We start from the raw sequence: 143,732 nt of genomic DNA on the forward strand, positions 1-143,732 counted from the left end.
TTATCTTGCTGTTTAAAGAGCACAAATGGGCCAGCATCTTGCAAGTCCATTTATTGTTGCAAAAGGTGGATACAATTTGCAATAAAGATATTGCCTTCTGTAAAAAAAAAAATATATATATATATATATATATATATATATATATATATAAAACATAAAACTTTATTGGAAGAAACACAACATGTCATGTTTGAGTGCATAAAAATCTCATGACTGTCCAGTCGGTCTCTTGATTCATCTCCAGACTCATTAATAATGAATGGAGAATTGAACATCACATATGTGATGAAAAATATATAACCTGACGAAAACCTATAAGGTGTGCTGACCTTTACTCAGCTGCGGATGCTTGAAGCTCCAGAAAAGGTACTGCACCTGTTTCTTTGCATCTGCGAGCTTAAAGCACTACTAGCTTCACCTGCTCATGACTCGTGACATGAGTCATAAGATCACAGAAGAAAATGGTGATGATTTCAGTCAGATGTACCAATACAAACCAGAGCCTTGATTCAAAACGCATGTCAGATCAGTGTGTTAGGAATTTTTATAGTTAAAAGAAATAATCCTCTGACCAAGTTCTTAGTGTAGACAGGTGTTTAATTATTTCTAATCAATGGCATTACTGATGGAACTTTTTCCCTTTATTAAAAATGTATCAGTCATTTACCATGTACCTCAAGGCATCAGGAGGCGGTTAGACACGCTGCTTTTTAGCGATGGGATTAGAACTGAAGAGACCTTAATAACGGTGGGCAGCTGCGTATTATATGGGCCTCCCCAGTTATATGACTCACTGCTCTATAGAAATTTAGCACTTTGTCTCCCATTAAGCCTGAAGCACAATAATAAATAACGTAATGATGAGGACGTCTGTCAGGGTAGTGAGCATGTACTTCAGATAATATTACAAGAACTCTTACAAAATACTTTCCGTGGCATCAAAGGATCTCTTTTGACTATTAATTATGACTACATTGGCTTGTTAAAATATTAACTTAAACATTTATCCTCTGTTTTATTGCTGTTCAACCTTGAATTGATGTGGATGCCTCTCCATGAACCCCATGAACTTTCAGACTGGCTTCAATTGCTTGTTTCTTCTTGAAACTTTGTGGCAGCAAATGCAGTTTCTAATTGTTGTCTCATTGTGACTCTGTTCTAGTGCCATGTACATGGTAATGGTCATAAATGGAGTGTGTTCTGCTTAATGGGAGACTTAAAGATATTTTCCAGATGTTGTGAAAAACGAGGACATCACTTGCTGCTTCATTAATGATGAAGAGTATGATATTGTCAAACTGTGGAAACCAGCCTAACATGGTTTCCACAGAACACAGAACAGTGTATGAAGAATGCTTCGTCATACACTAAGATGTTCATTTCAGTTTGATACTTTTGGGATTTTTCTTGAGTGTGAAGTTGTTTGTTTGTTTATTTATTTATTTATTTATTTATTTATTTATTTATTTATTTATTTATTTATCACAACCTGGCTCGTTAGGTCATGATGACAAAAAGAGAGATGTTATTTCAGCATCTAATTTTATTTTCTTAAGAAGCTTAAATGAAGGCTAAAGAAACAAGCAAGAAATAAGATTTAAAGTAGATCCTAAGATATAGTTAACATAAATCATTTTTGTTTGGTGTAGATGTTTTTGAAAGAGTCGATGTGTAAGTGTCAAAACAGTGTGAAACAAAATCAAAGTAAACCAACACTTAGCCAGGCTAATACTGGACTGCCTACAGTGGGGCCTGCAAGGACAGCTGCTGGTATGATGTGCAGGCCGGTTTAAATAGACTGGGAACACTGGCCCCGGGTGTTCCCAGTCAGTAGCTGACTCCAAACCACCCGCACTTCACCCAAGAGACAAATACGTGAAATATTAAGGCAGGCAATGACAGGAGTTGTCACACTTGTTTGTTTACTTTTTAGGGTTTTTTGCTTGCTTATATTTTTTTCCCCATTTTAGGAAAAAAAAAAAAAAAAAAAAAAAAAAACTCTCCCGTTGCTGCCTGGTATCTGCTTTTCAACAGTCACTGGAATTTAAAGTATGTATGAAAAATGTATTTTATACCGAAGGCCTAGCCTGTTCCTGAGCTGAAAAACCGCCCTGTTTGATTTGTAAACAGTTTTTTTTAAGACATTAAATTCAAGTTTAACTGAACTAATGACAAAAAGTGGGAGCAATCCAACTTTTTAAAGTCACAATTTTTTTTTTTTTTTTTTTTTTTCAGAGTTAAGTGTCAAGTCAAATCTATGTTATTACATCCCAGGGAAGTACCTTAGCGTATTTATTTTCAGAACGATCTCTGGCAAGGCAACCAGCAGCTTCTGTGGAAGTTTTAGAAAGCAGTAAGCTTTGGAAAGTGGTGGAAATCTCCAGGAAAATACCCAGTATGTTTTGGTAAAGTTTTAGGAGCGTAACTAGGAAACCCTCTGCAACTTCTACAAAGTAACTATGAAGTTCCAAGAAAGAACTCATTAATATTAGGGACAACTTTAAGAAAGTAACCTGTTTGGTACAATAACATGTCCAGCAAAATAGCCAGTAAGTTTCAGAAACGTAACTGGCAAAGCAAAAGAAAGGACCCTGGAAATTATTCAAATATTCTCCTGTCATTATTAAGAAATTAACTTTTTTTTTTAAACCTAAATCTGTGCTTTGTAGATAAATTCTTGTCAGTTTCACTTTGATTCTTTTATGACAAAGCATAGCAAAGATAGCAGTATGTCAAACAAAGCAATACATCCAAAGAATAGTGTCAACCGATGAACCAGATTACTACCACGTGTTCAGAAAAAACCCTAAAATCATACAGACATCAAACTGCATCTTGCGATCTAAAATGCCAGCAGCGCCACCTGGTGAAATAATAAAATAAATCAATTTGAACGCTGCAACACGGTGAGGAAACTTGCCCTCAGTGATGAGGAGGTCTATTCGAAATAACGTTCTCTTATCTCTAAGGACTGATCTCTCAATCTGATACAAGATATTAAGTGGAAAAGCTCTGATGTAGGAAGAAAACAGTCATTACTGCAGTATCAGTAGATGGCAGTAGAGTCACAAAAAGAGGCATCCTGATTACTGCCTGATTAATGAGATCCTCATCTCCTTTCTGCAGCTAATAAATAACCTTTGGTCACACGACAGAAGATATAAAAACACAATTATCGTTTGTCAGTTTGGGTAACAATGTCCTATTAAAAGATGTTGTTTTTATTTCACTTCATTACCCTCCCAGGAGGGTTACCAAAACAATCATCGAAGGTATTCCAAATGCATGTGATGCTACTCATTAATCTAGTTATTTGCATTTAAAATGTGTTAATTTCATTGACTCATCCTCAGAAAAATCAGAGAAAATAGCAATGACATTCTCATTCAGTCACAGATTTAGAAAAGCCAAATAATTGCACTTTGCACCTTATTTTGATAAACCCAGTAGAATCCAGGGCTGCAGTGGCAATGTGAGAAATGTTTATGCTAAAGTCATGTGTATACGGAAGCATGACAACACTACGAAGTACCGAATTTTTAAATAAGCAAGTGTTGTTTCACAGCAGCAATAATAGTGTTAGCGTTTTAAGGTGAGGCTGACTGCATGGGATGCAGACACCTGACAAGTGATGGGTCATTAAAAACATTTACTGTATACCTGTGGAGCAAACACTACAGCACAGAGGTCAGGTGGAAGGAGGAATCTGCCCACTCACTTTTATAGCTCAATGTGTTTCTGTACAGATACATAGCTTAGGAGAGAATACTGTTGGTTTATGTACTAAGCAGTGCATTGCTTTTGTTTTAGACATTTAGCTGGAAGGTTTCTGCTCCTGGTCTTAATGTCCTGCTTATTTCGCAAAGAATATCATAAAAAAAAAAAAAAAAAAAAAAAAACGACAGAATTTAGACATGCAGAACATAACTAGACCGATAGAACATTAGATATGTACATCAAGTTTACAAAACAGGTGTGGAAAAACTCGTACCAGTTACTGGTTTCTCAGACGTGTGCTTCAAACAATGATGTTCATTGTAAAAATGGAGACAGAACATTCCTTCCTACTTTTTACACCCAGCATTCATTACGCTGACAGCTTTCTTCTATGCCACCATAAAAGCTGAGGAACTCATTTTATGACACCACATGAACAGGCACAATGTGTTATTGCATATAAAGCTCACAAGTCTGAAAAAAGAAAGATTGTCTTAAATTACAAAACAAAAGTCGAATCACACCAATCATGTGGAACAGCTCTTCGTTCCCTTTAAATGCATAAAATATCCTAGATAGTCTAAAAGGAATTAAATGTCGTAGGTGAACAATTCTGGAAAAGTCTTCTTATAGCTTCTAACACGTTTTCATCAAGAACTGCTGTACATTTAATTCCTTCCATCATACCAACTATCAACTCTGATCAGCTTCCCTGTCCTACTAAAGAAAAGCAAACCCATAGGATGATACTGCCGCCACCCTGTTTCACATCGACGGAGCTCAGAATTACACATTTTGTCTTTCTGCACAGAGCGCAACATGATCAGGACACCTCAGTTCCACATCTTTGCTTCCACATCTTTACTGCATCCCCCACAAAAAGATGTGATATTTCTTGTCGAACACACAAACTGCACATGTGTTGATCTTGTGCAGTACAAATCTCCACCGGTGTATTTGTCCGGTAAATCTACACGAGTAATGTCATAAAATTCTGCTTCAAACCAACTGGGAGGATCATTCCTTCATTCACTCATTCAAAGTTTAAGAATCACCATTAGTACTAACTGTAGCACAAGTAGACGGAATAATTAATAATCAATTGTAATTAGGCACTTCTCCTCTTAACCATCACAGGTGTTTTTTTTGTTTGTTTGTTTTTTTTGTCAGAATTCCACACTGAAATCTCCTTTAACAAATAGAAAAGTGTGAGTTTCTTTCATAAAAGCAATTTTTGATTTAGCAAACCTCAGTACTGTCCTACTTTATTGACTCACAGACTGTTTTGAAGGCATTGTCTTGCATTGATAAATTACATTTCTATTCACTACTTTACCTACAAATAAGTCTGAATATTAAAGTAAATGCAATGGATGTAAACTTAATGGGAATATACGTTTGCATAAAACTTCAAACGCTGTTTTGAATCCAATGTCATGTTAAAGTGGTATCTAGTCTGAGGAAATGAGAAAGATGTAGGAAAGCCTGTTAACTGAATTTTTTCACAAATATTTCAGAAAGATAGATGGATGGATGGATGGTTATCCCAGGTAATTCATTTTGTCACAAAGGCACATAAGGTAAATTAGAGCAAGCAAAGCAGACGACATAATTAACTCGTTTGAAAAAGTATGCACATTGTAAATTTACCAAAAATAATCAGAAACCATCAGAATAAATAAAGTTAGAAGATCAAAATGTGAAATTTAAGCATAGCTTCTATAGACGTGAAGCAGCAATCGCAACAAAAGACAGCAACGAGGGCAAAGGGTTGTAGCATAAATGACGACAGCCGAGTCTGCCACAGCAGGGGATCATTAAGGAGGCGGCATGGATTGTAAATGATGAAGGGCAGTTTGGTGAGTGACCTCCTGTCCATCACCATCTCAGACATCTCCAGGATCTGTCCAATGATTGTTGCCTGCTTTCTTAATGGGTTCATTAAACCCGCACATCTGTCGCAATATGCTGCTATCCCTGCAAGCCACAGCACAGTGTGACTGCAACCAGAGTGGTAAAAGATCCCCAGCGCATTATTACACACACTGAGGAATCTGAGTCTTCTCAGAAACTAGTCTGCTCATCCACTCTAGAAGCTGCAGGACTTAAAACAATCAATGTATCCTTTGCTGCAAGCCCATCAAAACGCAGCATAGACACACAGAGAACAAACAACTATGCACTCACACCTAAAGACAATTTGGAGAGACAAGTTAATCTAGAATGTGTAATTTCAAAATGCAGAAGCAATCTTCTAAGGGTAATTTAGAATGATCAATTACAACAATATTTACACTCATATTCAATAAAGTAGACTACTATTGCTATTATGTTTATTATTTACAGTCTGGTGCTTTCAAGCCTTTACTTCTGTTGATTATAATGATTTTTCACTGACGCAAACGCGACATTTAAGATTCGAATATCACACCAGACCACAAAAAAAAAACAAAAAAAAAACATTTTAATACACAAATTTGTTTTATGCCTACTTGTATAGTACATTCCTGACTACAACAAACAAAACTCATAAAAATGATTTTCAAATGTATTAGATATGACTGTGTGTGCTTTAATAGTGCAAAGAAACAGAAGAGACTGGTTCTGTTATTGATCACCACAGCTCACAAGGTGCTCCCCTGCTTTATACCAGCACAATCTATTACATTAATCAGCTCATTTATTTACTTTAAATCTAAGATCCATGTTATTCTCTCATTTTTATTATACTTATTATTATATTTATTTTATTTGTGCTAAATAAATTATTTAGCACAAACGTGAAGTTAGATTCATGAAAGTAAAATTGCAGGTACCCTGCAAGGTATCAAACATGTTAGGGCTATGTTTAGACTGCATTCTCAAACTAATGCATAGTCTCATCCATCAAAGAGAGTGCAATGAAAAATTAAGGGTACATGAAATATGCACAAAGCCAAACCTGTGACTGTTTAAAGAAACACGAAGCACCCTGCTCTGTCTGCAAATTAGCTCAGCTATTACTCAGTGGTAGTGTGTGTAAAACGAGAGAGCCCCTCTTAATGTTCTAATGAGTGTTTGGCTGAAATACAGAAACTGCACTTTGAGGCAGCCATTGAGCAATAGACTGCATACAAGTTACTGAAAGACGTTTCTTGGCTGAGATGAAGTAGAAATGTCTGGTCAAAAGTAGTCTAGTTAACACAATTAATTAAAAAAATTCTTAAGGTCCACAAAAAAAAAAAAAAAAAAATGTTGTGAATGGAAATGCCCTCTATCAAAGAGTGGGACCAGAATTGATTTCAATTGTCTTTGCAATTTTCGCTAATACTATGATGCTTACAAGTTCAGGATCAGTTGTTGTTGGGGGTTTTTTTTTTCATTAACTCCTTTCACAAAAGACTGAAGACAAAATTTTTACATCCCTTCCTGGTATCTCCTTTTTTGTATTTGTTTTGTTGGTTAAACGACCACTGCTGCAACGGAGGGTTGAAGTCAGTCCATTCATCTGTTATGCCCGACTTGCCAAGCAAGCACAGCCCTGTGTCAGCTGACTGGTGTGGGGCAAACAGGCTTCACGGGTCAAGGGAGTGACGTAATGATGGAGTATGTTTGTGTGACCAGCCAGCAGCAGGATTTAAGTGAAAGCAAGAGTCAGAAATAATTTTAGATCGGAAGATTAAGACAAATGTCATTTAAATGTTAAGTATTTGCTCTGTCAATAAAAGAAATTTTGTCTCCTAATACTGTTTTGACAAAATGATATATGGAGACGTCTATATATATTGCTAACGTCGATGATGCCTGACACCTCCTGTTCTCCCAAACCTTAGAAAATGCAGTTGTGATTAATGAATGGCAGGTGTAGTTCAGAGGTTGTTGACATTTCTCTGTAAAATGTAAGAGCACAGAGCCAATGAACAAAATTCAATTGGCTATCCTAGTTCTTTTGCATAAATCAATGTAATGTTGTACCACGGCACTTATTTGCATTGAGGTAAACAGCCACTGAAATTGTTTGGCTGCATCACTGCTGGTCCTTTGATTTGTCACAGAGGAAGATGTGGCGGCAGGAAGGACAGGTATTGACATCTCCCCTGGCGGAATGACTGAGTAACTCTGACATTTATTGGTGCCTCGAACAGAGACAGTAATGGGTTTAAATCTAGGCTCCATGGCTTTGATGATGGTCTGGTCAGGGCTTCCTTGGGGAGTCTGAGATCCTGCTGGAGAATCTGTTATAGACTTTGATCGGCCTGTCAAATAGAAATTGATCTCCCCATTGATGTGCCTCAGGGCCATTGTGTTGCTGTTTTGATCACTGAGAGCAACAGCCACTTGTCGGAGAAAAATAAAACCTTCCTAGAAACCTTTATTATTTAACATTTCGGACCGTTAATGAACCCTTTTTAAAGCCAATGCTAAGGATTCTCTACAAACCATCCGAAAGCCAGATGCCCCTGTTGGACAGGTCTGCAGCATTTCCCTCACAGCTTCTGGAAGAGTTATTTTTAAAGGTGAACTTTTCATCTTTCTGGCACTGATTCACACACTTAGTGTTTATTGACTCACCAAGCCACACTTCTTATGAGGACAGACAATTTCAGTACATCTACCAGTTTGTAATGATCCCAGATTATTCCTGTGTTGGAGTTTTATATTTCCCTGTGTTCTGACTGGAACCACTTATCTTCCACTCACCTGTGGTTGTACCAGAGCTTCAAGTAAGTTCTCTCACACATTTCTGGACTGGTCTTCAAATTCAAATTTAGTGGGATTAAAAAAAATACTTAATAATTCCAGAGTGAAATTAGATGCGTAACTTGTACGATCCAAGAGGTTTTTTTTTTTTTTTTTAAAGAGTCATAATGTGTTGTTAAACCTTAAAGATCTCCTGCAGTAGTCTGATGTTTTCCATTTCATAAGCCTCCTTCTTTGCACAGTGACTTTGTTTATCTCTTCCAAATTGGTCTTTCGGATGATGCAACCCAGACAGACGATTACAGATGAGAATGCAGTAACCGTCTGCCCTGACCTCTTAACAATACACTCAGAGAAAATCTGTAATATCTAACAACTGTTCAATAAAGGCCACTAGTGTCGAAAAAAATCTAAAAAAAAATAAAATATATATATATATATATCTGCAAGTGTTCAGATCATTTGTAGCGAAGCAGCAATGTTCAAGCTGTCACCTTGTACCTTTCCCAGGACATATTTAGAAATTTGGTCAGACAACCCCTCAGTCTGGAACAGTCATAGGAACCTCTGCACCATAATAATGAACATCATCATGCTTTAAGTTAGAGTTTAATGAGCAATAGGACAGTGAAAAAGACAAAAAATGTCATTCATAACCTTATGCATCTATAGTTACATATAAATGCATTTCATTTCTTTAGCCAGGTTAGAGTAAATAACTGAAAAAGCCTCAAATAAACCTTCAAATCTTATATATAGACTATATTAACAAGCTAAACTGTAACAATGGAATTTCGAGCAGTAGTTGAAATATCCTTTTGTTTTTTTACCTACAGTGTAAATGACAACACAGTGTCATTTACACTGTGTTTTCAGATTCAGTCAGTTTGTGTGAAACAGCACAAACTGACTGAAGTTGAATAAATGAAACTATAAATTACTGCCAATCTGACGTTACTTCTACCTCCTAAACACAAGCTCTGTCCATACCATTCAGTTTATGAAATATCACCGGGTATAACCAAAGTGAGTTTCTATTCATAATAACAGCTGGGTAATTCATCACTTATTTTACTCCATGACAACATAATACGCTCTGTCATTGCTGAAGCCAAGAATAATAACAGACCAATCAAATCTCCAAAAATAACTGCTTTGTTTTTCATTTATTTTATTTCTGCAGTGACATAATACTTTGATCTATGCCAGCAGCACAAGATTTTAAGAGTTATAAAACGAAACACAAGCAGACATAAAAACTAATTATATGGGAAAAATAAAGAAGTAGTAATTATGTTTAATGAATACAGGTTTTTCTTAGCATGTTAACCTAAAAAAAATAATATTCATTATTTTGCAAGCACTAAGAAATCCATATTATGGCTTTCACTTTTTTAATATGCATAACTCAATGACATATATTCTTATAACTGACTTCTCTATTTGTTAAAATCCTTTTCCCCAAAAGATAAACCTTTCAAAGAAATGAAGTGAGAAATTGTTGCCTTCCAAAACTTAGAGGATGCAAACCACTTGTTATTTACAACCACTGGAACATTGTGACCTAATTAATCAATTGGCAGATATGTGTAGAATTTAACCAACTATAACTTTGATAGAAAGCCTGTGTATTTCTTTGAAATATTTTATATCAGTGCTGGTAGCTTTAAATTTGGATCTTAGTGGCAACAATTTGACAGAATTAGGCTCAGGCCTGCTTGACATTTTAAAGTTAATGTAAGAATAGAGTCAAATATATACGAACAACAAGTGAGAAATAGGTTTCTGTGATTTTGGTTTGTAAAAGACTTTAAATTAAATTAATCTTTTACAGCCTTATCATAATTCCACACTGAAGAATTTTGCTGCAGGTATATCACCATTTACATGCTGTTTGTTGGTGGCTGAATAGATAACTTTTATTTTTGTTGTTTCCCATAGTTTTATTTTTGTAAACATAGTAAATCACCTTCGCGGAACAATTAATATAAATCAGTGTAAAAATCTTTAGATTTCGTTTTGCGACTACTTTTATGCAAAGTTTTGATGCATAATCAAAGGATGAGTGTGGAAACCTGTCTAGAAAGAGTTTGTTTAATATATGTGGGTCAAAAAGGGAAAATAATCATGATGTGGAGGCCTTATCTGACCTCAGCAACCACATCTGCAGCGCCATCTTGTGAAAGTCCCAGTGATTCACTTTGATCCGACATTAAGGCCACACAGGAAGCTTGTTCATCCCGAACGGGAAGTCTATTCAGAAGTACATTTTGTCATCTGCCACTTCTGATTGTGCTTTTCCTACAGACTAAGACAGGACAGTGAGACTACAAGGCTCTAAGGTATGAATAAAACACAAAACGGATATTTATGCGGCATCAATAGGTGGCAGTAGTATCACACCACAGCAGAACAAGCAATCAATAGATATATATATATATATTTTTGTACCAAATCTTCATATTTTGCTGTGAACAAATAATAACTAGCCTTTAGACACAGTAAAGAAAAGATAAAACTGCAATTATCATTCATCAGATCCTTCATGTTCGGGTAACAAGATCTTATTATAAGATATTTGTGCTTATTTCAATTCATTACCGTTCAGACGGGTTACCAAAACGACGACACACAATTCAATCAAGGTGTCATTGATGCATGTGATGTTATTTGCTAAACAGTGCATCATCAGAGAGGTGATCCTCATTCAGTTGCTTGTCATGGAAAAAAAAAAAAATGTATGGGCTCTCTTAAGTTACACTGTAAATCAGAGATAAGCCAGAACCACATTGAGACTCTCCTTCTGTCACAGATTTAGAGAGTAATTGCATTTTGCGTCCTATGTCATAAATTAGATCCACTCTGGGGCTGCTGGAAGAAGCCTGATCATGAGAAAACTGTAAGGGGGATGGGGTGGGGGGGGGTTAAGGCCATGATGAAGCCAAGAGGTTTATATATTTTCACAGCTAACCAGGGGAGAGAAACATGACACATTTTGCCTCTTGCTGACATTAATGGGGTGAGCAGCGTTTTCAGCCGAGCCTTACCGCAGCAGACACTTGTTATGTGAGAGGTCATTAGCAGCATCTACATGGATGTGCATGTTACAGGACAGAAGACGCGGCAGCATAGGGGTCAGGTTACAACCCGCTGCCTTATTATGTCACATTGAACGAACCTCCCATTCATTCTGAAAGCCCATCGTTGAATTGACATGTTGTTTATGTTGTAAATTATGTACAGCGGAGCAGCAGGAAAACTGCCACTCATGTCCCCCTCTATCTGTGTGCATGTAGCTAGAGAGTCTCTGCTCTCTATCATTACAGTCAGTCTGGACCGCATCCCAAAAATAAAGCAATCATGGTTGCTCTGTATGTTGTTTGTGGCTTTAAAAGACACCATGTGAGCCGTCAGGCTAATACTAGAGCTGGATGTCTGTAAAGAGCTTTGGTCTCCGCATCCTTCGCTCTCCCTGCCGGCCCGATGAGCAGATGGGTCAGTGATTGTGTAGTTGAGACTTGGTTGGCCCCTTCTGTTCTCTGTGAGGGTCCACTCATGGGATCAAAACCCAGGAGACTTGAATTAGAGTTGCTGGGTCACAAGGTTCGCAGTCCTACAAGCTGAACAGAGACATTACTTCAAATCCAGAATGTACAAACAAACCCCACCCTGGTACAGCACTATGCAGCAATTCTTTCCTCATATTTTGCTTCAAAGGACTGGGGCTTCCTGGTCTGAAATATTAGTTATATATGATTCTGAAAGTCTTTCACTGTTTTCCTTTCAGATTGATCGCTTGTGCCAAAGGAAATCTTTTTTTTTTAATCATAACTTATCTTTATTTGAATCTTAGCTTATCTTTTTATTTTCTCATTTTACAACCACAGTGATACTTTATTGGGATTTGATGTGAGAGGCCCACACAAAGGAAAGAAAAAATATGGCCAGTCAAGAGGATATGTCAAATGCTTTTTAATGTTTTGCCAATAGAAATCTAAAAGCATTTATTTATGTATGTATTTATTTATTTATTTATTTATTTTTTGGTATTTGTCTGTATTTGAATGTTTTTACAAACTTAGTACATGTACAGATACAATTTTCCATCCATTTCTTGTGCAAAATGTCAGTCAAACTCAGGGAGGCTAAATGCTATTGTTGATAATTTCCTTGATTATTTAAAGAATCCTTTTTTTTTTCTTTTTTTTTCGCAATGCTGTCCAGATGTTCCAGGGTAGTCAACATTTAGGCTGTTTAGTCTTTTAAACTGTCTGACTTCTGATGCTGCTACCCCAACAGATGGAGGCCAAAGATGTTGCACTCTCCGCAACAGACTCATAGAATATATGCAGCATCTTGTTGCAGACGTTTAAGGACCTAAGCTTAATCAAGAAGCAAAATCAGCTCTGTCCCTTCTTGTGGATGGCTTCAGTGTTGCATCTGCAGTTCAGTTTGTTGTCCAGGTGAATGCTGATGTATATGTGATTCGGCTTTCAAAAATTTTTTTTATTGGTCTAATGTAATATTCTAATTTTAAATATAATAATTAGTTGTCATGATAAACAAGAGAAATAAATGTGTTAAAACATCAATCTTTAACTAATTAATCTATAAAATATGTCTCACTTGGTGACGGAGTGACTGAAATAATCTCACTTGTTTTGTTCCCATTCAGGATGAAAACATTTCCACACCATGACACACAGCGATCCACCCTGGGAAATCACCAGTCAGGTGTTGCACAATAATACTACATTGACTGGATCATGCATGGCAACAGTGGGCTGAATGTGTTGGATTCTGCAATTTCCTCGAGGGCGTACATCAGGCAGCTTGATGTGTCCCTCATTAACAGGAAAATTAACAAAAGAGTTTCCACTCATCTTTAATAAACTGGAAGCAGACCTGATCTTTTATCACTCCAGACAAGCTGCTCGGGAGGGTTACATTATTGAAGTGATATTTTTCTTGCCACGTCATGTGGAAATTTAGTCAAATCATCTTCAGCTGCTATTGCAGTCCATTAACTCCATTGTGAAGATACATAATTGATGCAGCCTTTGGGTAGAGCTTAATCAAATGGAGAGTGCTCCACACTCCACCACCACCACCACCTGAAAAATGAGAGACACAATGCTCCACAATGTAGTTTGCATGGCGAGACTATAATTCACACTTTGAATTGATTTTTCGCCCTTTGACTTTACCGCATAGTGACCAGAGAAAGACTTGCAGTATTTACGTACTTGAGGGTGGAGTTGTGTGACATAGTTGCAGAATGGACCTGAATCGGAATCAATACTCAGAAAGAAAAGGCACATGAATCATTCTAGATACAAGCATTTCTGAGACATCTCCATCCTTAACAAATGTAACACTTTCCTTAAAAACTGGCTCTTCTGAAAAAGTACTGTTGAAACCAGATATTTACATAGTAGGTACAAAAGACTGGGATGCATAGCGGCGCAGTTGGTAGCCCTGTGCCGTGCAGCACGAGGGTCCAGCGTCCAAATTCAGTGTTTGTCCTACATGTCTCTGGTTCCCCCGTCACAAACTGGTTGTGTCTAATATTCACTAGCATTACTATGCCCTTAAATAATTTGGGAAAGACCAATGTCACAGCTTAATAAGCTTCTGATATCGTATTTGCGATAAGTGCAGACACACCTATGGATGTTTTTTTCAAGGCACCATACACCCTACATATACAGCTTGCTTTTGTCGTATTAAGGAAACATCAAAAGAAATCAATCAAGATCACAAGGGAAAAAAATTGGAATAACTTCCACATGCATAGTACTTCCAATTATATACATATATGCACAACATTTGGGGAAGGAAGGAGGTTGATAGTTGCAAAAATAAACCATTTTGTTGCAAATCACCCCCCATAAAAAAGGAAAAAGACTTTGTGAAAGGTGTCAATATCCACAAGTGTCAGTGAAGAAGGCATCCCTCCAAACGCAACGCAGAGAGCAAGATTTCAGCTTACAGATGCATTTTTTAGGACAAAAACATGTCCTCTGATGTGATAACAGATGAAACAAAATAAAGTGTTTTGCCATAATGACCGTCATTACAGGGGTGGCAGCATCATGTTGTTTGGCTGGAGGGACAAAATAGAATAGATAATCAGAAAACGATGTTATTTGAAGCAGCATGTCATGATATCAGCTACAACGATAAAGCTTGGGCATGAATGGTTCTTCCAAATGGACAACAACTCAAATCATACAGCTGAATTAGTTACAGAGTGGCTTAGGGAAAACAAAGTCAATGTTTTGGAGTGGCCATCAAACAGTTCTAATCGTAGTCAAAAAGAAAATAAGTGGGCTAAAATGGCAACCTTCAGTAAGAGGAGTTCTGTTAGGAAGAATGGCACATTTCTGTAAACTATTATGAGGAATTTATATCTAATACCTAGCTCCAAATGTATGTTGCTAAATGCAATTAACATTATTTCTAAAAATGCAACGTACACACGGACAATGTATGTCTTAGTTAAAACAGGAACAGTATATGATCCTTAAAGTCCAATGTAAAACAGAAAATACTATATGAATAGTTTAATTTCTAAAAATCACAATGTTTTCAAATTACCTTTGGTATCTTACATAAAAGAGTTACAGTACAACCACAAGCACATAATACAGCTGCTGGTTCTACCTACCAATTTAAAGCTTTTTTTCCTCTCTGAATCCTTTTGAAAATACATTTCTTTCCCTTCGCCCTTCTCTGACGTGCACATTTGTGACTGTAAGTCAGTCATTTATTCATCTCTGTGCACTTTGCTTTTCTTTTGCTTTAGGAATTTGCTTTGTTGGGAAATAACAGTGGAAGGGATGTGGGATGTGTGTGATTGCAATTGCTATGCCGCTTGAAATAAAAGACTCGGCTCTCAGGTTACATTTCAAAGCCAGACACCACTTAGACATCTCTCCCCGCTTGGGTTAAAGCCAATGGTGAGATGCCGCGGTTTAAATGCTCTTGGCTTTTGTTTGTGCTCTCAACCTGAGCTTTGATTCACCTGGAAAAAAAAAAAAAGAAAAAGAAATATGCTGCTTATTTCTCTTACAAGTAAAGGTTTTTGATCCTCTGTGCAGCCAAGGCAGAACAGATTCTCAACATATTTACAAGGTGTGCACCAGTTCCCGTGCATATTTTCTTCATGGAAGCATTTCGGTGACAGGGGAAGTCGGGGGGGGGGGAATGTAAAAAAGATTAGAGCACCTCCTCGGCTGAAAATATTTAAGAGGTGTCTTCATACCCCAGCAGTCGATTAAACCCACAAATTCAGACTTGCACATTTCGGATAATTATTGACTGGAAACTGGAATTTTGCACACGGCGGAGAAAACGGATGGCGAAAACGGGGTGGGAAAAAGAGTTGAAAATCCCTCAGCCAGTGATGTCTCAGATGAGTGAAGATAAAGGAGGTGACTGAGCTAATTGTGAACTGTCAGAATTCATCTCTCTAATGACTGTCAAATGAGCAAATTTTCAAACGTATTCTCTCCTCCCACCCAACTCCCTCGTCACAGGGGTGAACATGCCGAGATAGGAATAAATACCAGGAGACACTAATGTGATGAGAATGATGCCTGGTCTCTTCCGCTGATTAAAAATGCAGTAACACAGACACACACACTCACACACACACATGCAGACACAGGCAGAGAGGGATCAGCCTATAAACAGGCCAAGGTGCAGCTCTGAGTAGCAACAGATAAGAATTCAAACCCAGTGATCTCAGACTAATTTAGAACAGCGGATACGAGTATTGAAGACGTCAACATTTTCCTGGGCAAATATATTTCTGATGAACAAATTGTCATGAAATTAAATCCTAAATTAAGCTGTGTGTAATAAATTGGAGTTAAAATAAGAAGTATTGAACACATGCAGGAGAAACAACCAGAAAATAACTGAACTCTCAGTAGATAGAAAGCCTTCCTGCATCTTCAAATACACATAGAAAAAAAGGTTTCTCGTTTGTAAGGTACCTCATAAGAAGCAATCCATGATTGCTAAGAGCAAAGACATTTGCAATCTTATTGCAAAACACTCCAGATGGTCTTGTGAAGATTTCTTACAGAGTAGTCAAAAAGACAATCAAAAGTTGTTGAAGAGCCATGGGCCACACACACACGCTGCGCTTCAAAGAGCCTTTATGATTTGTCACAACACAGGAGTTCACTTTAGAAGGAAAAAAAAAATCAGGTTGTAGCGCATTTAAAGTTTGATGCTGAACATTGTGATAAATTAATAAAATGCCGAGAGTACATAGTCTGGTCAGATGCAGCCAAAAGTGATTTCTGCATATCACCTCAAAACCACCACACAACAGATAAGTTTGTGGATGGGAAGATAGTGATTTGGGTCTATATTTCAATATAGGGTACATGACATGAAATTAAAAAAAAAAAAATGGTTGACTGGAACTGAAAATCTCCAAAAGAATCTAAAGAAGAAACAAGGCTAGATTTTTATTAGACAGACAGTGATGCCAAACAAACAGTCAAGGAGCAGGAGGCAAATAAAGATGCTATGGTTGCCTAGGCAACCATCTGTCCTGAAGTGAGAATCTCTAGAAAGGACTGTAGAGTGCATACAATGTGCCACCAGAACATTTAGGTTCGAAGAATGGTAAAGGAATGGCCTGAAATCCCACCTGAGGAATAGAAGCAAGGAGACGTGTTGAAGTTGCCATGACCACAAAAAGCCTTTTCTAAGTACTGAATGCATTTCAAATGTGTTTGTCAAAATGCTCTGGTAAAACTAACTGGCCTGTTTTCTTGAGATCAGAAAAGGAGAAAAATGCTGCGAATTATAAAAGCCTCATGGCGAGCTTTAGAGTACAAGATACAGCAGAGAAGAAAAATAAGAGAACTGAAGAGTGCCTTTATGCGCCCCATGTTATACCAGGCTTCAGCTGGTCACTGACGGGAAGCAGATAAGGTTTCACTCAGGCTACACTTGGATAATTGGACATTTATGGAGAGATAGGAGAGCCTGAGGCCCAGGAGCCATGAAACAGGGCTAATCTAGACTCAGCATCAGTAAATTGTCTGTGAAAGAGCGCATCAGGAGCTCTGACAAGATAAAGAAGGCTTTCCTCAAAGGCGGAGCCGGACCAAAGTGACATGAAACTCAGACAGAAGAAAGTCTGAGCCTTTGGAGCAGGGACTTTTACATGTCACACGAGACACACGTTGAAATGCGCCTTCCTCAGAGCAGCAGTGTCACCTTGTCATCAAAATTAGGTCATGCAGTCCTGTAATTCTTTTGACAGTGAGGACAGTTGTGACAGCTGTGTAAGTAGACAGCGCTTAAGAGCAAGAACTTTTCCGCCGAGGCGGCTTACATTTTTAAAGAGTCAGTAAAACCTATTGTTCACATCAAACGCCAACATGTAATTAAACCACGACACTGCCCAGGATACTTTTTAAGCTACTGCAATGATATTAGCTTTCCTCTTAGTCAAAACAATAGTGAAAATGTATCTTGAATATATTTCAAATAATAACTGAGGTACTAAAATACATCTTTCTATATTTCCTAAAACACAGAAAGATGTCTAAGAAATGTAAAAGAAATTCGTTGTAGTCAAAATTCAAATTTCAGATGTCTTTACTAGCCTGGAAGGAGGGATTGCAAAAGAATCCAATCTCACAAGACAAAGTTATTCTAAACAATGTGTGGAAAAGTGCTACATGCCCACTATTAACAGAACTTAATGCTCCATATGTGGGTCTTGCAAACTTGCAAAAGAATAAAAATAAAACCTACCAGGAGATTTTAAATAGAGAAAACCCTGTGACTCCACTGGAAAACCAAAGTTGACTCATCTCTGGGGTCTCATCATCGGGTCAAGTTTACGCAGAAATATTTCAGCGGACACAACCAACCATTTTATTACTTCCACCTTTGCTCTCTGGCCTAAATCCAGAGGAAGATCTGCAGAGTGAGATGAAGGGATAGTATAAGAATGGACTCTGGATGATCTCAGGAGTGCAAAAAGGAATGGTTATAAACCCCTTGACTTATAACTTATAAGTATCACATGAAATGTGGGAGAAGAATATGGCCTCTTTGCTTAAAAATTGATCTTTAAAAGGGGGTTGGTGCAAAATGTGAGCAGCAAGTTCACTAATAAGAAGCACAAGTGATCTTTTTAAACTGATTACTTCAACTAGAGGTTTGATTTTTGTAATATTTCAAAGTGGAATGATCAAACTACAATAAAAGACAGGTCTATTTTAAATCCTTTACTCATCCTTACCAGGGTTGCAAAAAAAGTGTGGGAGGTGCTGTATTTGTTACTCATCGTTAATTTCATGTTAAAATAAATCCTGCTAAATTCTTAACACCCAAAATCTTTCCCATACATTTGCATTTAGATTGTTTATTCTCTAAAGCTGTTACTCAGTAAATAAATAATGAGTCTTCATAATGCCCTTACACTTAATGTTTTGAGAACAGTTTTTCTTTGATTTTTCAAATAAAATGGGGACACTGGAGTCATTTTTTTTTATTTATTGGTATTACTTATGAGGCACTAGCACAGCCATTAGGTGATAAATCGGTTTGCCGTGGCCACATAATCAGAGATAATAGTTGCGGAAGAAAGACTGACAGTTAAAAACATAAGTTCTCCTGCTTGCTCTCAGTTCTGTGATTAGCTTCTTTCCTTTGATGTATTTCCCATTTGATTCGCCCAGGAAACTGCTGCCTACAGAGCAGGTGCATACTGAGCAGGTGGACTATTACGTAGGAGCCTTGAGAGACTGGGGCTGACGGAGTCCATGCTTCATTTTATTTTAGGTTGGATGAAAACCGCTCTTGGATCAGCCTTTCTAATATCCCTCCGTTTTTGTTTCATACCCACATTCCAAGAGCCGTTGCTTGAGCTGTTTAGCAGTTCTGTTCTTTTTGCTGAGCTGCAAATCTAAACTCTGCTCAGCCCCCACTGATTACTTGCACACAGACTCTGACACAGGCAATTAATTTGCCAGGGGAGAGGCTAGTCTTAATTGGGTATAAGTGGGATTTTTCTTGGCTGTGTGCAACAAAAAATGACAGACTGTGTGCATGAGAAGTGAAGACCATCTGGTCCCTCAGGAGCTTCGAGAGATGCCAGACAAATGGAAAGAGAAACAACAGAAAACCCGTGTGGGTACGGATAATGTTCCTTCCCTCCTCCTCGCTTGTTCTCTCTCTTTGAGTCTCACAAACACACAATAAAGGAATCATTTGGTCATATTTCATGTGCCTGTGTAGCAGCCTCAAGGGGATGTACAGAAGCTGAATAAACTGAAGTGTTTCAATCGTGGCATATTTACACATGATCAATATTGAAAATACCAACATAATGCTAGAAGGCAAAAGCAGGTAAAAAAAAAAAAAAAGAAGCGTGGTTAATGTGTATAAAAGTGTATGACGGCCTGTTAATATACATGGAGAATACTTACTTCACACACTGCGACTTCCAAAAGTAGTCAGATGCTTTCATATTTTCCACAGTTGTTCGTGTTACAATCACAGTTATTTTAATGGGATTTTATGTGATAGAGCAACACAAAGTATAATCCATAACTGGGAAGTAGAAGGGAGAGGATATATGGTTTCCAAGATGTTCATCTAATTAGTAAATAATACGATCCACCTGTGTGTGGTTTAATCTCAGAATACATCCATCTGTTCTGTGAAGGCCTCAGAGAACATGAGGGAACAAAACGCATCATAAAGACCAGGGACACGTCGGGGATAAAACTGCAGAGAAGTTTAAACCAGCCTTGGGTAGAAAATAAAAGATATATCCTGGTATTTTATAAAATTTCACAGAGCTCATTTCAATCCATTTGTCAAAAATGGAAAATGTATGGCACAAACAAAAAACCCACATGACTGTCCTCCCCCCCCCCAGAACTGACATGCAAGCAAGCAGAGGTTTGTTTAGAAGCATGACCACATAGCTCATTATAACTGTGGAGGAGCAACATCCATCGATGCAGCTACTATTTCTGATGTTTACAGAAAGCCTTAAAAAGTCAATTTGCAGTTTGCCACAGGAAACGGAAAACATGTATTGAGAAAAGCATGTATTGATCAAATGAGACCGTAACTCTCTGGCCGACAAGCAAAATGTTATGAGTGGCAAAAAATACTGAAAACAGCATCCCCAAACATAGTGGTGGTAGCAACATGCTGAGGGGATGCAGGAGCATGGAAGCCAGCCAACTTTCATCAAAATAAGGATGTATTAGCAAAACATGGATGGAATTGCTGTATTTCAAAGAACAGACAATGTTAAAGTGATATAAAACAAACAAAAAAGACTTGCAGGTACAATTGCATCAGAGAGACTGCATTTTTTTTTCTGAGTTTTTTCTTGTAAAACATTGTGAAAACCATGAATCACTTTCCTTCCACTTCACAGATTTATATTTGTTGGTCTATCACACATAATCTCCCCAAAAAAACAAATACAGAGTTTGTGTCTGACATGGCAAAATCTGGAAAAGGACTGAGGGGTTTTCAAGTCACCGTGGATGATTGGCGGTGATACCTTAAAGAAGAGCATTTCATAAAGACAGATGAGGCTGCAAGAAGACAACATGGGTAAAAAAAAAAAGATTATGCTGGAGAACCTCTCCTCGTCAGGTTTTGTTTCTGCTCAGTGAGCTCACTAATATGTCCCACTGTGAGCTGAGACTGTCAAGCAGCACGTAGGATATCCATCAGCTTTCAGAAACAAACACCGCAGCTCTTGTTTGTACGTATCCACTCCCTAGTTTAAACCGTTTTGCAAGATGTCCAGCTAAAACACACAGCAGCGTACGTCCAGGGGGACTCTCCTGTGCACATGCATAAAAAAAAGATTATGATGTTGTCCAATATCATTGTATAAACAATAACAAAATGATTTTATTACATGTTGGTAATTTGACAGACATCACAACATACTTGCATGATTGCTCCGATGTGACTGTTTCCCACACTTTAATTAGGCAAAATAAACCCAGTACAAAACTATATAAAACAAACATGCTTCCAGTTACACCTTAAAGCCATATTCCATAATCTAACGAAATTCACATCTGGTAAAGATTAAGAAAACAAAACAAAACAAAACAAAAAAAAAAAAAACAAACAAACCGCAGAAGGATGCAGAAGCTCATCATCATTTTCTGAATTTATTTTTCTTATGATTTTTTTTTTTTGTTTGTTTGTTTAGTTTACATCAAATAGAACAGACATACATTGGCACATGCAAAGTGGACACTTTGTGGTGCTTTTTAGTTACCATCCAAATCCAACTGAACAAAGACTGGATATCTATTTCTGTGCTCTTCAAACATGAAAATACTCTCAAATATTTACAAAGAAAATATACTCACAATGCCCATCACTCGGTACAAATCATCTGGAACTGAGTTGAGTTGACGTTGACAAATCAAAATGCTATGTGTGGCAGAGATCGCTGTTCAAGGTAATTAAATCAACTCCAAGAGAAAAAAGAGGCACAGAAGAAAAATCACTTAAACAATACAAAACAGAAATCAGATAATGGACACCCCAAGAGAATATGGCTTTAATGACATTTCAAAAGAAAATTTCTTGAAGCAGATCAACGGTCCATTTTTATGTGTTTGTCCTCTTTCACAGTGACCCCCTTTTATTTAGCAGGCAATGCGTTCCCCGTCAGACAAAGAGAAGAGGGCCACATCACAAGTTTACAACCTGCGGTTTGGTTCCGACACAGTCACACAGGCCCAGCGCTCTGTTCGTATCTGTTAGGACTCATGCATCATGTCTGAATGAAGGTTGGATGCCATCCACAGTCCTGGAGTGCATAGGTACCGCAGGTGGTGCTGGGATGCCTGCGCTCTCTGTCTGTCTTTCTTTCTCGGATCCTACAGCTTTCTTTGCTTTTATTATTTTTTTTCTGATCACAAACAGAGGACAAAGTGTTTCTAAGCAGATCAGATCCTGAGGTTGTTGTAGCTCACATAAGTTTTCTTTGTGGCTTGACCTGCGAAAAGAAGATCATAAAAAAAATAGATTTATTTTGAGATGTTCTCGCACGAAGCAAAACGCAGAAAGGAATGGCGCTCGCAATAGTAAACAGACATCATTCACTTTGGCGAACTCTTTCTGCTGTGCAGTGAATTCCTATCACCAGCTGTGTGCAATCAGTTGCAATATTTTCTGGACTAGCATATCATTTCAGTGTGCACTCCCTGCATGGAAAGATTCAGCTTCTATTTTCAGATGTTAACTAGTGATAGAAATCACAAACAACACTAAAGTGGGCACCAAACAAATGCTAGGGCATGCAATGTGATCCCAGTCTCCATTACCATGGAAACGGATCAGAACATGGCTGAGCGCCCAGATGCCGTTTGTGTTTGTGTGTCCTGCCGCATAGCTTTCATAATGAGAACCAATTTGAGTTTCAGCCCTTGAGAGCGGAAGCATATTTTGTGTTATCGTTTCAGGCCATTCAAGCTCATTGTGACCTTTTTAAGAAATTAGTGCTCTCTAAAAGTTGATTCTAAGGTTATGGATTTTTCCAGTTTGAGCTCTTATATCCCCGTTGATGCTGTACAACAGTGACACACAAGCTGCAGGTTGTCGCACCCAACCAGCTCCAGTGAGGGACCTTTTCATCAGAAGGTGAAGGTGAGCTTATGGAGACCAATTACCATTCAAAATGTTGTGAGCGCCATGTTTAAAACTACTGGTTCTGTTTTTATCTTAAGTCAAAGAGTTTATCAACATTTAATTGCTGCACTTCTATGTTTTTTCTTTTGTTTTATCATGTCCTATCTTGCCACTCCAGGCATAACACATGGAGAAACTGCTCGTTTATATTTGCCATGCCAGTTTAGCATTACAAAAAAAGATATCTAAAGAAAGAACTTCAACTGCAGTATTGATTTTATTAAACCAAGACTGTAGCATCAGAGCAGGCAACCATATTGAGGAAATAGTAACCAGTGTTACTATGGTAAATGTTTATTTTACCATTCTCATTGGTGGATCTCAACAATTAATTATTAACATAATAAATCATTTAATACTTTAATAATACTGAACAGTGCAAAAGCAGATACAGCCGCCTTTTACACGTTGTGCTGTTTCTGCAATTAAAAGTATTTTACAAATAAACTATTACTTTGTACATCTTTATCAAAAGGCGCCGACTCTGAGGACAATGAACAAGCATAAACACATAAACAAAAATGTGTTGCCTGTTTTATTAATTGGTAACAACTACAGTTACACCTAAAAGTAGTGTTACACCTTTACATTTATGCAGAGAACATAAGATTCCTCGGGAGGAATAAACTCGCCTGTCTTCAAGCTGATTTAATATGGAAGACAAACTTCTAGAAGGTTGACAACAAAAGGTTTTTAACTGTCAAAGGAGGCGAAGCTGTACTCAAAGTGATCAAACGTAGCGCTTGAGCTTAGTCTTTCTTACAGTACACGTACATGTAGTAGTCTTCAGCTCCTTGTCAGAATAAAAGCAAAAGCCTGTAACCAGTTGCTGCAAGACACACTGACATTTAATTCCTGGAAATAGACATGAAAGATCAAGGTGGCTTTTAGTTTTTATGAAAGGCAAATGTCAACTCAAAAATATTTAAAATAAATAAATGATAAATCGGAATTATTCTTTCGTTGTTGCACCTTGGGGATGTTTGATTGTGTGCGTGTGTTGGGAAAGGGATGTGGGGGGCAGGAGCCCAGACTGAAGTTTGAGAAAACTGGTGTAGAATGAAAGTCTTGATGTCCATCAGACTGGATGGGGAGTGTTGGTGAACATCCATTTCAAATCTCTATATAGAATCTCAATTGGATTGAGGTTTGGACTTTGACTGGGACATTCAAATATATAAATATATTTTTAACTAAACCCTTCCAGAGCTCAGGCTGTGTGTTTTTGGCTGTTGTATTTGCTGGAAGGTGAACCTTCATCCAACTCTAAAGTCTTTAACAGCCTCCAAAATGTTTGTTTCCAGGACTGGCCTCTATATAGCTGCGTCCATTTTGACCTAACCCTACTTTAAACTTCTCAACAGCTTTCTTCCAAACCTGTCTGTTGTGTTTCTTGGTTTTCATGATGCTTTTTGTTCACCAATGTCCTCTAACACATTTCTGTGGCTTCCACAGAGCAGCTGTATTTATTTTGAGATGAAGTTACACACGAATTAACATGTCCTCAGTTTTATTCCAGGGTGTCAGAGTAATTGGGGTTTGAATACAAACGTACACCTCACATTCAGATCTGTGTGCAGTTATTTTTATAATTCACAATTGTGCCCTACTCTGTTGTTTTATCATATTTAATCTCAGTGAAAAAAAAACAAAAAAAAAAAAAACGGGACAGTTCAAGGGGTGCAAATACTTTTTTGCAAGGCACAATACGGTTCTGCTTGTTCAATGAAGTGTGTCTGTGGCGGGTCAGTCGGCATGTAAACCTTCATCACACACGTTCCTCTTAATTCTCATTCTACTGTGTTAATGTTGCTATGGCAACCAGTCCCCAGGAGCTACACAATTAAAGTCGCACCATTTCTTTACAGCTGGATTTTGTAGTCTCAGCCTGCAAGTATGATGAATAAAACATTAGTAAGTGTACAACAGGCTCTCGCTGGTTACCATTAAAACTCTTCAAGACGATTTTTGAAGGGGGAGACATTTTGGTCCGTGTTTACAGGTCCAGGACTGATTCATTTACCTTTACTATCCCATTATTTGTTGTTTTTTTTTTTTTTACATTTGAAAGCTTATTATGTTGTCTCACCATGCACCGTCTATTATGTATGATTTTGGCTTTTGTTACGCAGTTTTATTACAGCATTATTCCTTGCTGAATAAATTCAATATAAAAAGAATTAAGGCCTCCACACACACACGTGCACGCACACGCACACACACACACTCATGCATGCACATACACAAAGACACACATGCCCATTGGGAAAAATTGTGCTCGACACAGAATCAATTCAACAGAATTACAGAGCAAATGCTTCTATCTGAGAGCCGTAATCATGAAGATATTACACCTTATCAATACCAGTGTAAATCTGCAAAACTGCTAATGCTCCGAATTCTATAAATCACTCTGAGTCATCTCGTGCCGTCCTGATGGGGGCTGGAGGGGAGGTGGTTGGCACTCTGACGGTTACAGGAATTGACGGACAGTCTCCTGGGACGGTCGAGGCACAGTTCAGGTTTCAGGGCGGTCATGCACATAAATTCGCCATTAATAAATGTCACTTCCACTGTTGCTAAAAAAGAAGGGCGAAAAGAAGGAGAGATCGCGCAGGGTAGGGGGACGAGGCGAGGAAATATTCATGCAGCAGAGGCAGAAGGTTAGAGACGCACAGAACAGACGACATTGTGCACTTTTGGGACGCCCCTCCAGAGGTTACACGTCCTGCTCGGGGACTTTTTAATGTGCTACTGCAACAGATGTTATGATTTTTACCCTCGGTTCAGGGTTTGTATCCAGTCAATGAGCCACATGTTTGAAACACGGGGATCTGTTCTCCCTCCCCTGACACGCTCGCCCAGCTCCCTGACTTACATGTGTTCACCTCGCACATCCTGCTTCGCGCCGAGACATGCACCCTCGCAATTGCACAGACACACCCGAACGCGTTGTGCTCATAACAGATGAGTATGACAACTGCTTGGAGAAATTCCCTGAAAAATCTGCTACCTCAGAAGCATAATTCAAAGAACGGATGAGGGAACGGTGCACCTGTGGGCGCCATGATTGCTCGACGTGATTAGAGGCGTCGGGGGGGGGGAGAGAGAGGCCTTGAAAGCCATGATGTGAGATTTGCATGGGCTGTCAATCTTCTCTGTCTCCGTCCCCGACAGTTAAAGATGAGCAAACGGCTTCCTCTGGGAAGTGTGTCTGAAATGCAGGTTTTTAGTTTTCTTTGAAACTCTTTCTAGTTTTTTTTTATCCGTTTCTCATCCAAAACAAATGCTGCGCTATCCAAATAAGGAAATACGTAGGCTGCCTTGCTCACCTACTAATACCCAGTATTATCTTTGCTAATAGGATCATGCTTACTGTTTCAGTTGAAGGTTGGCATGAGTAACACACAGCAACAGAAACAGATTATCTGGCTCATTTTTCAGTGACAGGGTCTTGTTTTTTTTAAAAATCCTCCTCGGAGCAAGGCCGTCATCTTCTCCCACGCTCGCTGTCATGAACTTGGGCAAAAGGTCTTGCCATTTATCAGGATTTAAGATAACTTGGCTCTCTGCAGAGGATATGGAATATGATTCCAGCACCCAATTAAATCAGAGGAATGGATTTTCTAGCGAAGAAAAGGAAATATGGAGGATATCTGAGATAGAATTTAAAAGAAAAGAAAAGAAAGGCGAATGCACATCTAATCCAGATCTACAGCTCAGATCTGAACTCTTGGGGATTTGTGTTTGGTATCATTTCTTGCCATCACTGCCTTCATTAACTCTTTCAGGACAAACAAGAAGCTGCAATATAAATAATGTGAAGCGGATGTCCAAATGATTTTGATTATAACATTGTTATTGGCTGGAACTGGTATATTTTGGATGGATATATCAATCACATTTTCATAACTTTCATATTCTGCTTTTTTCCTACATACTCACACCATTCATTGGTGGTAGTAAGAAGTATTTCACTATCTGCCTCTAAGAAAAGGTGTGTTGGTTGTGTCTTGTTCGCATCCCAGGCATTAGGCTGGCGAGCCAATCACAGCATTGTTCAATGATCTCAGACTAGCTGATGCCCCCATAGTATATTTTACAGCGACAATTTTTTATCAAGCTGCAGTATAAAGCATTGAGAAAAGGCTTTATGTTTAGAAATTTTAGATAAATATAAACTTAAGAAACCCTGGGTGTCTTCAAGTCTTTACAGAGCGACCTTTATGTTGCGTACTCACTCATGGGGTCAGCAGCAGGGTTCTCACACAGCTCAGTCTTAGCCTCGCCGTTGGGCCGCTCACTGGGTTTCTGAGACAGACGGGATGACATTGTGGCAGCGGTGACCACAGCCTTGAAGCTACGCTTCCTCTTCTGCACGTTCAGCTCAGGGTGGAAGATAATGATGTACACCTTGGGCATGTAGAGCATGCCCAGTGCTACTGAGGCACTGAGGTTCATGGAGACGGTCAGGGTGGTTGTCTGAATGTACAGCTGGAAGGAACAACAGACAAGAGAAGAATACATGAAAAAAAAAAAAAAAGAATCTGTTACTCTTCAGCGAAGTGTGTAACAATCAAATTTTGATTGGCTACTCTTTGAGGTAGGTAGAAGTGTCAAATCTATACCATAAAAATGCCAAAACAAAAACATCAGTGGATGCTGCACATCTGCACATTCATTCCTGAGTGTCCTCAAGGGACAAAGTTCAAAAACAGCATTCAGTCTGAAAGCATGGAAGAGGAACAGGGTTGCAGCAATGAAGAATCTTATCGGTTTGTTTCTTTAACTGTAGAAGTTCGTTTTTTATTTTTTATTCCATTTATTTCAGTGACTCAATTGAAATAATTTAACTTGTATATCTTATAGATTCATTATACCTTTTATCTTAATTTATTTTATTATTATTATTATTATTATTATTATTATTATTATTATTATTATTATTATTATTTTCCTTTTCTTCCACTAAGCCTTATATTGTTATAATTTTCTGATAAAATGAACTGTGGACTGAAAGTCATAATGATCTAAATGAACACTTGAAATGTATTGCTCTGAGTGCAATGAATCTATAATTAGTTTTAATTTTGAATTGGATTCCTCTTATAAATTAACTTTGATGTTCTTATTTATTGATCTGCACCTGCAAAGAAGGGACAATTTTTGATATCACAAGAAGTGTTACACTTGTAATAAAGTTCAGGGGTTTTTTTTATACTCTGGCATGGTTATTATTTGTGTGTCACACGGGAGCAGTGATGCATTCAGCAGAGATGCAGAAGCCTTTATTAAAGCCTGACCTGCAGCTACTCACTCACGACCGAGAAGACTGAGGGCTTTAAAAGCCAATAGCAGTAGCACTGCCATGACTGTATGAAAAATGCCCTTACATGACCTCTGTCGAATCACTCCGTTTCCTTTTGACTTGATTGATGGGCCACACTGTCAGATAAAGATCCTTTCCTGACAGGATGCACACTCTTTTCCTTTTCCCATGTTCTATTTTGCAACAGTGACTCCTCAACCAGCAGTTTTTTGCTGCTGGCTGCATTTTAATGAATATTCTTGTGCTGTACAATAAAAGGCTAAATCGGACCTAGGGAAGCTGATTCTGCAGTACACAGCAGGTCAACATTTGTTTTCTTCTGCTGCTTTCAACACACCGTCTGCAGCACCCTGAAAAAAAAAAACACTCCACAGTTAATCAAAAACAGATTATTTATAAGGCCTCCAGTCATGTGCAATCGGATGCTCCCAGCACAACCTTCTTTTAAAGGACTCATACTTTATTTTACAATGGTAAGTTGTAGTTGTGGGATTGCATAACCCATATCAGCCCCATATCTCGAATTTTAAACTTCAACTTCATTAAAATATGTCGATTCTGCAGAGAGCCCGTAGAGACCTAGCATAGGCAGACGTGTGAGATCCCCCTCCTTACTTTTAAGTGTCCTAGAGGAGGAGGAATAGCATCAAGAAGAGGCCATTATTGTTTCAAGAGCTTCCTCACTAATCTACTGCACTTGAAAGCAGCAGATATCACTTATACACCGCCTCTCCGTCAGTCAACGGAAAATGGGATGAGCGTACAATTGTAAACACATTATCCACCACTGCGTATTTGCAAAGGCAACATGCTCATTGAGTCAGCAAGAGGGGGGGAAATGTCACCATTTGCATACAATCCATTTTGGTACATATCATTAATGATAATTTTTTGATCACACTAGTCTCATTTACATGTGAGGCATGCTTTTGTCTTTTAATCTAAAAAAAAAAAAAAAAAAAAAAAACTCATCAGATGCCTAACATCAACATGCCGGTGCAATGAATTTCTCGCGTCTCCTTTCACAGCTTCCCCGCATGGCTGTGTAACAACTTCAGAGGCAGTGATCTGCCTGGTACACCATGCATTTATAACTACATAAATGTCACAGTGCACTCTGTTCTGTTGCTCTCATGCTGACAGGATGCAATATCTTAGCTTTAAATTGGTTTTAACTTATGGTCAAATTTTAGGGTATACACAAGCTATCGAGCAGAGAATTGTCTTGTTTTTGTTTTTTTATGCTTGGTAGCAGGCAACCGGTTTAAAAACAAGCAGATACCTTAGAACCTGCACTGCTGGCCCCTATCAGACCTGAGTTTATGATCGAACTAAATCCAAACAGTGTGAACAATAAGTGCGTGCTTACTCTCATTACTCAAGCCAAAATGTCTAAACAGCAGCAAAATAAAACAAATAAATACAAATGTGAGAATATGGGCTTTCACCCTTGTTAATACTGCTACACATGAGCACAGGCACACACACTTGTAAACATACCAGTGCAAATCCTTTTTTCTCACCGTCTCTAATCACAGAGACAGGATTTTTTTTTTTTTTTTTTAGTGCTCCTTCTGTGAGCTTGACCCAAATTCATAGCCTCCTCACAGCTACCACTCCAATGTTTAGCTTGTCACAGAACATTCATAATTAATTATTTTTGCTTTAACATAAATAATTACATGAAGTCATTTTCATGACTCCTCGGCAACACTCTATTTATAGACGCTGTAATGATTTATTAAAGTCCTCATCAGGAATCAAACGCCTGCTTTTAAATTTTACATCTCATTGACAAACCAAATGCCAACACTGAGCCGCAACAAAGCGTGCGGCTTCCATTTCCGCAAAAAAAAAAAAAAAAAAAGCTGATGAGGGTGTTTCTCATAATTAGACCCACCCGGGACCCACGCACTGCAAAGGCAATTTAGTTGAGTATGGTTTAGTACTATAAATGCACACAGTGATAACGACTTGATTCAGTAAGTGACAATTAGGATGCTCTCTGGCCCGTCAGAGCATGCTTAAATAATGAATCCAGGGGATTTGCAGTCTCCACTCAGCTACCTGGATGTCTCTGGTTGTTTTGGGTGGCCTACTTTTTAAAAACCAGCTCATGTCATGAATAACTCTTGGTGGCTTTTGTGCTGCAAACCCCCGTCACATATTGCAGACAATGCTTTTTTGTGTGAATGGGCTCTCCTGGGTTTGCACTCCCCACCCCATCTGTGTCTTTAAGGAGCAGTGCTTTAAGGGATTGTGACATATTAACTCCCCGAGCACTTGTTGGTGTAGGTCAGTAAAAGTCAAAACAAGCTGACTAAGTCACCTGAGAGGGATAGTTAACGAGTTTTGAAGAGAGGTCCTGATTAAAGGTTACACAACGAGCAGTGAATGTCTTCCTCCCACTAGATAATGCTCTTTGAGTCTTCGTTGGTGTAATTTAGATAGAATGGACCCAGAGGCTGAAGTTAATAACTAGTGCAAAAGGGGCCAGACTTGTAAAATCTTGAACCTACTCAAAATTTAAGTATCACAAGCCTTTCTATTCAAAGTAACGACCTAATAGAAAGGAAAGGCTGTGTAAATACCAATGACATAGAGTTCACTTAATCCTCTTTAATTTTTTATTTATTTATTTTTTGCCTTTTGCATCACTGGGTATTTAAATTAGACAGTCATGTTAAAAGAAAATGGTTTGCATGCTCTGAGGTTTATGTTCGTGCTTCCAGTAGTGGCTTTTGATATGGACAAAAGTCGCCCGGGGCAGGGGCATAAAAAAATAAAAAAGTTCCCTTTTTTTTCCACTCAGTTACACACTGAATGAGTTTTGTATTGCTTTTTTGCAGCTATAAACTAGGGCTATAAACTTTATAAATTTTAACGAGAAAAGGACAGAGGTGATGTTTTTATTTTTTGCGGTACCACTTACACCCTCACCCCCAGGGAGACGCTGAATGTACTACTCAGTATAAACAGTGTTATACTGTTTTCTAATTGTTGTAATTGCATAACTCTCCTATGTCTTTAAATCTCTTCTTGTATTTTACTCTTTTATTTCGTTTTTAATTTTCCGAACAGCACTTTAGTCCGCTGTGGTTGTTAAACTGCTTTATAAATACAGTTGGCTGGATCGGATCGGATTGGCAGCAGCAGAGGGTTTGGCACGCCCTGTGTTGAGAAGGCACCCGCTGTTTGCTGCTTACGTTAGAGGAAGCAGGGTACCTGGCTGCACTACATGTTTGGGTATGTTTCTCAGCCCGACGTCAGAGAGTACTTCCCAGGTACTGATGATGTCGGTCAAACAGAGCTAAAGTTCACAGAACCAGAGGTGTTTCTGTGAGCATTGTTGTCCTGGAACCAGCCAGTGAGCAGTGAACGCCTGGCACCGCCGTGAGTCATCATGTTTTGCATTGCAAACTTTTAATAACTGTAACATAGTTTTGTTTACACTGATGTCGATAACAGAACATAGTCTGTGATCGTTATCCTGTCAATTTACATTGACTGGGAGCTTGGCTACAACTCAAAAAACTTATTTTTCTTTAAAGTGGTTTATTTTAAGTGTATTATTTATTAGATACAATTTCAGAACACATGCTAATAATCAAACGGTAGTACATTTGTAGTTTTAATTAGTTTACTTTTATTGATTAATTATATTACCAGTTTAGTTTAATTTGTATATTTTGCAGAAAGGTTATTGGAAAGAAAACTTAAATCAGACAAAACTGTAGATGGCAGGAAACGGATAATCAGTAATAGTCAATCAAATCCTTGAGCGTCAAGTTCAAGGACGTTCAATAAAGGAATGCTGATTAAAATACAATGCTTCAGAGAAAACGAAACCCTTTTTAAAATGGATTTTGTACTGGTGCAGCGGAGGAGGAAGCTATCCGTCTCTGTGGAATGTCCTCCAAAAGCTGACATTCTATTGAAATGAAAATAGAGCAAGATTGCAGAGCTGAGGATTACATCCAAACCAACAACCCTGATAATCAATCAGTTTGATCAAGTGCTATCAGTTTCTTGTAGTGTGGGAAGGCAGCACAGCCTCTCTGGGTGGATAATAACTAAATACCTTCTCGTGTTGAAATTTACCTCAAAGAGACTACAGCAGCTACCGTTTAATTAAATAACACTTTAGAACCTGAATTTCGCTTTCTGAAGGAGGGAGTTTTACTGATGCAGCACATAAATTACCATATGCTTTGCAAGACAGAAACTTTGCATGGTTGTATACAAGTTGCATCAGATAGCAAATCCAACTGATTCACCTGAATGTTTGTGTACCCGCTGACTTTTGCATGAAGCATTTATTTTTTTTTTGTATTCTTAAAAAGCCCAATCAATAAAATACTGCTGTCCATTCCACTCTTCAGCTTGACACTAAAAGCTGCAACAAAATTGTGGTAGTCATCACAATTTGAGTTTGCAGTTCGGAGAGCTGTAAAACCCAATGTCACACTCTCTTGTCCTAAATAAATAAATAAGGACTCAGGTTAAAATCAAACCTACAACCTTTCTCTCTCTCCATTACTCTAAACCAGCTTTTGGCTTTTCTGCTCGCAGTTAGCCCAGGGTTTCATGCATAAATCAAGTGACAGACAGGGAAATTTCACACAGAAAGACTGCAAAGCTCTGGAGGAACTGTCAAGTCCTGCTCTTCTTAAGTGCAGTTGTTTGCAGAGAGAATGGGGAATTAGATGATGCACCTCTCATCTCACTGCATGAAAGTAAAAAAGTAAATAATAAATATATATATATAGTCTTCAGAATAATTAGTACTTTCTAATAATCTTCATCTGCACATTTTGTCTTTGTGAGCCCTTCATAGCTGAAGAAATACAAACGGTTTTTATGGAAGTATTAAAGTGTTCATGACAAATTAGCTTTGGTGCAAATATAGAATAGAGTTGTTGGAGGTGTTTGTATTTGAGTGGCTCTGTGCTTCAGGGAATTTTTTTTTTTTTTATTATACCACCCAACTCTTCCAAATCCTGGTTTGACACAGTGGCTTTAAAGGCTTGAATGAATATATTTATACTTATTTTGAGAAGTTTGTTTTAAAGCGTGTCAGAAAAGTGCAACATAAGTCTAATTTCTTTTCAGAAAAAAAAAAAAGAAGAACACAGTCGCTCTCACAGTTGAAAACACGGAGTAACTGACTGAGCATAACTAGGTCCAAAAAGGTTGAATGCAAGCTATCCATAAGCAAAACTGTTTATGTGTTGTAGAGGCAGGGGTTGAACTCTGTCTTTCATTGAATTGAGTTTCAGACATGGGTCATAGTGAATCAATTTCCAATCATCATGATTAGATTGATTTCATTTTTAATTTATGTCGTAATTTTGACAAACGTCAAGCAAACAGGAGCAGTCATCAAACGTCTTGTAAAGGCAGAACAACAGAAAGAGGAGAAGTCTGTTGAGCAACCAGATGATCCAGCAAGAGAGATGAGGACTACGTTGCATCAATATTCAATCTTCCGAATTGTAATCAAGTAATAACGTGTGTAAATATTCGCAAATGTATTGAACTGGTATTGAACAGTTTTGGTTGGACCATTTAGTTTGACAAACGTATTGCTATATAGAATAGCATCTTCAACATATACACATGACAGTGTCTAAACTTTAGAATATGAAGGATCAACTAAAAATAATCTTTAGTAGTATAACAAACAACAATCCTGAGCCTGGTGTTGTGGACAACTAGTCAACTACTACATTGATCATGTGAAAAGAACGATTACTGAATGAAGGTTTTGTGCTGTTGTACAGTATTTTAGCAGGAATAAGGTACATAGTTTTTAGGGATATGTAAAAATATGACCAGCTCATGAAACAAGATAATACACAATATTGGGTTCATGGTAATGAAATTTAGCAATATTTGGGGGGAAACTAGGTATACTTGCTATTTGCTTCCACAAAGAAGTAAAGTTTTCAGAAACAACAAAAGTCTTTGAAATGCCTTGCTGCTGAAATGTGCTATAGAAATAAAATTTGATTGATTGACTGACTGACTGACTGACTGACTGACTGACTGACTGATTGATTGATTGATTGATTGAACAAACAGTGTTTTAATATATATATATATATATATATATATATATATATATATATATATATATATATATATTAGTGTACAATTGTGTAGTCCAGATCTTACTAGCCCTTATCTCAAGGTTTTAAGGTTGGCAAATTATAAGGAGTCTCGTGCCAAAATGCATGTAAATAATAACATTCTGTGTTTTAAAAAGGTGAAATATACAACCATTCAGATCAGGTTTGGTCAGAATAAAGGTTTTTAGGTTCGAAACTGGAGAGGGAAAAAATGATGTTTAAACTCATTTAAAAAAAAGTTAAATTGGACCTATAAGTTCAATGACTATCAGGATCCTAGTAGATACCAATGTCAGCCTGATTAACCAGCCAATGTTTAGTCCTGGGGTCTGTAACTCCAGTTCTTGAATGGCACTGCTGTGCAACTTTTGGATGCATCCCTGCTTCATCAAACTTGAATCAAATAAATAATTAATGACTCGGATTTTTCAAAGCTTGCTGATGTGCTGCGGGAGTAACTCATCCTTTTCCATTCAGGTGCGGTGGAGAAGGGATGCATGCAAAACTTGCAGTATTCTGACGGTGCTTCCGAATTAATTAATTTGTCTGTCAGTCACCATTTCTGTTTTCAAGTGGGAATCCAAAAGGTTTAAATGTGGTAGAGGCTTCTATAATGCTGCTTTAATCTAGTCTTGTCAGTCAGCCTTAAATGTCTTTTTCCAGCTTGATCTGTGATAACAGGGAAAAACTCAGGAAACAGTTTCTGTCTTCGCAGTAAGAGTTTTCAAACACAGAGTGTCAAGATTCAAACACCCATCTTAATAACCAAGGCTGTGAGATGTGCCAAACTCTGATTTCTATGTAAACCCCTTAACCTATATGTTCTTTTGAAAGCGTTTTAAAATATTTCTCTTTGTTTAAAGCTAATGAGGTAATCAAAGCGAGGCGAAATGTGTGTTAAATATCAGTATAATATATAGAGAAGAGAATTTATAAATACATTTGGTGGTGTTAAATGTTTACAAACCTGTTTGTGGGTGCTTCCAACAATATCTGCCTATAATTATATATAAAAAAATGTATGCTTAAGACAAAAAAAAAAAAAAAACAAGAACTGTTGTTACACAGATTGGATGGAACAAAAAACATCTAAAAATTAAAAAGTTAACACTTTTATCTTTGAATGAATCATTTAAAGGGATACATAATTCGACATGAATTCTGAAGCATATTGATTTATAAACACCATTCTGACATTATTACTCCAGTCAGATGTTTTTCTGACAGTTTTGAGAATTTCCTCATCAGGTCAGAACCTGCGCTGAATAAGTTATATGTCTGCTGTGTTTGTTGCTGAAGAAAAGTTACAATTAAGTTGAAATAAGGTCCACATTTCCCGCAACTACTGGAATGCATAGGTGTATTTGCTCGTGTGTTTATTTGGTGTAATCTGTTTTGTGACGTCAGTGCCGAAGTTGGCCGTTTGCATCATGTACAAAACATTCAGTAAAACGGAGATCATTGCGATACTTTGCGAATTTACCCTTCTGATTGGTTGGATCTTTGGTTACACAGTGCTTGGACAATTAGGAGTGGCTGAAAAGTAGGGGCTGTCAGAGGCAGCTGGCATGGTGCGTTTTGGGTTTTATAAATCATTTGATATTAGGCAGCCTGGTGTGAGTGAGATTACTCATGTCTGAGTGGGTGTTGATTCACATCTGCACATAAAAACACAACACAGGCAAGACACTTACAGAGCAAGGCCACCGTCAAATGCACAACATTAATTTGTGCAGGTTTACACTCTAACAAATGCACACAGCATCAATCTAATCTATCCTCTAATTACACTAATTCTTTACTCTCACAATTAAGAAGAGGGATAATTTGAGAATTTATGAAGCACAGAATACTTTCTAAACAAAAGGCGTGCTAAAAAATAATGCACATTGAAAACTTTACCACATGTAGACTGAAACGAGAACATACACAACCCCTTAAGACCTCACTGTGTTTGGCTCCTAACATGTGCAAAGGCACTTCTCGCCATCAGTGGCCGAGAACGGCACTCACAGAAGACATAGCACTCAGAGATACTGTGCTGTGATCCAGATCAGCGTGTGAAGAAAGAGTTAACTGCATAAAGGGGAAAGATAAACACATTACTGCTTCACTAGTTGCCGTGAGTAACATAATGAACTCCTAATCGCTGCTGAGGGTGTAATTCATCTATGAAATCAGCCGCAAATTGAGATGAGGAAAATCAGTTTCTGATCTATCTCATGCGGGAGCTTAGCAGGAAGGATATTGAGCGGTGTGTCTCTCAAAAGGTTAGGAGTAACACTTTCCTGTCTGCATTGATATTCTGTCGGTGGAAAACTTCCCTTTGGCTCCGTCATGTAACTACGGGTTTCGCCAAGCGGCACGCGAGTCAGAGCAGATGAATGCATCTGTATGCTGCTCAGCCACAGCCCGGATAAGCAGTGACTAACACAGAAGGTCAGGATGTCATCCTCTCAATCAACTCCAGCAGCACACTATGTCAAATGCTTCGTTGAGTGCAGTTGTCAAAAGACGGACTGTGTTCACCCTCCCAAAGCCACCCCCATTCTCCACATTTTCCTTCTCCTCCAGGTCCTCATCATCCTCCTCTTCCACCTCCATTTGCCTGTCTGCCTCTCCAGATGAAAGCAATAATAGTATATGCTGAGCCCTGGGCCTAAGCGCGAGGCTAATGGCACCTCAGGCGCTTCAAGAATTTGGTGCTTGACATCCTCTCCTCCTCCACCTTCACAGGCCCCCTTCGCGCAGTCGAGAATCAAGTGTGGGTTGCTGCACCGGCCAGAGCATTTATCATCCATGTAGACTCTACAGTGCCCAGCAAAGGATCTACATGATCGAACCTTTTTCACACTTTGTCACATGACAATTGTGTAACAAGAAGAAATGCACATGTTGCATATTGGAAGAAAAATTATGCATGTTTTGTCAAATTTCATTACAAATAAAATGCGATGTGTGTATTGGATTTGTATCAAGTCACCGTGAGATAATGCTTCGTAAAACCAACTGCAGTGACCACATTTTCGGGGTGTGTCAATTTGAACATCTACAAACTTTACTTTTTGGCTATTCTTCTTTCAAGCTCGATCAGATTAGATGGGGAGTGTCTGTGAACATCGGTCTACGTCATTCTGTCACTGAAATATTTGGCATTCTGAAAACCCACGGTTGTTGTATTTTATTTTTTTTGTAAACATGCTAGTTATAAGAGCTTAGCTTCAATTGTTTTTGATGTGTTGGTGGAGCCAAATTAAAATGCAAACTTTATTTTATTATATTTGTTTACATTTTCGTAGATGCAAACGAAACATTTAGAAAAATGTTGGTGGAAAATATGTATTTTAGAATAATCAATACATCAAAACATTAGTCACTGGATCAATAAAAAATAATCATTAATGGGAACTCTAATATTTTTTAGGCTTTCTTTACACAAGCTAACATCCAAATCATTGTACCATAAAGCTCAGATTTGTTGAGTGAATAATTGCCAGTTTGTCCCATTAACAGATTCTTTAGTCTGAGCTATCGGCGTTGTTCCTCCATTGTTGCTATGGGTCACGCGGGTGCATCTCAATTTTTTTTGCCATATTTGCCAAAATCTTAGTCTTATTTCATATATCTCATTTTAAATGATATTTTTTTTAGCAGTAGGAATACTTCTGTGCATACATGTATGTGTGACACACACTGCAGATTTTGTTCAAAGCTTTCTTTCACTTCACACTTGCGCGCTAAAAGACATTAAAGTGTGCGACTGCTCTGCAACAGGATGCGGAAAGGTTGAAACAGTATTAATGTTTCTGCGAGGCAACTGTAAATGTGTGTTTGTGTGTTTTCAGGTTGTTTCATCTTGTGCGTGCTCATATGTTTGGACACAACATAACGAGTCCTGTCAGAAATCAAAAGAAAAATTGTGAAAGAAAGAGGGGAGAGATACAAAGGGACGGGTGGTGACAGAGGGAGAAAGCACAACAGAAAGAAATGACTCACCTTCTCCGCTGACTGGGCTGTGCCAAAGAAAATTGGGATGAAAGCCAGCCATACTATGCAAGTAGTGTACATGGTGAAGCCGATGGGTTTGGCTTCATTGAAGTCTTCTGGTACATCTCTGGTCTTGATAGCGTAGATGGTGCAGGTCACCATCAACAGGATGCTGTAGCCTAAGGAGCAGATTATTTGCAGGTCTGTGATGTCACACTTAAGGACTCCTCGAGCCAGCATGGGGTTTATCGTCTTTTGCTCGTCGTAGTCGACAATTGTGTTCGGCGGATCAACGGCGAACCACACGAGCACCCCGAGAAGCTGCACGGAGATGAGGCTGGAGGTGATGGCGATCTGTGAGGTCGGGCTGATGAAGCGAGGGGCCGTGACTGTCTGCTTGCCCTGCTCAAAGATCCGATAGATCCGGTTGGTCTTGGTGAGGAGGGCCGCGTAGCTGATGCACATGCCAAGGCCCAGGAAGATCCTCCTGAAGGCGCACACAGCTACATCAGGCTTGGCGATCATGAGGAAGGTGATGATGTAACAGAGGAAGATGCCAGTTAGCAGCACGTAGCTCAGTTCTCTGCCAGATGCCCGCACTATGGGGGTGTCATTGTAGCGCACGAATGTCGCCATCACAAAGATGGTGGCGATGATTCCAAGCATGGCCAGAAAGACGGGGATTATTGCCCAAGGAGAGTGCCACTCCAGCTTTATGATGGGGATGGGCTGGCACGCTGTTCTGTTGGAGTTGGGTCTCATGTAGTACGCACATAATCTGCAGGAGGTCTCGTCATACTGGTACTGGTAGCCATCACATAGCTCACAGATCCAGCAGCATGGCATGCCCTTCACTTTCTTCTTTCTCTCCCCGGTTTTGCAAGGCAGACTGCACACGGAGTTGGGCACCTCCTGCTCCCCATCTGGCCACTGAAGCTCCTCCAGCTGGGAGAGACGTGACACAGGATGAGGAGTTAGTGACTGTGAGATATGCAAGAGATTGAAAACGGTATTGAAAACTTTCAGGACACATGGCATCGATATGCCGCTCAAACACAACACATTAACCTCCCACTGCTAAAAGAAAGGATTAATACAGTACAAGATCTCTCCTGCCAATTTATTCTGGGGATTGCCTTTTCTAATACTTGAAAGTAATTGAAATCACCATAGCAACAGAGAATACCTTTGTTCAGCGAAGTAAAAATAAATGTGAAATGCAAAAGACATTAGGCTTTAATACAAGACCCGGTGAGGTATGAAATACGTGATGAGGAGGAAGGAGAATGGGATTTGGTTTTGTAAAATGCAACCGTTCAGCTACACCCTATTTCTATTCAGAATCTTGTCATGAAAAGGAAAAGTGCAGGAAACATTAGCAGCAAACACTGTTAGAATGTCATAAACACAAAGGCCTTGAGGTGTTTTATGATTTAAGATCACGCTGTAGTTGGAACATACAAGTCAAACTAAAAAAGCAACAGAGAGTTGGATTTACATATTTTGCAAAGGCATTAAAAAATTTATACCACTCCGAGCAGATCTTTTGATTTATTTTGAAAGTGCTCTGAACTTTGGCTTTAAAAGCACCAGGAGGATAAAAGCTTCTCTAACTCAGCTTCACTGCAAATCAGAACATCAACAGAATTAAGCAAAAATCTAACATCAACACTCAGAGATACGATACTAAAATAAATTGCTTGATCTCCAACAGACTGGGGACCTGTTTTACATTTGACACCAACATGGGTTTTGTGAAACATGATTGATTCAACATTTTTAACTGAAAGTGTCACAAATACTCCAGATCCCCTCATGATCAGTACAACCATGATTTCCCATACTGGTGTACAAAGTTACACCAGTGGTACTTAGGCTGCCTTTAGAGGCACAGACAAGAAATTCTGGTATCAGTTATTAGCTAAATAAATGAGAGGAAATTATCAATGTTGTACAGCTAAAAGCGAGCAATAGCACAAACAATGAGTCATTGTAGCACACTGATCTTTGCTTCTGCAGAAATTTCTTGAAAGAGAAGTGAGGTAATTAACATAAAAAAACTCTCTCCAGTTAAACAAAAGCTGATGGAACAAGTGCCGCTGACTTCAGCCAAACTCATATTAGCATAGCAGTGTATTTATCCGACTTTTTGATATTATTCAAACACTCTCACCACATGTTCACAGAATGAAGTTGTGTGAAAAATTGAATGAGATAAAAATCATTGATCTATTCTCTATTTTCTCTGTCAATGAACGACAGTCGTGGTGAGTGATAAGTCTCACATTTTGCGTCTAGAAATTTCAACTTTACACGGCCTTTTTTTTCCAGGTTTTCACCACTCCTTTTTGCTTTTATTACATAACACACACAGCAAAAGTCCAAGTTGGATTGCACCGCAGTTCTAAAACTCCTGCTGATATAGTGGTATAGTGGTATTTGGACTGTTTTTATGCACCAAGATTGTTGTCGTGCTTTTATTTATCTCAGACATGGAGGTTGATGCTGGCAATGAAGTCACACTAAATGAGAGCATTCTGAATGAATGAATGAATGAATGAATGAATGAATGAATGAATGAATGAAAGCGTTTTTGAACATATGAACCCCAAATGTCCACAAACATAAGTGAACAAATAAAGTAAAACCAACCGGTTGATGTAATGAAGACACCATGTGTGTCTATCTGCACACGGATGCAGGACTGTCAGAAGAGGAGAAGGTGAATGCCTATTAAATTCAACACTTATTTCAATAAGCTATTAATGCCGTAATATAGAAACTCCATTATTTCATAAATAGAGTTCCAGTTCAGAAATTAACACTAAATGTTCAGCAATAATTGCTAAAAAAATTGAGCAACATTTGCCAAACTGGTGGCCATGGGACAGTCTTGGGTAGAACATTTTTGAAACTTGCAGCATGTTTACACATGCTGCAAATTTGTATCTATTTAGTAGTAGGGATTGTAATGACCGCTAGCATTTACATATTTTACACAATACTTTAAACATCATAGATAAGAATTTTATACATACAACAAAATACAGATGCTGTTGTTATGGTTACAGCTTCTAAAGAGGACTGTGATATGCCTGACAGTAATGATTCTGATGATGATTGTTAGAGCTTTGAGATCAACTCTAGGAAATTAGAAGGCTACTGTAGTTCTGATTTCAGAATCTTGATTGATTAAAACTTTACAGTACCTTCCTACAGCTTAAATCTGATGTAAGTATCAATCTTTGACCTTCATGTTATAAGTCACTCACTTGTATGAAGTGTCTGTTTTTTCCAACACTTTCAATTAGCACACATCAATAATGTTAAATTTACAATGATTTGCTGGATTTTTAGGACGTGCCACATTACTTTTGCTGTGACATCAAGGTCCTGCTCACTTTTTTCATTTTCATATTGTAAACACGACTGTCTGGGAAAGTAATTTCAATGTTCTATGAGTGCCCATTACTTTTGACAGATAATTATTAGCTGATTTAACCAGAAAGTAGGTCATACTATCAGCTTTGCTTTCAGTTCAAAGCATCCGGTACGTTAAGGTGAGGGAAGAGTCTACATTGCGCAGAGTGAGATAAATACGGTTTTTATTGCTGCAATATTTAAGTTCTGGTGAGTGTGTAGCGCTGGCACATATGTGAGATATACATGGCTTTTTGTGAAAGTAGCAATGTTCATGCTGCAAAATTTGTAATCGCGTCCAGAAAACTCAAGGGAGCTTAGGTTATTATAAAATTGAGCATGCTACAGCGTTTTGCTCATAGTGTGATCGATGTATTCTTTTTTTTTTTTTACTTTAAAAAGTTTGAGCAACACAGACATGAATATTATTGAGATGTGAATGCAATATTGGTTTCCTGGACCTCACTGATTGACCACCTAAATGCTCAGTACATTAGATTATAAGACGCATACAAAGAACTTATTTCTATGGCTTAAATTTAACTGCACGACTACACAAGAAAGCAAACCTCTTTCAATTAGCTTTAGCAAAAAAAAAAACTTAAAATGTCTTCCCTGAATTTCTGAGTTAACTTAATATTCCTTTCACATTACTTGGATAATTGAAAATAGCAAATCTTTGGTCGTCAAAGATGCATTTCAGCAGAATTATAATTAAAAAAACTAAATGACTAGAATTAACAAGGCATGCTTATCTTTGGTTTGGAAACAAGTGTGGTTCAACATGTCAGACTTTTCACTACTTCTACGCAAGTGGTAGTATTTAGTCCAGTTCCTAATCTTCATCATGAAAATAATAAGAAATAAAAATAAAATTCACACTTCAAGGATATGCACAAACAATTTATGTGAGAGAGAATATAAGATTACATTCTTCGACTTGCCAGTCACCTTTATGCTGGTACGCCTGAATTTCCTCACTGAGGGAACATAAAGGTTATTTCTATTATATTCTAATTTGAACAATAACAATTTGTATTCTTTCAGCACAACGCCAGAAAAAAGTATGTAAATAACACTTTGTCAAACTATTAAAAAAAAAAAAATACTCTCAAACTATTTAAGGAATGCAGTCAAAAGTAGGATTCCAGGGAAAAGCCTGACTGAGTTTTAAATCTGCCTGAAATAATTTACTCAGCTTTCTGACATGATGTCAGAATTTAAGAAGGGCTCAAAATCCTTGCTGCCTATCACCGTTTCATAAATTGTTTAAAAAGCAGGAGGGCAATGTTTAAAAACAGTTTGATGGTACAATAAAAAAATTCAAATACAAATTTATATTTGCACCAGTTCTTTCCCTTTTCAGACCTCTAGTGAACAAAAGGTCAGCTTCTTCATAACTGTAGTGACACAGCTGAAAAGAATGTGAATCTCTATTCATATTCATATTCATATTCATCTTCTCTTAGACATTCAGACTGTGAGGCAAAGATTTTAAGTGGCATTACAGTTTCACTAACTGCTTCACAGATCTTTCTCAGGTTGTGATTTTTTTTATATAAAATAATAGTTGTTTGTGTTTTCTATGATAATTTTAATCCTTCCACAATCGGTACCTTTCAAACCTTTTTGTACCAACGCACTTAACTACTGTGTATCGTTGGTATTAAGTGTTCAAAAGAATTCTGGAGATTAATGATCAGAAAATGTTACAATTTAATCTCATTTCTTCTAGACTGAGGCTGTTTTTCAACCAGAAGCAGGTGGATTGCTCCTTCTGGACCATCACTCAGTCTCTGCCTCAAGTGAGACATTGAGCCAGAAATGGATAAATTGTTTGGTGTCTTGTTTGCTGTATCATGAGCAGCTTAGTAAATAATGAAAAATTTAATCGCTGATTCTGAAAGAGGGTCCAAGTTGAGACTTGGCTCAAAAATATTCTGTGGCTTATATTTATACTGTATCCTCTAAGTTGAAACAGCACACATTACTCAGTGGAAACACCGATTCTTACATCACTTGATATAAGTTATATCTGAGCCTGGGGGCAATCGGCTGAGTATCGTAATCCTTTCCTTTTGCAGATAACATGCTTGATTCGATCTTCCTGTTTTTTTGTTGTTGTTTTTTTACAGATTCTCATGCGGTATAATTAGAATCGAGTTGGAATATATGTGGATGGCTTTGAATCGATTCATTTGACTGGACTAAATTTACAATATATTTCTGTTTGTAAGCTGGATCTCTTTTCATAAAGTCCCTGGAGACATTTGTTGTGAATCAGTGCTATGTAAAACAACTAAACTGAATTGAAATCAAGAGGTTTTAAGATTGAATCAAATCTTCAAGGAGTTAATTTTAGACCAAGCATTTGGTCTAAAATTATCCAAAAATAATGAATGATCTCTAATATTATATTACTTTGTTAAAAGACCTGGACAAACAAAATTTTACCACATACAGAAGTAATTGTTTTGGAAGTCCAAGGACTTTTCCCCTCATGAGCTTCAGCTGCTAATTTGGTTGTAATTTCAATGTGGCCATGAAAAACACAAATGCTTGGTTGCAGAGAGGTATAAATTGAACTAATGGCAGTTAATATGAAGATGTGTTCATTTATTTTTAATTACTTGCTCATTAAAACTCAAAATTAGTTCTGTAATGTGTCACAAAATCATTGACTGAACAGCTCCAGACCAATCAAATTAACTTATTAATATAGAAAAAAAACATTAAAAAAAAATTCAATTCCATGTGAATAAGAATATCCAGGCTGAGATGCTCTGCTGTAGTCAGATATCACTGACTGAATTTGAACATGGATTTTGTTATATAATAAATGAAAAAAATATGTTTTACACATCTCTGACATTTTAATTGAACTTGATTTAAGACACACAAACACACAGCATGGTGTAATTAATTTCCACCACGTGTTGTTGCACTCAAAGTGCCTTTAAAATAAATATTATCAGGTGAAACAGACACAACAGAGGCATTCACCGTAGTATAAAACATATGTCCAGGTAGGCAACAGAATGCTTCCTCCATATGTAGCCAGTGATTACAGTTACTGACCTACACCTAGGCAGCACTTACACACACTCACATCTGCAGTCTGTCTGTGATGTGTGTCTGTGTGACAAATGTATTATTTCTGAGCTGTCCGAATAGATTATCATCTGTCATTTATCAGGGGCTATGAAGGTGCCATTTGTTATTTGGACGATGAATGGCGGTGTGTGGGAAAACCTCCTGGACGCACACAATGTGGAAACAGTAATGAGACCAGTAGCTCTGTTGCCATGGAGGCCAGAAACAAGGTTTTTTTGACACCTTGAACTGGTAGTTTTCTTTCGAGTTTTGCTTCATTTCTAAAGATAATCTGAGTTTTTCCATGAGCAAAAACCGGATTATCCTGACCTCTGAACTCTAAACTCTGAACTCAAAGATTGGTCATGTTGCAGAGACAGCATGTTTATGATACGTCTTGTAATGACGTGTCATAAACATAAAATATATATATTTTTTTAATAATTTCAATTAAATCTATGAAATATATGAAACTGCAATTTTTCAAATTACAAAACAAATTTTTAAAATAATACAAAGATAATATGCCATAATATGAAAAAAAGAAAATCTATTTTTATTTTATTTTTTTTTTTATTAATGGGAGAAATAAAATTCCATCCAAACCAACGTTGTCATATATGATGAAGTTATTGCCCCCCGTTGATAAGCCATTCAATTTATTGTCAAAAACAAGCTCAGAAAACAAAACTTGTTGCAGAGTGGCCTTTTTAAATCTGGACTTCAATCTGATTTAGATATTTTGTTAGAACTTTCAGCTTCAGCAAGCTGCCCATGCTAAAAAAAAAAGAATAATGCTCCATCTGCAAACACAAGTGGATGAAAATGTGCTTTGGCAGTTATTGATAAAACCCTATAGAGATATTGCACTACAGGTGGTGAAGCCACTTAATACGTTTTGGGGGTAGTTGCTTTTTACATACAGCCAAAGTGGCTTGGATTGCTTGTTTTCCTTGACAAAGTTATCATTTGGAAAACTGATATTTCTAACTTTCTCTTTATCAAAGATCAGAATGTCTGATGAGCTGAATATAGTGGCCGAACGTCACAAAATTATGCTTACTTCAGCTTTTTCCTCTGTGACTGCAGCATTTTTCATTTGCATTTGATTTGTTGATTGTTGCTATTTTCTGTCATTGCAGCATTTTATGTTTGCAATGTTTTTCTTTCTGTTGCATTTCTTATTTTGTGTTAGTATGTTTTGGAGTTCATCAAAAAGCTTCAAAACATACGAAACCTACAGAATATTTGTTTTTTCTGTAGGTTTACATCTGTCGGCCACCATCCTATAAGCATTTAATGAGAAAAGAAAAAAAAAAACATAAGAAAATATTATTTATTTCTTGTTGGCTATTAAGATAAATTGCCAAATTTAAAAATCTTAATATACTTTTCTTTGAACTGAAACAAACTACTTGTGTATTGAATGCAAAAATGAATGGCTGGAAATGGATTTTGTTGTTGTGACAGCAACTCATTTGGGTTTAATTCCAAACTTTCCATTTTAAAAAGCATCCTATTTCCAGCTCTAAACATGAATCTATACAATGGTATGTTTATTGGTAAAATAAATGTAATCTGTATTTTAATATCTTCAAGGTTTTTTGAGTTTATATACATAAAAATATGTTTTTTTCCTGAGCTTCCAAACAATTTTACCCTAACAGTGTAATTTCATCTGCCAGAATGCAATCAGAGAATCCGACTATGAGCCATAAAGTCTGAAGGAAGTTAATGAGCTGCACAAGCAGCACAGAAGGTGTGTGCAGTATTTTAGGTTTTAATTTCAAACAACATCAACATCTTCAGTAACTCTCCTGCCTAAAAAACTGAATATATAGCGCATTGACTGGCATCTTTGTTGGAAATAGGCCCTTTTTATTCTCCTACTCTTTTGCAGTCAGTTTTTGACAGATGCAGTGTAAGCATAATGAAACCCTCCTCTCACTGTTACCTTACTTCTACTTTTTAGAGTCAAACGCTGTTATCAAGGTCCCACTAAAGCCTTTGCCAAAGATTCCTTTTCTTGGTCAAAACGCATCAGAACTTTTATATAACATGCTGAATGTAACCAGCCAAAATCCTTTTATCCCTTTTCACACATTAATTTTAAAATGGCCAAGTTTCACATCGTGTTTCTTTCCCCTCTTCCTTTTTTTTTCTCTTAAAAGCTGCAGATAACATTAAAAATTAAATTATGCATGGAAACATTTTCTTTAAAGTCTGGCCTCTGTAGGACCTGGCCTTTGGCACAGTTCAAGACAACACACGAACCAAAACATGTCTGTTAATATTTCTGGGTTCATATGTCAAGAAAACAGCAGCAGCTAAAATTACATCCCCGAAACATTTATCTGCTGGGTAAATTTATTCAAATAGGTTGGAGAATGTCTTTCTCTCTTATTGGCTCATTTTCTGCATCTTAGAACACACAGACTACAAATAAAGTCAGAAATGTAAATAGTGTACGCATATTGTCAAACTGAATGCTTTGGTTTTTTTTTGTTGTTTTTTTTTACATGAGCAACCTTTGTGTCTTGATTCAGCAGAAACATTAGAAACTATTTGCCAGTCTTCTGCTTTATGAGGCTCAGTGAATATACATACCCTGAGTTGAAGGGTGTCCGCCCACTGACCCACCACCTTGTACTCTGGGCCGGAGGAGTTGGTCACCTGGAACTGGAACAGGTCATAGCGTCCTGGAGCATCGCCATTCTTGTTAAACACAACAGATGTGCCGGCGCTACCTGACAGGGTGAGAAGAGGGAATGGAGCAAAATAAACTAAATGAAAAAGAAAATCACATGCAGAGGTCAGACGAAACTGCATTCCTTCTCACTACACATAAGATGCTTTAACCGTTTGATTTAAACTACAAAGTGACCTCAAAGGAGGTTTGTTCCTGCTGCACGACGACTGCTGAAAAATAAGTTGTCACATTCATGCCATGGTTAAATAATGCGTGTTTCCAGCTCTGCACATTCTGCACCTTCCCCATGCTTGGCACCTTTTATTAGATTTGCGAAAGACCTTAAAATAAATTCATCTTTACTTCGGTGGCATAAAAAATTAAAGCTTGGATTTGCATACACTTATTCTACATGGAAAACCCTTCCAGCTGTGAGATTCATTCAACATTTGTTTGGTATGAAATATCGTGGGCCATCAGATGTTAAAGCTACTCTGGTGGTGTGGTGGTTTCCACTGAGCAGAAATTTTGTATGTTTCTCTGCAGCTCCAAAGAAGGTGGTTTTGAGACTTTTGAGATTTTTTATGCATGAATCTTGGATTTTTTTTTTAAATAAAATATTTGTTTTGTCACTAAAGTCCTGTGGTTGGAGTTTGATGTAATGTAAAGCTAATCACAAAGACTGGGCTTTCTTAAAATGTTTCCATTTTCATATGTTTCATATAAGGTGGGTTTTTGCTGTATAGCTGAAAGTATAAATCTCTCAAAAAACACTTTGTGAAGTTATTTTTTGTTGTAGTACTTGCTGTACTACAACAAAAAAATTACAGTAAGTTACACAAACTTACTGTACATTACAGTGATTTAAAAATGAAATCATTATTTATTATTCTTACAGATGTATAAATGTCCTTGATACAAATGTATTGGTTTTCTCCGTTTTATAATCTCTACTTTAATATTATAGCTTATTGATTTAAACACCAGTGTAGCATGGAAAAATAAATACACCACAATTTCATAACAGCTTCAGCAAAAGTCACTGCTCTGTGCTAATCTAAGCAATATGGTTACATTAAAAGATGAGAGGGAGAAATACTGAAACTTTAAATAGTTGGATTAAAAATACACACATTGTGTGTTTACATTTTAACCTAGATGTAGAAAATTTGAGTGTTTTAGTGTGTATTTTAACATGTGCCACAATTTTAGGTATGGATGTAAAATAAAAGCAAAACCCTACTCTTTAAAAGCATTGCATTTCAGTCTGCATGTTAGTCCGTGGTCAACAACGGGAGATGTTGGGAGGGTAAACAGGTCAGCCAAAGCATCATATGGTCCCCATCTGTTCTCGGTGTGCACCAGCTTTCTCTCCAGCCCAGTCCAGAATATTTCACTAATTAGTTTAGTGAGGACTGTGGAAAACCTAACAGGTTCTGTATGTTAATAAAACTGTTTTTTTATTTCATTTCTCGGCCAAACCAAACTACTCAGTCCTTGTATATGTCGTGGTGGCATATGGACATTACGCCATCATAAAAGCCTGGTGAGAGTGCATGAGGTAACATGCCATGCCAGTGATGTCATTCAACATGTAATGGCATTAACATAAAAATGTCTGCGCTTCCTTTTAAACATGAGCTCTGCATTGCTGGTAAGGTCATTCTATCCGTTTCACAATGCAGGGTGAAAATGAAAAAGAAGTCTGCTCACCTTGGCACACAGATACAAACAGAGCAACCATCTTTTAAGTGGGACAGGGTAGTCTAATGACTCTTGGCAGGGGAATTAGGCACTTTTAATAGCTCTGGCTATAAAAAAAAAAAAGTGTAGAGAATGGACCACAAGCATATGTTCAAAACACTTTGGGAACACGCGGTGTTATTTGAGGAGCAGATTGTTTGGCTTTTGGACAGAAGGTTAATGCACCTTACCCTTCATTTTTAGACTTGTTTTTTTTTTTTTTCTTTTTTTTTTTAGCTCAAGGACATTTGACCACTAAATATCCAACTATAAATCCAGGCCTAAAATCTACTGTAATCTGTGAGAGGCAGAGACAGCATGAGGTAAAGACAGCAAAATAAGATGCCAACCAAAATGTCACAACAAATTACCACCACTCACAATTTGGTTGTCACACCTCCACCCAAATTTGAAATTGTAACATTAAGTGGTAATTTCCATGTTGACTCCGAGCCACCAATCAGTGAATGCCTGCGGTTATGTAAGGTGACAGCACATTCGGTATGTTCCATGTCAGCATTACAGTTACAGCGCCGTCTGACCCCGCCGCTTAAGGTGGATCACTAATTTGTGAGTTTCAATTTGTCAGCACAGAAAACGAATCTGGACTGAACTTATGATACCTGCTCTGAACGCTGCTGATATGAAAGCCGAGCTAAAGCTCCATGGGTGGCAGTCACATTCCTGTCACTTCGGCTTCCAGCATGTAGACAGAAAACTTGTTGACACGGTGTATAAAGATGTTGACAAAGTATTGACTTCTGTGAGAAAAAGCGGTGCCAGGGTTGCCATTCTTACTCCTTGCCTCAGCACAATTCTACATCGAGCTCGGAACTGCTCTGTCACTCAGCCGAGCGCCACGGATGATTGGACGCCGGGCGCTCCTCAGGTTTAGAGCAAATAATTAAGTAGTGTTTCTGTGGGTGCGCATGAAAAAAAAAAAAAAAAAAACCTAGCAAAAATTCATTTCTTTTCTTTTATTAGCTGATATTTTCAGGGGAACAAAATGGTCTTTGCAGACTTCTTAGCGAAAGCGCCGTCTAAGATGAAAGATTTATGCATTTGAATGTGGCTGTGAACTAAGACATGACAAAAGTGCACTGCTGCTGAGCTGTGCTAAGCAGCGTGGGTGGACCAGGGATCCACTGCTGTGTTTTTCTCGCATCATTATTCTTTCCTGTTTTTTTTTTTTTTTTTTTTTTTTGTTTCTCTGCCTCTCACTCCTCAGCTCTGTGACTCCGGCACAGTGGGGAGATCAGCTAAGGAGGTTTACACTCCTTCGCTCTCAAACATACATTAGCATGGGCACATACGCAAGATAATTCACATGGTTCCCGTCTAAATGCAATAAGGGCCACTGAGAGATGCCTGATGGAGCACCAGCGGAGTAAAAAGGTTTGAGTTAGAACACCGAGACAGGAAGAGAGCTGCAGGAAGCTTATTTTTGGCTGAGGTGAAATGAGTGTGTCGCTGTGACGCTTATGTAAATGTTTTCAGGAAAAACCAGAGAAGTCAGCCAAGTCCAGATTGTTACTGACACCGTACAGTTGACTCTGAAACCAGTGCATGAATCTGCACTTAGGGTCTCCAACAATTACCGGCCTGAATGCAGGCAACTGCCTACGTTCAGTTTGCTTGGTTCCACCTTAAAATAGGTCTTCTCGCCTGCTGGAACTCTGCACTGCTGCCATAGCGACCATGGTAGAGAAAGGCAAGCAGCTTGTTGGGCTTCAGCTCAAGTTTTTTTTAATTTTTTTTTTATGATTGTTTGTATGAATTAGCTAGACACATTACTTGATTACTTATTATGTGATGAAATGTAGATAAATGACAAATTTGGATAAAATGTTTCTTTATAAATCCTTATGGAAGCATGTGGCAATTTATAAAATAGACTAAGTAAGTAAGTAAGTGCTGAAACAATACCAGGTATTGTTTGTATGCTATATCGACAGACTAATACACTTTTTTTTGCATCTTCACTACGCTTCAGTGCGACTACTCCTGCCCCAATATATACCAGCCTGCCACCGTAAATGCGTAACCTGCTGGACCAGATGGTCTGCTACACAGAACCATCTGGGAAGTCATCATTGGTAGGCATTTGGGAAGCGAGTAGTCACTTTGGAAAAACACAACAAAAAATTTGGCATGTGGTTGAATGTAGCATAAATCGCAGGCAAACACCAGCTAAACTGAGCCGGTTAGTCCAATCAGGCTCTCGCGGAAGCTGCTGGGAAAAGATTTACAACACAGAGAAAAGCCTCATCATTGTTCTTTTCTCTGCTTTCAGCGAAGACGAATCGGTGGAATGAAGCCGCTGCAGGAAATGTTTTTAAATTTGCATTAAAGTGCAACGAGACTAAGAATCTGCAACTTATAATCGACCTAATATTGGAGAATGAGTAAGGGCAAAATACCAGAATGCAGTTTTGCTACATTAAATTAAACACTGATAACATATTTTTGTATTGCCTTACACCAAGGAACTAAATGTGATCTGATGAGGAACAACACTGGGACTAATTACTGATCACATTTTGTTAAGTAGGCGTAAGTTAATGACCGGTTCCTAATGACAAACTCTTGATCATCCTGACCGCACTGTTAAATAGCCACAGAGACTATTGTTTGGTTGTTTAAATAAGGAAGCATTATTGGAGACTAATTGCAAGTTAAGCATTAACCAATTAATAATTGCTAACCAAAGTGGAGAAGTGTATTTTTTCAAGGTTGACAAAGAAATATAGAAAAATCTTAGGATATTTGTCTTTTGATGGCTCTCTCCAGATTCAGCTCAATTCAATAAAAGTGTTATGTGTTCCTGAGGGGCAATTTAAAGGCACAGTGAAGCAGCACAAATATAAGCACACTCACAATTAACACAGGAAAACACACAATTCACAATAGATTGGTTAAAACCTTTCTGTTTCCAGTCATCTAGCCTGCAATGTAAGAACTGATAATTAAAGTGCTTCTGAATGATAATGTTTCTTTTCTTCCTCACAAACATGTATAAATAATAGTCATGTACAGATGGTTCAGAAAGCATTAACTACTCCGTATGAGTAGTTAATGCTCACACAGAGCATTTGCATTATGCAAATGAAAGAAGGATAATTACCAATCATCAATTTTCTTTTCATCAGGTAATAGTTAAGATTTTCATCACACTCTTGTGTATTGGCCTTTAGCTTTAATGGTGTAGGAGGGCATGAGGGAAAATAATTCTCCTCCATGCCTTGCTACACATTTATGATTAAAGTGTAAACAATTTGATAACCACATCAACCAGCCTGCCTTTGAACATGTCAAAACATTTCTGCCACATGAGTGAAACAGCTTTTACACATAGCGCAGTTTTTCTACAGAAATAACACATCGATCTATCAAAGATTACAGCAATCCACAAGAAAGTAAAACTCAAAATGTTTCATTCTGGCACCTTATTTGCAAATGTTTCACAAATAAAAGTGACAACGGCACTTAAAGCAGACGTCACAGGATGTGGTGTTCTGCAAAATCTTTTTGTTTCTTCATGTGTAGATCCACTTAAAATGTTTTTAGATAACCTAAATACATGGGATGATAGGAAACAGTTTGACATTTGATAGTTTTCTACTTTAACTACTGTGTTAGCAAAACCTGATGAGGAATAAAAAAAAAAGTACACAATCAACTTGTATGTGGATCTTTCTCAAATCATAAGAACATAGTTACATTGCAGGAGGCAGTTTTGTGATTATTAACACCAATATTTATTTAATGCCGATCTGTGCTTTTATTTTTCATGGTGTATGAATAATCTCTGGAACAAAATAAAACTCTCAGATTTATGTAAAAGCAACAGAATTTAGAAATACTCGGCAGCAGCCAAGCTGCAGATTGCAAACAAACCCCTCCTGTACCCTCATCTTCCAAGTGTGTAGGAGAAAAACAGAGTGGCCTGTAAAACCTCAAACAGCCCCCTGAAGAGCCAGTGTTTCACTGTTTCATGGTCACTGCGGAAAAGTAGCAGTGCAGTATTGTGAAATCTAAAGAAAAGGACCCACACTGCCTATATGTATATATGGACTGCTGCAGGGTTGGGAAATTACTTCCAGCATTTTGAATAAGATCCATTGGGGGAAAAAAAATATAAAAAATCAGTAATAGCTTAACCAAACCAATTTCTCTGGTACGGGGTTGTTTGAAGGCTGTAGCCTATTCCACCAGTTGCCAATCCATCACATTACTATTATAGAAAAATTCAATTGAACACACATATCTTCTGTCCTACTGACATGCCAGCAGGAACAGGAAGAACATGAAAACCCTCCACCACCAAGATTCAAACCTGAAACTTTCTTATTGTGAGGCACATTTACTGAAAGTTGCCTTAACATAGCATGTTACATATTATCTGTAGATTACCAGCTTAAGCTTAAACTTAAAAATGTTATGTTTTATTTCAAATGAAAAAAAAAAAAAAGCACATACTAAGCACAACAAAGGTGGGGTGACCGTAATACCATACAGCTTGGGAGTTGCCGTTGAAGCAAGAACCACATTTCTGCTATTTTTCATTAGCAAACCTGGTGGACCTGCGTGTGTGCTCAGCTTATCAAGCAAACTACTTCTCACTCAAACGCTTCTTAGAATGGCATAATAAAGGAACATGTTTGTGATGATGTTCTCAGTTCTTTTAAAGTCATTTGTTTTTTGTTTTTTTTTTATTGTTGGGTAAGCATCACTGGCTAAAAACGGTTGTCACTGTTATCCAACAATAAAACAGACGACCTCCCCCATTAGAGTCCAAAGAAACAGCAATCTTGTCTTTTTGCATTCACCACATGCTGGATTTCTCTACAACAAAACATCCTGTTGAGTTAAAACACATAAACTTGTGAAGGTCAGAGCATAGTCATAATTATTAAATAAATTTAGTTTCTCATTACAAACAAACAAAAAAAAAACGTATTTTAAAACAACATTTATTCATTGTGTTCCTAATTTTCTTCTCTCTTTCAGATTTTATGAGAGTCTGGTAATTACTAAAAAAAACAGACACTTGTTAGCCAGACTGAAAATTCCCACCTAAAAATGTGGCTTCAAATCAATAAGCAGATTGCTTTGTTGTATTACAGTTTCAAGACAGTTCTCCACTGTGTGCAATCATTTGATTTTCATAAGAGTGCTTTGATTCATCTCTAAGATTGCCCCCGCACAGTTTTAGTTCAGACTGAAAGGGATAACTGCGGGATTAATATATGAACTGAACAAAACCTCCTCCAACTGTTTAATTCTGATGGGGGAAAAAATGACATACAATGGAAACTTAGCCTGATTGCCATGCCTCTCAAATTTCTTAAGTTATGCCGTTTGAATTATTAATGGAGATACAGAAAAATTAGAGGATCAGGATAAACAGTATGACTCATTCTCTTCTGCCAACAGGTTCTGCGTTAAGCAACAGACAGCATCCAACTATGACAAAAACACATTAAAAAGACGGTTTTATTCATTTGTAACCAAAATATCAGCATTTTGTTAATTTCTCTAGGCAAGCAGTCAAATTTTCTAATTCCCCCTCTTTAGTCATTGGATGTGTGTTGACTTTTAACGCCAGGTTAAAAATATTCAGTGATATTAGCCCCAAAAGGAAGAAAATATGTACTGAAGCATACATATCTGGCACATAGCCGACCAAATCCTACATTTTAAACAGCGGAGAGTTAATTTTGATAAAGACGACAGAGAACTGGGTTCACCTCTTTAAGTTGAGATGTTCTGAAAAGATTACAGTGATGTATAATTTAATAAACAGCAGAACTGTCTTTAGAAAGCTCTCTAAAAACCCGGAGTACTTCAAAGGACCCTTTAATGATCACTGTCAGACATACATAGCGGAAAATTTGTAGTGACAAAGGTTCCCTTTGTTTTAAACGTATCTCCCTGCTGGTTCCTCTTCTCTATTCACTTCTGCATTTTAAAGCAGCTGTCATTATGAGCTATCTTATGCTGTCTGTATAAGGCTAAATAATGTAGCTAAAGGCGCAGCCAACATACATTTTGCTCAAAATGTCTAAAAATGTTACTTTGACGTTTAAATGAAAGTGAATGTAAAGTTAAATTGTGTCTCGTACTCATGAGACTGTATATCATGTTGCGTTTTTTTTTAGGTTTTCTACTATTAACTTGTTTGTTTTTTTTTTGTTCCTTTCCTTTTCCCAACATTAATCTGTGTTTTGTTTTATGTTTGTGTCTAGCATCCATCCATTGCCATCCATTATCCCTGGTGGGGTCGCCAGGGGTGCTGGTGCCAATCTGCAGCGGTCAGCGGCTCACAGTTCGAACAGTTAATAGAAAGTTATCAGTCTGAGCCTAACGCAGGTTTTCAGGTCAAGTCGTTGAGCCAAGCATGTTTAAGAGTTTGGCTCAGCTTTCTACACTGCACCTCACCAACACCACATCAGGTCACCAGGTCAATGCTGTCCTGAAAAACCCAGCAGCAAATGCCTCAGCCTTCAAGCTGTGTGCCCTCCACACCTATTGCAAACCCAAATGTGAAAGAAATAACATCCTTTACTGGAGTAGAATAATATTGCACTGAAGAGTGTTTGAAATTAAAATCTTTTTATGTGACTACTTTCATGTTGTGAAGCAAGATTATACAAGTTAATGTCTCATTTTCATCCCCAATTCATTCTGAAGCATCAGGGAAACAGTCAAAGCCCAACATGATGTTGATCCTACTTGATGCTGAGCACAAATCCTCGACCACCAAGACTTTTAAAGTCTTCAAGAAAAAGTTATTTACATCCTTCTCCTGTGGAGAAGAACAGCACCAATTAACCGAACTTTTGAAGAGAATGCACTGATAACAAAACCACTGGCCTGCTAATACGTTTTACAGCGTATAGGTCATTGCTGCACTGTTCGCCATTTCCTGTAACAACTTAAATTCCTTTCTTTCCGCTCCTCTGATTTATTTAAATGTTGTGGCAGTCCGCTTCCAAAGTTAACAAGTAGCCAAAATGTGCTGAGAGAATTGTCTGTAACAGATCAACTCAAAGTAGAACATAATGGTGAGGTGTAATAACTTCTTTTTTTTAACTTATACATCTTAAAAGTATGGATGGTGAGGGGGGAAAAAGATCCTACATTAAGTAATGAAAATACTTTTTTTTTTCTTTTTTTTTTTTTTTACGAAAAGACCAAAGTCACACTTATCTACACCACTGCCGTTGCTACTTTTCTCCTTTGCCAGTAGGTCAGCACTTCATTTTTTTCTTGTAACATTTTCTGTAGTTGAAGCATACAGAGAGAAAGATCTCTGACCATTTCTCTGTTCACAGTCTTTCTTGTCCAAAGTCTATGACACTCATATGATCTCTTCTCTTCAGCAAACCCCTCAGGCTTTCTATAGGAGTTTGTCTTGGTGACAGTCGCGGCCATGACAGAGGATTTATTTTCTGCTCTTTGAACCATTTTTGTCTCGACTTTACCGCAGATCTTGGATCGTTGCCATGCAGTAAGAAGACCCATTTTCAGTTTTCTGGCAGAGAACCACAAATGTTTGTTTAAACTTAAGGTGTCCTTATATTTTATAGAGTTTGTGTGGCAAATTACTCAAACGAGCTTTCTCAGATTCTCTGCTATGAATGCATAACAATGTTAATGGTTTCCGTTTGCATTAGCAGTCGTAGTCTAATTTGACAATAAATCACATTTCCATGTAAATCCCAATAATGTTTCCCAAACTCCAAGATATTTTCTCAGGGGGTCCTCCAAAAATGCATTTGGCATGTAGATAATGTCTGAAGATGATTATGGAGACCCCAAGATGCTACTAATTACAGCAGTGGGATTTTTTTAACAACCCTCATAATCCCCCTGGGCGAGGGAGGATTGTGGAACGTTCTCATTCAGCTGTGTTTGTAATTATGGACAAATGTCATAAACCAACACGTTAAGATGAACTCAAAAAAAGCCATCTATAAGTTGAAAATACTATTATTTATTTATTAGAGATTGTTGTGGGTGGCAATAAGTTTGCCATTAGGTAATTTATAATGAACACGATCTTTACTGTTACGGCGTTTTGACTAAAGTCCGAAAAACCTAGAGGTTGGAGTCTTTGTCAAACGGTGTTTTTGACTAAAGTCCCAGAGGGTTAGAGTCCCAGTTAAACAACATTTAACTGAAGTCCTAAAAGGGGCGCGGGTTTTAATGTTTTTATCTTTTTTAATCTTTTTTTTTTCAAAATCTTTTTCTCTTTCTCACTGTTTATTCAGTGTCACATGCTGTTTTTATTTTAATTATGTAAAGCACTTTGAAATGCCTTGCTGCTGAAATGTGCTATACAAATAAAATTTGATTGATTGATTGATTTATTTAAAGGCGTTTTGCATATCTCTACCACAGGTGACCTGATCTTGTCTCCCAGAAAACTTTCATTCATAAAGGGTTATGCAGCCATGCCTTTGTTAAGTCCACTTGGTTCTGTAAATGCTGCTCCATCTCAGGTTCCTGACCCAGAGTCTGCAGACATTTTTGCCTAATGCTGAATGGATCCAACGGGATCCAACTCTGCCAGATTTGTTTTCTGTCCTCGGCTCTACAGTTGTTTTGCCTTTTACATAAAATTATGTGTGCATCTTCATCATTGCCATTCATCTTCATATTCTGACTCCTGCTCATGTCCCTGTTGCTGAGGGAATTTTGAACTGCTTTGCTTATCTGGAGTGCTGCAGGGCTGCTTCCCTGAACTGCTTATCTTTTCTTTACCGTTGTTTCCAGTTGGGCTCTTCATTCCATTAACCTCATTTCATCCACTTTTGGCTGGACCCATTTTTCTCTTTCTGGACATCTGGGAGCCGTCCCTTAGAGGGGGTGCTGTCACGGTTCCCTCTTTTGTTTTCTAGAACTTTATTGTCCTGCTGACTGTGAATAATGCTATTTTTGCTTGCTTATCTGTTTGTATCAAGTTTTTTTTTTTTTTTTTTTTTGCGTAGCATCTGTTTCCTTGTCTGTTTTGCTTTCTGTTCTCTGAGTCGCATCTGTCCTGAATTTGTTATCAGGACACCTGTTCCTCATGTTTACTATGTGTGAATGTTGTCCATGTTCTCCTGTTCTCCTCTGTGAATGTTTCAGATACTCATGAAGTCACTGCTTCTGTTTATTTTTTTATTTTTATTTTTTTTATTACTGTTATGATTTCTTTTGGGTTGGGATTTTCCATGTTTTTTATGTTCATCCAAACTTTGTGGCTATTTAAATTCCTGCTTGTATAAAAGCGTTGTTTTTTTGAGCAACATGTCGAAAACTATTGTCTGCAAGTGTTCTTTTTGCTTTGCCTTGACTGGTTTTTATGGCATATTGAACATAAAACGTGACAGATGTTTTATTTTATTTCCTGGTTTTTATCATCTCACACTGCTCTGGGCCTTATGTGCATTCTTTTGTCTTTTTTGTTTCTCCTGAAATGAATGATGATGTAGCAATGAGCCAAGTGAGCAGGATATAATGGTAGCTGAAACAGTATATTACCATTTTTAGAAATACTGTCTCTTATTATTTCCATCAAACATTTTAACCTCTTTCCACATTACAACCATAATTTTCATTGACTAAAATAGCTACCAAGTGATTGTGTGGAGTACATGTGTATTCAGTCCTCTTGACTCAATACTTTTTTAAAACCACATTTTGCTGCAACTGCAGCTTTTGGCAAAGATTTCCATATCTACACACAATTTTTTTACTCGGACATTTGTGAACATCAAGGGGATTTAAATCTGGACTTTGACTATATTATTTTAATAAATGGCTTGATCAAAACCATTTCATTATGACTTAGGCTGTATGTTTAGGAGTCATTATTCTCCTGGAAGTGGAATCTCACTCTGCCACAGTCTCTAACATGTTGTCTCCCATGCACTTTCCTTTGACCAACTTTTAAAAAATTATGTTACCACCACAATGTTTTCTCCATGGTGATGTGCATTGTTAGCTGTCTTGCCACTCTTTCATGAAGGCCATATTTGTAGAATGTATAACTGAGATGTGATCAAGTGATTCTACTCCTTGATCTGCGGATCTCTGCAGCTCCTGAGTCTGACAAATGTTCTTCTTGCCTGGCCTGCCAACTTAGGTAGATGGACAACAGACATGTCTTTATAGCTTTTGGGCCATTCTTTTTTTTCCATTTTCTGGTGACAGATGGAACAGTGCTCTTTGAGATGTTAAAAACTTCAAATATTGTTTTCTACCAAGCCCTGATTCAAACTTGTCCACGGTTTTATTCTTAACTTGCCTGATGTTTTCCTTGGTCTTCATGATGCTTTTTGTTTGGATGTACTCTAACAGTAACTGGTAAACACTGATTTTATTTAGTCATATGCCACTAAACACCACATATTTTTTACATTATAATAAGAAAAACAATCTATTCTGTTCCCTATTTCACAATTATGTACTACTTTGATTTGGTCCATCACATTGGAGTTTGTTGATGGATAATAATAATGTTTAAGTTTCTTAAGACTGAAGTTCAATTACAATGATCATATTAAAAGCTGAGTAGCTAAATTTTTTTATTTTAACTTGGTTATTATGGTGGACATGCAGTTTAAATGTCATCAAAACCTAAATCATTTAAGCAAAAGTAAATGATTTTTGTTCTTCCACACAGTCTATGAACATCTGATGAGTAAACTTTTACAATTTGTCACTCACCGTTGAAGCTGGCGTTGCGTATGTACTTGAGCAGCATCTTCCCATCTGTGGACTCCATTTGTGGACAGACGCCAGGATGATTGGGACATAAGTCTCTGTGCATGTTGTGCAGCGCGTGGGCCATAGCATACACAGCGTCAATCACAAACTGCACCTTCCCTTCCTGCTCATACTTGGAGTCGATCCCAATCCGCTCCTGGCCTGTGGGAAGAAAACGGCGGCTTTTAGCCGAATGCATCGAGAAGCTGTTAAACTTTACATTCTATCAGCTCTGACAGCTTCTGTTTTCATCCAGCTCCTCATTAACTATTTGCTGCTGTTTGTTCAGTTTAGATTCTGAGGGAATTACAGCTAAAGGGGACAATGTGTTATAGGAAATAAGAAGATGTGTTTAATTCCCCGGTGGGATATATCAGCTCTAAAGCAGAGCTGTGAGGGGAAAAAAGTGTTTGTGAAAAAATTCAGCAGAGTCAGACTGAATTACTGGGGTGTGCTTCAAAGTAATAGGCAGGCAACAATGAAGCTCATTTGTCCCATCTGAAAGGAGATGAAGATCACCATGAACTTTAGTTACAGACTCTGCTACACTAGTTTCCTGCTCCTTTATATCCTCCTGGCCGCACGCTGCCCTTTCACTATGGCCTGCTGTAAAGGTTTTGCCTTATTCTGCTGGAACACTTTTTGAATACCTAATGCACAACCTCGCCTCTTGTTTTTGTTGCAAGTTGAACTTTCTAGTGGGTAAGATCTGGTGCATAAAAATTATAGTAACAAAAATACCCCCATTACATTTTATGGTGATCGTTATTATCATCATTGTAATTATGATTTTCAAGCTCCCACTTACCAAAAGAATGCATCATCAAGAAAACAGAATATAAAAAAGATTATTTTCTCAGTGGTAGCTGTCCGCAGGAGCTCGGTAATCATGTTAATAAGAAAAACAGAGTAATGTGGGAGACGTTTTTGAAAAGAAATGAGCTTGAAAGCAATCTGCGCTGACATTTCAGTCCATTTTTCAGATCTTAACATACATCTCAGCCCACACATAACCTTTTTGATTTTTCTAAGCTTCACATAAGGAGTTCAGTGAACAGTCCTCGAATGAAAATCCCTCTTGCTAGAGTTTTCATATTCTGGATCACTGGTTTCTTTCAATAAATGAGAATATCCTAAGGAAGTTGATTTATTTCCTTGATTCAAATATAAAAACTGAATCACACAGATTACAGAGATTAAACTCAGACTTTACTCAAAATTCAGTTCCTTGGAAAATGAAAAATATTATATGGTCAGGAAGAAGAGTTTTGACTATAATTGTCTAGCAGAAAGCCATCCGTACCTTCCAGAAGAAAGGTAAGCCACACAAGGTAATTGATAAAAAAAAATAAAAAAATCTTAGTAAGAATTGCATAGAAAGTTAAGTGGAAGGAAAAAGACACACAAGCAACAAGAAAAAGTGCAGCCTTTGAGTCGGTTGTGCAGCAAACCTCCTTCAAGAGTTTGCTTGGAGACTCATAAAGCATGGACTAAATAAAGAGGCAGTACATTAAGAACCTTAGGATATGGGCTACAACTATTGCTTTCAGAGGAATATCCTCCATGGGCTAAAAAGCATGGGGCTGTTGTGCAGTAAACCAAAGTCCCGTTTTCAGATTACAGTAATTTCTTTTAAAATCTGATTTGGAAATCAAGGTCCTAGAGTAGAGATGATCTGTATCCCTTTTGATTGAGGTCCAGTGGAAAGTTTTAACAGCAAGTGGGGATTTGGAGAGTCATGTCATTTGCTGCTGTTGGTCCACTATATTTTTCCCCAAGTCAAAAGTTAAAAGACATCTATGAGTACTTCATACGTTCCCCTTCTGACAAACTTTCTGAAGATGCTGTTGTCGACAGGAGGTTTTCAAGAAGAAGAAGGAGGACACCGGGCCCAACAGAACAGATCAGCTGAAAGATCATTCTTAGCCAAAGCCTGATCACAAAAGGAGCCCCAGCCAAGAATTGAGAGCATGCTGTACAGTACCTCGGCATACTTTTTAGTTGGCCAATATGTAATGTTGAAATGTTCTAAGTTACTTCAGGTTTTCATTAGTGGCTCGGTGAGAAGAGTGGTTTTCTTATAACCAGAAGCTGATTTACCAATCTGCACAGATTTACCACTGTACAAGTTGTATTTGTACAACTTGTACAAATATGTAAAAGTATATTTTACATATTTCTGCATTTGTGCATCTGTGTTCAGCGGGATCTATGGAAAAAAAATTGGAAAGCGTTTCACTGTCATTTTGCAAGAAGGCCTCTCGGAGTTCAGCAAGTGGAAAAGCATCTATTGTCTTTGACACATGATGAAAGACACCATACAAGAGATTTTAAAGGAAACAAAATCCCTCAGCAAACTGTAATTTGTGTCAAGGCACTATTACCCGTCATCAGGTATGGAGGGAAGATTAATACAGCATCCCACATTGCCGGCCGTCATCCACGCAGATAATTCATGCAGTGAAATGCCTGTCACACCGTTGGCAGGCGCAGTTTAGGTAACATGAGAATGCATCACCACTGGAAACAACACTATCATTAATAAAACACAAAGACACTGCAGGAGCAGGTTTTGTGAAGGGAAGTTATTCGGATTTGTGAAGATTCTCCTGTAATTTCAGCTTTAAATAAAATATACTCTGGCTCTGTGTGTGCTGAGATGTCAAGGTTAAGAGGGAACAGAGAAACATGAAACCCAGGAGCAGATGGTCTGCTACAGCAGTGTGACAAATAGATGTAGAGCATTAATTATTCTAATCATACAACTTGACTGTCCGGCACCCACAGGGTATCAACACCTGGTCTTAGACAAGATGATCAAAATCAAACCACAACAGCCCCCAGTGTCTGTGGTTTCTAATGTCGAGTTTTCTCGTAATCTTTACGCCAACACAGATTCATTTCCCTAATTGCTCCATGGCATTAAACACATGTACCTGTGCACTTGCGGCTGCTGTCCTCTCTTTTGGAAGCGCTGAGCAGCCGGCAGTCAAAGTTTTCCTCCCAAAACTCCGCAAACCACACATTCCTGCGATTGTTCTCCAGGGTGAGGCCCGTAAAGTATTCATCAAATCCTGGGATAGAGGAAAGAGGAGAAAAGCTCAGTTCCGGACCAATTATCAGCCAATTCTGACCTGCAGGAAATGAAGTAAAAGCCGTGGTGGTAGCAGGGGTGCACAGCTCGCCGCTAGGTGTTGGAAAAAACCCTTGCAAGCACTTCCTCATCAAATTTTGACCATGGCGGATCCTTTTCCTCTGAAGCCCCATAGAACTTTAATCACAACTTTCATCTAGGAAATTACATTAATTAAGAAACAGGATGCATTATAAATAACGCAGACTTTCCAAGTAATGCCTCAGCCTGTTGCCTGAAGCTTGAAGGTGCCAAACAGGTTTTCCTACTTTGTAAAATTCTCTTAGACAGTTTTTTGTGTGAAATTACACCCGACGTAGTTCAGCAAAAATATTCCACAAACCTCACGGCTAAATGTGCTACAATGTGTTTTTGTGTTGCTGTTGTTTTTTATTCTTTAACTGCACAATCGACAATTTTCAGAGTAAAAAGTCATCTGAATTTCACTCCTATCCAGTCAAACCAGCTGGTGGAAAAGGTGGAATTGGCTCACTGAAGCCAAATGATTCTGCTGATGTTAATTTCAACAGTCCATCAATGATGCATGGTGGATAACTAATGTCTTCCTTGCCTACACAGTGAACATTTTCTCATTTTGCATTTGGCTAGACGTCTCCTAATGACCAAATGCTTCATAAAAATTAGGCTTCCTTTTATGATTACGAGCGTCTGTACGGACAGTGACACAGATCAGAGCTTAAAATAGATAGAACAGGCTGGGAATGTTCTATTTAAGCTTTGAATTTTGCATAATCCCTGAAAATGCAGATCTTCAATATCCTCATTTGCTTCATTTTGCATGCGGGTAGAAATTTAGCCCACAAAAAACAACAAAAAAAAACCTGTTAAATATAGAAATGAAAGCTTTTATAGACTATTATTATGCACCTGTTTTGACAGTCTAATTCCATCACCAATGTTGCTTTTTAAGAAAGTAAAATCAGTCCCTCACACTAAGCCATTTACATCATCTGGTTTTATGGTTAAATATAAAAAGGAGAGCTCCTCTTATCCCAAAGTGGTTTTTAGTCTTATCACTTCAAACCCATCAAGGTTATAATTTTTCTCTGAGGACTGTCGAGAGTTATTGGGATATTTCTTTTTCTTTTTTTTTACAAATTGCCTACTTAAGCATTATTACATGCAGCAGAACGTGTGGAGGTCAGTGAAAAAATGTGTTAACCCAGAATGTTTTTTTAGTCCCCACAATCAGCTTAAACTATCAAAAATGTATTGTTTTCACAGCTGTACGGATCAGTGTGTTATTACTGAGAAAAGATGGCTGTTTACTGTGGCTGCTAATAAGAGTGACGGACACAAATTAGCCTCGACTGACTTTGAATATTATCCGTGTCTTTGTTTGGAACTGTTAACAATGTCTTCATGCAATCTTTAAATTAGTGTTAGATCTTTTAACACTACCGCTGGAAGGTAAAAGTGATATTTGGATAATATTATCAAAAGGACAGAAACAGAACTCTAAACAACTTTCTTTCAAACAAGCAAAAAGCAATTGAGTCTTTGAGTTTTATCAACTTGAAATAAGTCGAATAAGTCTAAGTGTTTGTTAAATAGGTTTTTCAAAGTGGATCTGCTATATAAACCTTAAAACACCTGGATAGATCCAGTGTGTTTTGCAGCAGTAAGGGAAATGCATAGGAAAAGAAAACATTGGAGCATGAAAGAAAATATGAACAAGCACCATTTTTTTAAAATTAAATTTGCCACACTTCTATATAAAACAACCAGAAACAGAAACATTAAAAGAACACATCAAACACATTGAAAATTACTTCGTTTTAACTGAACCCTTACATTTTTTGTAAGAAAAAGGGTCAAAGAGACTTTTGAATGCCAGTATGACCAAAGTTGTAGGTTAGAGGTGCAAGTAAAGGCAACTAGCTCTGGTGGACTAGTTGTGGTGATTTCAGATATGGGTAATAAGATCAAACAACCCAGGGTGCCATTACCTCAAGGAGGAGCCCAAAATCCTCAAAAGAGAAAACAAAGCCATTTTTTAGAAGGGAATCAGCTGAGTTTTCTTTAATTCTTCAAAGGAAATAAGTTAAAGAAATCTGTTCTATAAGTGCATCTCCACTTAATGTGGTGTGAGTGGTAAAACACAACCACTCACAACATGTACTGGGTTATGCAGCATATAGTCCCATGTATGCACCATAAATATGTTGCTCACTCTGATTTTCTTAAAAATAAAAAAAATAATTCTGACTTAATGTCAGACAGTGAGAAAAATAAATGTCTTCTTACACAGTATATGTAAATATCAAGTTTTATATGTATAATACATCATACTATGTCTATTTTGTATATCTTTGGATCGCAGATATAACCCAGATGAAATATTTGAAAGGCATAGACTTAAAAATCATAGACGGCAGCCTGTGGCGTTCACGATGCAGATACCTTCAATGGAGGAGCGTTTGGGCAGAATTGTGACTGCTCCCACTGCTACGTCCTCCAGCTGGTGGATTGGGCTGCTCTTGGACCCCCAACTGTCAGATCCAATCCACAGGAAATGGCCCACCTGGTTGGCCCTCTTGGTGGCATTGAGAACTCCTCTGCAAGAACATCCGTATGGTTATTAGCAGAGAAAAAGAGGGAGAGAAAAGGAGAGAAAGAAAGGTGTGCAATCCCGTGTTTATCAAACTGAGGCACACGGCTAGCCTTAAGCAGCTCTTTGGACATAAAAGGCTTCTGATGAGGTTTTTTCTCATTAGAGCACAAGCCAAAAGAAGGTTATTACTGTTCTTATTTTGCAGTATGTGCTCTGGGGAAAGCGGAGATGGTAACATTTAAATAACGCAGCATATGTCGCGCTTATTTTCTTATCATTCGCACTTCACCTCTGGATTCTTTATTCTGAATTTACATGTGTTAAAGGTTTGATTCTGAGCTTCACCGCATAAACATTACTCGGGGGCTATTGTAAATGAAACAATATCTCCTCTGCTTTGTTCCGACCCAAATTCCCTGCTTCCCCTCTGAGCCATGTTTGTCTTGTTGCAGGTATGTTTGTGCAGCCAGACGCAGAGTGTGCTCTTGTTAAAACTGCACTTCTAGCCTTTTTTTCCTTTTCTTTCTTTTTTAGAACCTGCTGCTCTGAGATTAAAACACCCCAACGTGGCGAGTCAGCGGCACGCCACAAGAAACACGTATGACTCCAGATTGTGCCGCTGCGCTCCTCACCGTATGTCTTCTTCACTGGCGAAGATGATGATTGCCCGTGCGTTGTGGGTTTCCAGCAATTGTTGGATGATTTTGTCGTAATCTTCCATCTTGGGGTTGTGGGGGATTTTCAAAGACTGGGCAATGCAGATTCCACCTTTATAATGGGGAAAGAAGGTACAAATGAGTAAGCTCCTGGGATTCACTTCATGCACAATTCCTCAAAGCTTCAGGTCACAATAGCTGGGGCTTTTTCATGGAAATCTCTCCCAAATGGAAAGAAAAACAAGTCCAAACACAAAAGGACTTTGATAAAGCTGCTCTGCCTTCTACGTAGACTAAACGACATCCTTACAGTGTATACATTTACATTTTGGCAGCAATCTCCAAACCACAGCCGGCTGCAGTCGAACACTTACTCTATGGCGAACCTTCCTGCTGAGCGCCGGCATCAATTCACAGGCAGAGACGGTAACAAACACATCTGCTATTACAAATCCAATAATCCACACCCACTGGGACGCAAAGCTACAGATTTAATATTATGGATTTGAGAAGAACACACCAGCTCAGCATTGAATTTTCATTTTACGTCATTATCAAACATCTCTTACTGAAACCTGAACCGATCAGATAGCACAGCTGGCAATAACAAACAAAGAGGATATTAATACAGACGATAAATCACTCTCAGACAGGTCACCGCTGATGAGCTTGTACAGGATGGAAAGCGCTGATTGCCACACGCCGCTCTCAACGCGGTACATATTTCCACGTTTTGATTTAAGCAGATTATCAGATGTCGCGACGCTCAACAGCTCATTATTGGGTAGAGGAGTGAAATCCTCTCTTTGACAAAAATAACCTGAAACCGTGTTCTGTTCCCGTGCGATGTGGTAATTATAGACGTGGAGGACGAGCTAACCTTTCGAGCGCTGGAGATAAACAAATAATATGATAACCTGTACAGAAGGATGTTCTAACTACTGCAGGCCTACACTGAAGCAGCAGCTCGTCCCGAGTCAACAGCAAAGCTTTACCCAAACCAATTAAATTTCTCCCACTCAAGCATTTTAATAGTCTACCCAATAACCTCTCAGTTTGAGTTTCCCTGAATAGACAGGGATATGGAAGGGATCTCCTAATTGCCACTCTCCTCAGGCTCATTACTTTGATATAAACAGCTTTTAGCTGGTAGATCAAACATCTACAGTCACGATTTTTCTGTGGCATTTCTTACGGCAGGAGAAAGCAAAAATGATAACTGTTGAACCTTTTCTTAGATGTGTGTTTTTTTCTAGCATCAGCAAGCAAAGCTGTTTTTTTTTGTTTTCTTTTGATGTAAGGAAAGACACAGCAAGTGTCAAAAGGCTTCTCAGATGGCTGCTGTTATCCAGCTGGAATGGACTGAACATAAAAATGAATATCCTGCCAGTGGCTATGTCGTTGCTTAAAGGGTTTGTGGTAACTTGCTATGAGGAAAATGTGCTCTGTGTCATTTGTGCAGGGAAGGCCAAGCTGAAGGTCTCCAAGGATGAACACTAAGGCTCTGTTTCAGCTCAGAGAGTTCAGATAATTTAAGCCAGAGTGCACACTATATGAGAGTGCACTTCCAGGTTTCTGTTTTCAGAGCCATGCAAAAGAATTAAACAGCGACTTCCACTGCTGGGCTGATAGTTTTCTCTTTGTAGGATTCATTCACAATTACTACCGTACAAAAAGAAAAATTGCTTTGCAAATATGATTACATCTGTTACATTTTCTAATATTTATATCTCAATATAGCCACAAATTCCAGTTTGTTTTATTGTTAGACAGACCCAAAAGTAGAGCATAGTTGTGAAGTTGAAGTAAAATAATACCTGGTCTAAAAATTACTTTTAAAATAGAAATCTGAAAGATGTGGTATGCATTTGTATTTTTATCCTATGATAAAATACTTTCACTGAAGTTTCAGCTACAACGTGGCAGCATGTTGGAGTATCTCTATTATTTTCATTCATATTTTTATTTTTGTCCTAAACTTGTGTTCCTGTGTTTCTGGTGGGAAAAAAAGGATATATATATATATATATATATATAAATATATATATATATATATATATATATATATATATATATATATATATATATATATATATATATATATATATATATATATATATATTTTTTTTTTTTTTTTTTTTTTTTACACAATGGTTCTCTCTGGTTTCGGATGTGCAGCTGGATGGATTTTTGCTAACACTTTTTATACTTTGCTCATTTGTTGTAATGTAACCATAGAAACAAGGTGGTTTACAACAGGAGCAGCTGATTAACATTGCAAAAGCTGAAATGATGCCACAACTTCAAGCCACAAATCCCAAAGGGATTGAAAATGAGGCACTGTGGATTTTGAGCAGGAGCAAAAAGGAGAGAGAAAAGGAGAAAGTTCAAACCATCTCTTCCATCGTGAGAAATGTGAGATCGTTAGCTAGCAAGGTGGATGAACATGGAAGTAGTGACAGTGGAAACGTAAAACTCCCCTCTAACAGGAAGAGCCCTCCAGCAGATTCTGGCTCAGTGTGAGTGGCTGCCGAACAAAAGGAAACAGAAGAACTGATGTAGGATTACTTTCTATGTTAATGAAAAGTAAAAAGTTAATTACAGGAGCTGGATAAGGTTTAATTATTGGCAGATTAATCAACCTGAGCTGTGGGTCTCTGCAGCTCATCCAGAGTAAACTTGGTAGCTTCTCCGATGCTCTCCTTGAAAGTTATTTTAGTAGGTTTGAAGTTTCATAGAAAACCGTTCTTTGCCAGTTTTCTGAGATGCTCTAAGCTTTAACAACTCAAAGAAAATTGAAGCTTGAATATTAAGAACCGAACCCTTCACAAAATTTTCAACGGTTTTCATAACATGTCTGCTGTGGTCTTTGGTTTTCTGTAGTCTGTTTGTAGTTATCTAGCAAACTACTAAGGTCTGTATAGCGGACCTGGGATTAAATTACACACAACTAAAAATGTACAAATTAAGTAACTTCTGAAGGGAGTTCAGATTGCCTTCAGAAGTTCATTTAGTGGATTTAGTGGAAGTGGATTTAATTTAGAGGTAAAGGGGATGAATGTACATGAAGGCCACGCTTTTTATTAGCAAAGAATTTCATTAAAAGCACATTGTTTTTCAAACTTCACAATCATGACTTGCTATCTTGCTCCATCACATAAAATCCCAGCTGTTATATTGAAATTTTGTGTGTGTGTGTGTGTGTGGGGGGGGTTATTATTATCTCATTTAGTTATTTTGATCAGCCAATAAAAAGTAAAAGCAGAAAAAACAAAAAAAATAAGACAAATAGTCATGCCAACAGATATGCAATTTTACACAATTTGCTCGAAAAGGAGCCGGTTTTAGAGTGAAATATGTGAGAAGTTCAACGGGTACGGATACTTTTACAAGGCACTGTAAATATTATCTATTTGAATTGCGGTCTTGTGAAAATACATCCTCACCAAACCTGGCTAAAACGCGTAAAGAGTTGCAAGATCTTGAACAAAGACAGATTGCAGGTCACAACAGTTAATATAGAGACCACCCGAGCCACTGATGAAGATAAAAAGCATTTGGAGCAGAGCCCATCTTCACTGAGAAATGTGCTGTGAGCTTAAAACTACCCCGGCGGTTGTGGGCTGGCGGTTGTGCAACAGGGGCTAAATTATTGAATACCTGCGGAATACCTCATCTGTCAGTCAGTCAGATGGTCGAGCAGGGAGAGGCGGGGAGGCTACCGCGATGAAAATGCAAGTGTTGTGTCAGTAGTTTCAGAGTGCTGCGCAGTGGGTCGGGCCGCCTTCTGCTGTCGCTGGAATGGAAATGGACTTGAAAGAGTCTTCATCTCAGAGAATAGATTTAAAGGAGTTCTGCGGGCCTGTTCTGGTTGCTGATGTCCGATGCGAGGCAGTGAAATGCCAGGCTCTTTTTGAGATAAAAGTGTGTCAGAAAAGCCAAGTACACAAGAACCCCTGGACCCAACATACTTTAAAGGCCTGTATTTAAAACAAGATGACATCTTTAAAATGTTTGTCTCTTTTATAAATTTAACATTATGGGCACTATGGAGACTTTCCATTACCATTGTTTTGCCTCACTTTATCTCAATAGAGAACAAAGAAACTCTTAACAAAAAGCCTGCAAACCTGGCATTTTGCTTTTGGAACAATGATCCGTTCAGAGTTAGAAGGCACTGGTATGTCACAGCTTATAGAAGAAAACTATCCTAAATATTTTTGCTTATTCCTCATTTGTTTAGCTTTTTGACTTTGAGGGATGTCTAAAACATTTTTCTTGTTGCTTTCCTATTATCTATGGGTGTACAAGTGTCATCAAACAAGTTCAGTCTGTACTCTGGTTAATGTTTACTTCAGGCAACCATACATCTTCCTACAGACGATTATGATTCATCCCTTTTTACTCTGATACCTCCGAGGTTTGTTAGAAAACATTAGAAAATCGCCTAAAGTGCTAGCGGCTGAAAGCGATGCTGCTTCGACAATTCACAAAAGAAGAACAATGAAATAAATTGTAACAATTTCCTGAGGACTGCTACTACTTTTTGTCCGTTTCTTCAATCATATTGGTCCGGTTTATGGAAAATATCTGCTGGGGAAATGTCTGGCCACGAATGTTATTTTTGAGAAGCAGTTCTACCCAACTAAACACTACCTTCATAGAAAAAAGCAGGTAATAATAGGAAATGTACTTTTTGTGAAACTTATGGTTCACTTGTCCCGGAACTGCTCTTTCACAAAACATCCCTGGTGTGCATATTTTCTTGTTTTATTTCTGATCATATGTACCCTAACTTTTTCCTAATGCTTAAAGAATGTCTTGTTTTGTCACACAAATATTAACAATAAACTAAATTCTCCCTGTCATGTGCTCATCAAATTTCATATCCAAGTTCTCCAAGTGTAAACCAAATTTTGTGAAAACAATGTGAACTGTATCTTCCATACACCATATTTTATCAACAATCAACAGCAAGAACAAAAAGCACCTAAAGACATGTGATTAAATATTTGAATATATTTAACACATAACACTTCAGAAATGCTACGTGTTAAATCGATTTGAAACCCCAGAAAGCATTTGGTGATCATGGTATACTCAGGTTGTATTCTTCATACGCCTTTCTTTGTTTTTATCAACTTGAAATTTGCCCAGATCTGTTTTGTTGTTAATAAAGAATTTAGATTTTGAAAATTGAACCTACCTACAAATCCCGGTGAATGATAATTAATCAATTTTCAGAGTCGCAAATAGTGATTGCCTATCTTTCCGACATGTTCTTTCAGCTAAAAAGGTTAGCTAGTTTCTGTGGTTAAAAGCTGAAGTTAGCATGTGATTTGTAGCTTCTTAATAACTCCATTTACTAATTTAACATTGCAGCTGGAAGCTATGAATCAGAGGTTAACTTCAACATTGTGTTTTTCAGCTAAAATGGCAGTGAACTGTTACTAGAGTAGCTTCCAAGTTTAAATGTTGATTGGTTGGGATGACAGCATTTCTTCCTGTACATCAGAAAGTACATGATAAGAGAATAATATATTTTCACATCAAGTTTCTGTGGTCTGCCACTGAAAGAAATGGGAACACTGTATCCCTATCGAAAGTAGCTGGAAAGGACAACGTGATGCTTTTCATCTTCACTCTTATTGCTAAATATATTTCACATAGTAAATTAATTCTTGTGTTCTTGGTGTTAATGGGGCAGGATAACAAAGCGTTCATACATTCTTCAAAAAATAGTTGGCAGATTAAATTACTGGTTGCCTAGTAATGTTACAGCCAATTCTGTAGCTGCTGTGCAACTATATGAGAGTGTTGCAACGCCTTTTATTTAATATTCTCTTTATTCCATATTCTCCACTAACAATCCTATGTTGAACAAATCAAGTAGTCTGTCTGTTCCAGCTGCACATATTGCTGTGCTTTTCAACATGAGGTAAATCTAATCTAGATCTGTCCTGGACAGGTGCACTGATTTTTATTATTTATTTTTTTTGTTGTTGCTACATCTGTCTGTGTATAATTGCTCTAAAAGGACATTTTTACTGCGCCAATAAAATCGCTAAGCCTTTAAACCTTTCTAAACTTCCAGACAGAAAACAATGTGAACTGTATCTTCCACACCGATTCTGATTTTCTTTTTAACACAGATTCGCCACATATTCGACCTTCTCCAAAGGACACAAACTTAGAAAACGAACAGTGTCTATAAATATTAGGCTCAAAGTTGTGAAATAAAATATATTTGATGGGAAGTATAGTTAATGAGTACAGATTGTGAATTTTAATACCTATTCAAGTTTGTCTAGCTAACATAATAAAGCTTGACTATCCTGATAATGTAATTAAACCTTTAATTCATACAGTTTATTTCTAAGAACCGGCATTTTAATGTGAAAGTTGTACTTTGACGTTCAATATGAATAGGCCCTTTATAGCTGTATCATTTGCATACTTTTCTATAATATCTACAAACATAAAATTGATGTAAGATTTGATGTATTTTTGGGTGTTCTCTATGTGTGTATGTGATGTGTATTTATGACTCATTCTTTTCTTTCTTTTTTTACTTCCATCTATCAAGGTTTGTACAATGACAAAAAAGAAGGACATGGTGTTTAAAATCAAAATATTACTTTCTCCTTCCTATCTAACACAAACTGAGCTGTTTTTCAAAGAAGAAGGTGCAGAGATTGTTGTGTCTACTTGTGCAGAGCTAGTAGAAACCAGAAATGTTTGCAAGTCATTTTTTGCAAGTCTGATGAACAAGAAAACAAGATGTATCCAGAAAAAAAATAGTATTTCTTATCAAATCCACATCTATGTCAAGTCTACCCACATCTATGTCAAGTCTACCCCTGCATTGCTTTAGGCTGAGAATTCAAACCTGTAATCTTTATCTCTAGGCCTAAATCATATCACAAACATTTTATGATTACATTTCAAACTACTAATATTTGTAAACAATTATTTAATACACCATCCAAAAAAACTCCAAAAACCTACTCTATACTGTTTTTGTGTAGATATTTTTAGCCAGACGTGTACTTGAACGGAGAGACTATTTATTTTTCCTAAACAATGCAGTCACTTAAAACAGCATTCAGTTCAAGTTATGAAACATAAAAAGATTATGAGTCACTAACATCCAATTATCTACCTATAACTGCTTAATAATCAAGTCCATCCTTTTAAAGTTAAACATGTGGAGCTACACTCTCCAGTCTTCATTACATAAAATAAAAACTGTTACTAAGACTCAGTTACAGTCTCAGGTCAGGAGTTCGAGTCAATTCTCACCTCTATATGGAACAAGTCTAACTCAAGTCTAAAATCTTTCATTATTGTAACGTTGGTGCGACTTGAGTCTCAAACTAGAGTCGCCGTCTCTCGTAGAAGCATCGCCCGAACGAGTCGCAGCTTAAACCGCAAGGAAAGATGGTTCTGATTGAGGGGGACTGAACACAAATCCACACATCAATTTTCACTTTATTTGTGAAAAGACAAAGAGAATCACATATCCTTTTCCGTCCAATTCAGACTTGTGCTCTGCTTTCTGTGTTTCTACCATTCAAAATCCTTCATTAGTGTATTGATGTTTGCAGTTGTAAAGCAGCAAACACAAAAAGGATCAAAGGCCAGAAATACTTTTGCAAGGTACAGTATACTCCTAAATGGCTTTTGAAAAGTTTGACTTTGAGTTCAACGTTTCTGTTTTGTTTCAGAAACCAGGCCATATAAGCCCGTGCCCCCAAAGCGATCCAAATTCTGCAGTGTGCTGGTCTGAGCTAGCGTGGGAAATAAAGGCTCTACAAGCTGGTAACTACGTGCTTAGGGAGTTTTGAGTCTGTTCTGTTTTTGGTGCAACTGATGTCAATATTGTTGTGAAGAAAACAAGAGGATTATTTTTTTTTTTTTTGCATTGATCTTATATCTGCTTTACAGTGCAAATGCAAAATCCCCAAACATATAGTACAGCTCACACAGAAAAGTTGCTTTTTGCTTTTGTTAGTCGTAGTTCGGGTCTTCCCATAAGGCGGACTTGCAGCGAATTTACACCTCTTAGCTTTACATAAACCTAGAAGAAACAAATGTAGAGCAACTTGATGGTTATCAGATTTAATAGCGAGCCAAATACAAACTTCAAGGTTTGAAAAGATGCAGCTTCCAGAAAAACTAAACTCTCAAAACTCTTCTTATGTTTTGAGGCAAATGAACCGATACCACTCTGCTAGATGCTGCTCATCTCCTCATCATCAGTAGAAATTAAGCCCTAGCTTTCATTTGATTTATACTGAACCTGGTTCTGCTGGAGGTTGTTTTTTTTTCTCTTAAAAGAAAATTATTCTTCTGCAATGTTGCCATTTGTATTGAAATCTCCTGTAAAGAAAGTTTGAAAACCCAGAGTCTTTTCTTTCCCTTCTCACTTATGAGGTTCTACATCATTCAGAATGAGTTATCTAAGCCAGTGAAGACCACGTGACACAACCATGTCTCTGCATTCACAGAAGAGCCATTAAAAGATCACTAAAATTGGTTTATAGTTCTTTGTCTTAGGTAATGCTGCGCATGATCCAGTTGGTGAAGTCATCCAGGCTGCTTTCTGCTTCTATATAGGAAATGTTCAACAACCTTATGCATTTGTAATCATCGGCTTTTCTAACAGACACTCCATTAGATTGCGTGGTCAGTATAATTTTTATTATACTGCATAAAAGTTATACATTAATATGATGTGGCCACAAACAATTTTATGATTCTGTTGTATAGATAGGGTGTAATTCTTTACCTGGTGTAGAAATTTGTTGTGTAATTTTGTATATGTGTGTGTGCTTGCTATGCTCCATATAAAATCCCCATCTTATAAAAATGTTGTCTTCAGTGCAAAACAAAATAAAATAGAGAACAATCGTACATTGTTGAAATAAAGCCCTGTAAAACTAGGTGGAATGGGAGATAATACTTTCAGTAAGCAATATAGTGAAATTCATTTTGGTCTTTTTTAAATTGACTACAAATTTATACATATATTTCACTTCTGTGGTAAAGATAAGACTTTGATAAAACCATTGGAGGCCAAAGATAACAAACAAAAATCTATCACTTAAGAAAAGGTTTAAAATTTTACAAAATGTGCTCACTCACATTTACATATTTTCACACTTTTACTTCAAATGATCCTTTATGGATTTACTCCATTAACTTTGTAAGAGCCACTATTGTCCTGACAAATGTTGTACATTATGTCAACTCACACTGGAGCACCTATATTTCTCAGCTGGCCTGGGAATGCCTTGGGATTATTTGTATCATTAGTGCCGTTCTACTTTATAAATTAATCTCAAATGTAACATAGAAAGATAGAAAAATATTTCAAAATATTTATTTTTATTAACATTGTATTTAAAAACTCTCCTCACTTCTTTATTACTTTGGATCAAGGTTATGAAGAGTAACCAGGGCAGCCAAAGATGGCAGATCGATGCTTTAGCCAAATAAATCATTTTTCTTTTGAAGATTTGGACTCAACAGTCTGAATTGTAACACATGGGCATGGCAATATATAAAAGTGCTTTAAAAAGGTAAATGGAAAACTAATTATAAATATAGGGAAATTATCCTCTGTCCTTATAGAGCTCATTTTAAAAAGTAAACTTTAAAGATGACTTTCATAAAAGAATAATAAAAATGAAAGGAAGTTAAAAATTCAGAAGATGCTAGTGGGAGGGACTGTCCTGGATCTTTTTTCCTTGAAAAGCAGAGATCTAAATATTATACAAAATTCATAAACCCCCCAGATGAATGTGGTTCTTGAAAGTAGGATATTTTTCATAGGACAAAAGGATAAAAGGATTCCTAACAGCAACTAAGATGCTATTATTAGGCCATGCAAAGGTGAATTATTTCCAAAAATGTAATGACTAATTAGATGTCATATCAATATATTTTTATTTTAACAGAAAACTCTGTTATACGCTGCTTTGTTTTGGTGCCACTGTCAATTGATTTGCAGAATATAAAATTCTGTACTTTCTTTCCACAAAAAAATGACAATATTGGGTTGGATTGCATGTACCACTACACCCCTAATACCTGAACAGATTTGGTCTTACAGCTATGAAAGCAGCAGTTGTAACAGAAAACCCCAACCTATGTCATGCTTTGCTGTGTGTACACTGCGTAAAGGTGCATTTATGTTGTGTCTGCATGTTTCTGTAGAAATGTATCCACACAAGTGAAGTGAGAAGTTTTCTAAAGTCAAAATGTGGAGGTGGTCACAGAGGAGAGAGTTACTTCCACCACGCACACAAACAGCCCCCTAGAGTCCATAAATGTGGAGAGAAACCGCACCAACGGAGCAAACATGAGCCCAGGGCACAATGTGGAACGTGGGTGGACAGGGGCCAAGACCCAGCAAACTGCATGAGCCATCCCCCATCAGACTAGGTAAGGAAAACTGTTATGTTCTGTTGAAGCTCATGGTGCTTGTGAAGTCGGATGATGCCAAGGTGGTTCTGATTAGGGATGGGCGGTGCAGACTTAGATTTTCATCTTGATAGCTTGTGGTGCTATTATGATAATGATAAACAACTATTTGTCACTTCTTTTCTGTCTTTTTCTGGGTTACTGTATGGCTGTGACAGCATGGCACAGCAATTGTTGGCCCACAAACCCAAATACTGCTCTGGAAAAAATATTTCCATTTTGAATTTGGCTTCATCAGGACACCGGTTTCATAAATAAGTGCATTTTTTTCCCCCTAAACTACACACAGTAACTGTATTTAACCATACTTTTGAATTTATTGATATTTATTGATGCTCTCTTGGAACAAACAGTGAATAAATTATAAGAAAAACCAATTTAGCCAGTGTTTGAACATTTCAAACATGACAAATTTGTCATTGTCACAAGGAATCAGAAATCTTAGAAATATTTTTTTATAATAATGATGATACAATAAATGTCCAACTATTGTTGTTAAGATTGAAAATAACTCTTTTTTCCAAATTTCCACCTCAGTAAATCCAAAAAACTCGTAAAGGTTTCCAGGTGTTTAATCTGTTGAGTTTCTTCAAAGTTCATTTTCTATCCAAAATTAGGGGAGAGTGAATTATTTAGTTCTATTGTTATTTTACATCATTTATTTTTGTAGTTAATCATTCTGTAAACTTTCATATATTTTAATTGAAAAAATTGCAACACAGCCCTGCCAAGTAATAACGATGTTGACTTGAAATATCAATTCTTCCACTTCTCCTAAATCAACCTTAAAATTCAGACCTTGTGCACATTGTAATGTAATAAAGTTCACTCATCGATTGCCTCTTCCAACTGATTTGTGAGGATTTATGCAAACAATGGTTTATGCATAATAACGCAATTTAATTTTGATTTTTAGTTACTGTGATGTTTTGTATGCACTGTGTTTTATCGAAACTTCATCTTTGTGTTCTCAAAAGCCTAGCAAGGAAACATATGCTTTGTGTTAAACATGTGAAACAATATTTTCTGCACCTTTGTTAAATAAACTAATTAATTAATTAAACAGTGGAGGTCGTATTCTTGTCTTGATTTAGACCTAAACTATTAGTTCCTCTTCTCAAACTAAGTTTACCATCAACTCACATACTTATTCATTGTAATAAATATTTTGATTGACACTATGTTTTAACTGTCATTTAAAGTCTGCCAAGAAACCGAGAGCAGAAAGTGAGGTTATTTACGCATTTATATACAATTACTCTAAACGTTGAATTTCTCCCTGCAGCAGATGGATGTGATGCTAGCTTGTGACAGTAAAAGCTGCTCATTTTTTTCACTTACTCCTGTTAATACAAAGGCTAACCAAACAAAGCGCAGTATGAACCTGTGACCTTTGCTCTGCATTAGATTAATATGTCAAAGAGAGTTTCAATAGTAATCATTGCTAATTTCATTGGACTCCTGGAAGTTCTCAGCTTATCTGATTGCCAGAGGTCATGCACTGCATTAACTTCTTCAATTATTCATCTTCAGTGCCCTCGGATCTGAAAATGCACCGCGGGATGAGAGACCCGGCACTCCCATTTCGCTTGGTAATATACAAATCCCTTTAAATTAGGAGCAGTTGATGGTTTCGGCTATCCAGTTTTCCCGCCTACTCACCAGTACCCTCCAAACCAGAACCTCCAGGGTCTCCATAATGCTGCAATTATATTTATCACCTCGACAGTCAAACGGCAGACTTAATCCCTCCGGTCTGCCTGCCTGAACACTTGGGAGCACATCAAATTGGGCTGACATGCAGCCTATATTCACGTTCTACATCTCGGTGCCCTTTCATATTCCGCTTGCCTTTCCCACTGATGGCCTGGGACACGTCAATGTCGGAAGGGCCCAGCAGAAGGATCGCGGTCTATTTTCCAGATGCGTCATACCTCTCCCCTCCACTGCTGCACATGAGCCTAATATGTTTTCAGGCAGATCCCTCTCTCGTCACTGTTAAGGGCAGATCTGAGAAAGGCTTAGTGTTGGCAAGGTTCTGCAATCAATTCCACAGTGATGCTTTGTGGGAGGTTTTCCTCAAACGCAGGCTATTTTTGTTTTTTGTTTTTTTACCTGATGGGAAAAAACTGAACTCCATCGCTCTGGCCTGAATCCAGACAGACATAGAAAAGTACAAACAAGATTTATCTCTGCCAGATTCACCTGGAGCCAGATGGAAGGTGCACAATGTGAGGAGAGACAGTGGAGCAAAAATAAAATAAAAAAGGAGGGGGGAAAAAAATGGAAAAGATCAATACAGGCTGACCATCACTCTAGTCTCAGCTTGGGGTAATGGGCACCCATATTGCATTAGTACACGAGATGGTTCTCCTTGAAGTGGTGAAGCGAGAATCCTACTAATGCATCTGACATTTGGACGCAAGAGAACGGGGCAGCCGCGCAGAAATGTCTCAAGGCCTTACGGATGAGCTTGCAGGGATGCTGTAGTGTCAACCAAACAGTGCTGCTCTACTTTCTACATTTATTTACAACAGAAATGCTGAAATGAATGTGCTGTCTTTCCATGATAACAAAGATGGCTTTTTTTATTCACTTCAGTCCATTTCAGTCATTTCAAATGCAGATCCCCTGCCACTGAATGAATCCTGTGACTGCTGTCCTATTATATAATTAACGTGTTTATTAAAGATAAATCCTAGGGTACAAAAAATGTTCCTTTAGAGCATCTAATTCTCATTTGTGTATGAATACAAAATAATGTGGCGACGGGAGCTCGGCTTTAGCAGGAGGAGTGCAAAACAAACAATAGTCACAATGCCATACCTCTTGTGTTGCTGTTTGGGAATCATAATTATCTCACTCTGTTTACGGGTCTTTGCATAAGAAAGAATGAAACATTAGCAGCAATGCGTCTGAGAAGCCCAGCTGTTGGAAGCTGCGTTTATTTCAGGACGTGAGAGGGACTGAGACAAAACAAGCCTTCAATCAGGACTTTTCCTAATTTGCTACAACACTGCCTTCTTCATTCCTGCCTTCCTTCACCATGCCCTCTCCCTCCGTCGATGCAAATTACACAGCCGCAAACAGCTTCTTAAAGTTTTAGTGAGTGATCACACTGGACATGAATGCACACAGATAAAATATTCATGCGTGCTGGACCTCTGATCGGGGCCTGTGAGATATCATTAGCTTTCCATATTTTTGAGGGTTGTCCACGTTAGTCTACTAAAAAAAAAGAGAGAGAGAGAAAGAGAGACAGAGCTTGCTCCTAACAAATGTTCAAGAATTAGACTGGGATCCACAGACGTGTAGGTGAGAGAAAGCATCACCAGACATGTTTGGTTAATCATCCAATACTTTGTAATGAGGCATCTTTGGCTTCGTGTTGCACACAAACTGCAGCAGCCGCTGTTGAGTCTCTGCAGACTCCGGTCTGAAGACCTCTGAACCATATGATTTGATGAAGCCAGCTGACCCATCGAACTGTATGAGCAGAGTTTATTCTGCCGATAGCGGTAACTGTTGACTGACACAACTGCATGCCATCGGCAACACCGGCCTGGAAAAAACAGGTGAGTCGAGCGTGTGCACAGTTGTCAGGCTGCTTTCCGAAAAAAAAAAAAAAAATGTGAATGTCTGAATACAAATCACTTATCTTCCAGAGCTCTTCAGACATAACAACAAACTTGTTCAGTCTCAAAAATAGGATCATTTCCTCCTAGAAAATCTCTATTATTGTTCTACGGCACATTTAAACAAGTGAAGCAAATGTTTAAAGGTTTTTTTCTTCAAAGCCCCTAAATTTGATCATGTTTAATGCATTTTTCTAAAAGAAAAAGCTCTCGATTCTGTTTTCATGCACATGTTCACTGCAAGTCACTGCAAATCAGTAGTAAATTCATTACTTTATATTGTTGAATCCAGTGCAATAACTACTGAATAGGACATTAAAAACTGTCTAATGTGAGGATAAGATGAGTGAATATGTTAAGTCTGCTTTAAAAAACAATAAAAAAGACAATTAAAAATTAACGGTGCACATTTGATGTCCCCAAACAACTCCACACAGTCTGATCTGGGAACTGCTTTACCGAGCAGGGGGGCCTGGGGACGGCTGCAAGCTCTACAACAGTGCCCAGAGGATGTTACCCAGCGAAGGGTTTACACATGAAGTTAACAGTGAAAGTAAGCAGATTAAAAACATAAACAAAACCGTCCGACTGACTGATAGGCTCATGCATCAAGTGACTCCATGAGCCTATTTTTTTTTCTCTTTTAGGAGATGATAAACACTTGATTTCTTGATAAACCTCAGTACTTATTTACATGCATAACAACATGTCGATATTATAACTTTTTACACACATTTCTAATATTTTGTCTAAGTGTCACGGCCTGTTTTAAAGCAGCAATGAACCAGATGAAAACAAGTGGAGATCGCGGTCATGACTTTGCACTGCACAAAACGGTTGCGTTTCAGTTCAAGTCTAGCACCGACATGGCCATGAAAAACTGCTGATTTTGTGTCTGATGAGCTGTTACTGGGTTCAGTAGGTTATCTGTTTGGGGTCATTGTTCTGCAGAAATCTAATTTTCAATTTCTGATAGAGTCCATCAGATCTTTAAGTTAAATCTCCTCAAATTTAAAAGGGATTTCAATGTCATGCGCTCCAGCAAGGTTCCCAAGACTGAGGGAAGAACAACAGCATCACAGATCCCCCATAATGCTTAGCAGTGGGATATTCTTTATCCACACAGCCTCTACTTTTAATGGCATGTCCTCAATTTAAGGCTCATCTGATCAAAGCTTATAGTTTCTGTTAGAGTATGTTTTTAGAAATAAAAATCTTCCTTTAGAAAAATATTTCAGTTGTAGGGGCACCAACACTTAAACCTTGATTTCTGATCATTTCTTATGTTTTAGCCTTTTAGTGAATGTACTTAAACTAAATGTTGTTTTTCTTCTGTCTTTTAGTGTGAGTTACTGCAATGAAAGATTCATTTCTGTTAAGGTTTTCAAGACATGGTGCCAGCGACACCAATAAATGTGGCAATGTACGTTTTCGACTGAAGCATGAAAGACGAATTTAAAGCTAAACACCCCCATCAGCCAGAGTTTACTGTTCTGCCTTCTCTCTTCAATTTCTCATCTGTGTCTTCATTTTTGGGGGGAAAAAAAAAGTGTAAAATGAGTACAGGAAATTCTCATTACAGAGATTTTCTGTGCCAGATGTTTCTCCATCTACATTTCCAGTAACACTCTACAACTCACTCAGAAGCTAAACAGATCAATAATTCATGCACCCAAAACAGATTTTACGACCAACAGGAACCTCAGTCTGAGTCAGTAAAGTGCAAATGCACTTTTTAATCAAAAAAAAAAAAAACATTTTCGGAATAAGTATTTCACTTTCTGCAGTGCCTATTGCAAGACTCCTATGGCTTACCTGCTTCCTTGGAGAGCTGGGTGAAAGCCTCCACTCCCTTCTCCCCGTAGCTGCCTTCTGAGGCAACAGTGGAGACGTAGGTCCAGTTTAAGGCTTGGATGATGTCAACCATGGCCTGGGCCTGGAACGAGTCTGGAGGAACCACCCGTGAGAAGAAGTCGTAACGCCTGTCGTCGCTCAGCTCCGGGGCTGTTGACGCGTAGCTGATCTGAGGGATCTAGAGGAAAAGATAAGCAGGTGGAGAAGGGAAGAGGAAGGTTACAGATGTGATTTTGCTGCTCTGATGCGGCGTCACCGCAGTTGATATGGTCCTTGCTCTTGACAAATCACATTCATCAAAGGTTGTGTTTAAAATTGCTTTCTGTTTGTTGTGCGGCGTACTGCGCCAGCGCTATTTCGCATTTTATTAAAGCGTTCTCAGATTAGTATTTTTAGTCAGATACTTATATGCTCCATAACCTCAGCTCACCGCTCGTGGAAATCCCCACAGTTGAACGAAAAAGTATTTTCCGCTTCCAGTCCCACAATGCACACTGCCTCATTTTACAGATGCAGCCAGGGTCAGCTATATACTTAAAGGCTAAAGGAACTGTGCAGAGCAACAGACTTTCTTGGAGAGAGTTAGATAAGAATGCTGATTCACTCCGAATGCCAATTACAAAGCTGCTTCTAGAGACATAAATTGGAAGCGGGAGAACTAAACTTTTGGCTGTCTGAAAAGGTAAGAACATCTTCAAGGCAAAAGCAATAAATAATAAGATATTATTTACATCTTTTTTAACCATTCTGGAAACACTCATGCGTGCAGACAAAACAAACAGAGTAGTGGAGGGCAGGAGGGTCACATTAACAAAAAAAACGACTGAAAAAACATCCCACCTTTCAGAGTTTGTTTTCACTAGGTGAAACACATTTAAATTAATCACACAGACTCTTGTTTTCAATCCTTTTGTGACTGATAATTATTGTTATTAATAAAAACATGACATTCAAAATGAGAATATTGCAGACTAAAAAAGTGGGCATAACACAAATGTTTATGCTTAACATTACACTCAGTTTCCAAAATGAACTTTTAATCTGACACTAAGCATATTCTATTTTTTTTAATGACTTTACAGTTGCACCTAAAATAATTCAAACAGCCAGTGCCAATATTTCTGCACACAGAAAAAGATGAATGTTTCAACAAAGATATCACAAGATTGTCTTCAACATAAAGACTGCTGCAATGTGCAAATGTTTAAAGTCCCTGATGTGCAACACAACTTATCCAAATACACGGGGGCAGGTCGGCTCCAAGTTGCTCACAACTGTACAAATGATTTTGGGTTTCTCTTCTGTGAATCCACACTGGAACTTTTTTAAGCATTTGCTGTCAGGAGGAGGACAAGTGAACCATACGCTAAAAAGGACACCCCTCGCCAACAGTGATGCATGGTGGTGGCTCAGTGATCCTTTGGGACTGCTGTACTTTCCCTGGCACTGGACGCCCGGCAGCATGTAGAGGGCGAAATGGATTCTGTCAACTATCAGCGACTGCTGGGAGGAAATGTCATGCCGCCTTTGCAGAAGCTGAAGTTTTGGGGATCAGCGGACCTTCAAACATGAAAATGATCTTCAGCCTATCTGAGAGTGCCCCATGGCTGGATTTCAGAAGAAGTCCTTGAAGATACTAGAATTTAGTTGCCTGGCTTGAACTGTATTGAAAATCCCTGGTGGTGATTCAAAAAGTAGGAAGCTACAGTAAGGATACTAAAGCCTATTCATGAACTGGAACCCTTTGCCCATAAGGGCTGGTTCAGGATTCATCAGAAACACTGCCAGAAGCTGGTGTCTGCCTGGGTAAGAATCCCATTTGCAGCAGGCCATAAAAGCAAAAGGGCACTTTACTAAGTACAGATGTTTGTCCTGAATCAGTTCACTGCAATAGTCACTAAAATGGCCATTTTGTGTTCATGTACATGTAGGACATGTCGAAATCACTCGTAACATTGGTTGGAATGCACCACTTAAATAGGACAATTTGTTGCAAGCTGTAGATATTTTGTAAATTTTACCAATAAATCCAATTTGCAATGAGGGATGTATAATTTCAGATGCAACTGTATGAGCAGGAAATGTCTTTGCATTACTTTTTATGAACTGGCAGCACAGAACAGTTAAGTGCTCCATCAGAGTTACCCCCTGATGAGACCTTAATCTGTGTTAAGAGCGGAAAACTCAGTTTTACACCTCTGCTACTTACCTCACTTATACTCATACAGAGAAGAGACATGATGTAAAATAATACTATGTATATATATTGCACAATATATATACACATATATAATTATTTAAAAAATATTTATGTTTGAAAAGGAGTGTTTTTTTTCCCCAGCTGATGTGTTTTGTTCACAGCTCATTTGCATAGCCTTTACCCTGCATGGATATTTTCAAATGTTACCAGATTCGTGTGATTTATTTGATCCCTTGGATGAGCAGGATAATTAGATTTCTTTTGCCAACCAAACTTTTACAGTTTAGTTTAGTGGGCATCCACGTTAATAAACGAGTCTCAAGTGGACATGAAATCGCTTCTTTCAGTGAAGCTGTGGAAAAAATACTGCATGGTCGTCACTTTTCCTAATGTCATGTCCTGTCCTGTTAATAGTGTGCAGGTGCTCTTCCAAGACCCTAGCCCCTTATTGGATTGACAGCCATAAAATTTGGTGCTATTATGGAGAGCATGACTCGCCTTCGCTTTGAGCAGGCCTTCACCATCAAGTGTAAAATTGTAACTGCGCAGCATTATTAATCAGAAACTTTCACACTGATGATTAAAACTCGGAACACCAGCGCGGCTGCGAGTGACTGTTGAAATGATAAACAGGCATATTTCCTGACGAGACAAACTTCCACCTGGGGGGAAACAAAAAAAAACATGTCAATGTCCATTAAGTTTCAAGCAAGAAAAACAAACTCGTGCAGACACAAAAGAAGTAGATCACAGCCACAACAATTAACTGCTCGTCCATCAAAACAATTTCAGATGAAAGCCCGCCACACCTGCAATTATAAAAATGCCGTTACTCTTATAAACTTGACGTGCTTGACCAAAGCTCAGCTGGCAGTGCGTATGCATAATTTAGTTTCTATTCTACCTGATTTAAACTTCCAATAAGCAGGGCTGCAATGATACATGTATCATTACCAATCCTCACAGTAGTCAGTAAAAGAATAAATCAGTCACAGGTAACCAACCCTCGTACTTTAATTAGTCTGTGTTAAGAGCCCCACTGGAAAATCACTGAAGCTGCTTTCTGAAGCTATACAGAATAACAGACTGGTCTCAATGGTGGCATACAAGTCCAGCTTTTTGTTTTTAATCAGCATTATCATAACATTTCAGGTGACGTCTTGGTAGCAGTGGAGACAGAGAGGGGAATATATTAATCGATAAATGCCAAATATACTCGTACTTTATAACACCTCATTGAATTTCATCAATTTAGCTAAACATTCAACCAAGGATTTAATGATTCCACAAGATACTAAATAAACGTCACCACCAGAAAAATGGGAAATGTTGAACATTTTGTATCTCTGAGGGAAAGTTAAGTCATTCTGTGTGAAATTAAGGCTGGTTTAAAAATAAAACAAAAATCTCAGTTTATACACAAGAACAAACCTTGTTTTTTTCATCATTGTAGCTAAATTGAATCAGTGCTGGTTCCATGTTGGTTCTGTTAGATTTTTTGACACAGATAACTAAAAAAAAAAAAAAAAAAAAATTCTTATTTCACTTGAAAATATCTGGATCAAGTAGTTGTTTGTGATCTCAGAAAATCCGAAGAACCTTTCAGTCATGCAGTCATTTTGGATGAAATTTTCCCGATACAAAGAATCCCAGTGAAAAGTCTGGGACCAGTAAATTCTCAATCTCAATTACAAAAGTCAGTAAAACAGCCATCTTAACCTTTGTAAAATAACAAACATATTCTCTCAAAGGTGAATAACTGCTTCATGCTTTTCTCACTTGCAAACTACTCCACAGTAACACCATATCACATGGATGAGCAGTTGCCTAAAAATGTTACTACTAATCACGTTCAGTTTTAAGCTTTATTTTTAAATTCATTTTTATGCTCATCTATTCTTTGTAAAACTTCTCTTTGTCTGTTTGAGATGTAATATGAAAATAGACTTGAGATTTACAATGCCTGCGGGGCAATGTTTTGTAGGGGTGGAAAATGTGGAGTTATTCTGTGATGGCGTTTGTTGCGACACTCATTAAAGTGACAATAAAAAATATTGTTTTTTGGTTTTAAATCGATTTCTGCATACAGTCAGAACCTTCCAGGCAAAAATCCTCCTATAAAAATAACTCGATTATGGAATAGGCTACTTCATCTCAACACTTTGCAATAGTTGCAACTTTGTGTTTAAACTGCAGCTGTAAGTTTTCTGGGCTATGTTTCTTCCACGACAAGAGACTGACATTTTCACTCATCATTTCATGTAAAAAAAAAAAAAAAAAAAAGACAATTATCAATCGTATTGCTGGGCATGTTGAACATATTTTCAAGTCTTGCCAGTTGCCACATCAGTTTTAGGCTTCGACATTTTAAAACATGACAATGTTTCAATCTAAACCATTTCTCTGTAGCTCTGACTGTTCTTCTCAGACAACGGTCTACAACCTGCAGCTCCAGAGCCACAAGTAGCTCTTTGAACCTCCCACAGTGGCTCTTAATAACTTGGGCTGAAAATAACAAAGGAGTCATGGATATTTTTAAACACAGATATAATTACAAACTGTTTTTAAACTGCTTTACGTTTGTTTTTCATGGGAAAGTGGCTTTGAATTTCAACAACAGAATAGTTCTAAAAAGTCAGACGTATTGTTTTATCCATTTTCCTTGTAGGCAGAAACGTTTTTTTTATTTTTATTTTTATTTTTTTACAAAATGTTACGTCACATGCATCCTCTTTTTGTCCAATATTTTGTTTTCTTCATTTAAAAACATGGAATTGGAAATAAAATGGTAATTCTTCACAAAGGACAACTAATTTTCTATGGAAGATATTCATCAAAATTTATAAGTTAGATTCTTCTGAAAGGGTCATATGACATTCGTGGCTCTAACTGAGCTATATTTAGCTGTATAAAGATGACTTTCTGGATTGTACAGGTTGGAAAATCCTGGTATGGAAGATGGACACTTGCTGGAGGCTGTTTTATAGTTGCTGACAAGTTTTTTTCTTCATGATTATACTTTTAGCTGTATTCTTCTTCTAATCACATTTGGCCAGGTGCCTCGTCTCTGCTTATGCAATCCACACAGCATGATAGTACCAACACCATGTTTCACTGTGTGGATGCTGTATCCAACATAACATGAAGAATTTATGCTCTTCCCAAAATGTTTGGAGGCTCAAAAAAAAAGAATTTCGTCTCATCTGACCTAGGCACCTTTTCCCGCATGTTAGCAGTGCTTTCAGGGTCAAAACTGGTCACCTTCTATTGGATCGGAGGACGTACTAGCAAATATATCATTTTCTCTTCAACCTGGCACAGCCCCCCATCTCTGAGTCTAATCTGAGCACTGTATGAATGCCATCCATTTCTGTTAGAGAGATCAAAAGCAGCTGGACACAGGAGAAACACTGGAATGAGGACAGTGACATGCTGATGGGATTGCTTCAACTCACAGAGTGGGAGTTATAGCTTTTACCCACAACCGAAAAGGGGTCAATTGCACAAAGCTGACAAACTGAGAAGCGGCCTATGAGGTCACGATCACTCATTGAGTTTCATGTCACAGAACATGAAAAAAAAAAAAAGAAAAATTATCAAAATAAAAATCAGCAAACAGCAATTAGTGCTGCAAACAAGCAAATTTACAAGTGAAATTGCAAAACAAGTCAAATCCCCTCAGCCCTGCTTAGATTGCACATACTGGGTCAAAGATGGAGGATGGCAGAGTGCCGCAAAAGCAGGAGCAAAAGCAAGAGCAGGAGTGATTTGAATTTAAAAAGGCTGCATCGTTCAGAAATGCGAAGCACCTATTCGGAACATGTGCTTGGGATCTATCTATCAGCCCTGCCGCTGTACTACAGTGAAGTCAAAAGGTGTTAAAGTTTTGTTGTATCACGTCCTATCTCAGCCACAGCTGCGACACAAAGCTGCGTGAACATTTGTCTCTCAGGAGCTTTTTGCTGCGGGGAAACGATTAAGAAAGGAATGTCTTTTTACTTTGTCCTAGGCCTGTGCCCTGTTAATGCGATTTCTCCATGCCCTATTCCCCAGGAATCCACACTCTTTTTTTTGCAGTGCAAACATTAATTTTATTTTTCTGTTCTGTTCTTTTTTTTAATTATCAATTTGACCTCCAGGTACAACAACGGTGATAGAGAAAATGCTGAGGATTAAACCTGCTGAATTAATCATACATGGAGACGCTGACTAACTGAACTGATTAGAATCTGACTTATCCACGCCTCTCTCTCTCTCTCTCTCTCTCCCTCTCTCTTTCTCTCTCTCTCTGACAGTTAAGTGAATTATATAAGGATGAGCTGAACCTGATTCTTTTTTTCTCGGTAGATCAGGCACGGCAAAGTTTAGCTTTTTAATGCTGTTTTTGACACAGCTGCACAACTAATTGTTAAACCCATCAGCAAAATATGCACCTGTTAGGAGCTAATTTAAATGATTTAGAGAGGCTGATAATGAAAGAAGCATAAACCGAAGCGAATAGATTTGCTATCAACGTTTCAAAATAATTTTTGCAAGTGATAAGATTGAATTGAAGTGCTTCCCTATTTTCTTTTGTTGCTGATGATTGCAGAAGCTGTCAGCATTGAGAATGATAGTATGTTGCACTAGGCTGGTTAGTCGAAGGGTAAAAAAAAAGCAATATTTCTTTTGCCATAATTGTGAATTTTGTTTTTTTAAAAGTGTTGTGAAGGTGATACAGGTGCATATAAGTTTTACTTTCACAGATTCTAGACAGATCAGGGTGTCACAGAGAAAATAAAGGCATGAAGTACAGCCTCGGTCAGGACAAAAACCCAAGACAACAGACTGAGGATTGACAGCCAGTGCACAATCCACCTATGAAAACCAACAATTCAAATGACAACATATGATTTTCTCTTCAGCGACACCTTATGTTTGGAGGAGTGCCTATATTGAGAGTAATAAATCATGTGCTGTGGGACTGAGAGTCACTTGCTATGATCCCATTGCCAATAAACAACTATGTTATGACATTAATCTGTTTATTTTTAAAGTCAGATAAAATATATCCATCCACAGAAATTCTATAAATCCTCTAATAAGAATGGATCAAACTAGAATCAGCTGCTGCATTTACAGTATTGCAATACCGTTAAAATGTAAGTGAATATCAAACGTACATACATCAATATGCTAATGTAAAATTCAGTGTTTTTGTGTCAGCAAAAAAACAGTTGTTCATTGGCTGCTTTTACTGAATGATTGCCAAAATCAATCAAGTCCAAAGCAGTTTAGACTTTCTCTGATCTGAGTCAGCTCCTCTAACTTTGTAGCTGTGGTCAAGGTGGACGCACTCCCTTCAGTCTTTGTCAAAGAGAGGAGTTCAGCTATCTCATCTTGCTCATGAGTGATAGCAGAACGGAGTGAGAGATGGATCTGCCCTTGGTACTGCAGGGACCTTCTCGGGTCTTTCATGGTGAGGAAAAAGTCAAGCCAAATTTCAATGTTCTGTTTACAGTATGACTCCCATCACGTTTTCAAAATTACATGAGGATGATGTAAACAACCTGATCTCAAAATTACTATGTTGGCTTTTTGTAGCATGACTCAATTTTCTTGACATAACGTAGCATTCAGTTTCCTGCTGTTTTGCAAAAACTAGTTGCTGCCAGCAAAAATAAACTATGTAAATTAGTTTGTTTTGGAAAAAAAAAAGGGAAGTGTGGTGTTCTCTTCAGATATTCACATAGTTACTTTCAAAACAAGTCAGATGATGCGTTATAATTTTTATAATGCATTTGTTGGTGGACCCCCAAATTCAGACAGGAGCTGGGATAGTGGATCATAGTACCTGTTCTTTAATAAAAATAAAAAAACTGAAAACTTACAAATATCACAGGGTAGCAGGGAGCCAGAGCAGGACAAAAGCAAGCAGATTATTGTTGGGGAATTAACCAGACTGTGACAGGAATTAGCAGGAGAAACCAGCAAGGAATGTGAACAGGAGAAAGGTTTAAATACTTTGAGGGAGAATGCAGGAACAGAAGAAATGAGCTGATTAGCTAACAGGTTGCAGGTGTGAGATGAGACTGTAGAGGTGGACTGAGGAGGAAGAGAGAGGAACCAGTAGAGCCACGAAGGGAAGCTTAATGAGATAAATGACTAGCAGCTGGGGAAGGGGAGTAAATGATAGACCGACACAAGGCAGCAAGGGGGGACAAACAGGGGAAGAAATACAGTTTGATACAGTTTGCTGGATGCAGAGTAAAGTACATCTGGTGTTTATGTTTGTTCATTTTGATTATTATAGCTTACAACTAATGAAGATCCCAAATTCCAATTGTCAGTAGATAAGAACATTGCATACGACAAATAATGAATTTAGTTGAAAATTATGTCCTACTGAAAAGCATGTCCATGCTCATTTCCTCACCACTTGGTTGTGAAACATTTTGCATCAGTTACTGAATCAATGCAGTGTGGCATGGAGGTGATCTGCCTTTGATTCTGCTGAGAGTTTATGGGAGCTCAGATTGATTTGACAGTGATCTTAATGCCATATGAATTGTTGACTGTGGCATTTCTCATCTTTCTCAAGACAATACTCCATATATGCTAAAATAAGTTGAGATCAGGTGACTTTGCTGGCCAGGGAAGCGCTGTGATGCCATCATCAATAAACATTTATTGGTACTTTCTGCAGCGGCAGAAAATGCTGCCAGAAAATGAAAACTTTTCAGTGAGGAAAAGCATGAAGTGCTCTAAAACATCCCGGTAGATGGCTGCACTCACTTTGGTGTTGATAAAACAACTCTGGACCTACAGATGACATGGCTCCTCAGTTCATCACAGACTTCGGAAACACCGGACCTCAAGCAACAGGAATTATGAATTGTTGATTTCCAAAGAAAATACAAAAAATTACTTTGACCTAAAAAGTGGACTTTGGCCTATCAAGTTCTGTTTGTCCCTTTTCTCTGTAGCCCGAGTAAGACGCTTCTGACGTTGACTCTGGTCGAAGGGAAACTGCGGTTTTAGCTCATGTCCTGGATGCATCTGTGTGTGGATGCTCCCCCAGCTTTCTCACTGCCTTGTGAATCTTCCACAAACTATTGAATGGGTTTTGTTATGTAATCCGTTCAATGCTGTGATTATCCTTGTTGCTTGTGCACCTTTTTGTACCACACTTTTTCCTTCTCCGTTAACATGCTTGCATCCAGCACTTTGTGAGCATCCAGCTTCCTTTGCATTTGCCTTTTGTGGATTTCTCTCCAGGTGGAGGGTGCAAATGGCTGTTAACTATCAAGTAAGCAGCCATCCCCCATGATTTTATAGGCCTCGATGGAACAATTCGGAAATTCATAGCTGTAGGCCATAACCAGCAAAAGAAACAGAAATGAAAACCTCAAGTGCATATATGAATTTTCCTTTTTAAAATGAATTAGTAAAATTAGAACATTTTTCAATTATCTATATGCATATTTATTTTGAACCTGCATCACTGTAGCACTTGAACTAGCACTTGAAATATAATACCCTAACAAATATTGTGTCAAAGTTGTTCTTCGTGATCGCAAGATTGCACTCAAGGATAGTGCCATGACAATTGCAATTTGATATATTGTGCAGCTCTAATTATAAACGGGGAGAAATGTGGAGAAAAAACAAACAAACAAAAAAAAAAAAAACTGTGGAAAAACGTTGCCTTAAATTGGCTCAAATGACTAAGGGCAGATTGTCTGGGTTTGGGGGATGTGGGGGATATTGGCAGCTTCAGGACTTCTCTGGGCAGTAATTGTCTGCTGATCATCTGTGTGGGCGTGTCAGAGCACAGACTGATGACAAGGAAGGAAGCAGAGAAACGGAGGGAGACGAGCATCAGCCATTCCCATCCGATGGGGCTGAGACCCACAGATGGGTGGGAAACAGAGGAGTGAAGCCGAAAGTCACAGGTTGCGTGAGGGCACACTGATGAAACACAGCCTTCACAAAAGAAAAATCTGAGTGAGAATGAGAGACGCAGATGGACAGGAAGAGAGGGGGAGAAAGTGACAGAAAGAGAGGGAGGGGGTAGCTGTCATTCCTCCCCCCTGCCCCTCCTGCCTTCTTGCCTTCTCGGCTGTGCTGGCAATGCCACGCTCTGGTAAAGAGAGATTACCAAAGCCCAGCCCGAGGTGGCATGTAGGGACACAGTCATTACCTCTGCCCTGCTAACAAATGGCTTTGCTGTTTGGATACAAAGCCATGTCTGTCTGATGCAAACTATGCAACAGAGACTTGATTTAGCCGAAAAGTTGTGAAATTTGATGGCTGCTCAATATCTTTATAGGCCTGTTTTTAGAACCATATTACTCTTTTTGTTTAATGAGCTATCAACTGTTGGTGTGTTACAAAGCCAGGCGGCAGAGTTCTGAATACATCTCCTGAAAGGGGGCATATTTTTCAAAGCAAATGTTTATTTCTCCAGAATTGCTTTCAAAATAACTCCATAGTCAGTTCATGGGGTCATGCCTACAGTGTGTGTGCCATTGTGTTGGTGCTGTGCGTCTTCGCTCTGGCGTTCAGCCACAGACAGCACGGGGTTACAGTTGAATCTGTCAGAACCTGCTGTCATTTCCGCCCATCAAGGAGGCGAAATGTTGCGAACGGCCAAGTGGAGCTGACTGATGTCAAGATATACTTAGAAGCTAATCATGCAGCAAATAGAGGCGCGGGGATTCCTGCAAGAAGAAACCGCCTGGCTGCCCTCACTCCAGACAGAGCCTTTCATGGGAAACATTTCTACCCTGCCAGTCACAGCTCATTTGGAGTCATGTTTCTGAGGGTCCCCTTTTGGGGGCTTGGACAGAAACCAAGACATCATCCGGTTTTTGGTGCACACATTTCGACAATGATGGTGTCCACTCATTTCAGTGTTTTCTTTATTCCAAGACGTTAAATTTAAAAGAAATTATGCATAGTGCCATGAAAAAAGTCTTTGCAACTCTTACAGATTTTTGTTGGCTTTCTTTTTTGTCAGATTTCTCATTTTCATTTCAAATGTTTATTATGAACATGATCAAGATGTAATTAGTTTCACTGGCCTGATCACAAGCATAGAATCCAGAAGTCACATAAAACAAACTCCTGACAGTGAAGTAGGATAAAAAGTCTCAAAACGGAAGACATTGAGCTACAATTAATCGAGAACAGATGGGAAAACATCAGTCTGTTATTTTATGATTGTAGATTTGCATCAAACCACATTGAGAGCCACTATCTACAAATAGAGAAAACAAGGAGCAATGGTCAGCCTTCCAATGAGAGGAAGACCTATTCAAATTACTCCTAGAACACATCACTAACTTACCCAGGCAGTTACAAAAGAAACCAGAAAACATCTAAAGTAGAGTTCCATGGTAAAAAAAAAAAAACATGTCTGACCAAAATTAACACAAAGATCTTTCTGTTTGCTAAAAACAACCAACAGCATTTCCGGAAGCTAAAATCTTACTGTTACTCAAACATGTCGGTGGCAGTCTGATGGTCTGTGTTCCCTTAACTGATGGAACCCTGAATTCTGTTCTCTAGCATAAAATCCTGAAGGAGAATATCCTGCCATCAGTTTGTGACTTTAAGCCGAAGCACACTTGGGTTATGCAGTTGGACAACGATCCAAAGTGTGCCATCAAGTCACTGACGCATAACGTTGGTTTTAGAGAGGCTTGCCTTTAACAGACCATTAAAGCCCCAATACTCTCCAGGGTGGCTGAATTAAAAATAGTTCTGCAAAGATGATTGGGTCAAAACTCCCCCTATCCTACAGAAATGTTAAAAAACGTGTTGCCAGTTAATGCAAATGTGTGATGATGGCAGTCACTGCCTTCAATGGAAATGACCGCCAACTAGTAACTGGGTTTAGGAGGCAGTGACTATTTTACATTGGGTTGGTTTGCATCACTTTCCCCCATTAATAATTCAAATATTTAAGTTAACGCGGTTTCTTCACTTGCCCGTGATACTAACATCATTTTGATCTAAAACATTAAGGTGTGACAAAAAAAAAGCCAAAATTAAATAAATGTGAAAGGAGGCAGACGCTTTTTTTTTCACAACACTGAGCATACAGCCACAGCTTTTCTCTTTTCTCCGATGACTAGAAGGATAGATGGTTGCTATTACTCTGACTGAGAGCTGTGCTCTGCCATATGCTCCACGCTGCTCCTCTGGTGACGTTTATTTTTACGTGGGGCAAATGAGAGAGAACAGATCCTGCTGAATGTGCAAAACTTGCTCTGAGCTCATCCAGATCATCACCTTCACATTAGCAGAACGGCACAGTTAAAGCACAAAACATTACTGTCTCTCACCTTTATTTAGAGCTGCCTGTGGCTCTTGTGCACTGCTAAATATGAGAATCCATCCAAAAGGCCACGGCTCTCTAATTAACTTCACCTGGCATTCCAACTAACTGTGAACACATCTTAACCTTTACGCAACCTCGCTTAGTCATCTCTCCTCTTAAACACTCAGGTTGAAATTCTCAATTAATGTCAGTAAGCAGATTACCACTCTCTTTTTTCCTTCCATGTCTATTTTTTTCCTCAGCCGTCTTCAGAGTTCAGCAGCAGATTTTTATTCAGACCGGCCACAGCACTTTGTGCTGGTAAATCAATAAAGCAGTGTCCCCTATAACAGACCCCTGTGTTTTCCCTCCATCGATTCTGTCAGCTCAGATACATTCAAGAGCAGGCCAGGCGATTACCCTCAGCAATCCTAACTTTGATCCACACTATAGATGGCAGGTGCCAGACATGAGCTTTGGGTAATTGTAATGCTGAAATGGGGAAACGTTAATCATCGTCTCTTGGCTAAACTCATCATCTGTTCGTGGTCCATCACCATCAATGCAGGCTGCATTCAGGCATCCACATCACCTGCCTTTTTGTTTCAGACGTCTAACAAAGGGATGGACTGCGACGCTTTCTTAAATGACATCAAGCAGCAAAAGACATGAAAACATACGATAATACTGTCTGCCTGCGCAGACTCATGTGTTAGTAATAGTGGCATCCATAAGAATTTGGTAATTGATTTCTTATCTCTGTTTTTTAGACAGGTTGGCACCAATTTCTGTTTATTCAAAATTATTTTTAAAAGAAATGAGAAGACTGTTAAAATATTCTTTCTAAACCACCAGTAGGTGTGTTGGCATTAAGACAAATATCAAACAACACCAGTGTAAGGTTTGTAGTTTTGACTTTATGACGATTATAACTGTTTAGGAGCAAAATTTTTGAATCATAGGAAAAGTTATTACAAAATACAGTGGATGCTCAAGCATTATTGCGCCCAGGTACTACAGCTGCCGAAGCTGCATTTTTTAATATATTATAGAAAGAGATATTGAGTTGCATTCCTCAGAGAGTGGAGGATGGCTGAAATGACAAATAATAATAATAATAATAATAATAATAATAATAATAATAATAATAATAATAATAATAATAATAATAATAATAAATGAATTTAAAAAAAGCAGTCTTGGTTAGATTGTGGTCAGAATGAAAACCAACTAATTTAACTCTAACGGTTCCTTTTAATAAGCAGAAAGATTTGTCCATGACAGCGGAAGATAATATTATTATCATCAACAACAGGGTTAGAAAATAGAATGCCTTGAGAAAAAAAAAAATCTGCACAGATTATTTGAATGCTTATGATGCATGAGCTCACATATCCAATAATTTGATTTTTCGCATACAAATACCTAAATATATTATTTTACAGAATATTTGGTTGATTTTTTTAAAAAAGTCCTCTTGAAACAGAGCACCAACATTAAGCGTTGGTTTATTGTGATTACTAGATATGATATTCTGAGTTTGTTTATTGTATGTCATCATAAAAAGTCTGCAAAACTGCAATAACAAACAAAAAGCAGTTTTAGAGGGGAGGCTGCAGCTTGCTGCATAACAACCAAGCAAGCAACTGGAGAACAAACACCAGATGCAGACTTTGAGAGTCTGATGAGCTGGCGAACAATTAGCTCAGGTCATTTGGCTAACATGACTAAAGTTCTCTGTGTGTATTTGCTTAAAGACCTTTAAAATAACTGGCACATTTAGAAAAGCCTACCGACATGTCCACAGGCAGCATGTTCAGGTAAAAAGAGATAAGTTAAGCCTTCCTGTTATATGCTTCTCACATTTTTCATTGTCCCAAACTGAATGATCAACAAACTTGTCTGTACATGTTTTACAAAATATAGGTGCCTTTTCAATGGCTTTTTAACATTTTTTTTTTCTTCCATCTGGTTTAATTTTAAACACCTAACTAATACGTTAAATAGCGAAGTCTTCTTGACTCAGCGACAGCATCCCTGCCAAACAGTGTTGTTGTCGGTGTGACCTGGTAGTGCGTGAGTATGGTGCACAGCTACTGACTGGAAAAAGATCATATTTTACATTTTCAAACCAGCTGGGCACAGTTCATGGCTAATTAGGCTGAAAATTGCCCTATTCCAGTCACTAACTCCTTTCTCTGTTCATTTTTTAATCATAACTGCATGTAATGTAGGGCTTTTAGAGCTTTTTCATTAATTTAGCACCATATTTCCTAACATTATATGCATTACAAAAAACATTACTTTTTTTTAATTGACATCAACCACGGAAGTCATATTTGCAACAAACAGACAAGTGTTTAAAATAAAACTTCCTAACATGGTAATTGCTTATTCTATTAGCATGTCAGCTCTGTGGGTTGTAATAGGTGGCTGAATGCAAATATTCTTGCTGAAAATCTGATCGAAAGTCACAGAATCACATAATTTTCTCAATAAGCAGTCAGCTCAGCTTTTCTTTCACTCCATCGTTTTCCTCTTGATCAAATTTCTGGCTGAAAAACACAAGAGCAGCTAGCATTTTCACATAGTATTGCGACGAACCAGAGGCTCTTCCCAACAACCTGTTACTTCTACTTCTATTAACTTAATAACTGGAATTTATCATGACAACAACACATCCAAATTCCTATTTTTCACAATAAATGGCAAATGCCCACCCCTACTAGGTGCATAGTATATATGTAACTTGAAAAAAACAAACTGAAATCAACAATTATTTTTTAGCCCACTACAAACCTTAAGAAAAGTAAATATCACTCTAACTTTATCATGATTAAATATGACAGATTCTATAAAAGACCTTTTCACCTTTTCAACCACAAGCCACAACATAACACTTGAAAACTGGAAGATGTTGCCTTCAATCAGTAAAATGATCTTAAGGTATTTAGTCAAACCTACAACAGAATATTTTTTGAATAAAATCATATTTTTAAATGGGTCCTATTGAGAATCTGTGGTTGGACTTTAACATTCATTTTCACAACAGTCTGTCTGAAAGAAAAGTGGCCAAAAAAAAACAACCAATGTCCAGATGCGTAAAGCTTTAGATGTATACACCAAAACACCTGCACCTGCAACAAATCTGGTCTTAAAAAGCAATGAGACACAAGTATGTGTTGTGTTTTATCGATTACATAGAATTCCAGTATAATACAACAAAATTAGTGGCGGCAACGTCTGAAAACGTGAAAAATTCAAGAACTGTTTTGCAAGGCGTGTGATTATTTAAACAGCTTGTTTAGCATTTCTGCCCTTGAAAGCGAAAAATCAGAGTCATAAATAACTTTATATACTTTGGTTTTTGAAGACTAAACAAAAAACAGGAGTCGAGCTCCTGTTTCCTCCCTTCTTTAATCAGCAATGCCACCTTCTGCTGCACCTCTCTCCTCCACCTTTGTCCTGACATTTTGCTTTTTCAATTTTTGTACAGGTGCTGTGGATGTTTATTGTTGCAGAATCTTCTTGATGTGAAAATCACACTAAGCCATTTCTGAGTTGCCTACACTGCTGAGCTACCCTCAGTGTTACGTGACACAAAAGTTAGGCTTTTATAATCTTTTTATCTAACCTTCTACCGTCTCCCTCTTTCAGCCCACTCGTCGTTTTTTCCCAGCCGAATCCCTCACCCTCCGTCTCTGCCGCTCACTCCATGCCAGTCCCCTGGGCGGCTCCAGTGCTCCACGTCGGCTCTGGAAGCTCTTGCATGGCTGCCCTGTCAGAGTGTATTTTAAGACAACCAGCAGGCTTCTCCATGGGTACAGAGGCAAGGTATGACTCACAAGTCAGATATTTGACCAGGAGAGCCACACAGTGGAGTAAAGCTGAGCGTGGGAGGAAAGTGTGGATAGCTCACAAAAGGGAACCTGACCGACCTCCATCTTTCCATCTGGTAAACAGACTGCTATTTCAGCTCTATTGGTATTTCAAATTGTTTCCCAACGCCAAATAGCTCTCCAAGCTTGATCAGAGGAGAGCGTGCACCGAGGACAGGCCCAGCATTTATGTAGTGCAGTGTAAAAGGTGTTTCAGTGACAAAAACACAACACAAACGGAGCCCACCGACTTAAGGATCACACTTTTAAAGCTGAAATAACAGTAGAGCTTTTATGGTGTCAATCATGAGCGCTATTGTGTGAAGCCACAGTACTTCTTTAAATGATTTCATAAAGCTTCCTTTGAATTAGCCCTCACACAAAGCATAGCTTGTTCATTGAACGCCGTGGTTCAGCAGAGCAGCAGATACCCGTGAATGCGCTCTGCGCGCTCTTCAGGTGTGACAGATACTCAGCTCTGGAAGGTTACAACATAGCCTGCAGGTTTATGACTAAGTGTTATCAAATGCGTTCCTTGAAATTTGCAGGATCTCACATTACAACCAGCTGTATTGATTTTTCTTGCCCACAAAGCGTACTGGATTGCGCAGCATTGTGATCTTTATAGCCTGCATAATAACATTATTTTAGCGCTGGAGGGAAAAGCGTGTGAAATAATAAAACAGCAGTGAAACCTATATATTTTTGTGTGCTTGGACAAAGTAGAAAAATTCGTAAGAGGCAAAGTATATGCGCATGTTTGGGAAGGCACACGACATCTTTGCCTCACTCCTCTGTGTCTCGCCCTGTCCAGCCCTAATATGCTGGTGACATATTATTTATCAAAGAGCAAGTACAGCGCGTGTTTTTTTTTTTTTTTTTTTTTTTTTTTCTCTAGCTACACCTGGATCGCGCTGGGTTTGACACATTCATTGTCAGCCGTGCACCTGCAGCACCCTGACCTGCATCCCAATGACTATGACTGTACTATCTTTGCTCTCCCTGTGCAGCTCTCTCTTCAGACTAGACAGAATCTCATCCAAAGGCCCATTTCTCTCCTAATAGTGCAGACAATGCGGGCGAGCCTCCTCAATTTTATCTTTCCTTTCGGCTCCTCACAAAGAATTATTTAGCAGGGGCCATGTAATTACAGACTCATCTCGGCAGTGGGAAATTTCACAGATATCCCATTCCTTCTGTTAGTGTGTCTGATGCCATGCACTTGAGACGTACAGTATGTACGGGTTAGGAATGAGAGCAGAGCATTAGGCGCATTAGGCAGCTCTCTACTAGTTCGCCGTGGCGTGCTGTGCAGCCTTGAATCTCTATCCGACATTATTTTATGTTACTGTGAGCACCTGCATTCGTAGCATGCATCCAGGCGGCCATCAGACCCTGGGCTGTGATTCAGTGAGGGTGTAGATGAATCAAATTTTCTGCAAAATGTCCCACACCTGATTATTTAGGGCACTGAAACTGATGAAATCCCTGCGGTTATTTTTGTTTTGTTTTGTTTTTTTCTTCACCAAAACATTGTGCATTGTTGTTGCTGTATTTCTTTTCGGTAGGAAATGTGCTGTGATAAATGCAGTTCCAATGTATTGTACAATTTATGCAGAGCTAGTATTTTGTGCTGAAAAAAATACAAGAAGAATGGAGTGGAGTGTACAGTGCTGGAGAAAAGTTTACTCTCACGAATGTCACAACAAATTAGTTTTTAATTATCCATTTGAAGAATTCATTTTTTGAGGTTAAGTACCAAGACAACAAAGCCTCTCTGACTGCAAAAGCTTGAATTGATTTTGGATTTCTCTAATTGATAAATACAGACACTTGCCACTAATATTAGTCAAATATACCTTTGCTGTGAAACCACACACATTTTGCTGACATCAATAAGCTTTTGTCACAAACGGCCTCCGTTAATGAAATTCATGGCCATGACGGTTGTTTGTAAATTTCTGGCCAAAACTGCATGAATCACTACTATCGGTGAACCTAGTAAAAGTTTAAAACTATTGAAAAGGGAAAAACAATAAAAAAAAAAGAAACAATATAAGGCTGAATCAGCAAACCAATAAAATAGTCACAAAACTGAGGAATAAAGATAATGCAAAGCTGCTTCAGACAACACTGAGTTCAAGTCGAAGAATTTTATTGCCAAGCGAGGGAAGTTATTACCCTTTGCTTTAGCGACGCATGCACAATGACCTTCCACCCTGCATTTATGAACAAATATCACCCCCTTTAAAGCCGCTGTCAGAGTCTACTTCACCTGAAACAATTCTAACCATCACATGAAGTATCCTTTATCATGAAAGTACACATTCTACAAAGAACAATTCAGGTCAATGAAGTAAAGTTTCTTCCCTCCAGCAGTCTGGTTCCCAGTGGCAAAAGCCCAGTCACCTTTCCTTTTCTGTCGTAAGGGGGACAGCCAGAACCGCCTCAGGATGTCAGGTTGCATCTGACTTACAAGGAACTAAATATTCTGATGGGAGTCGGGCCATGGCCCCATGCTTTCAATTTGAGTAGGATGACAGAAACCCAATTTTGCTTCCTCTTACGAGCCAGTGAGTTGATGCTAGGAGTTTACGATGTAAAATACTGATGCATTCTGATACACTGGAAGGTCAAGGTGAGTCGGGCGAAAAAAAGTCTCTTGAAACCTCCTTTTTTTAACTGTAATATATACATTATGCTGTGAATAGCAGTGAAATAGAGCGCAGCTTCAGCGTACTTAAGATTCTATGATGGATCAAAGCATGATTGTGAAGTAGAAGGAAAATAATAAATCATTGTCAAAATATTTAAGAAATCTGCAAAGTGTGCTATAAATGTATAACCCTGAATCATTGCATTGTAGATACACCAAAAGTCAAATGCACAGATCAAAAGATTGAGAAACTATTTTATTGCCAAAAAGAAAACCAAAAACAACAATGACATCACAAACTGTTTTCCTTCTTTTACTTTGTGGAGATTCCAAAAAAATCCTAATAAAACATGCCACACTTTGTAGTTCTGACATACAATAAAATTACATAATTCACATAAATGTTTCTAAAACATTGAATTTCAAATCATGTTTTTAGAGATTCCAGATGTAATTTCTTCCATGTAACATGAATAAAATACTGGACTAAATTAATTTGATATTTACCGTTTTGAAAATATTGGCCATCAGCCATGATTTTACAGGCCCAGTCAATTACCAAAGAAGTCATTTAGCAACTTCAAATATGAAGAAAATAGTTTGTCTAAATGTTCTACAAGTTGATATAAACTTAATCTCTTCAGTATCTAATTGCTATTTGCTACTCAAAAATCTGAATTTCTATCCAACATTTAGAGTTTCCACGTTTTGGGACCAAGCAGAATACTTGTGCGAGACTAATGTGGCTGACATTTGATTACTCTGATTTTAATCACCTTTTTTTGGATGTTTTGTTTTCGTTTCTTATTAAATCCAGGCTTCAAATTAATTCAGGTGCATTTTAGTGAAAAATAAATATTTTTTCTCCCTAAGACAACCGTTACATTTTGTGGTTTGTTTATATTTATTTTATGACCGTAATGTTCCCTGCAGATATTTAATTACCATGCTGCAGTGTAGCCAACTGTTTTTTTTTTTTGTTGTTTTTTTTTTAAATAAAGTTGTACTTTCTTGTGTCAATTAAAATGTTGACTTACTTTGAGTTTCATCTTACTAATTAGTTTCAGGAATTGCACACAATTTTTTTCATCACCACAAATTGATTTAAGAAACAAATTTAATTTTGCACACATCACGTTTTGCTGCATTTAACACCAATATTAATTAACTGTGTATAGAACTGTGTTCTATAGGAAAAAAAGTTTTGATTGTCTGTTTGAATATTTTGTAGAATTTAAGGTTTAAGGTCTGTGTGGCTTTAGTTAAAGAACGCAAAGGAGCAAATGTCAGGAAAATTATTCTCCTTTACTTAGACTAATCGTATTTACTAGATGTTGGACATGTAACCAAGAAAACTAACTGCTGAAATTCAATCAAAGCTTCCTTCAACCAAGCATTGGTGTAGATGTACACTTATGCAAGCATAGACTTACCACCATTTGCAGCAGCTCTGTTCCCAATTAGAAATAAAAAGCAGTCTGATAATTAAGTCTGCAAGATATTTTCTCAAGAATGCATAATTGTAAAAAAAAACTGAATAAAAGCAACATTCTTCACACCAGTTTTAATTAAACTGATTACAAAATGGTGATCGGCAAACTCATTATTTAACTAAATACATCAGTAGATAAAAGATGAGGAAGAATTTGAAATGATGAAAAGCTTGAACTTTTGAAAACACTGTTCTAGTGGCTTTTTTGTGTGTGTTGACAGGGTTCAGATAGAGAGCGTCTTATTAACTCATTTAATTTTAGATACAGCAAGTGAATGAGTGAAATTAATAACCGGCAACAAAGTGAAGCAGGGATTCACACTCTCTTTGCAATTAACATTAATTCACAAGAAATGCTGGTTGTTATGGCACCTAGAGACCATAGAGTGATTTAAATAATGGCGCTCATCTAGAGCAAATTGGCTTTCATTAGTAATCGTGTATTTTTATTATTATTATTATTTATTTATTTATTTATTTTTTGAGCTACTAAATGTCTACTACAGAAAAAGAAACAGTAAATAAACACCCAAAGGACTCATTCTGGTGGAAATCACATATGAATAAAGTTAGCATCAGGTTTGAATTCAACATTTCAGTTAAAAAGTAAATAGTTCTGCTGAACAAGGAAGTATAGATGTAATGTCTGGAAAACAGACAAGTTTTTAAAATGTTTACTATTTTTAATATAATAATTGCATTGGATTTCAACAACACATCTGCTACAAGTCAATGATATAGTTCTTTTCTTCTTACATTGAAAATCATGTGATTTTATTTTTCCATCAGTATCAATATTCCACAGAAGAAAATGTATCCATGCTATATTTGCTTTATTAAGTTCTATTTTTTCTTCTTAATTTTAAAACCTATCATTATAAATATAACAGGGTTTTGTTATTTTCAATAGTAGATATTTATCAAAAATTCAAACCTTGCCTTAGTTATGGAAACTGTAAGTCACAGCACACTTAGAAGTTAGCATCAACACTGAGTCACTGAACTTCCCTAAAATCAGGAAACTCTAAATGGAAAGTCTAAAAGGGAATTACTTTAAATATCTGCTTACTTTGGATCCGCTTGAGTTATTGTGAACTGGTATTAATGTTTTTTTTTTTTTTGTTTTTTGTTTTTTTTATGGCACATTTGATTTGATTCTGTGGAAGCTTAATGTAGCATTTCAGAATTGATGCTGTCCACTTCATAACGGTCTAACTCTGAATATCAGATTCTTCCACACTTATTTATAAAAGCCCGGGTTCTAAAATGTTTTTTTTATTGATCTATTAGCCACTGAAAAGTCTTTGCCCAAAGTTGCTTATCTTGTGTGGATTATGTAGACTCCTTAATTTACTAGAGATGTATATAAACTCTAGGTAACACTTTATTTGAAGGGGTGTGCATAAGACTGACATGACACTGTCATAAACATGACATAACACCTGTCGTGAACATAAAGCAGTCTTTATGAATGTTTATGACAGTTGTCATGAAGTGTCATTTGGTAAATAATGACATTTTAATGCAATGTTGCTCTAAAAGTTGCATTAAAAGTGCCAACTTTGCATGATTTTGTAAATTATGACAATTTAATGCAAAGTTGTCATTTTTAATGGAGTTTCAATGCAACTTTTAGGGCAACTTTGCATCAAAGTGTTATTATTTACCAAATGCCACTTCATGACAACTGTCATAAACATTCATAAAGACTGCTTTATGTTCACGACAGGTGTTATGTCATGTTTTTGACAGTGTCATGTCAGTCTTATGCACACCCCTTCAAATAAAGTGTTACCAATCTCTCTAGCTCTGTAACCAACTCCCTGAAAACCTGAGATGAGCAGAACATTTTCAGCTTGCTCAAATCAGGACTGAAAACGTACTGGTGACTGCCACAGCAATGCACTGCCTCCAACAAATTGTTGTTTACAGTGGCTTTATTAAAAAAAGTAAAGCATACTGGTTTATTGTACTAAGTCAGCATTTTCTTATTTTGTAGTGTGAATTATTAAATATTTTCTTTTTGATATTTTCTTCTGTGAACCAACATTGTAGCACCATTCATGTGAACGGTGCTACAAAATAAGCTTGGCTTTCTTTGCCGTCTCCTATGCACTGGTAAAAAGCATCTTCTGTTCACTTTTGCCCTTGCAGCCCACACGCACCTTTTCTTCTCACATCTGCAGGTGTAGTGCATCACTGAGGACATCTGACCTTGGAGTCGTGTCAGCAACACCATAGCACCACAGCCAAGCCAGAACAATGAACAATTGCCCACTCAGTGAGCACAAAAAGCATTTTCCAGTGCTGCACCGAACAACCTGCCAACTCTGGAAGAAGTGGACACAGTCTTCGAGACACAGCTATTCTGTATACACAGACTCCCATTGGAACTCACATCATGATTCATAAAAGCCAGCGTCTTGACTAATGGAGCAAGAAAGATTTATGTAGAATGCTTTGTTTTTTGTGACACGTATTTCACATAACTTCCACTCGCAGAGAGACAAAGTGTAAAAAGGCGCACTGCACGCTACCATGCAGCTCAGGGCCTGAATCAAAGATGTGGAACAGACACCAGATCAGACAATTACCCTCAGACAAGTTAACCAGGCGAAACGGGAAGAGGCCCAGTCATGGACAATAGAACTGTCACACATCACCAGTGAAGGCTTATCTTTTGTTTTCGACAAGAGCACAAGCAGGCACCTTTTGCAAAACGTCTCATGTGAATCCAAACTTTGCTAATAATACAATCTGTCAAATGAGTGAAGCACCCCAAAGCCTATATGCCGTGAACATTTACACAGAATGAAAACAAGGGATCATTGATTCCTTAAAGCCGAACATGTAGGAGAGATTCAACATTTGCGAGAACTTTCAAACATCAATCCGTAGCCCAGTGTGTAAATGAGAATCTGAATCATGAATAGAAGATTTCTCAGTTGCATTCTCAAAAATGCTAAACCTTTTTCGAGAATGCAAAATTCTCAATAAATCCTTTCCTTTACTGCTGAATAAAGCAAAGGATTATGTGAACAGCACATGGCAGAAACATGAAGCATTTACACTACAATATAGTGCGAGTGGGAGAAGAGAAAAGTGTCAAAGCCTCTGTGGTAAACCTGCCAGTGTATATCTATCACCAGCAGAAAGAGGTTTGAGAACCCTGTGATTCTTCCTACTTTTATTCACTTTGGTTTCTTAAAATGCATTCAAGTCAAACTTCAGAAAAGGATTATCTCAGGTGGGATGTGAATCTAGCTGAACAGCAATGAAATGAGACAATTAATGAGCCTTCAAGCACAAACACACAGACGCATTTTGGAATTTAGGAAAGCGTCACGTTGATGCATGCCAATTCCTCTGGGAAATCCCTCAAACCGTTTGCTGTTACCACAATCACCCCAGTCACAAGTTCACTACTACAGATTCTTAGCCCTGCTCCAGCTTTTGTCTAAATATTGCAGATGCCACAAGCAAATTAAATGCAGTGGTTTAACTTGTGTGGACCCACCCCTTCTTTTTTTATTGTACTTGGCTTTTATGGTGCTCTGATTCTGTAAGGCCAGCATAAATACATTCATCTTACTGAATAATTGAAGATTTTGAAAACAAAATGTCCAAATTAAATAAGTAGCAGCAATATTTGCTATACAGTGGACTGCCCGTATGTAGGAGGTTCAGGACCATCCACGAATACTTGATATGTTCTCTAAAAGCGATTATAATTGCCTCTTTTAATAGTTCAAACACTCCAAAATGTGACATAGCGACTAGCATGACATAGAGGCTAACATCTATAATCTTACTTATTTTAAGTCTTGCTGCTATTTTTCTCAGCCAAAAAGCATCAAAGAAAATCAATTGTGCGCCTGGATTGTTTCCTTTGCAAGGGCCGGTCAATATTCTGTCAAGTGGCATTGCACAAAGGTATTTTAGCTTCTCAAGCTGCATTTCTTTTTGAATATTTTAGATGCTCTATGAATAGGTGAATCCGCAAATACTTAACCGTGAATAGGTGGGGATCCACTCTTGTCACCTGAAGAAGAAATAAGCATTCATGGCAATTCTCACTCCGTCACAAATCACGGCATAAGACATAAACATGTCAGTTTCATACAGAATGAAACATATAAAGGATTATATCTTGCATACTTATAAATATGCAAGACATATTTTATAGATAAATATGTCTTGCATTTTTGTAGCAGGTAAATCATTTTGACTTTGTAATTTTAAAAGTACCATGCTGAAAAAGTGTGAGCACCATTGATCTACACATTATTCCTTATTTCTTCTCTTGGGGTCACCACCAAGAAAACTAAGCAGCCCTCCTGGATTGGCTGCTGTGTGAGATCCCATCTTCCCATGCTGCAACATTCCTCAGAAAACATACACATATAGAAAATTTCAAAAAATTGAACTATGAATATGTGGTGGTTCAGGGTACTGTTGTTACGCAAAGACAAAAAGTATTACTGCACAGCTACAAGTAGATCTTTATGCACATGATCTAATTTCTCACATAATCAGAAAACAGACGTCAACCACATGAAATACATTTCCTGTCTTGATTGTAGGAAGAATATGATTGGCAGAGTGTCTTTTTTTTTTTTTTTTTTTTTTTTTTTTTTTTTGCTAAATTATCGTTTTTTTACATGTGTATGTATTTCTGGAGTATTTTTATTTTGTTTACCTGATATGGGACCACAGATGGAAATAAGCCAGCGGATTAATCTGATCCAACACATCTGTTCTCTTATGAGATTAATGTTCTTGTGTAAAGTCCCTGACAAATAAATGAACAAAAATACCGACTGCGAATCCTGACTCGTTAAAACGAGGGAACAAAAACAGTTTTGTCACAGATTTCTTATATACAGCTCACCTGTAAGCTTTCAAACCTAAATATCACATTTAATAAAGTAAATTAAGAAGAAACTGTTTACAGACCTAAATTATATATATATCTATGACGCCATTCGTCAATTAGCCTAATCATCATGTCAGGTTTCTATTCAGCTTTGTGCATCTGTTTGCTTCTCCTCTCGTCTCTGTGCTTCCATACGCTTTAAGTAACTCAGTATAACTGCCTATAAAGCTGCTCTTATTCACATTTTTTTTTTCTATTGTCAGACCATGAAATGAGTTTAATTAAAAAAACAGCCCATTAAAGGCATCGTGTCAGCTGAAGCCACTTTCAAACCACTGAAAGGCTGATTAAAAAGAAAAACCTGAGACAGTGTCTTTTGACTGCACACTATTCACACAAGTATAATACAATAACTGCGCTATCATTTCAAATAGCAGATACAACAATCAGTCAAAGAGGAAGTTGAGATTATGTTGCTGCTCCTTTCGGGTGTTAATTTTTAACACCACGCTCTGAACACACCAAATGTGAACAGATTACATGTGCACCATTAAGTTAGTGTGAGCTTTTAGTTTTAGTGGTTGGATTTAAAACAATGAGGAGAGGAGCGCTCCGTCAATAACGACTGTCTGCTAGCCAGATGTGTAACACCTGAGGAGCTGAACGAATCAGCCCGCTACTGCTCACTTCCTCTGTGCAGACAATTACATCCCGTCTTTCACATACAGTCTCTAAGGCTTGTTTGTCCTGAAAGTCTTTTATTTTGCACCAGATGTTCACGCCTCACAATAATTAATTCAATGCTGCAAGAGACAAAATTTATGCTCGTCAGTTAAAGTTAATTTTTCGTTAAAGTTAGGAAAGCTGGGATTTTAGATTTACATAGTGATGCACAGTAATTGCTAAAGAGCCCATATTTACTCTGCACCCTGAGTCTGTTTTAATATCTTGCAAAGCCAATCTAAAAAGTGTTGATTCTATCAATCTAAAAAAAGAGTTAATTCTAAACTAAACATTGTTAGCCTACTTAAATCAAGTGGCCTCCACATTTACAAGAACCCCTGGTAAATATAAGCGAATTTCAGATGAATTCCTCTTTTATTCCAGCGCAATAACATTAAAGAAAAATTGCAGCAGTAAGGTTCGAGGATATTTTTAACTCCTCTTCCATCCTCCTCCCTGTGCGTGGTGGCAGGATGAACTCGGGTCCTCGTTCAGCTTTTTTGTCCCAGTTCCAGTTGTTGTAAAGTTTTTTTTTTAATTATTGTTCTGGCTCAAAACACGAACAAGCTTAGATAAGTAGATATTACTCATTTCTTAACCATTTATACCGTGGAAAGGGGGAAAAAATAGCCCTACTCTTGGGAATAATTGCTTTGAACTAAATCACTGGTGGAACAATTAGTCAGACTCCTGACAATTCCCATAAAATAGATCTAACTTAAGTATTACTATATTGTATGCTTCCATAATTGATTAGCAAGTTAAGAAATTTCTATCTGGTGACCAATATTCCCTGTTTTTCCAGGGCATCGTTAACACGAGACACAGAGGTCCACTTCTATTAGTCACTCTTCAAGAGCATAAAGACAAGAGAACATACCATCCAAATCCAAAAAATCTGTGTTGATCTTCATTATTCAGGACAATAATGTGCAGAAAATAGTAACTACTCTAAAACTACTCAAATCTACAGTCGGAGCATTAATCAATAAGCTTAAAACAACCAGAGCTGTGGCAAACGTAGCTTGCTACCACAACAGAGGTAGAGTCCTGAAACTTGAGTCAAACTTAAGTCACAAAACAGAGACTTACACAATAAAAACTGGAGATTTGACTTGACTTGTCTCCATGCCAACTTTACGTTCAACATGTGAGTTTTCTCTAATGTTTTCAACATGAAAGTAAGAGGAGTAAGAGGAGTTGACAGCATCTTCCAAGTCTGTTGTTATTCAATGCAGCCATGGACCAAGTGTTTAGAGAAGGTAAGCCACAGACTGCAGCTTGATGAAGATGTTAAGAGAGAAAAAAAAAAGAAAACCACCGGTGCTCACTCTTGCGTGTGAAGTGTGAAATTATGCAACTGCAATGATATAAGACTTTATTTCCACACCTTTTGTAGTCGAAGGTGCTGTGTGTATATATATATATATATATATATATATATATATATATATATATATATTTTTTTTTTTTTTTTTTTTAAGAATTGTTTTCAGGGGTGGTATTGCAGTGAAACAGTTTTTGACTGAATGATGCAAGATTGCTGACTTTGCCTTTCAGACAACTGCAGATATTTGCAGGCAAAGTATCAAATCTGATTGGCTTTCAATCACCGGGTAGAAGGTGAGTGACGGCTCTGTGCAAAATCCATTGATGAACAACCTTCTATCGATCTTCCTGGCCTTGTTAGGGCCGACATGCGAGTGCTTTGGTACCGATAAGGCAGTTAAAAAACATTATATTGCGCCATCAATAGCTTTTGGCCCTCAGTCAATGGCAGTTTAAGCAACCTTATTTGAAAGGACCGAGGTTGTCTAATATGCAAAATGTCAATTGTGATTGAGGATTTCCTGGGAATCAATGCAACATTCAGAATGCTGCCGTTCTCAGAGAGCACTTGAAATCCCACCGGATTTGCATCTGAACACAGTAATCCTGTCTGCTGATTTTTTTTTTTTTTTTTGCTTATGCTCTGGCGGCTGAGGCATACAATAGTTTTTCAAGCTTAAAAGACAAGACACGAAAACTCTTAACTGCACTCACACACGACCCTCCCAGAGAGAAAGGGAAGAAAAAATAAAATAACATTCGGCGAGCCTTTTCTCGAGGGAAATTCACAGAAAATGAAATTGAAGCTAATAAAACTCTGAAGTCGCGCTCTTTCATTTTCAAATGCAAAATCAACAGGTATTTTAGCTTAACTACCCGAGGCCCATGCTGCACTTTAATAATTTAGCCTCCGTGTACATGGCCCGCATTGTACTGGCTGATATATTGGTTATATATTACTGCCTGTTGTTTGAAAATGTTCTGATGCGCCCTGAAGCCCTGTTGCAATAACACAACACAGGGACCAACAATGAGTCCCGGTGGCGGTTTATTATGTATTCTGAGAAACGAAGCACGGTGGACCCCAACGTGTTGGAACGACACACACAAGTACAATTTTTTTGGTGGAACATGAACTTATTTGGTCTAATTTGTTTTCTCCTATTTTATTAACCATCTATTATTTCTTTCAAAGAGTAACTAATCATATAAACTACTTTTAGCAGGGCTGCTCTAGAGCACCATTTTGAACAATTACTCTTATTTTTTGCTCCTACATTTTATAGTGAAACTGTGTATCTTCTCCCCTCACATTTATATGACAGCTTTAGTATGTAGCTGTATAATTTTTGCACTTGCATCATATTTTGTAAACATTCTATAGTGGCATCTAAATCCCTAAAAAACATTGATTTAAAAAGAAGCAGTAGCTAATTGAGCTATAATCATAGTTAGCACACAATATCGGGAGAAGTAAGAAAAAGAGAGAAACATCAAACTGATGCCTTTATATTTGCATGACTTGAAACCACCAGAGAAAACTGAGAATATATAAAACCACTCTAGCAGAAGGAACAATGTAAGTTTGTTTCACTCTCTTGCAGCTCTCGCAGCCATGTGGCGTGTCTTTGTCTCATTCTTGCTGCTCTTCATGCCTACATTAGAGTTCTCATATCACCCTGCAGTCAAGGCAGAGCCTCGTGCCATAAAGCTCAAGGGACAGCAAGACATCTATGTGAGAGCTGCCCCTTCTCCTCATTTCATGTGTGAGACATGCCACACAGACTTCACTATCTTAAGTGTATTGTTGCATTAGGTTTCCTACATGAGAGCGTGGCTGTAATGGAGACAATGAAGGACCGTTTCGAGCCTGACAACCATGAAATTTGGCGCAGACATTCTCAGTCCTGGGTGGCTGAATCCTAATGACATCAGTGATCCCGTGGCAGTTTTTGTCTATGACTGATTTTTGGATAAATGTCTCACAGTCTCCTCGGGGTGGACAGTCGTGAAAATGGCCGCAGTCAATCATCCCCTGCAGTTCAAATGCCGTGACTTTCGTCCCTACCGTGTCCTGATAGATTATGCAGTTTACACTGTTGTCTTCAACCAATATTATGCGAGTAGTTAAAAAGTCACGCGGAGATGTTTGCATTCCTATAAGACGCAAGTATTATTTTGTACCAAGTAGAAATGGAGGTGTGGAGGTGCAGTGTTGTTTTTTGTGTCAAACATCACTTTCATATTGCACACATAGGCAGCAAGCGATGTAATTTTTTTTTCAGGGGCCTTAGACCTTTTACGTCTACTGAACACTTTATCACTTGCCAATACCTCATAATTTACTCTTTACGCTAGAAGCTGCTATTAGTGACGTTTTATGATGTGTTTACAAGTATAAGCCTTCATTTATGAACTCCCTCAGACAACAGTAATTACATAATGGTCTTAGTGCTGTAATAAAGAAAGTTATTACGCTGTTTGATCCTTTAAACATTTTTTTAAAAATATTTATTTAACATCTTTATTTGCTAAATATGCATAAAAGATGGTAGCAAAAACAGACAATATGCTGCTCATTAAATGTCTTATAAAATGAGATTTCTGAATATGACATAGCTCTACCAGACACAATCAGGTGGTTTCCAATTATTCTATCAAAATAAATGAATTATAATTTTCTGCAAAAACTATTTTCAATAATTTGTTGAATTGAAGGTGTGCATGTTTATGCAGAACCGGTTCTTGTAATGTGTGTTGTATGAAATAATTCAGATCATTCGCTATGTTCTTGCAACAATTTTATAATCACACATAAATTGCGGTGTAAATGCAATTTAACATGTAGTTATAATACACCAACACATGACAAAAATGAAAACAGAACGGCAGAAGCTTTTGGCTGCTCAACCCTCAGTTGTATAAAACTGAGTAAGAGATTTAGAAATTTATGAATGCGTCATAAATCTGAGCAGTAGCTTTCAAATTTTTAAACTTATTTTTGAGTTTCACATGGACCTCAGTAGCAAAATTCTGTTTCTTTTTTGTAGCATCTTATAACTCTTTTTTCTATTGTCAATATATGGAAGAGAATTTGGTAACTAAGAAAGTTACCCAATTTCTGAGAAAAAAGACAGAATTTGTTTTTTCAGTGGCCCTAATCCTCTTCCGTAGTTAATCACCTATCTGACAAGCATAATATCATGTCATCCTCCCTCAGCAATCCCAATGCACTAAAGACTTGTAACATGGCTTAGCTCTGCTGCATTCAGGTCCCCAGCAAAAATTTGATTTTTAAGAGCCAGCTTGAATGTTTGATTGCCAAGTCAATCAAGCTGAACATCTGTTAATTATTGTGACAACCTGAGTCCTGTTGCGTCTTGACATGAAAAAAAAAAAAGCTCAAGAGACAGCAAGCCTAAATCCAGATGAACATTTAGCCTCTCCGTTGTGTGCAGCTGAGAGCTGACGAGGAGAGAATAAAAATCAGTGGTTACATTTCAATCAGTTTCACCCTCAAGTGCAGGAAAATGCTTTGTTGGACTTGTTGACTGAGAACTGCAGTACTCTTTAAGCATTTTAAGGTGAAGTTAATTACCAAATTCAATGAACTTTGCAATTTTGGCCAGAAGGTTTGCTTGGATTTTTATATTTTTTAAGCTACGTGGTTGATAGGATAACAGCATTTTTATGCTTGGAAGGAACAGTGCTGAGAAAAAAAAAAAAAAAAAACTCCCCTCCCCAAATAAACCACATGGTTAAAAACATGAATGAATTACTGCTTTTACAGTTGTTCCTTTAGCACATTCACTTTTCCCTTCCCAGGTTTCTTTTCCCTTGTGTTGCACAGAGGGATGCAGAGATTCAGACAATGCACTTATGAACATACCTACAGTATCTTCCAAAACTAAGTGACATTACTACCACAAACTTGATGGTATTTTAATGAGGGTTATTAGTTCACCATCAAGCCTACACATTTCAAATTTGTGATATGGAAGGAAATTATGCGTGGATTTCTGACAGTCGATAATTTATATAATCACCTTTTGCTGGGACTACAGAGGCATGTTTGTCAAGTTGAAGTCTAAGATTTGACTGTGCCATGCTAATGCACAGCACACCTCAATCTAAACCATTTCATTCTAGTACTGGCTGTATGTTTAGACTTATTATCCTGCTGGGAGGTAAGCCTCATCCCCAGTTTCAAATCATGGGCCTGACAAGTTTCTGTTTCATCGCCACCACCAGATTTCATCACAGTGTTGGGATGTTCAGGGTGACGTAGCTTGTGGCAAACTTAGCTTTCTTTCTTTACAATTCTGATACATTGTACATGTAGGCCAACAAGTTTCATTTGAGACTCATGTGAGTGACTCTTTATACATGTTTGTTGTTATTGAGATATGTTATTGGTTTCAGAAGGTTTTTTTTTTGTTTTTTTTTAAATAATGAGATATAGAAATGTGTCCCATTTGTTGTTTCATGAAGACATTATTTAAAAATGCCAGAATGTTCACATAATTGTATTTATTTATTTTTTGATAGCATAACATGATATCAGCTGCTCAGTTCTTGAGAATTTTCATAAAGGGTTAGGGTTATTATTTTTAAATTATCTTTTACTGGACTTCAGTTCATTCAAAGGTATCGGAGTAAGGAGGGACTGGATACATACGCAATGCAAACGTTTCAGGTTTTTCTTTGCACAAAAATATGTGAATATGTGAAACTACTCGAGCTTTATGGATACTTTAAGCAGGGAGCTAGAAATTACTCAGTTTCAGACACAAAGGTTACAGTTTGTTGTCCTACTCCTGCATTGTAAAAAATTGTCTGGATACCCCTGAATTATCCATATATTTAATACTTAGCTTTAAGCTAGGTACACACTATGTGACTTTTGGCTCAGTAGCAGACGACTTTCTAGTCGTGTGACAGTTTTTGCTATCTGGTGGAGTCCCAGCCAAAGTATTTGTCATGCATTGTGAATTACAGAGTGTAACGAGAAGCGATTAACACCTCATGACCAGCTCCCAATCAGCAATCATTCGGCTGCATGAAAATCAAGTCTATTTGAAATTCTGGTCGCCACTCCTGAGGGTATTGCACTGTTGAATATATTATTATTATTATTATTATTATTATTATTAAATGTTGCTTGACTAAAAGTAGACGTGTCAGCAAAAAAGGATAGGCATAAATTTGAATACTGGAGTTTATGAATATCAGAAGTCTTCAAAGATGCATAAAAATAAATATATGTTTTTCCAAAAGCATTTATCCTTCCATATTTAATTTAAGCTTCCTTCATCTCCCTCAAATTAGCATACATCGAGATGTTTTCAAACACAAAGCAACTGCAGTAAAGAAATGCAGCCAACTGTAATAAAGTTAAAGTTGAAGTTTCTCCACAGAGAACAGAAAGGAGTGCCAAGGAAGCATGTTTGCTTTTGTTGAGCATTCTTCTATTCTCAGTCAGGCGTCTCCTCACTTCCGGATTTTTCTTTTTCTTTGTAATTCAAGGTTACGTGTGGCGAACGCACAGACAGTGTGAGCAGTCAGGTCACATCCGAGCATCAGGTCGTAGGGTGTGAGGACATGATTCGTGAGCTGTGAATTATTGAACCATGCAATGTAGTCATATAGTTCAAGTTGGTGCTGAAAACAACGACCGCGCAGTGAATACCTAGACCTAGATTTCTTTTTTTTTAATTTGATGAAAAAACACCAGACCTGTTTTTATGCTCCAGGATTGTGTTGCAAAAATTTAAATTTTTCTTATTTTAAATGAACTGATTTCACTTATTTACCCCCACCACTTTCTTTAGCCACTTTTGTGTGACTGAATATTTACCCCATGACCCCAGTGTGTCTGAAACTTTTCATTAAAGGTTTTTATATTGCTTGGAAATGTGGTAAACACTCTTGTGTGTTTCTCTTGTTTTCATACCTTTGTGGCCTTTTCCCTTTCATGTCCCAAGAGGGAATTCTAGGTGACAAGTAAATCCACCGTATTAGTCTTAAGTGCAGTATAATTTCTAGTGTGCCTTGTGATTTCAGAGCTGGATGTGGAAAGTGTTCGGAGAGAACAAAGCACAGAAAAGGAAACTCAGTGCTGCGTTTTGAAGCTCCAGACACACTGAGAGGCAGCACTAAAAGCAGCCTTTTAGCAAATTTACTTGACTCATTTACGCAGATTTGTGGGTCTGCGAGATAAGTGCTTGAAAAAAAAAAAAAAAAAAAAAACAGGAGAAGATCATATTTAGAAGGCAAACTTCTTACTCATATCTACAGACCTTTTGTACTTACATAAGAGCTGAGAAACAGAGTTGGATGTTATTTAGTCATGCAGAAGATAAACCCACAACAGCTGAGAGGCTTTGAAACCGATGCCCCGCGCTGAACGTTGCGCAGGTCACAGATGATGCTGTTTGAACGGACTACAATGGGCTCCGCGGTGGCGCCTTTCACTCCACGCTGGATGGCTTTCTGCAGAACCAAGTTTTCAAATCAAGTTTCACTTTTCAGAGGAATGAGTGAGAGGAGAAGCAGCAGCAGGCAGAGACCTCCTTGTGCCTTTCCACTCATCCCCGTAAGAGGATCCGACGTAATGGGGTTTCCTCTCCTCTGGCTCCTTCTGCTCAGTAGAGAAAAAAAAAAAAAAAAACGATGCACAAAACTTCCAACGAAGTCTGATACTCCTATATTCTTGTCACATTCTACAGCGACTGAGAAGATCGTTCCGAGTGGCTGGGCTGTGACCTCAATGTGAGTTTATAGCAGCATTTGTTGTGATCTCAAACGCAGCACAATAAAGAGTGTGACCCTATAGAGAGTCGAATTGTCGAGATTATCCAACCAAAACCCTGAACTGATGTAGAAGTCAGGCATGGTACTTATTAAAGGCAGCAAAACAAGATTTATTAGCTGTAAATCACACAAAAGAGCAATAAACAAGCTCCTATTTGTTGAAAGAAAAAGACCAGAAAATATATTCTCTTTTGCTAGAGAATATATTTTTTCATATAGGAAACTATTATTTTGGTGCATAATAAAGCTAACCCTGCCCCCCCCCAGGCCATAGGGAATAACATTAATATTACTTGTTCACAAATTCATCTTAGCAGGCGGCTGACCCAACAGCTTTGTGTCAACAGCAATGACAACTTGTCTAACAGCGGCTGAATTTATTCATTTTATTAACACTGCACTTCAGCTCAGGCTGTTCGCCTATATGTCCATATATAGGTTTATAAATAGATGCAACTTTTTATCACTGGAGTTTCCTTATGGAAACACTAAAATTCAAACTCCCAAATAATTTAAACATAAAATTAACTGTTGGCATTGGCTGATATACTCCTTATAAAATATGACATTTTTGGCGACCAAACCTCTGAGGGTCACAGAGAACAGTTGAGTTATGTTGAAAATAAAATTACAGAGATAAGATGACAACTGGATTTTATTAAAGGACATCAGAGTAGGTGGACAAGTACAAATGCAAATCCCTTTTCAGATTTAGACTTGTAAACACTCTTGAAAACAAGGTGCTGTTTTGCTTTGGTTCACGAAATATCTCTAATGCTTTTGTTTGTAATGTGATAAAATGCAAGAACGTTCTTAAGGCAACGTGTTTGTGTCCGAGCATCCCAATAAATATTCCTAAAGAAAAAATCCTTCACCTGCGTCCTCTAGTCATCCTCGAGCATTTCAGCCTCAAAGCCAGAATGCTTTTTTGCTTCGGGACATAAACCGTTCTCGCCTCGCTGACTTCTTCAAAAGTTCAACGTGTCTGAACTCTGCCCTCAGAAAACAGCAATACTCACCGATACACCAGCCAATTTGAAGGAGCAGGTGGGAGTGACCTTTCCTTAAGTAAGTATTGATTGTTTGTTTTCCTGTTTGTATAACTGCATGCTTGAAGAACGCAAGTAATTCCAGGGAGGAACGGGGGAGGGAAGGAGCTGATGTTGTGCAGCTCACCGTGACTGCACGGACATCGAGCTGCAGAAGTAGAAGCGTTTAAGCATTAAGTACCAAACAAAAGGCGTGTTACTGTCATCCAGTAGAATGCCATTGTTAGCATTCTTGCAACTCTGCTTCTCATGACGTCCTTATTACTTGCTTCAGAGTATGCGTCAACCCCTCTTTGACAATTCAAGTTTATTTTGGTCAAAATACCTAAAGGGTTCAAATTATAACAAGTAGAAGGAGTCACTGAACTGAAGGTAATGGTGTCCTAAAATATCAACTTGGTATGACATGGCCCACTGATTTCAATTCAGATGCTTATATTATTATACGTTTACTTATATATTCTGAAAGGAATACAAGACAAACAAGCAGTGCAACGTCTCCTAAACAACGCTTTGCATGAAATGACTTGCATAAATCACTGAAGTGTTATGCAGTGTCGTTTGTGTGTTTTGTGATGGACTGGCAACCACTAAGCCACCAACACCACCTCCATTCAACAACGCTGAACAAGATCAAGCAGCTATAGAAGCTGTTTAACCCGGTTAATGGGTAGATCTTAGAAAAGTAAAATATGAATTTATTGTGAACATAAAAAAAACACCCGTCTAACTGATGAATTATGAATCCATCTATCTAGCTATCTATCCTAGTCTGTTAGTGAGAACTTTTATTTTGTAATCTATTCCTGTTTGTTTTTCGTGGGGTGTGAATGCAGTGTGGCATAGAGGGCAATTCAATTAAGCCTCTCTTTAAAATAGGAAAGACAGGAAAACGTAGGAAAGACGGATGCGTGTTGATCTTTGTGAGTTAGGAAATAGCAAGAACAAATAATTCCCTACCTACGCTTATAATCAGAGCAATCTTTAACGGTTCAAAACCACTAACACTTTGACAAACCAGTGAGCAGGATGATAAAGAAGGTAAAAAAAAAATAAAAATAAATAAAACACTCCAGAGCTCCAGCAAACAGTTGTATCTTGGGATACAACTGTTTCTTCATAACCAGCACAAAATGTTTAAACGGTACAGGACCTATGATTTAAAACCATGCTCACTATCAGTCAAACAAGAGAACAGGTAGATCTGCATGGATGAATGAGGTCAGAGACCTTTTATAACTCTGTGGAGTACTAAGGGAAAAATGCTGTGGATCTATTTTTCTTCCAAAAACCCTAGGAAAGTTGTTGGAGTGTATTGCATTATTAACTCTCTGAACTACTGTGATATTTTATTAGAAGCATCGCTGGGCTCTGCCAGACTACTGAAAATAAGTCTTCACTGGATCTATCAACAGGTTAATGATCCAAAACAACACAGGAAAAGTGAGCGAACAGAAGAAGGATCCAGAGAGATGGAGAGACAGAAAGAGGACGATTACAAACTTAAGTTTTGACCTCTAGGAAGAATTAGATTATTAAAAGTAATGACCGACAAAGAGCTAAAAGCTCTGATGAAAGCAGTGACTTTATAATAAACTTATTTCTTAATGTAGTATTTTTCACTAGTAAGTAAAGCTACTTAAGTTAACAGTCAGATTTTACAAAATCTGACTAAAATTGTTCTTCTGGAATAAAATGTGTTTATTTTAATTTCATTCCTTAAAGTATAGTTAAAGTATAGCACCCTAGTTGTCTTACATGGTATAGTGTCGGAGGTTTTAACAACTGCATTCATACAAGAATGTATCAAGGTTTAAACTGTTTTCTGTGTCACTTAAAAAGAGTTGAAGCTTTAATACTGAGACACAAAACCACCTGCTTGTTCTTGTGTTCACTTATTGCTTTTTGATGCAACATTTACCTACTTTTGACTTGAACCGAGTAGCTTTTCGCTGCAAATAAAATAATTGTGCTGGATGTATAAGATAAATCTAAGTTAAAGGATTATTTTAAAAGGCTATGAAGAATAATTTGTTTCTCATAACCATCTGGACCTTATCACCTTAAGAAGCCAGAAATGTAACTCAATACATTATTTATCTGATTGCACTGCCCTACAGATGGGCTGAACATTTTGATTCATGTTTTAATTCCTTTGAATAAGCCACCCTGCTAATGAGTGCCTGGCTATGATTGGCCCTGCTTGGTAGCTTATTGTAGTCATCCATATCCCAACACGGTTTTAATATCAGTCCACAGGGTAGATCGTGCAGAATTTTCTTATGGGAGCTTTTAAAAATATCCCAACAATATTTCTTGTATGTTCGAGCTAATGGTGTTAGAAACATTTGCAGTTCCACTTCCTTATATCCCACAGGGACATGTGCAAAATGGCAAGGCAGCAGACTTTTCTATTGAATGGTATATACAATAATGTGAACAGAAATAATTCCCTTTACTTTCAATATTTTACAGCATTGCGAAAGTTAAACTGTACTTGGGCAAGTCTGTGTTTAATGGCACGAGAAGCAGCCCATTAGCAAAGATGGAGAGAAAACACAAAAGCTGAAATCAGTGATTTGGTTTAATAAAATGTCCACAGGACCCTTTTGTCTTCTGTCCTTCAGCGGTTTTATTACAGCAGTTTGTGAGGATGAAGAGGTCTTTTCAAAATTTCACAACTTTTCCGCACTTTGTCGCATTAAAACTGCAATGTGCAATGTGTTTCATTGGGATTTTGGTTGATATACTGACAAAAAGGCATTTGTGACTTTTTTTTTAACACTTGTACAACTTGGTGTACATTTATATTCAGCTTCTATTAAAGCAACCAACTATCTTCAGAAGGTAACCAATTGATATGTAGTCCATCGGTGTGTATTTTAAAAGAACACCACAGACAGGTGAGAGATAAAGCAGTGGAGAAGCTTAGAACATTGTTAGGCTATTAAAAAAATCCCAAGCTTTAAACATAATAACTACAAAACCGTCTGAAACATGGCCATCCACCTGAGAAAACAGCCAGGGCAAGGAAAGCATTAATCAGAAAAGAAGCCTTCGGGTCTTTGGTAACTCCACAGGAGCTGCTGAGATTCTCAACTCAGATAAAAGATTTTGCCAACAGGACATCATTTAGTCATGCACTTTACAAATCTGCATGAAAAACCAGTAAAAAGAAATCCAATTATTATTGATAGCCCAGTGGTTTTCAGTTTGAAATGCTCCACAGACCAGAGGAGACCAAAAACATTTTCTTGATGTGTTCAGATGAGACTTTATGCACGGTGGAAAGGTTTACATACACTCTGAACACTCCATTCCAAACGTGAAACATGATGATGGCAGCATTATGTTGTGGGAGTGCAATCAGACAGGACAAAAAAGTTGGCCTCCAAAATGTGGCTTTTTAAAAAAATAGATATATTGACTCAGGAGGGCTGGATGCATATGTTCACCCTAACTCCGAACTTCATTTGCTAAACTTTAAAAAAAAAAAAAAAAAACACGTATCCTTCGCCTTTCACTTCACGATTTAGACTGCTATGTGTTGGTCTGACGCATAAAATTACAGTAAATTACACAGCATATCTTAGCATAGTAGCTTTTGGCTGTAAGGTGACAAAATGTGAAAATGTGCTTTTTGCAAGGCTCTGCTCTATAAGTATGTGCCTACTTATGCATGATTACCCACTCATAATCCTGCATATTTGACACACCATCTGCGGTTTTTTTATTTTTTTTATCATTTATCATCTGGCTGACTATTATAGCAGGGTTGTGACTAATTGCCTTAAGCAAAAGTCCACAGAAAACCCGATTTACTTAACCTCTGGTATTTAGTGTCATATTTGGAGCTTGTAGTGTCACTCACACGCACGCACACGCACACACACACACACACAATGAGACCTTCTTATTCCTCTGGTGTCCATCTCCTCCACTGTCAGCTGAATGGATCACACTGCAAGTCTTCCATCTCCTTCAAATCAGTCACAGCGATGATACTTTGAAAAAGGAGAGCCGACTGGAGCCTGTCAGTGCTATGAGAGCAGAGGACATCAATGCCTCACTTAGACAGCTATTCTAAGGGGGCTGCTTCCCCCGACAGGAGGACAAGACGGAGTTCACCTGGATTCAATACAAGGTTTTTCCCTCAGCCTTCAGCAGAAAAGATGCAATGCTGAACAGCAGACCGCACTCCCTGATGTTAAATGTCATCTTGATAAAAATCAATTCCATGATTCCTTCAAGAGGCTAAAACTTATAAATGGACAAAAGTTGCCTCGCACTTTGAACTGCGCTGTCATCTTTATTCTCCTTATGATCGAGAGCAGAAAACAAGGGATTGGGTGATGTTTTTTTTTGTTTTCCGAAAAGGTGCAAAACATCATAGCTGCTGATAACAATTCCTGAGTTCTGCAGATTGATTTCTTTTCCTCATGTGGCATTGTTGCTTCTCATTTCCAACGCAGCATGAAAGGCACAGAAATAAAAACATCTTAGCAGCAAATCGGCCTCACCATGGCAACCGTATTGATCAAATCTCCTGGGTCCTCAGAAAAATCTATCGCTCATGTCAATTTCCCAGCATTAACAGTTCAGCAGCCACTCATGTCTTGAATAGACGGGCCATGATATTTGGAATCTGGCAATAAAATCTGCAATCATTATTTAGCTTCCCTGATGATTCATTTATCACAGGAGTGAGACACCAAATGACCTATTGATATTCAGGGAGAACAATGAGGTAAGTAGGCTAGGAGGGCAACTTCAGACATTAAGCTTCAGGAGTACTCACTCTGCTTTAGCATCCAGACTGAGCTGCTGTGAAACATTTTATCCAAGATGCTTTTCTCTAAAGAAATCAATGTTTTGTTGTTTTTTGGGGTTTTTTGGCGGGGGGTGGGATGTGTATCTGTTCATAGCTCATGAATTACAGCTTGGGATGAGGACATTTGTATTTTGTTCAAAAACCTGTCAAGTTCCAAAAGACAATGGAGGGGAAACAGGATTGGAGTTCTTAGTTGAGCACCAACTTTAAACCAAAAGGATTAATATCCAGCAATATGTTTAACATTTTTGATGTCAACTTCAAACTTCAAGGTGTTTCATTGTCAACTCCACCATCCAAAAACAGGATGGGTATGGCAAAAGTGCAAACCAAAAAGACATGACCACCTAAACCGACAAGCCAGATGAGGAGATCTTCACAGAAAATGGCATAAACAAACCCACTGTCTAAAAAATCGCTTAAGTAGTTTAATTTGCTGTTGGTCACAAGCCACGAAGGGGACACAGCAAACAAGCACTGATCAATTAAAACCAAGATATGCATTTTCATAACTTTAAATAACTTTGTCGACGGCATAAAATCAAAACAGAAATATTGACGTTTTTGGTTGTCGAATGTCAAAGACTAAGAATATTTAAGGTGCGTAAGTAGTTTGTCGAGGCACTGAGTAGCGTCATAGGCTTGCACCGAAAGTTGCATTTCTATCAGTTCCACCTAGCACATTGAATTATAAAAAAAAAACAGAATAATGCTAAGGTGAATATTTTTAAAGGAATGCTTAATTTCTCATCGTTCAGGTGTGGCAATTTCAGCATGATGACTAAGTGGGAACAGTTTCGGGGAAGCAAGGGGGTGACGCCGAGTGATGGATGAAGCTGCATGACAACTGCTGTCACTCCAAAGATTCCTCAAGCTTGATTACGACAGCCGAGCTTCAGCGCCACATCACGCATGAACTACACCTACACTCTGACACCTTGACGCTTGCAGACGTGCAGATCCGACTGGTGGGAGGAGGAGAGACTGAAGGGAACTGGAGAGTGAGCCGTCTTGCAGATCTTGCGTAGAGATTAATGAGCAGAAATTTGATGTGCACAGCGCAACCGAACACTAATCAATAAATTAAATAAATAAAGTTAGAATAACGACTAAATGTGTGTGTGTGTGTGTTTATTTATTTTTTAACCAAACTACTATCATGGAAATTTCCTATGCCAACAAGTGAACTGGCGGCAAGACTAAAAGCTGTGATGGAGTCCATCTGTCCATCCAATTGAGCCTCAAAACCCACAAAATAGCCGGTAAATAAATAAATGATGGTATTATGTTTGTGGCGCTTTCTGTAGGCGTGTGTAAAAAGGAAAAATATGGAGGAGCTAAAAGCTTGTTAAGTATGTTGATGGTCTTCCAGTTGCAGTTTAACTGATACTTACTGTCAGGTCAATGCTCTGTCTAATCGAACTGAAACAAAACACTGCACGACAAGTCCGTGAGTTGCAATCTGCGACCACAAATCATTAGCACAAACACTCCAGCTCCTGCTCTACTGTCCCCCATGCACACAGGAAAGGCTGCTCACAATCCCGCACACTTGCAAGAGTAGTTTTGTTGTGTTTCAAGCAATTAGTTATTTTACCATGGAGCTGCGCTTTAAATATTTAATTTGGTGTATTGGTGCCCTGCTGCTGCCGCTTCCTGTTTGAATGCAGCACCAGCAGCTGACTGTAAGCAAGATAAGGAGATGTGACCACAAACACCTTTCTTTAAAAATAAAACATTCAGTCTCTTTGACTTGCAGCCATCCAGTTCAATAAGGCTGAAAACAGTTTGAAAGTGAGGCCTTGTGGAGATAAAAGCAAGCCAACTCAACTGTAATCTAGGCTTTGAGGTTTAAGAAAATTTATATATATATATACCCCGCCTGCAGTCTCGTTGTACAAGAGGCTCCTATAATCATGTGCAATCACATGAAATAGGCCTGTTATTCTCAGGAGGGGGGTAGTTGAGTTTGGGTGTGATTGTGTCAGGCTGTCAATGCCCACTCATCCAGACTCTAGAGTGAGACTGGAACAGACGGGAGCTGTTCTTTCAGCACCACCGGGGAGATGCAACAGCACACTCAGCTGTCGCATCCACACAGTGTAGTGGTTTGGAAAGCCACCCAAACTCACACCACCTGCCCTTCTAGAATCCCCATGACTTATAAAGTGGACAGAATTTGCGATCAGAATATGAATGAAAACTTATGTATTCATATTTTTTATTATTCTTCTTATTATTATTTCTTCTTCTCAGAGAGGAAAAGAGTAGGCGCACCACTTCCTCTGTTCCCCCTGAAGCGCACAAATGCCAGGAGATTGTTCACAGTAGTGGGAAATAAATAATAAAAACATGAAAGCCACACACAAGAAAAATAAATAAATAAACTTGCTCAGAGACTTGCCTGAAACAGGCGCAGGATGTTGGCAACCATAATCGACACCGAGCTCGCAGAGGCTCCGATCACTCCCACCACTTTCTCGGGCTTGACGAACACCGGCGGCTCCCCGTTCGTGCACCTCACGTCTGAAGTGTCCTTTGTGATGAGGGCTTGCACAAAAGTTAAGGACTGCTCCAGCGCGTACGTATCCCTCGAGCAAGTGTCAAGCACCCGTGCGCCAAGGGTGATGTTGGGTAAGAGTTGCTCGTCCTGGTTGATCTGGTCCAGCGCGTACATCATGGCCTCCAAGCGCTGGATGCCGTTCTCCTTTTTCAGGTCCCCGCACGGCGTGCCGTCGGGTCCCCTGGAGTGCACCGGGAAGAGCCCGCCGAGGGTCAAGTGCCCCTGTGTCCGTATGGAGTGTGGCGCGTAGGTCTCCTGGAGCAGCGCAAAATCCACCACGGCGCTCAGGAGCCAAAACAGCCTCCAGACGCAAACACCCGGACGCGCCATGCTCAACTTTTGTAGGAAAGACGGAGTCGACTGATGGTGATTTTTGAAGTTTGTTAGAAAATCTCCATTTTAGTCACCAAGGTGGAGATTCAACAAGCTGGGCCGAAGAAGCGAGACGGAATGAAAGGCTCAGGCAAACTGCGCCCATCGCTGTGCAGCCAGGAGGAGCGAGCAGCGCAGCTTGTTGAATAGTGAAGCCCCCGACAGTAATTCAGCTCCCCCCATCCATTAGACGGACAGTATCAGTGATCACACTCCGAAGATTAACTGGCTGTTGGAAACACAGGCAAGCCGCTCTCTGCTCAAATCTGAAATACCTCAACAATCGCAATTCAAGCAAATTCCGTGGGGAAAAAAAAGGAGGGGGGGCAGTGATTATCTCTCAAAATCTGCGCTCAAAATGAAAATTGTGCACCGGCAGAAGTGGGTGACATTCTTCCCGGCCATAACAACTCCACGGAAGCGCAGGGAAGCTTGGCTCGGCTGTGGTGTTTGTCTCCCATGGGTGCATAATCATCTCCACAGCCTCCAGAGAGAGAGAGAGAGAGAAAGGGAGAGCACAGGATAGAGCGAGAGAGACAGTAAGACAAAAAAAAGAAAGAAAGATTAATACCCGCGCAAATGAGCGATCACTGAGCAGAGGACTGAGAGAACCCAGCTAATTAAATCCACGGCTGTTCTTTTTCCCCCCGTCTCTGCAACCGGTCGCATTTAAGGGCGAAATGAATGAGAGGTTTCAGTGTGCGCGCCGAGTTTTCAGCTCCCCCCCTTTTTTTCCTCTCCATGCGAGACGTCACTCAGCTGGCAGTGGTGGGGGGGGGGGAGTGAGGAAGGGGGACTGGCACCACTACACAGCAAGGTTTCCAGGAAGTTGTCTCCAGACTCTTAAGAAGGGAAAAGCAACGAAAAGAGATCGCATATACGCTTAAATAATGAGGGGGGAAAAAAACGCGAGTGGCTCTCATTGCTTCTCTGTGTAGGCTATACTACTTCCCCCTCAAACACAGACACGCAAACAAACACACACACTCTGGGAAGAGAAAAAAAAAAACCCTGGGCATTTCCTTTCTTTTGATGTTGACAATGGCAGGCATGAAATCGAGATTGGTGGCATTATGAAAACACAGAGAAGCGGCGGGTTTTATGAGGGGCTTCACCCCACCCACAGGAACGTGCCTTTCCTGAAATAGTTTTGGATTAATTACTGATGCACCTTTAAAACAGGGAGGAGGGAGGAAGAGGGGTTCCAGGCTGGTCTCCCAGGCAACCCTTCTTCTGAAGACTCTCCTGTGCAACCAACCCCCCCGCCCCCTCCATCACCCTCTTCCAATACACACATGCACTGAGTGGAGATAAAAACTCTACAAGCCTCTGTTCAAATGCCAGGTTTTTGTGGTGTAAAAAAACGAGACCATTGTGTGTCATTTTAACAAAGTTTTCACCTTCAATGAGGCAAACATTTTGTACAGTCCGACTTAAAAACAAAGAGAAATCAATAAAGGTACTTAAAAAAAAACAAAAAAACATCTTCAGCATCTCAGCATCCTACTTATTTGCAAGTACTTACCCAGATTTTTTTTTTTCCAGGTTTAGGTTTGAACTCTAGCCCATTCCTAGCCTGGTAAAAACCTGCTCCTTGTGCTACACGTTGCTCGTTCAGAGGGTCTGTGCTCTCAGATGTTGAGAAGTGATTGCTTCATCGAGGCGTGGACTGTGTTGAGGTTTTAAATTTTATTCAACTGGTAAAGTTTGCCCAAGACAAACGGTAAGAAACTTACCAAAGATTGCCCGCTCTGTAAACAACCATCGTCCACTGCAAATGGAGAAGTTTCAAGCTGAACAACGCGGCTGTTGAAGTTAATTTAATATTTGGAAGCGTGACCAACGCGGACCGAATGGCTTTGTGTACTTCCTCCGTTCCATTCCAAACGTTTTTTTTTTCCTCATGTCTTTATTCTTTTGTTGATTTGGTGGTATGTTTGGAGTCAGTGTTTTTCTGAAAACTAAAATTAATCTTCACTTTTCTAGAAAAAACCTGAGGGTTTTGGATCAAAGATGATTCTTTTAACTTGGATTTCATTCTGGATATAATCCCAGACCATGCTGCTTCCACCGCCAAAAGTCAATGTGGGTATGATGGTGGGCAGTGTGTCTCTGTGTTGCACTGTGATGGATGTCTGCTGGGCACATCAGCCCCTTGGTGACCCTGCAAAGACGAGCGGATGGGCAGATGGTTGAATGGACGAACGGATGGACAGATGGATGGATGGATTTCCAGGTATGTGTCCGTACCTGACATTTTCCCTTGTAGTAGAATTGTTTGTTTTTCGGTTGAATTGTACAGGATTAAAAGGAGAAAGTTCTAAATAAGTTATCAAGTCATAATTTTTTTCACCACCAAAACCTGGCGTTTCAACGGAGCCATGTAGACTTTTCTTATCCTCTGTGCACACATGCATCATGGTGTTGGCACACTCACTGATAACAAACCACACCTCCAGGAGCAAGGAAGCCTCGCATCCCACTGACAGAACACTGCCATAAACAAACTATTTAATTGCACAGATGGTTGTTTAACCCAAAAGCAGATTATGATAATTTGCATTAGCCAGGGACTCACTTGGCAATTTGAAGCAATAATTAAAAAAGGTACTTTCTTCTTGTAACTCAAAGTAAATCTAATATGCAGAATGACAATAATAATCAATGCTAGGCTCTGCTAATGAGTACATGCTCAGTGGGTTATGTGAGAAAGTGCTAATTATATACTTGGTAAGTGCAATAGTTGTGTTTAAGCTTTCAGTTCCAAGTAACTTTAGTAACTGACCACTTTTAAACCAGCTACAGCACACAGTTATATTTATAAGGCTGCAGGTGTTAAAACATGGCAGCAGCATTATTGTAAAAAGATTGATTAAGAAGTATATAGCGCAGTTATAAATAGTTGGACACTTGAAAAAAATTGAGAACAAGAATCTAGTTCCATAATATGATAAACAAAATGTTTTTGTTTTTTTTTAAATATAGACTGATTATTAGAATAATACACTTTCCATATTTGTATGTGGAGATTTTTGAAAACGATTCTAGCATTTCATAATTGCATGCTACTTTATGCATGTACATTTAAGAATGCTTTTACATACCACTGTATATGAAGTCAAGATATTTACAGATTTTGCTCATTCATGTTAGGGCTGCAAATAATGGCCAGTTAGTATAAAAAATATAGATGTATTCATTTTCTAAAGGGTTTAATTAGGTTCCAGAAAATGAAAGACCAACAGACTTTGCGATTCTGCACTTACAAAAGGCGGTCTAAACTCCTGACCTTCCAAAGCAGCCTTCCATCAAGTGATGAACCTTGATGCATGCACGATCTGCTGCTATCAACATTACATTAATATTCACATTTGCTCTGGGTTCCATCTTTTTAATTCTCCACAGACTTGGAATTTAGGTCAGGTTAAAAGCGGTCACTGTGAATTGGTGTATCACAAAAATGATTACAAGGCATAGAGTCCCTCTTTATGAAAATGCTTGTTTCATTCTTTTTTTTTTTTTTTTTTGCTTAATTAAAAGATTAGACAGAGTGATGTTGCTGTAACTGAAACTTGTCCCGATGACACGACTAGCCCTGAATGGACACATTTTCTAATTAATCAGACTGAATAGAAACTAATTCAAGACTAATCCTGCCAAGTGGTGTATTTATCTCCATTAGCCACACTTGGTACATGGATATCTTTCAACAGGCTTATTGTGCATGTGCAGCCTCAGGCATGATAAGGTGCTTTTGGATGTAGATTTTGTGCACATTCATGAGACCAAAAATACATTAAAGGTGTGGGGACCGCTCGGAAGAGAACGCTGAAGGCAGGAATCAGGGATATAATCGAGGAGCGAGGCAGATGGCCACCTCCACCGCGAGCACGCTGATGGAGACAGGCAGGGGCAGGAAAAGTGCAGCAACAGATTCCACAAATGACACCCTGAGAGAACGGCGTCGCAACGCGCGACACTAATTTCACTCCTCGGACTGTGCGGTAAGTGGCCGACTCCCACTTATTCTGTCAACGGAAAGGTTACTTTTGAAAAATGGGGCCCTCACCGTGATTTAATTCAGTGACTAACCCTGGGAAGAAGGGCTTTTCCCCCTGGGAGACCGCGTGATTTAGACCGAGATTACACTTCGGTTTGGATCTTCTCACACTCTCCCACCTCACTTTTGTGTAGACAAGTGTGTCATGCGTGTGCTCGCAGATATTCAGATAAATTCAATTTCACCTCATGCAGAAGGAGAGGGAGGCAGGTCTCAGGGAAGTGTGAGGACGAATCCTGCAGGAGGTTTATTTTCACACAGCTGACCAAACAACACAAACACACTCAAGATTTGCAGATGCTGAAGGTGGAAACACTGAAACGCAGCCCGCCAGATAAATTACAGGCTCTTAGAAAGCAGACAAAGCTTTCGTTTGAAGCGTTCGCTAAAATGTGTGCTCGATGCTGTCTTTTTTAAATCAATTACCGGGCTGCCACTGCGTGATCCATTAAAGAAGCACGAATCAAAGAACAATAAAAAAGTCAACCATCAAGACAAGAGGCAATAAGGTTTTCTTTTGGGCTGACACTTGGCACAATGGGCTCTGTCTGTCAAATTAATTAACCCGGAAACCTGTTTAATTTCAAGAGCCAGATGAAAGGGTGGCCATATGACCGGGAAAGAAATAACTCTGGAGCAGGCGGTAATTGCATGTCGGGGTGATTTGTTCGAAAGCACGCGGGGGCCACCGGCCTGTTCAGAGTCATGCATATTCTGTTCGGGCAGAGGGGTTAACGCTGGATCAATGTAGGGGCAGTGTTAAGATTAGCAACATGAAGGTCACCGAGCAGACAAGACCTCGTGTCTTTCTTTCTACCATCTGCTACGGAATAATAAAATCATACAAGTTTTTTTTTTTCTTTATCAATGTGAGCAGCGTCACGGCTGGCGAGGAGTAAAGGATGGGGAGGGGGGGGGGGGGAGTGAGAAAAAGGTTGTATTGTAATTCTACAGGCATTCTGCATGAGAAGACAAATTCCTACCTCGTCTACTGTTTATGCCGAAGACAAAGCAGGTGCTTTGCAGCGAGGACGATAGACTCTCCACACTCTCAGTTACGACTGTAATCCATCTGTCATAGCTTCTCCCTTCTAATTATGTCTCTGTAAAGCTGTCTCTCTGAGCCGAGTGCCCATTCACACTGTGAAATGTGAAAGATATACAGATAATGGACAAGTGACCACTGGAATACATAACGCCAGTGCACAGCATGGTAACGGGGGGAATATTTTTCTCCTTACCTTTGAAAGTCACGAGTTAAAGGCCACGCGGCCTGCATCGATAATAGTTTGTACAAATATGACACCTTACGAACATGCAGGGGCTTAAGATGGGAAATTCAAAGAAAAATGTTGGCTCCACGACAGCCATAACTGCTTCTTTCTCACAGATATCACAAGTGCCAGCTTCAGGCTGGGAGCCAGGGTGGCAGTGATAATGATCAGAGGTATGAGATGTGACAGTAAAGGAACCAAAGGTGCTGAACTCCCACCCACACAGTCTTGGAATGTTCCAGATACCCTTTCGAGGTGGCTGGCTGTTTGGGCTGATGACTAACTTCATGCTTCACAGGACACACATAATAAGTAGGTGCAGCCGTGTTGGTTAGCCAGAAGGACTCTAACCACAAATTTAACTGTGAAAGCAAACACCTTTCCCCATGTGGCTGCTAATTAGGGGTGGTTTCTGCTGCTGGGATTTTTTTTTTCCTTGCATCTTTTGTGTTTTCTCGATTCGTTGCGATAGAGGAGACTTTATCCCAAGTCTTGGTGAATGACTCACTGCAGTCCCCCCTTAGGCTTGTTTCTGTGTAGGTGGGGATTATATGATGGTCCTGGGCGAAGACAGAGGAGAAGAAGGTAATCTATAAAAAGTGTACAGGCTTGAATAAATAAATATATTTCCATCGGAAATAGCCATTCTGTAATAAAATGAATGATTGCCACCGACACACCTTTTGGCAGGTGGAGCAGCACGTTTTCAAGTCAGCCATGAATCTTTTAGTTCTTTTAAAGGATTCTGGTTCTGTGAAAATATCTCATGTACTGCAGCCTTGCTTCTATTAGTTGGTCATCAGGTCACTGGCATTCATCACTGTCATGTCATAAAACAAATCATTTTATGCTAATCATTTCTCCAAATGGAGTGGTGTTTCTTCCAGAAGTAAATTTAGTGTTCAATCAAGTTACTTACTGTCCTGTTAGTGGAATGTGAGCAACATAAGCAGTAGAACCATGTAGTGAAGATTAAAAACTCAATTTTGTTGATTATCAAAATGTAAACTGATTTAACTTGTCAGTAAAATTTATTTGATTACTGAACGGATCTATTTTGATTGAATCAACTTGAAAAATCTAACAGTCTACTAAAATTTTAGAAGAACTCTCATTAATCAACTGAAAACTACTTGCTACAGATAAGAAAAATTAACTGAATTTCTATTGCAACTTTCCAGTCATCAAAGTGCTTTTCCTCACATCCACCCTCACAAACACACACACTGATACACCAATACCCAGATTGCTTAGCATCTTGGGGTTAAGTGTCTTGCCCAGAGGCATATAGAAAAGTGACATGAAAGCTGAATAACCTTCCAATTGATGGATTTTCACCTGACACTGCTTGGCAATTAATTGTTTCTGCAACATCCCTTAGTGGGGAAATTGAGACTTACTTGCAGCAAAGTGACAGACAAGTCAAAGCAAGTAGATTAACACCAAGGTAAAAATAAAAAGACAAACACAGAAAGTAAAAAAAGACTGCACATTAAGGATACAGCCATACAGCCACTAAAGGAGCTCTAAAGGAATGCAGCAGTTTCATGTCCCACGACAGAGTTGACCTTCATCGTGAGCTTATCTAACTACTTCCTCTCAGTTGTTGATAAGCTGCTGCTGTAGTAGAAAGCACAAGAAGTTGACTGACATCACCACACAGTCACAGAAAGTCTTCAACAGCGCCCCCTGCACTCCAAGAGCATGCTATTTGCAGGTGTCAAAATCTGACTCCAGTAGATTTGCATTACGACATTCTGCAATGCTTTTATTTTAATGCTTTACTTTCACATTTATCAAAATGACACATTATTTGAAAGGTCATGTGGGGATTTTGTTACGCTTTTCCTGCAACCCTCCAAGTCCAACTTGTTTGAAAAGCCCTACTCCCCTCAGGCAAAATGTTACCGAGAAGACATAAAGAAGACTTTGAACTTTGCCTTACATCGAAAGAGCACGTAAACACGGCCGAGAAGTGAGAGGTAAAAGAATCATGACATAAAGATGTTTATTGATGCGTAAATGTCTTTGAAAAGTTGTTAGGGCTGTAAGGGAAGATTTCTGATCACATCAAAAGATCCAACCAAGCCTAACTTTTCAACACTTCTTGAGAGAAAATTTGCGCAAATGTGGTTAAAAATGTCCAGTATTCCATATACATTTCTCGACTAAATAATGCCAAGGGCCATAACAGCTGGACATGTGGTGTTTGGAGCGTTGATCTGTGGAATAGGTGAAGCAGAAAAGCCTGATGCAGGAGGTGCAATCCCTCCCCCAATTAGCACAGTTAAAGACTGATGCAAGTCTTTCAGGCTTTGAGTCTTGTTTTTTTTCCTACTCAGTGTTTTTGCAGTGGAGTGCTGAGCAAACATCTCTTAAAAAAAATTTTATGTGTCCTTTTTAATGATCCGAGACACCAAGACGTTTGTTCTGAGACTATAGTTTCTCGGGCCCTCAGGCCAACGTTCTCTCACTCAGATGCCTTTGTCTTATAGATAGGTTCTGCTTATAGGTGGTTTCACCTTTAGTAATTCTCTATAATGGGATTATTTGTCTGTTCTCACTTTGCATCCACAGCACTGCATGCAGTATATAAGGCTCTAAGCTTTGGAGCTTAGTTTAAAAGAGTTGTTGCCTAAAAATTGAAAATGTTTGTATCAGCTTTCCCCCCCCGCCCTCACGTCACAAGCAATATCGGGCAATGCAAGGAATGAAAAGTTGCATACATCTTCAGGTATGAATGAATAGGTGTCGATGTGGAGCATTTGAGTAGTTCATAAGAGTAGAAAGATGTTATTTACTCTAATCCATGCAGTACATTCAGACCCCTGAGCCTTTTAGCACCTGGCACAGTTTAGAGAAGAAAAAAGAAAACTGAATTAATAATTCAGACGAATTATTGACCATCATTAATAAAGTGTAAAGACAGCGAGATATAGTTATTTTAGGTTCAGGGCAATGTCTTTCTGTGTGAAGAAGCTTCCTAGAGACCTAATAAGGCAAGGTTGCCAGGCAACCATAACCTATAAAAAACATCTTTACATTAGCTTATTATCAGAATAAGAGAATGGTGTTTCTGGGTAGGTGGTGGGTCACTACAGAAACACCCATTTTGATAGTGTACAAAGGTATATAAATAATAATGAGGATTTTTTTTTTTTTTTTTTAGTCAAAATATTTTTTTATTATTATTATTCGTATCAGCAAAATCAACAAAGAAACAGTTCCTCTGAATGGTATAGTGAGACCTGAGAACTTTTATATTTCTAGTAATTATGTAAGCCACCTCAGCCACGGAGTTAATAAACATGCAGCGTCGACCCGGAATCTGCCAGCTGAAGGACACATTTATTGGATTTTCCTGAAGGATAACTGCTTCGGTTGGGGCCATTTCTCTGCAAACACATGAGCAAACCCCATTCCTGTGTGTTAATTACACAGTCCGAGATGTGTTCAACATTTTTTTTCAGCCGGGATAATTTGGAATGTTTGATAAATCATCACAGCAGGAAAGGGTTAACGCTAAACCATCTAAGCCTGACATTGATTGGTGTCTGTATTCTCTGCTGAAGCTTTAACTGGAGGGGATCAAATGAGAAAAGTGGAAGGTTCTGAGAAAAAGCTTTAATTTAGCTTTCAGTGTTAAGCATTAATATTTGACATTGATCTTCTCATCAAACTTTCAACAAGGAAGCCAATAACTATGAGAGGATGACCCATTTGTTACTAAAACGCCATGAAACAACTTCTGAGTGACAGCAAACTAATAACTACTAATAAATCCTTGTCGTGTGCTCACATTTTTTTTTTCTTCAAATTGAGACAATCTTGTTTTTCGTTTCTGCTATTGAAATATGGCAGGGATCCTTCCATCCTTTTTCCTCGGAAGTCACAGCCGTTCCTTCCAAACAAATCAGAAACATAACAAAAGATAAAACCTTCACTTTCATAACAAATCAAGATGCTTTCTCAGGAAAAAAAAAAAAAAACGTGTCCAGCTCAACTGTTTTGATCTATGATTTCCATTTCTATTCAACAATGGGTTTGTGGGAAGCTGTTCCCACAGTAAACATTGTCCAGCAATAAAAGGCTTTTTTTTTTTTTGAGTACACACTGTGACTTCAAATGAAATGTAACTTTTTGTTTGCGCTTAACCCCCCAGCCCCCACAAACCTTTCCTCTTCCCCTTGGCCAGTTCAGGCTTCCTTTAGTTACAAACCATGACAAGTGTTAAATGTCATCATGTCGGAATGAGCCAATTTCATTGGATTAAAACATTCCGGTTAATGGACACAATATTCTCTGCAGATAGACATACCCTCATAAATCCCTTCTCTGTGGTTGGCAAGCCTGTTAATTTGTTGCTAATTTTGATTTATGCTTTTGTTGCCTGGTCACTCCACAACGACTTTGTGTTCAACGCATTTGTTCTGCACAAACCCCTCATGAAATTATTCTACTTTTCTTAAAAGCCAGCCGCATTATTGGACAATCAAGACCATTGTTCCATATTTCATGTGAGCTCTGAGCATTTGAAAAAGCGCTGCTGTTGTCGTCATTAAAACTGTATGAGTAGATTACGCCCTTGCTTGTCAAATAAGCTGCAGTGCTGTTTGTGATGGAGGGGGGGGGAACATATTTTTTCTCATCTTGCACAGCTCATTACCATACGGAGTTGCGGTGCGGTGGAGGACAGGGCTGCTTATTTCAGACAAGTGCCCCTGCAGTTTTCCTCCAGAGTTAAGAAATTGAGCACAAAGGTACACGCGCCCGCATTTTGAAAAAGAATGTGTTTAGCGCGAGCACTTGTCGCCTCGCAATTCATCAGGAACATGAATTAATTTCCCGCACTCATTAGGCGGAAATTAACGGCACAGCAATTACTGCACATGGATATCACATAAGGTGGAACGATAAATCACCGCCTTTCTGGAAAAGCTATAAGCTTGATTAGAGACTGCCTCCTGAGCCTTATGTCACCTACTTTAGCTGGAGGCAGGACACAATTAAAAGAGGTTCAAGTTAAACTGCTCCCCCCATTCTGACCGAAGCGAAGAGTGCAGTCTGACGGTAATCCCTCGGGTTTAAGTGCTCAGGAAGGTACGTGCCATCAAGGATCCCTCCTGTCACTTCGCCCCAGCCTTTTCTCCCTTAACGTCCCAGTGGGCCAGAGGTCCCACAGGACCACTGTGGCTGGAGCTGTTAGTCACAAACGCAGCTGTGTCCCCAGGCCTGTTCCCCTGTCAGTCCACTGGAAACCTTCCATAACCATCCCAGCTGATCTCAGAACAGTGTGTTCCACATTCGTCAGCACCTCTGGTAAAGATGGCTACCAGGATTTAAAAGAGTGGCTTCTTATTGACCCATGGTGACCCCAAGATGCCACTCGTCGTTGCAGTTCTACATCAGGAGGCTCTGGATATTTCTTTTGCTGGATTTTCTCATTCTGCGTGATGCCATGAACAACTTTGGTTTGTTTCTTAACAAAGTTGCCTCTTTTGTGGAGTTGTTGATTATGTTGACTCTCGTCAGAGCTGGGTTTTTCTCTGTAGCGAGAGAGTATAATGCAGTAAATGGTGAATTCATTTCAAATATATGGATTAATATGTATATAAATAGATGTGAGTGTGTGTGTGTTCACACACAGCTACCCACTGGTGTACATTAGTCATGGCTCGTTTTAGATACAGCCTGAAGATGAGAAGAGTCACCGCTAAGTCAGGCTGCTCACACCGCAGTGTCATCTATGGTTGAGGAATCGCATTTCCTGAAAGAAAGCAACAGCGAGCACACTGTGTTTACAGAGTTTGCAGGGAGGGGTGATTGTGTTTTGTAGCATTTAATGGGCGCCCAACAGTGTCAAGTGAAAGTGAGTGCTGTCAGCACAGGGCACACCACAACACAGACAAAGCAGAATGGGACTTCTTATGGCTGCTCTGGGATAGAATAGAGCCCAGTTCATTTGCCGCATATCACGTTTTGTTTCGTGCTTTGCAACATTTCCTCATATTTCTTTCCGGGAGCCAGCAATGGGTTGTTTTATATCATTCCTATTTCCCCACCTCTCTGCTCACTTTAAGCTCCTCCGTGTCACGATGGTGTTTTTTTTTTTTTCTCCCTCTTCTTTTGGAATTTCTCCCCTCCTGCTTTCAAGCTGAAAATCAAATCTATAAATCAAAGGCAATGGGAGAAAGACGTGGAGACTGAAGGGCATTTAAATCCTTTCAGGGTTCCCAAAGCTTCAGAGGGCGAAATAAACAGGAAATTAAAATGGAGCAGGGAATGGCAGCAATCCTTCTTTTTGGGGAGACTGAAAGCAGGTGCATTTCTCAATGCTTCCTGCTTTAGATTCTGATCTAATGGGAATGAATCATCCTCTCGCTTATTAATTTGTCTGAGAAAGAAATACCCTATGCTAGAAAAGCTGAAAAATTTATCGCTTTGTTGTTGCGCTATGAGTCATGGCTGTTGTGCAAAAAACTATTCATTTTCCAATTTCAAGGGTTTTAAATTATTTCTTCTTATAGTTATTTCAAACAGTCTACAGCCACAGCTGCTCACCTTGCTGTGAATTCAACAAAGACACTGGCAGGTTTTCAGAACGCTCTTCAGCGGCATAGAACTACATAATTATAGGAGCATTAACAAAGAAAGAAAAAAAAAACTCCACCGACTCGCTAGGCTATTCACACTGAAACCTTAAAATTAAAATTGTGATATTCAGTATTTCATGCAATGTTTTTCAGCGCTAAGCAACGCATCACAGAATGCCGCACATGCATATGGTCAGGAACCATAGGGACAAAGGTTTGATAGGCTAAAGTTTTATAATAATATGCATGCAACAATTTCATAATGTACATAATTGCATGAATAATAAATTGGAAGATCTCAATCAAATATAAAACTGTAAAGAGAAAAATACCCCCGACTTTTTTGTTGCAAAGAAAAAAGAAGCAAAAAAAAAATTTTAATCAAGGCAGGCAGATCTCATCAAAAGAGATGTGCTGCCCTGTGCACAGAACATTGCTATACAAGGTTACACCTGGAGGCTGAGATGAGCAAAATGTAACAGTGCTTGCTGCAGCAGAGGTAAAAATAAAAAAAAAATCTTACATTACATGTGAATTGTAGGTTTGTTTTTATATTCTGAAGAGCGTCTGTTAGGTGGTGGTGTCATCCTGCTGAGCAGCTTGTTCAACACGTTTTTTTTCCTTATTGCCAGCACCAGAGCATCCCCCAGCAAACAATCTGACTTTTTCTATTAGTTTGTCCAGCTTCTTCGAGTCACAGGTCAGATACTGCTGTCTGGTTGCAAAGCCTTTGTAAGCGGTCACAGCCTGTAAATATTCGATCTACAGACTTCATCCAAGCGATCTGCTGGTAAATTAAAACGCTTTTGTACCTTCATGCGACGCAATCCTGTCAAACTGTCAGGCATTTCTGTCGTAGAAGTTTTTTTTTTGTTTTGTATGTTAACTTTATTGTGACGGAGTTATTGTAGAATTCAACTGAAAAAAAAAAAAAACATTGACAAGGAGGAAATATACAAAAAGAGAATCTTACAATCACATGGTTGCATAACAGTGAACAATCATAGATGAAGACTTTATCTACCTTTTGATTCAATTTCAAACATTTAATCCCTTGAGTGCCTACCTAACATCAAGAAGAGTGAATCTGATTTGCTTAAAATAAAGTTGAGCCATGTTGCTAGTATTTCCAGAGATCTGAGAGGATCTGATTGTGCAAGGAATATCAGCAGGAGAAGGGTGTAAATGGCCTTCCTACCTCAAAGATGCTAATCCCCAGAAATACATTATGAAAATATCAGTCCAAAAAGTTGAATTCATTGCTATGTTAACAAGCTATGTTAAAACTCAATTTTTTTCTTCCAAAAAAATGAATAGAATTGTATGAAAATGATTTTAAATCTAAAGCTACAAGGCCTTTGAATAACTTTGGTCTTAACCTTTTTACAGTGTTTCATTAGCTCTGCAGACTTTCAATGGGAGTTAGCTGCTACTCTGGATCCCCTATAGATGGTTCTTCATTAAATGAAGAACATTACGAATAACCGTGAGCATCAGTGTTACACAACAGAGTCGTCAAGTCAAGTTTCTTTGTAAAGAACATTCAACAACAAGGCCATTAAAAGTGCTATATATGAGGAAACATAGCACAATTAAACAAAGCTAAAAAGAAACATACTACAGTGGCAGAATAATACTAAGTACTGAAAAGTTGGAATCCAGACAATAATCTGGGTTTTTAGCCTTTATGTATTAAGTATTAAATAATTCATTATTTCAGCAGTTTTGTAGTTTTCTGGAAAAAAGATCAGAGGATTATAGCCAGAGGCTTCTTTAGAGCCACTGTAACACAGTAGGCTACAGGAATTCCTTCCTGCAATCAGTTATTGCCATTTAAAACAACTGTTTGAAGAAGCTTGGATAATATGAGTTGCAACAATGCTTTTTTTTTCTTTGGAATTATTAAAGTACTTTTTAAGGATGTGAATTGAATTCAAAGTAAACTAAAAATCTGAGGTGAAAACAACCTAAATCAGAGACGTGAAAACAACCTAAATCAGAGACGTACCGAACTTTCCAAGTTTCAAGAAATGAGAGAAACATCTCATTTATATATATATATATATATATATATATATATATATATATATATATATATATATATATATATATATATATATATATATATATATATATATATATAAAGACTTGTTGGTGTTCTTGGGCCTCTAGCCACATAGTGACCTTTTGCTGCAAATTTTAACTTTCTCCTTGACAATTCTTTATGGTGGATGAAAAAATAAGCTCAGCTGTTCGTCAGTCATCTGTCAGATTTATCAAAGGTAAATCCTTTTCTTCAAAACTGTCAAAATGTCATTTAGATTATTGCAATGCTTCACACTGTCAGTCATTCCTTCAAAAGGTGCAAAATGCAGCAGCTCACCTGGTAGGAGACTATCACTCCAACACTGGCCTTTCTACTCTGGCGATCTGCTGCTCAGGTTTCAGTTCAAGTTAAAAAATTCAAAATACCCAACTGATTTATTGAAACATTGCTGTCTAATCAGACATCTCAACATCTCAGCTGCTACTGGAAGTTCCTCTCTCTAAATAAAGAGCTAGCGATGATGTTCTCCATCCCTTTTAATCAGAAGTGACCCCAGACATTTAACATTTTCAATTAAGACATAATTCTTAACCAACTTTTGGCTTATGAGTATGTATACATGTCTGTTTGATTATTTATTTACATTTCATTTGCACTATTTTTAATGTACATCAACTTGCAGTAGCAAGAAGTTGTTTGTAGACGAGCTATATAATGTCAATAAATTTAAACACTGACGTTTTCTTTTTCAATTAAATACATTTTTAGCAATTGTTTTGTTGAGAAATCTAAACTTTAACCAACTCCGCATCTTGCATTTACAAAGGCATTAAACATTTGATTAATTGCCTCAATCTTTTGAGTGCATTACTTCTTCAAAACATCCGGTCTCTTCCAAAACAAACCCCTTTAACTGATAAAATCTCCACCATAATTTACTGATTATGGTGGAGGACCCAAATGCAAGCCCAATGTAAGTAGAAATATTATATATTGTAGTTTTTAACATGAACAATTCTGTCAAAAAGTACAGTAGCTGAGGACGAATCATGAAACGCAACACATAACTTGACTGGACGCAATTAGTGGCCAAAAAATGAGCACAAAACTAAAAGTTGAAGTGGAAAACTCAAAGCCATGTTATATGGTATCATAACATGCAGAGTAATCATTAAACCTCAACATTCTCTGTAAAACATTTCCTCAGAAATTCAGATGCTTGTATTCTGATAAAATATTTTACACAAAGTAGTAAAGGACACCTTTACTGGCTGTCTTTCAGTAAAGGTGTCCTCCCTGGTTTACATCCACTGAGCCTTGTCGGGTTCAGAGTGCATCAAGTGGAACAGGTGGAAAACTACCACTCACATTGCTTCAGGTCAGACTGATGGGCTTCATGTCTCTTTCACTGTGTGTGTTTTTCTTTTCTTTTCTTTTTTCGCTCCCCTCCCCCCCAACAGTCCACACAAACTACACTGACTTACTGAATGGCATGTTCTGGAATAATCTCCGTTTAAATATGACTTTGAAACTTTTTTATGATGTTGCAAACTGCTGAAACAAGATAATTATTGATTGTTTTGCAGCCTCTGAATTGCCATATGTTTTCTTAATATCATTTCAGATGCTTTGGGACACCTTTCTTTTCTTTGGCATTGTGTGTGAAAAATGTAAAGTCTTCTTTTGCAACAGTAAAAAAAAAAAAAAATATATATATATATATACATATATATATATATATATATATATATATATATATATATATATATATACACACCTTATTTTAATTTAGGTTGAGTTAAGAGCAAGAAAGTCTCATTTGCTTTTTTTTTTGTTGCTTTTTTTGTTTTGATAATTAAAATGTATAAGAAATAAAAAGAGAGAATACATAAAACCTTTGGCTCATTCTATGACTGCATTATGTTTTTGTGTTTCTACTATGTAAAGCACTTTGAAGTGACTTGTTGCTGAAATGTGTTATACAAGTAAACTTGAGTGATTGATTCTTATTCAGTGGTGTTCAGAGTTTCATCAGAATATTTAAAATATTCATCACACTGATAGCTCTTTTTATCTATGCAACATCTACCCAGCAGACTAACACTGATGTTCTGTCAAAGACAAACTCCCACTGTTGCTAAAATAGTAAAGCTGCCTTGAATTTTTATCCGAGCAGGCCTTTACAGCCAAATTAGAAAGAACTAATCACAGAGGCATTAAAGGGAACACTGAGGCATTGTGTTGACTCATTCACAGGAAATACATAACTCTCAATTCTATACGGTGCAGACGAAGGGCTATCGCAGGCAAACATTATGAGTCATGTAATTCCTGACAGCCTCTTTGCTGAATTTTAATTAAAGCTAAGCCCAATGCCTGTGCATGCATAGCAGCCTGTGATCACCCAAAGCAATACTATTGATTAACATCATAGAGATCTTTGCCCACAACATCAAACGGGCTGCTAATATTATTCACCAATGTAAAGCAATGTCTCCTTATCAAAAGAAGGCTGAGTATTTTGTACAAACACAAATAAATTGTGTAGCTCATTAAGCATACATCCGTGATTCTTATTCATTATCTTGAGCTGACTTGTGAATGGGAAATCCAAAACTGGAACCTAATCCGAATGACTGTTGCGTGAAAAACGACACTTCTGGCTTCTTCTCTTCATTGAACGCTCGTGTTCGATAAATTGCGTACCGTGAGTCTGAAGTTATAAATCTTGGCACTCCGAGGCAGAGGCAGGAGCGAGAGGCATGCTTTGCTTTTAAGTGGAAGCTTACAATTGAACCTCAGGCACTAGAGTCCATAAATTGCAGCATCAATTATTAACCCAAATCTGTTTTAATGTGCCAAAAGAAACCCCTGTGGGCATGCTAATGCAACTAACAGGAAACAAGAAGAACAGATAAAATGACCAGTGTTGGCCCTTTTTACCTTGGAGCTGACTGAAAGTGCAAGGAAGTGTCTGACAGAAAAAAAGAAAAAGAAAACACCCCATCAGACATCAGCGGCCATGCAGAGTCACATTAGCAGCTGAATAATACAGAGTCCCATTCATTGGAAAATGGAAATGTGCTGCTATAATTGAGTCACATCAATGTAACTGATCATCTTAAGAGACACGTCCGTGACGGAGGAAAGAAGTAGCACGTCAACACTTTGACAGCCGGGATACTTTGATGATACGTGGATGAGTGTTGAAGCTGAAAGTGCGCTGAAAGCAAACAATTCACCAACTAAGAGAGAACCTGAGCTATCAGCAGAGAAATGTGCTGCTGGTATTGTTTCAATCCTTGGCTGAAAATCAAAAGCAATTTCATCATCTTCCAAGTGTCAGTCCTCCTACTGTTTTGCAGTGTCACATGCGCTCCGTTTGTTTAAAACACCCCGTATACAACACCTAACAAATACTGCAAATCTATCAGGATATGGCTGTCCATATTAACCGATAAGCCAAGCAAGGAGAGAATCAATGAGATAAGCAGTGAAGAGAGCCATAGGAACTCTAGGGGAGCTACAGAGATCCACAGCTCAAGTGGAAGAATCAGAGACACCCCAGAAAGGTAGCTAGTCCACTGCAGGGCAACACAGAGACAGGCAGGACAAGCAACTGTGCACATGCACACTCCCACAGACAGGTTTAGAGAAGCCAATTAACCCAACAGTCATGTTTTTGAACTGTGGAAGAAAGGCGGCATACCCAGAGAGAACCCACGCAATTCACAGGGAGAACAGTCAAATTTCATGCAGAAAAACCGCAAGCCAGGATCTGAACTGGGTGCTACCAACTGTGCCACTGTGCAATCCTGCAGTAGACAACAAAGTAAAAAAAAAAAATTACATGTGTACATCGCCATGAACACACCATCTGCACAGTTGATTCTACAAAGTATTTACTGAGGCAAGCTGATAAGAAATGCCTTAGTACTTGGATTTTTTTTTATTTGCAAAAAAAAAAAATCACAAGTATAATTTCACTTCACAATTATATTCTACTTTGTGTTAGTTTATCGCAAAAATCTAAAGAAACGGATGTTTCCGAGTCT

At 38.2% G+C, this 143,732-nt stretch overlaps 1 protein-coding gene across 1 annotated transcript; it reads right to left on the reverse strand.

Annotated features, from left to right (window-relative positions):
• Positions 1-21,296: 21,296 nt before the first annotated feature.
• On the reverse strand, positions 21,297-84,079 carry LOC106924651 (metabotropic glutamate receptor 7-like). Its single transcript, XM_088007531.1, has 10 exons — positions 84,002-84,079; positions 82,577-82,793; positions 66,615-66,813; positions 65,832-65,986; positions 63,211-63,348; positions 60,236-60,436; positions 47,692-47,831; positions 38,581-39,516; positions 27,366-27,618; positions 21,297-22,432 (listed from the first exon to the last, which is right to left on the reverse strand). The coding sequence occupies exons 1-10, from the start codon at positions 84,077-84,079 to the stop codon at positions 22,383-22,385; spliced, it is 2,367 nt and encodes a 788-aa protein (XP_087863657.1). The 3' UTR covers positions 21,297-22,382.
• Between the last annotated feature and the right edge of the window lie 59,653 nt (positions 84,080-143,732).

Source organism: Poecilia mexicana, unplaced genomic scaffold (assembly GCF_051168715.1).
Source record: "Poecilia mexicana isolate PSO_F unplaced genomic scaffold, ASM5116871v1 scaffold_7, whole genome shotgun sequence".
NCBI classification, from domain to species: Eukaryota; Metazoa; Chordata; class Actinopteri; order Cyprinodontiformes; family Poeciliidae; genus Poecilia; species Poecilia mexicana.

Coding starts and splice junctions, on each gene's coding strand:
- LOC106924651 (XM_088007531.1), bottom strand. CDS start 84,079: ATGCTGCCGGGCGTCCAGTGCCAGGGAAAGTACAGCAGTCCCAAAGGA. Junction 63,349..65,831: donor CAAACGCTCCTCCATTGAAG/GTATCTGCATCG, acceptor CCTCTATCCCAG/GATTTGATGAATACTTTACG. Junction 22,433..27,365: donor CCCTGCTGCTGACCCCATGA/GTGAGTACGCAA, acceptor TTCTTTTCGCAG/GTCAAGCCACAAAGAAAACT.